Source organism: Micrasema longulum, unplaced genomic scaffold (genome assembly GCF_059751315.1).
Source record: "Micrasema longulum isolate JH-2025_06_02 unplaced genomic scaffold, ASM5975131v1 h1tg001188l, whole genome shotgun sequence".
In the NCBI taxonomy this organism is placed as follows: domain Eukaryota; kingdom Metazoa; phylum Arthropoda; class Insecta; order Trichoptera; family Brachycentridae; genus Micrasema; species Micrasema longulum.
This window is the reverse complement of record NW_028278375.1, coordinates 106,651-250,829: the sequence shown is the minus strand read 5'-3', so window position 1 is coordinate 250,829 and position 144,179 is coordinate 106,651. Positions and strand designations below refer to the sequence as shown.

At 32.1% G+C, this 144,179-nt stretch overlaps 1 protein-coding gene and 1 non-coding gene across 2 annotated transcripts; both read right to left on the bottom strand.

Moving 5' to 3' along the window:
• Positions 1-30,165: 30,165 nt before the first annotated feature.
• Positions 30,166-105,297, bottom strand: LOC148276593 (RNA/RNP complex-1-interacting phosphatase homolog). The gene is made up of 6 exons (XM_088234052.1): positions 105,065-105,297; positions 100,146-100,221; positions 36,066-36,097; positions 35,566-35,653; positions 31,036-31,115; positions 30,166-30,266 (listed from the first exon to the last, which is right to left on the bottom strand). The coding sequence occupies exons 1-6, from the start codon at positions 105,079-105,081 to the stop codon at positions 30,260-30,262; spliced, it is 300 nt and encodes a 99-aa protein (XP_088090178.1). The 5' UTR covers positions 105,082-105,297; the 3' UTR covers positions 30,166-30,259.
• Positions 105,298-110,233: 4,936 nt separating this feature from the next.
• On the bottom strand, positions 110,234-110,306 carry TRNAM-CAU (transfer RNA methionine (anticodon CAU)). Its single transcript has one exon. It is a non-coding gene; the product is annotated as a tRNA-Met (tRNA).
• Between the last annotated feature and the right edge of the window lie 33,873 nt (positions 110,307-144,179).

Here is a 144,179-nt window from a genome sequence, read left to right as displayed (position 1 = left end):
GCCATTTTTGATCGGTCGTATACATGTATGTGTTAGATATGTGAATCAAGTAATACGGGGTTCGAACCTCAGACCTCTGATGCGTGAATCTGAGACACTTTCGCGGCATCACCGAGCTTAATATTTACTAATTTTTAAAAAAATAACAGCCACAACAACAAAAATACAAAGCGAAAAAAAATACTTGTGTAGTCACTCCGTATCACTTCACTTGTAAAAAGAAAATAAATACAATAGTAATGAAATAACCCCCTTTTTTGTTTTTAACTCGATCTTAAAAAACTTCCTCGTCAACGGATCAAAACGGAGTGACCCAAAATAAGCCCTTCTTTAAATTAAGAGAAAATAAATATAATTTAAAAGTAAACAAAAATATATATATTGGTAGTCATATCGTCATAATTTGCAGATACGCATTAAATCCAATGATGGAAACTGGCGCCATCTAGCGATAACTTGACGAATCACGACACGATGATTTATAACACTTACGGGCAGTAAATTGCAATGCCGGGGCGAGGAAGAATATCAAAACGAAATCCTCACTGACAAGGCGGTTTAAATCTCTTCCCAATAATAAATATTATGATGGAGTGATTTTTAATGAGATGTATAAATCAGGAAAATTATGCCATTATGCTTAACTTACTGTGTAGCCTCAGGCAAAACATGTCTCATATATTTGGATAATTTACTAACAAAACAAACCATCGCGCCGTTTACCGTGGGGGTATGCAGTGAGCATAGAACGCCACATTAGTCTGTCTTTACGTGCAGATCTCGCTTCCTTTGCATTCAAGTATCTTCTCATGCACGCACGTCGATGGTTCCGACTTTTAAGATGTCTTCTGTTTGATAGTCATGCCATGCCTTTAGCGATGTCCCCCGTTTTCTGCATTCGTCAACATTCGCATCGTAAACCATTTAAACCGTTTTTCTGCTGTCAATTGGCACTTCAGGTCCCAACGAACGCAATACCCGTTTCTTGACTTTGTCGATAATGCTTATCAGCCTTGCGTACATTTGCGTAGATAGTAGATAGTTTTAAGACACATCCTTAGTTTTTAAATTCATACTTCGCTTTAATACATAAATCATTGTTTTTCCAATTCCATACTTAGCTTCCATAAATACATTAGCTAAAATATGTAATACTATAAGCGATAGCCAAGTGTTACGTGCTACGAAATGCGGCATTTCAGGCCTCGACTGACCATTTATGTTTTTCACCGCTTTGAGATGCATCGTAGTCTTTTAAATACATTTTGCACTATTACTGCAAAATAATAAACTATGGCCATTTTTATAGCACCGTTTTCGTAATTTATCACTTCAATGACGCTGGAAATTTTGTGATAAAGCGTTCACAAACTAATAATAATTCATATTTAAAGTCTCTATTGTTTAAATTCGGTGTAATAATATTTTGTGATAGCATTTATAGCAGGCTGAGGCTGTTTGTGTACGCCATAACATAACGTACGTCCAACTAGCGAGCGGACGTAAAATGATTGTACGCTATTTTTACACATATATATATATATATATGTATATTAACATTATCAAAATTACAACACAACTTAGAAAATTTACGATAAGGAACCATTTAAGATATTTATGTAAGAAATAAGTGTTTTAGTGCGGGAAACCGTTCGGTCAAACGACCATTAAAACAAATCACTAATACAAAACTGATGAATTGATTTCATGATTCCAATGATTACAAATGAAGTAAGAATGGTTAATTGATTATTTTGAATACATATACATACTTTAAGTTAATTTTTTTAAAGATATATTTTTTTGTACAAAAAACATAAACATGAACATTGCGTAGCATCCCTTTTTCGTAGTTTGATAGGTATTTTTTTTTTCAAATGATTAAATGCTCCAAATTTTTGCCCTCTTACAACGGTAGAACACTACTAAGGAGAGTAATATTTATTTAGAGTTTGGAATAAACGTTTTGCCTTAGATTTTTTTTATTGAAGGCACAAGACCAAAACCTGAGATAATGACAATAAAAACATTAGAAAAAAATCGTTATACTAAATTGATGACATTTGGGGATACTAGAGCAAATTTGTTCCAAATGGCCCACTTTATCCACTCAACCAAACAATCAATATTTTTACGACATTTTTAAGAACCAATGTATATGAGTATATAACATCACAAAATAATGCACGGGTAAAATAAATTAACAGGATAACAAAAGGAAATAACTCACAAAAAGAGGAAATACCTTACCAAAACAGTTACCGTAGTCGATTAGGGATTATACTCTGAATTAAACATAACAAATGATCGACATTCGTCTAACAAATATTCGTGAAGTAAATTTCTTCAATAGATTTTATACACAAAATTTTTAGCTACATATTTATTTATTTGACACTTTATATACATATACAATATATATATATATATAAGGGCGGGCATATTGCTTTAAGGCAATTTCTTCCTACCTAACCCAAACCATTCAGTTTGAGAAAATTATAAATACATGGACATATTGAATCTTACAATTTTATAAAAAAATTAAAAGCAAAGATAAACAAAATATATATATATATGAAATAATACTATACTATGACGAGAGGAGAGGGGATGGGAAGGAAAGAAGAAGGATAAAAGAACAATTAAAATATTTAGATAGTGACATTTCAATCTCGACTTAAATGTAAATAAAGAAGGGGCGTCTCTTAAATTAGTGGGTAGATTATTCCTATTCTACATAATGCAGATTTTACAAAATTATTATATTAATCCATTATTTTATAAATATAAACATGAACGAACTGGTCAATCTTACAAGAGTAATCATTCATCTCATACAATATAAAAAATATTAATTATACAAAATATGTAGATATATTGTAAGTAGGGATTGCAATCCCGCAAAACGGGATCACGCATTCCCGCGGGATCCCGCTGCTTTTATTAATCTGCTGGATCCTGCACCTTCGAAGCGCGGATCCGAGGATCCCGCAAATTAAACATTTGGCGCTAAAAGTTTCGCGTAAATCGCGAGTTCGATTTATTTTGGATAAATTGCAACAACAAAACACGGTGTCGAGTAACCAGTTGTCACAGACTCTACATGAACGTATCCAAGAACGCCGCACTGATTTAACAGGAGTATTGATTTATTTGCAAAATCCGAAAAAGTACGACGAAGAACCCAAAAATACAGATCGTACTTGTACATTCATCATGCCAAGAAAAGTTGCAATACGCCAAGAAATAAAGAAAATAATAGAAAGAGTCGTAGTTCAAGACGATGAAACATATGCAGATGACGTCATCTAAAATACATCTATAGCTGGAACATCTGCTACTGATACAGATCCTACTCCATAGAATTAAGAATAGTCTAGAAGGAGCGTAGAATCATATTTGAATACATCGGACTGTGTCCAATAATACCCCCACTATGCCCTACTTTCGCCGCGCGCATTCGTGTGGTCGCAGCGTAATGTTGCTTGATGGGGAAAAAAAATAATCATAACACAAATGTAAGGTAAAAAAAAAGCAATCTGTTAATTTCTCTGAAATTTTATTGTGCACGCGGAAACATTGATTGACACAAAAGATTAGATAAATAAAGGGTCATTCAATATGAGTAATTGAATTTATGAGCTTTGAACTTAAAATATAAAACAAATTTTATCATGCTAAATAATATTTGATGTTTTAAAGATAATGTCCCCCACGGCGTTGTTTAATCCGAGGTCTAATTTTCATTAGTACTTTTATTAAATGAGCTAAGTAGGGTAAAAAAATTCTACCCTACAACATTAACAAAATTTCCATTTTATTTCTTCGACAATTTGACAGATGGAAAAATAATTCAATTTTTAAGTAATTCATTTGCTACTTAAACATTCGTTTGTTAATTACACATAAAATGTGATGCCATCCTGTTTCTTTAAGATCCTAGCAGTATTTCTACACACAAGGACACAACACGGCATAGTTGAATTCAAATCAGGAGTTGCGTACTGAGCGACGTCTACAAAGAAACAAATGGGGCAAAACGTAAACCTACTCATTTATGAGTAGTTGAGTCGCTTTCTGTTTGATGTGCGTATGCGGTTTCTGGGCTATTCTTAATTCTATGTCCTACTCTAACGCTAAATAAAGAATTAGAAAAACAGCTTCAACAAGAAAAATAAATATTTAAGATACAGCTAGACAACAAGCAAAAGGATTTTGAGAAAATTTTGAAGAAATGACGTTCTTTGAGTCCGATGGTATCAGAGGAGAGTACCTGACGCTCGCCTATGAATATATCCCGACGGTTCGGTCTATAGCGTAGAAGCCGAGAGAGCGTTTTAGGAGGTGATACAATAAATGCCATTTGCTTTTTAAGAGCGTATTTTATCATCATAGGTTGATATCATAGTAATAGCATCTAAGAGAAAGTTGTGATTTGATTATTAATCATTATATGAATAAGACTGAATCAAACATATTAAACTGTTGTTATAAGTAAGGGTAAAATTAAACAAAACTATTAAACTACCTATGTCAAACATTAAAAGATGAATCTAAGTAAACAGATTACTAATTACTTATACTTAATTAATAGAAAAGAAATTATTTATGATGCTTAATGAAAGAAATGTTTACTAAAAGTTCATTTTTACACAAAAATTTGTAGTATCAATTTGATTTGAAAACATAATTTCAAAGATGCGGGATCCCGCGTGATCTCGCGCAGGATTGAATAATCTCGCGGGATTGCAATCCCTAATTGGAAGATAGTATGTACCTGGAAGGTATCTACCAAGGGCTCTTTGATATCACGACATTGCAATAGCACCAACCAACACGTAATGAATGATTTTTGCAATAAATTGCTAACTTACATACATCTTAATCTAATTATTTTTTACTATGACATACATATTCAGAAAATAAAAAAACCTGCAAATACTTTGAAAATGCATATTTATAATGAAACGGTTATTTATTTCGAAGAAAAATAAAGAAAAGTTCATGTAAATGTTTTCCATCGTTACATGTAAACAATATTAAAATACTGATATTTCTTGGTGGAACTACATTTTAATTGTAATAATGAAAATACGGATGTAGTTTTATTCATTTATATTTTTTACCAGTGACCGGGTTTCATCGAGACCGACATCGTCAGACTGATGGGAGACTAAACAAATTTATATGTTATATACAAGTACAAGCAGGGGTTCATGGTGATACAAATAATAAATAAAAGTGGAATAAAACTATACACGTATTTTATTATTATAATTTATACAAGAAGTGCTGAAAAAAATCACCATAGTAAGTGATTAAAATTCAATTATATTATTATTAAAATTAATTCATTAGTATGAAAAAGCATCAGGTATACATTTCTAAAACCAAAACAATCTGCTGTCAAAAATGAATGCTAATATGTTTAACATTTATTGTTATTATTAATATGTTTTTTTTTTTTAAAGAAATATTTGCGTTCTTACGATTTACCCAAAAATTTTATTTTCAGGGCCATTTTTAACGAGTTGAGAATAACTATTAGAAAAGAGGAATCATGTTGGGGTAGAGTGGAATTCGAACCACGGACCTTTGATCCGTGAGTTCGAGACCCTAGCCACAGGATCACAACCCGATTAAATAATATTAATTGCATTAATGATTATGTTTTTAAAAAGGCATAAGGGCCATGTGCACATTGTTTCTACAACAATAAAAAATAAATTAAATACGATAAATAAAAAAAATTACAACCTCGGAAAAGTTTAAGGATATGAAACCAAATAAAAATTTATACATTTTTGAGTAAATTAAAAACAATATAATAAAACCAATAAAGGTAACCTTGAATTTTATTATTAAAAAAAATACTACCCTTACATAAATCAACTTCAGTACTTTGCGAGTTGTAAGGGGCGGTGTTGAAGAGAGAAATGCCCCTATTGTTGATCATCAAAAACCAGTGCAAGATGTTAGATTTTTGGTATACATATTTTGTATATATTTTTGGTGTGGTTATCCGATTGGGGACGACATGCTGAGTTCGATAGTCATTAGTCATCGAAGGAATTCAGCTTTTTATTGGTCTGCGGAATCGACGCATCGAAAGTTGGGGCCGGACCAAAATATCTATTAATTACCTTAATTTATTATTTACTACGTACCCTAAACAGGGTTAATAAATTATTTTATATTTATTACATAAGTGGAAAAAAAGCGTTTATACTGTGGAATGTGAGAGTACGTTTGATGATTTGTCATTTATTTATTTTATTTTATTTTTATTTACTTTTATTTAGGAAACATACAGTATAGTTACATAGTTTTATGTTTTACACAGTTAGACTTAACTCTAATGGACCAGTAAAGTTTCCATATTATAAAGATTTAATTTATTTAGGTTATTAATGAAAGAACAAAAATGAGAAGGAAAAAAAAACATAAATAGAAGTTGTTTAAAAATTAAAATGAAAGGAAAAAAGGCCTTTTAAAGTCTGTAGTTAGTATTTAAAAATGGAAATAATATTAAAAATGAAGAAAATTTGTAAAAGTAATTAAAAGTTAAAAATTAAAATAAAGAATGAATAACATGCTTAGATGTAAAAATAAAAAAAATAGTAATAAATTAAAAAAAAAAGGAAAAACATAACTATACACATACATATTTTAAGGGATGCTAAGAAACGATGAGAAGAATCTTTAAGTGAAATATAAGATAAATTTAATTCAATTAAAAAAAACATCTTCAATATTAATGACGCATTATAATAAGAGCAGCAATATATTGATTGTATATACATATACAATCAAAGTAATTAAAAGTATTTTAAAAGTATAAAAACATGTCAATGTAGCAGAGAAAAAAAAAAGAATAACAGGATTGGCAATTAATCTTTAAAATTTGAAAAAGCAATATAAGGAGAAGATTTTGAACATTTTGTCATATATAATATGTTAATAAAACATCTCTCGCTATTTTGTCACAGCAATTTTTCATAATTTTTAGCAAAACTTTAAAGTTTTTAAATTAGACATCTGACAGATAAAAATAAAAAGACAACATTTTATTTTAGCTGTATTGACCGAGCAGTGCAATAATAACTCTTGTGTGGCTTTGGTGTAACACGAGTCTACATAGGACAGAAGACTTGATTTGTCTATCTAATTTATTTAAATAATGAAATATTTTTTGTAATCTTCAAATTGACATTTTCACATAGGATTTGGAAAGCAAAATTTGTACACATACGCTAGATAATTAAACGAATGAAAGTGATGGCAATACCACAATAAATCTGTTATAATGTATAAAAAAGAACACGAGAATAGCACTCAGAACAAGGAAGACAAAGACGCTATTCTGTGGTCGGTGTTTGTGTGAAAGAGACCAAAACAAAAGATGAAATTCGTTTAATCAGTTGGTTATTGGCAGTAAGCGGGAGTGCACGCTAGTTATTTAAATGGTGTATTTATGATTTCAAATATATTTTTCTATGGCTTAAATTATTTTATATTTTTTATAAATTATGGAAAGTGAATTATTTAACAGTACGTCTACTTCAAATGTCTGAACTTTAGTATATTCTGTCTTCTTCTTCACACGATGTTTTATCACCGCGTGTATAGAAATTTTTGTAAAGCCTTTTAAGAGATGAAGTGGCAAATCAATCCAGATAATGATTTTTTTTAATACCGTCAATGTTGCAACATTTGTCGGCCTCGTGGTGTAATTTTTAGCGAGTTTGCCTACCATGCAAGAGGTCTCGGGTTCGATTCCCGACATAGCATCGAAATATTTATTAAAAATAGTGTTTTAACACTAGAATATTTCATAGTCCCTGGACTCGTACCTGAAGCGTACGACTGATCATCTAACCCTCATGTACCGAAAATTTCAAGATACGCTGCGATCGGTTACCAATGCAGTGCCCTATGCACCATTTGATGCGAAAAGGGATAGATGATGTTGTAATATTTATGTAGTGTCAATCTGAAAATAGTACCCCAGCGTTTTCCCATCTGGGAGTCGGGCGGACTATTGCCAGGGGAGGCGCCAAAAATTGTAATAAAAAACAGTATCATACCATAAAATATACGAATAAATTAAACGTCACTTCGTAACGTAATAGTGAAAATTCTCAGAATGAACATTTGTTTATAGCTTTTTTTTCATTTTAATACCATTCAATCCCTTTTTTAAAAAAAAAAAATTTATTTTATTTAAAACGTGTGTATATTGTAGGCGGTTAAAACATCCCGTGCTTCAAAAAGTAGCGTGGATGCTTGGACTAGAGAGAGGTAACTATTCATATGCCGATATAGAGTCAATGTTCAATATTTCTAGCTTACAAAAACTTAGAACTAATATTGACTCCGTATATGTTCGGCATACTAAATGGTATAATCGATGTGTCGTCATCATTACTGGACCAGGTAAAACTTCATATTCTGACTCGTAGGTTGAGAAACGATGAAGTACTGTTCATCGATCAGCATATAACAAACTATGGCCTCAATTCTCCAATGACCCGTATTTGTCGTATTGTTAACTCAAGATACGATCGAGACTTTTTGGTTTAAGTTTAAAACGATTTAAATGAGCACTAAATAAATAATCCAGATATTGTCTTGATGTCCCTTATGTTTGTTGATGCTTCTTTTCTTTTTAAAAAATGTTTTAACTAGTCTTATATTGTAATAATGCCCGTTAATAAATAAATAAATAAAACAAATTAAAAAATGTATTTAAAAAAAATTATTCATTGGAAACAGCTAAAACAGTTTTATAAAAAATTCAATTGTAACTTGATAAAAAAAAACAGTTAAACAGTAACCGTTATTTAATTTGACAGAAAAATACGTAACAGCTTCATAAGAAAATTAAACTGTTGATGTACAGAAAACTTTGTCAGGATTTAAAATGAAATTGTATTTATAATAACATGAAACTATGCACAGTTTTTAGAGCAGCGTGGAAAAACCGTAGCCACCTGCCCCTATAAAAATGAAAAGATGTGGAACAGTTTTATTAATTTGTAAAACTTTTCCAGTAGCTGCTTGTACCAGATTTCGTGCACACGCTATCTAAACTTTTACTAAGAATCAGTAACTGTTTCTGCTACTTCTTTTAAATAACCGAAACGCCCATCTCTAGTCTACATTATTGTATATATTTAAACAATTAAAGGGTTGTGAAGGGAGGAATGTTTTTTCAGGAAGGTTCATTAGAATGAAGGTTGGAAACCGCTGTACCGCGATAATAATTACTATTAGAGATAATTTTTAACGGCAAAAGCTCTGCCAATTTGCACAACGGGGTTCGATGATGATATTCATGCTATTTGATATTTAGTAGGCTTAATTGTTTTTTTTTTTATTTCCAGACGATCCCCGACATAGCTGATATGAAATATTTATTAAAAAGGGGGTTTTTACACTCGAGTATTTCATAGTCCCTGGACTAGCACCTGAAACGTAAGAATGATCATCTTACCTTCATGTTACAAAAATGATCCAGATACGTTGCGATTGGTGAACCAATGCAGTGTCCTATGCACCATTCGGTTCGGAATGGAAATTATGAAAACAGGGTAAGTCACTCTCCAAGAACAAGAGCTAGTCTCTTTTTTGGAAAGTTGCAGATTTATGATTAACAAAATATATAATAGTAGACTGAAATAATAAAAAAAAAGATGTATCATTTTATGTAACTACATTTCATTGATAAAAATAAGTTACCAAGAAACAGTTTAGACATTTCTAAATTTTGTTTATTGAGAAAAATTATTTTTTTTAATTTTTAATTTTGTTTATTAAGAAAAACAACAGCAATATAAAAAAATATACACAACATTATAAAAAAAAACATAGAATAAAGCCGAATCAGATTTCCACATAAATACAATTATAAAAATCCAGTTCAGTTAGATATAATTCATAGAAGTGCATGTGTGCGAGTTTTTTTTTGTGTGAGGATGCGTGTGTAAAAAAAAATTTGATTGCATACTTTTAGATCGTTCAGCAAATGACCGATGGTTTTAAATGAAATTTCTTAATAGGAACGTATTTCTATACCTAAGAGAAACTTCGAACGGGGAAGCTATCCCTAGTTAGGCAGTTTAGATCAACCACCAGCAAAAATAAAAATATGGATGTACACTTTTACTACTCGATTAATTTGTGGTATAAATAATTCATTGTAAATTGCTGTAATAAATACGTAAAAAATAAATAAACAAAAAAATGTATTTATTTTATTTTTTGAAATGCGCGTTATTTTCACGCAAAATATTTTTTTATTTTTTATTTATCCAATTTTGTTTTTCAAAAGATAATTTAAAAAAAAATGTAATCGCAAGGGCGATAAAATACTGATGAACTGCGAAGTGTTTCTCCAACAGATTATTAACAAGGCGGGTAACAAAAGCGATACCTCCCGCAAAATCGTTACTCGCTCAATTTGCACGCTGAAATTTGGACTGCAAAAATAATTTCATATCAAAACAGAGATCGCACCCAACGAGGGTTTGACGTGCGTGAGAATAAATCTAATTAAAATCACTTAACATTAATGCAATTCTAAAGTGGGCAGAGATTTGGATTATAACAACACACTTGGACTTTTGCCTCAAAAGGAGTACGTACGCTTTGCTCACTGTTTACTGAAAAACAGTTAATTACAAATAACTTAATAATAAGAAAAAATGTGTAGAAAATTGTCATTATAGAAACTAATAAAACAAACATGGCAAGACTATCAAAACCAGAATTGCACTACATTTGCTCATAATTGGTCTACTTGTTTTATTTTGATAATTACGAGTTGCAGGTCATGGTTGGATGCGGTTGGCTCAGGATAGGGAGATATGGAGACTAAAGGGGAAGGCCTATGTTCACCTTTAGACAAGAGACGGCTGACGATGATGATGATGATACTGACCTAAACACATGCCATGTAGATAGATAATACAAAAACATGGGAAAAAAAATTATAAAACAAAAAAAGCGAATAGCTGATAGTAAAGGCAAATGAAAACAGGGCCTCCGAAATATTCACGGTTGGACGGTTGGATGGGTAACTTCTTTGCTGTCCTACGCTTCTCCAAGAAGACGCAGGGTGGATCTACTTACCCATGTTCGAGCATTAGATGTAAACGCTAGTACCACTAGCGGGACTGATTATTTTTTTGTTGTAATTTTTTTCCTCACTTCTCTTAAGACCACGTCTCTCAGTATTGAGCAAGATGGCGAAGAAGGAAAAGATTTATGCTGACGGTAATTTAATGATTTGAAGTGTAACTCAAAATTAAAGAGGTTTATACAAATGTATGCACATATACGTGTAAAATGTCATACCACAAAGTGAAAAATGTTTTTGAGAACGATTTTAATGATTTTAAGTTTTTTTTAAATAAAATATCTCGACCAATATAAATAGACATACATACACGCCTTGTTTAAGGCGATTCAGTGTAAATATAACTATCGCTTATCTAGGTTTACGAGTGTACTGAACAAGGTGGTTGTTAGCTCAAATTTAAAAAATGTACGTTATACATTGAAACAATTTATTCAGTGGGTTCTTAAATTTGTATTTATTAGCTGGGAAGAGAGGATATAGACGGCAGTTATAAAAAATACACTGCAAAAGATTTCTTTCTCGCAATTGCCGGGAATCGAATCCGCAACACCAGTTTCACAGATAGCGATGTAATCAACTGCCGCAATGTAAACTCTCTACTTCCAGTAGCCAGGCTCTTTATAGACCTGGGCTTAGAGGGCGAGAACGATTCACAGGGACCCGTCACAATAGATTTTCACAGGTCGCGGTGACGTCAGAAGTTTGAATAGCACTGACCCCCACCTCTAAGAATAAGAATAATCAACTGCCGCACGGCACCTGTTGAATTAACAACTATAATAAAAATAGTTTTCCCTTAGATTAAGCTGACGTCAGAGTTTATAAAGAGTTAAAGAAACATGATTATTTGACTTCATGAGTAAAAAATACTGTCTACTAGGCATTATGATAGTATTTGTAGATGGACCACAGTTTTAATTGATACGTCCCGTTAAACAAATCATGCTGAAATAAATACTAAGGCACTACACGCCTCTGACTAAAGTCATCCCTCTGAATCGAGGGATGGATCGGGTGAGTGAAAAAACTTGACATTAACAAGATAAACATTATGAAACAATGTTGTGGTGTTCTTCTGTTACGGTCTCAATAAGGATTTTGTCAAAAGCATTAATGACATTATGGGGGCGGTTATTAATGGCGGAAAGTTGTTTGTATTCAACGTGACAGCTGTTCGCCTGTAAGGACATATTTTTTAGCGTATGAAAATACAATTCACAAAGATGGAAAAAAAGTTTTAGAATAAAATCGCCATACAAAAGGCTAAACAAAAAGGAGTTTTTTTCCCCTAGAAGTGAATTGATTTCTAGTTTTTTGCACAATTAATAGACTAGGTTATACGATCAATTATCTGACAAATAATTTGTATAAAAACAAATACACAATATAATAAAATAAAAATAGGATTTATACGACAATATTTTGAGTTTGTCCAAATTTTTGTAGACAAGGACTGGATTCAACTCCCTGGGGAGCTGTTTATATTAACATATTCGAATAAGGTCCACACCTACGTGTACAAATCTACACCTACATACCGACGCATTGATTCTTATTATTAAAATAAGCCAATACGTAAGATTTTACAGTGGATTAAAAAAAATTACCAAATCGTAGATGTTATAATATAATGTATAAAATCATCGCATAATATTGAACTAATAAATAAAATATTAAAAGCTCGATAATGGCGTAGACTTCTGTGTATACTCTCTCAAAATTAATTTTGATGATTGAATTCAGAGTTTGTTTGCAAAAACATTTCAAAATAAATTAATTTCATAAGGCTTCATTGACTTTTGCACCTAAACTCAACAAACACACATATTCGAGACATGTTGACGGAGCTTAACATGCTTTCGGTCAAGTAATAAAAACGTCCGCATTAATATTCGAATTAAAAAGCAAATTGTTACCAAATACGTTCAGTAGTTTTCAGCGTAATAACGAAATTCATTGGTATTGGCGAGGTGAAGGTTAAGACTGCCAAAAACTATCACGGCAACTCAGAACAATGTGTACCACAAAGGAATAAACATGTTAAATGAGTTGCTGAAAGAGATTGGTTTTTTTAGATACAGTTTAGTTTTTTTTTATTTTATTAATTTATTTATTAATAACAAATTAAAATACAATATTACAACTAAATACAATTTTTTACATTAATCAAATACATATATTTACATTAACGTTTCTCATTACGTAAAAGAAATAAACAATTCTTGTGTACATAATGGGGAGTGACGTCTTACAATATATTATTTTATTTTAATCAATAATATTTTTTAAATAACATATATAAATTACAAAAAAGATATAAACGATGTTTTCAATCAGTGTTACATAAAGAAGAATTGTAGATGTAATGTTTTACTTCTTTCTTAAATATATTGTATTCCTGACTGTACTTTTTATTATCTTTGTTCATTTCATTAAAGAAAAATATTCTTCTGTAAGTATAATGATGTTGTGCAATAGTTGTTTTTAATTTAGGAATTAAGATATTACCACCTGTTCTAGGTCGCGTACTTACGTTTTGAGACATAGAAATACTATTATTTATTTTATCTTTATGAATTTGAAGCAAACAATTCTTTTTATATAGCAATTTTATATCTAAAACCTTGAATTTTTTAAGTAATTGAACAGTGGGAAAAGTAGACGGTTTTTTCAAAATAACTTTTATAATTAATTTTTGTATTTTTTCAACTGGTAAAATATTTGTTTTAAAAGCACCACCCCACCCGATTATTCCGTACTGTAATATGGATTGGGCGAATGCAAGTAGATTGTATAAATTTAAAAAATCATTAAAAAAAGTCTAAATTAGTTAAATTAGTTAAAAAAAATTTCAATCTTAAAACTATTACTCTCTGTAATATGTATTAGTTAAGGAATCACCAGTTTTTTAAATTAATATTTTGTACAACTGTTTGAATAAACACATTACATATTTCATTTTTTAATTTATTAGCGGTTGATACTCTACATAGATGTTGGCAACACGCGACGCTGGGATGACGGGGTCCCTCAGTTCCCCGGAGCGTAAGGGCGATTGGGGCGAAGCCGCCGCAGGGCGCCCCCATCCGTCAACCAAAGTGCTCACCTCAAGGCAGGACGTTAACGCAAATACCAACACCATTTACATAATATTTCATTTCATCTTCTGAATCGCCGACAAGCGATGAGTCTGAAATTTGGTATTTTATTTTATTTTTATGCAGTGCAGGAACCTTACAAGGAACGTGATTCAAGTGAAAATACCTGTTCAAATTATCGAGTTAGCAAAGCAAATAAATGATAAGTTTATTCTACTATATATTTTTATCGGTAGCGTGATCGCTATTTAACCGACAATCTTTATGCAAATATATCTACAGTTCATTTAAATCTTGATGTTAAATAGCTTAAACACCTTTTTTTATGTGTGCGTAACAATAGATATTCATATTATTCATATTCAAATGTGCGTGCGTATACAAGCAAAAAATGTATGTTTACTTGGTTCACCGACAGGCTCTAACATCATGGGCTTATAAAACGAACGAACTCGCAAACTCGTAGAAAACGTAACTTAGTAGCTATGAAACCACCGATATAGACGGGGACCGCTAGTTAGTGCAACAAAAATATCGTTAAAATTCTTGGCATGGATTCATTTACCATTTTAATCATGTTCTTTAATAAGGTCCCGTTGAAATTGAATTTTAAACGGAATTCATAAACGACATTATATCAATTTGCGTAATTTTTTTATATGATCATACTCGTACTATTATAAGCTGTAGAAAATTGAGTAGATTCCACATTTCTATATTTCTCATTTTAACATACAACATTTAGCAGCTAGTATATACCAGACTATTTATTTAAAAAAAAACAACAAAAAAACAAGGAATGTAAACATTAAAAAAAAAATGTAACTTTGACGTAAAATAATAGTATTTTTTAAAAATAAAAGTAATACAGTTCACTTTCTTTTGACTTTTGATACAAATATAAATAAGAGTCCTTTCTTCCAATTCTTCATTTTATATTATTATGTCAAATAATCTTCCCTCTAATCTATTTAATTTTCACATTCTAATACCTACGTTAAATATATTAAATGAAATAAAATAGGATAAGATTCATTAGTTAATACCTTGTTAAAGAAGTTTGTGTAGATTTGAAACCGGTAGGTAGAAAAAAATAATAAGCGGGTTAAAACTATGATGTTTTATATTTATTTTAATCTTTACATTCGTTTAAAAATGCCTTAACAAGACGAAATAATTGTCCGATTTTTTGTTTTCGTGTTTAAAAATGTCAATCTGTCATTTCATTAAAGTTAATGTAAGACTAATTCAATATACAGTACAGAGGTTCGTGCAAACGAATAGACTTTTCGGTATTTCTAAATATGGCGATGAGGCAATATTTCAATACTTCAGCGATATCTTTGGCGACGCGACGGTTTATTTAATCGCAGGCGCAGGATCGATATGTATGGACAGATATGAATAAAAACTTAACGTGGGGTCGTTATACATTTGGAATCGGGGCCTTGAAATGAAATTCTCGACCAACGGTCATATAGAGAAATAAGTTGACTCCGCCTGAAGAGCAGGTAAATTCGATACAGGAATATGATTTACGTTCCATTGTTATGCCATGTGTTCTCTGGGAATAATGTACGATAATATGACGTTCTGTTTCTGTCGATCTGAATAAAACACTGTTATTATTGGTTAGTGAATTTAGTACCGGGAAAAATATTCCCATGAAAGTTTCGGGCGTTTCTTGTGTAAAACTGATAAGACATATCGAACAATTAAGAACATGACACTTATGTAAATAATTTATATGTTCAATAGATACTGATAAGTTATTTAAGATAGTGTGATTAATTATCCCAAAAAAGCAGACGAAATACCAAAACAGAAAAAAGGAAATCATTTGTGCTTTTTAAAATATTGTTTTTTTTGGAGAAACATGGTGAAGAAATGTTATGTAAATACATATATATTATACTAAAACACAACAAATGAAAACATGGACCTTAACATTTTCGCCTCGTGATCTAATGAGAAACTTCAGCCCTACGGAAAATTGGATACAAATAATGTTTTCATGCGCGCGGTAAAAATTAGAGCATTAAATTGTACGGTAAATTTCTTAAAAATTTACAAAAAAAAAACATACATTTTAAGAAAAACGCACTACTTTGAATTACGTCACTGGTTCATATGAACCATCCAATGATATGAGAGCATTGACGGATATCCGGTTTGATCACCGTAAACGAACCAATCGGAAGAACTGTCATAGGAAAACCTCCGACGTAACACGCTGAGTTATTTCAGAAATACAAAACTTTAAAAAATCATAGCGCTGATACTACTTTATATAAAAATTAAAATAAAACAAATTTGGCTTAGTTTAATATTCTATGAACAAATAAAAAAAGAAATAAAAGACACTGAACTTCCTCATTGGTTAGCGCATTTGCCTACTATGCAAGAGGTCTCGGAGTCGATTCCAAATGGTTGACACAAAATATTTATATAAAACGGTGTGTATGCACTTGAATATTTTCTAGTGTTTGTGCACCTGAAAGCATTTTATTACTCTGACAGTAATGTCCATACAAAAAAAGCAATATCAATACAAGGCATTACCGCATATTGGCCATTCGGTATTTTTTTCTCTCTTAAATATGATAAAATCAATGGTTTCTAATAAGAATTTTTTTAAATAATACCATGTACAGTTCAGAAATAATAAAACGACATAAAAAATAATTGTATGAAAATATCATCGCCACCCAGAATCAAAAATATTAATTGATTAATTCAATATTCTCATGAAATTGGAATAAAACACGATAATGCTGATGAAGAAATTATTATCGGATTACTATGGACAACCACAGAACCCTTAAGTGTTGTTGATAATTTGAACAAAAACGAACTTTAAAGTGTTCGGAGGCCTCGCTGATGAGGGGCGAGTTTCGAAGGATGCAATCGAGGCGTTTTGGGATGTTTTCGTGAATTATCGAGATTGAGAAAGGCGTGCGAAACAGACCATGTAATGCGAGATGAATACAAGCATTAATGCTCGAATTACTATCATCATCTCGAAACGTCCAGTAATAGTGGTTGTAATCATCGGCGACCTTTAATTAGGATACCGTCCTTCGAGGCATATCGGGTCACGCGAGGTAGGAATTCACGATATTGAGGATCTGAGCATTAAAGCAGGAACTTCCATTAGCTTACCGGGTAATGAAGATATTAAAATGTGTGATTTTATAAACGTCGGTGATTTTTATTAGTTTTATTCTTACTTATCATTTATTTATTTTCACTACAACACGCCAGGGCCGCGATTATGAACGGCTATCTTCATCGGTATATACTGAGACGGTATAAACTAATATCGATATTTATGTACGAAAGTGTGCATATTTGTATGAAAATTCAAAGTATCTTCGTCGGTAACCGGTAATTGAACATGTTTTGAAAAAAAAATGTATACGTATTCAATTTTTCATACAGAAAACTTAATTTTACTTTGTAGATGAACTTGAAGATAAATTTTATCTTCCCAACATAATCGAGGCCCAGGAGGCCAAATTACAAAGGTAAATTACAGTACAAAACACCCGTACTTCAGAAAATCACAGTTAATTTTTGCGATTTCACGGGGAATGGAATCCGAAGTCCTCCGTTCGTGAGATTTTACAGTATCTTGCGACAAGACGGTAAAATAAAAATTAATTTCATCAACCTTTTTGTTCCCTATCCGTACCCGGTGGTGCATATGGCACTTTCAAAGACAAGGTGATTAATCTTACACTTCGGGTACGACGAAATTTTAAGTAGGTACAGTAATCTTACCGAGAATTTGATCTGGAACCTTCGTGCGTGATGTAAGTGCCTTGGCCATCATTACTCCACGGAGGCATCCAATATTGATAAAAATGAATAAATCTACGGAATATTTGTAGAATGAAAACTCCATTCTATATGAAATGATTTGATGCTTAAAAAAGTATGTTGACGATACTAAATTTTACATATATTAATTGTTCAACACGAAAATTCACTTGCAAACGACGGTGACGCTTGTTTAAAGCGTATGCAAACTAAGTTTAAAACGACATTTAATTTTGTAATCGTATGCCTTAAAAATCGTAAATAAAACTGGTGGTGACATACCTTTGAAAATTACAAAATATTACACAAATCACAGCTGACAAATAGTAATAAAAAGAGCTAATTCAAAACGAGGAAAATATCAGAAGCTTACCTAAATAATAATATAACGTATAGAAGAATTTACACGACCGAATATTTATGTTTCTTCGATGGACGTACGTTTACCATATATAGAAACACGTAGGCAGACTAACTTAAAGAATTCAAAGATTGACGATATTTATTGACATTTGAATAAAAGATAGGTACCCAATAATAATAATTACACGATATATTGTTATTAACTGCTTACAATGTGAAGCATATTATCGGGTGTCGATATCAAAATCATTAACATTCTCTTTCAAGTCGTCACACGGGGAGTATCACGCGAACCGAATGAATTTTTAAACGCATTTTTCCAAGTCACATACTATCTAAATCTTTCATCACAATAGTCGTTTAGAGCCTTAATTGCCGTTAAACTATCTTTAACCGAAATTACCATTTAAACTATATTCATTAAAATGTAAAAACTAAAACTGGATGTGATGCAATTTTGCAGCCAAATTGATCGATATTAAATGGCAAGGTGCTATCTGGATAAAATACCTAAAAAAATGCGAATAAATCATTTGAGGATTCTGGGAAAAATGAACTTTGTTTCGAATTCAACCTTTTTACAATGTTTTTTATAGCATTCAATGATTCAAAGTAACGGGTCGAGTAACATAAGTAAAAAAAAAAAAAAAAAAAACAGCAAGTGTGTGTTGTAAGAATTTTAAAAAAATAATGGAGAAGAGCAAAAAAGCAATACGAATGAAAATAACAACTGTACGATTATTTAAAGAAAAATTTGATTATTGTCTAAAATGTTCCCTGTATTGTGCTGTATTTCAGAAAGGGTGGAGGAAAGTTATTAATAGATAAGATTATCAACAAAACGACAAGAAAAATCATTTCAATGACAATCATCACAGAAGCAAAGAGGTAAACACAGGTAGCTTATGTAGCTTTAGAACAGGTATTTTTGTATCAAGTAAAGCTGCTAGGATTATTTTCTTGCAATTAAATTCAACGTCTAATACTTATTTTGTTTTATTTTGTATTGCATGTATTTACTTTAATTTTTTTGCCAATAAACGCCGTATTTCGGCACTGAACCTGAACCTAAAAAAGAGACATGGGAAATTTAGCAAGCTTTAAATCGTAAATTTGCCCAATTATAAATTTTTGAACATTTTATTTTTCTAATAGTTATGTAGATAATATACACTCCTAAATCAAGAAAAAAAAACGACATAAGAATACTAATAGTTTCATACTAAATTTACAAATAAGGGAAAATAACAATTCTGCTGCAATCAAATCGGCTATCCTATCCATCGAATGACCATCCCCTCAATTCTCTTCTTTTTAATGTGTTTCTCTATTCATCTTATTTCGTTTTCCTTTTTTCTTTCTTTCTTTTTGTTATATAATTAATTGCATCTTTAGTGTAATAGTTTTGATTTTATTTTATGTTATTTTCTATAATGGCCGTCAAAATTAAATATTTGGGTAAATCACAAGAACGCTTATATTTCTTTTAAAAAAAAATAATAATGCTTTATGTACTTTTAACTGTACATTGTAAGAGCCCTCTGGGCGTTTATGAAATATCTATTTTTTAAAAAAACAAATAAATAAAATGAAAACATAAGTCGTTTTCACGATTTACCGTCTTTAAGCACGTTAAAAGTCCAGTAGTAGTAAAGTAGCGAAAGTGAAAACAGACAATAGCGTCATGAGTATGATTCCAAAATTTCCACCGAGGCATATAATATCTCAGCCGAAACCAAGTGACGGTTATCAGTAGAGCCTTTACAGGGCACTGCAGATTGAACAAACACCTTGCTAGAATGAACCATTCCGAAACTTCTAGATGAGGAAACACGTATACACATTATATGTAAGTGTGATGCTTTGCATCATAAAGGAAGCCTCATCCTCGGGTGACCACTGGTTAAACACGAAGACGTTAAAGAGCTCGCTCCCTGCCTAATAGCCCGATACTTTACGGATCTGGGTTTGGAGGGGGAGATTTAGCAAAACGTAAACTCACGCCTTCCACACAGTAGCTAGGATCTTTAAAGACCTGGGCTTGGAGGGTGGAAATCATTCACGGAGACCTGTCACAATAGATCTTCACAGGTATATCAATCATCAAGAGATCTTCGCAGTGATGTCAGGAGCTTGCATAGCACTGACCCCCCCATTAAGAATAAGAGCCATATAATATTTTTAAACAAGACAGGAAAAGATACTAGAGGCAATGTGATTAAATATTCAAAAAATGTTCTGATAGCATGCAAACGTTCTATCGGCATCATTTATATCATCAAAGCTATGATAGATGGAGACTACCTAAGCAGAAAACACATCATATTCATATTTAAATGCGCTGAAGATTTCCTGGTAATAAATATGTTTGTATATGCATTAAGTTTATAAATAAATAAACATTTCCACAAAATCTTTAAACTATAAAAAGTCTAGCCTAAACAAAGAAATAAAAATGAAAGTAGTCTAGAATGATCCCCAATTTGAGCGTTTTCATTCTAAGTACACGTCATGTGACTTATACAATTGCTCTCTCAGATAGTATCAGAAAGCGTAGGGAACGAATAAGTTCCAGAGTGTAATGTGATGTACTTCTGGTCCGTTAATTTGAATTAAATGTTAATTTGAAAATCAGTTGGCCTGCTACCAATTTAGCTGGTCGATGTGGCGCATGGCGATCCCTATAACACACGTTAGACGAGACATGAAGACATGTTAGAAAAGATACAACACGTTGGGCTATTAACTGCAGCATCGGTTAGCTTGTTTCTAATTCCAATAGTATAACATTATGTTAAAACGCGTTTTCTAGTGATTATATTCATTTGTAAATCACACGGGTATGAAGTATAAACCTCGGGTTTGTGTACTCGCAAGATCACTAATATACATTATTTAGTTTTTACTTTTAAGCATATGAAATTAAGATGATTTATTTATTTAAAACTTCGAGTCCAAGAAAGGGCTTATTGCTAATATAAATACCTTCCAAAAAAACAGACTGATCAAATGAAAAACTGGTCAAAATTTGTTGCTTTAAAAATATATATCATATTATAAATAACCATTCCCTATTTTCAGAATACAGCTATTTTTAAGGGGGCAGATAGAGCTCGGAAACATAAATTTATAAGTATAGATATTTTTGCTACACACTTTACGTGATGAGGAATGTGGGATGAGGTAATGAGTTTGGAGAAGACAGGAAGAGGATCCAGGGAAGATATATACATCTAATGAAGAAATATTCCATAAATAACAACTTATGGCACCAAAACAATTATACGCTAAAACAATACTCACTTATAGATTCAAAAACTACTCTTACTCAAATGAAAGACATAACCCCCACAATACATCACATGCAAATAATATAATCACTAGATCCTCAACACATAGACAACTTGAACAAATACAAACTAAAACCACTTTCGGACAAAGGGATTTTGAGTATTATTCAATTAAAATCTATAACCTACTTCCACTATCTATTAAAACAATTAGTAACGAGAAAATGTTTAAAAAGGCTATAAAAAAATGGATAGTGGAGCTAGGTAGAAGTAAAATGGATTGTCTCATTCGGCCATACCAATATTGAATCAACTGCTCCACAAGTGTATAGCAAGTGTATGTATAGTATGTAGGTTTTTGTTATTTTCATTGTGTGTTTTGTACTATAAATAATATAGATGTACATAAATACCTTGTTTTTAAAACTGTCTGAATATTTGTTAATTATCTTTGTTTTTTAAGTTAGTCTTCTTTGTTTATTCTCAAATGTAATTTTAAAAAAGTATATTGTTAAGTGTCCTCGGCACGGGAAACCCCATTGAGGTCACATTTTTTTATTATTAATTTTAGTTTGTAAGCAAAAAATATGAATAAATAAATAAATAAAATAAATAAATGTATTTAAAAAAAATCAATATACAGGTTTGCTGGTATATAAGAGTATGTTTGATGGTATATAAGATGATCATGTTCCCAGAGGGACAAGACATTGGCCTTTTCCATAAATTTCATTTTTCTACAAGTAAACATTTTTTTTGTAAACGTCTTTGCCGTAGGAACACATCAACTAAGCTATCTTCTTACTTTTACTACGTCAATTTGAAAAAAAATCTTTATTACATTTTTAAAATTTTATTTATTACATTTTTTCCTTTACATTTCGTAATAGGTATATTTAAATTACAAATACAAAAAATATATACATTAACACAAAAAAACCCACACAGGCATGGCCTGTGTGTGGGTATAAATTTTGTTTTAATTAAAATAAAGGCTACTGGAAGAATACGATAGATATCAAAAAGTTAAAAAATGAGTGCTGAATATAATTTTGTTGTCACTAAGGATGAGAAAATTATAATAAAGGTATATCCTATTCATTAAAAAAGAAACTAGTGAAAGCTATTTTTTTTTAATCCATAACTTCAGCAAAAATTAAAATCGAAACATATTCAAATAATTTATTTCTATTACTCTTTATGACATGCTTTGAACAATTTTGGAGCTCTGAAAAATGAGGGTCTTTGCCCGAGTCTGTAATAAGGGATTTTAAATAAACTATTCAATCATTGACTAGAACTATTAAATTGTTTAGGAAATAAATGTTGGCGCATGAAAACATATTTTAAATCCATTTGTAAAGTCAAAGCATTCTTGGTGTAGGCAAAAGGAAGCCTGAGTTGGTTCTATATTTTCCCACATTTCGTCGGGTTTCTGGCACAAGTTGGTTGCAATTTTGAAGTTATAGGTTCGTGCCAAATCAACAATTCAAATAAAATTGCTAAATAAATATTATAAAGTATTATTTTTTGTATTTATAAAACACGAAATATTTTTATTTACTTTTTAGACAAAAATTATTCGATGATCAATGCCAATCGTAAAGAAATATTATTTTTCGAAAACTTGTAATTACCAACATGTGCCAGAAACCTGACGATTTGTACTCATAAATTAAGCGATGATTCGAATTACATTTAAATTGCAACGAATTATATTTTACCATTAATACTGTACATGAAAATGTCGCAGATCCAACATATATAAAGCACACCTGACTTTTTTCTTGTGATTGGGACAGTTTCGTGGAAAAAAAGTAAATTATGTAAAAAAAAATTTAGAGCAATTTTTTTAATGCAACTTGTTCTTAGACACGTTGTCAATCGTACAGAAAATTCTAGGAAAATCAATACACAAATTATTTATTAGTCTCTTTATTATAAAATGGATGTAGATAAAGTCAGGTAAACTTTTCAGTTGAATTTTGTTAAAGTTTTAAGAATGGTAATTACGCACGAAAAATAAAAAAATATTTAAAATCACAACAAGTAACTTAGTGTCAATAGAGTAATAAAATAAAAAAATAAAAATGGGACAAGAGACATCCGTGTTGCTGGCCAACAATGTGTTCAGCAGTTTACATGGCGTCTTTTTTTCGATAAATGCTATCTGTAGCATGAATGGCGACTGTGGCGATGCCGATGGCGAGAATAGAAATATTAAAAAAATGCCTCTTTCTTAAGATGGTATTAATATTCTAAATCAATCGTTTTATTGCGATAAGTAGGCGGGAACATGTGCATGTGTATCGTAGGCGACGGATTGCCGAGAAAATTCAATGCCTATTTTTTAAGACGAGGCGAAGAAAGTTCACGGTTACGGCATTCATAAATTCTAGTATAAATCGATTGAATATAATTTAAATCAGTATTGAAAATGCATAAAATTTCACGTTTACGGTTGGACACATTCGATAGGCAAAACGTTTTTATAGAGTGAAAAATTAACATTATATAACGCGATAAATAGTTAAGATACAAAAACATAATGCACTTATTTGTATTTGAACTACTTATCATTATCAAATTCAGGGTGCCTGGAAGAATAACTAGACAGGTGCCACCGTTTTGTAGCAACAATTCACGGACAGTGTATACTTGTAATGCCGTATTAAACAGACTTCATGAACTCGGCAATAGTTATTCCCACGTATCTGATATATTTAGTGTAGGGTATTGTTCCTATAGAACAAACTTTTGAACTTTTTCAAAGATGGTGGATGGTAATTATATTTATTTATTCATGCATTTCATCATACATACAGTTTTTTGTTCACTTTGCTCAGCTGTATGAAACAGTACTTTTACTCTTAATAGTTATGTTGAAATGCTCTAGTGTTCTATAAATTCCCTAGTAGTAAATATGTAACCAGATTTCAAATAAATTTATAATTAAATAAATAGTGGGATTAACATGAAATAAAAATAATATAGAAAAGCTAAAACATATGGCGCCACAAAGATTTTGGAATCAGCATGATCAATTTATTTCAGCGTTACTGCTCATCAGTATTTATTATTGCTAGCGTAATTAAATTCGTCATTAATTTAAATTCCGTTAGTTAATTAGTTACAAACGTCTGATGACTACTGCAGAATATGTAGATTTTATTTCTCAATCAAAAGACGAATGCATTATTTGAAATAACGTTCACAATGATGAATGAGTAGAAGTTTAACGGCCTTAATTACAGCTAGTCCAATAATTGAATCGTTTCTTCCTTGTTCAAGAGTACAATAAAACCTGTCCGAGAGTACTTGTACTATAATGGGATGTTAAGAGCTCTCGGTGTCGAGATGTTTTTGACAGATATTTTTTAACTAGGTGAACCCTCATCGACCAGATGGACCGATGCCCCGATGTACCGCAACCCTGGTGGTCCGTTTAAGAGATGAAGTTTGAAACTTATGCGGACCCGACGCTTGGATCGGGAACTCGTGATGGTCTCGTATTTATTGACGGGGATCGTTGGACGGCCATCAAAGTATTCGGCCCTAAAGATAATGAATCGATGGGTCCAACTTTGGTAATGAATCCGACCAAGTAGCGGGAAAAGAGTGAAACTACGTACTTTTTTAGTGGGCTAATCTAAGCTTGGTGCAGTCTTTTGACCAATTTTAGGTGGGTAATACAAAATCCACAAGAAAACGTCAACAGCAGTAAGACATCGGTAAAATCACATCATCATCAAAACCTTATCCACACCCGATGGTGCATAGGGCACTGCATTTCCAAATCAAATGCAGCGTATCTCGATTATTTGTTACAGTAGCGTAAGGTGATCAGTTGTACGCTTCAGTTGCAAGTCCTGGGATAATGAAATACTTTTAAGAGTAAAATCGTTCGATTTTAGCATAAAATATTAGTAAAAGACGTCACGATTAAAAATGATTATTTATTGATATTACGCTGTATATTACTCAATAAAATAAATACAAAATAAAGTAAAATATCAATTCAAACAAAATAATAACAGAGAGAATAAAAAAGTGTTTTCTAAAATTTTCCCTGCTTATGTATGAAACAAAAAAACAAAATAAGGAGAGCAGTATACAAGAGAGAGAGAAAATATAAATATTTTTATTTCTTTGTTATATGCCCCCTGTCTTTGCGTTTTTGTCATAGATGGCCTAAATTAGATTTAAGGCGAAAATATTTCATTGTGATTTTTAAGTTTCCCGTAATTTTAAGAGTATTATTAATTAAATTAATTAATTTAAAGAGAGTAACAGCTTTTCTATTTTTTAATCTGGGAATGTATTTTTTTTTGTGTTCAGAAGATGAGTCGATTGCCCCGAAGCCAATTGATATATTCGGTATAAAGTTATGTAAGTAATATAAAAATTAATGACAAATATTTTTATTTTATTAAAAAACACAAATGAATGGAAACAGATTTGTCATTTAAAAAAATAGATTTAATAAAAAATATGTACACATACGATATCATGATTTTACATTTTATAATATTTAACGTTTCTACCTCGCTAATGTAGCAAGACTTGCGTGTTTTGAGCAGGAGTTCATTTTACAATTTTTATCACAGATTTCTTGGTAATATTTTTAATAAAAAAAAAATTAAAAAAATTACAAGATTCGAATAATACGGCATAGAAGTTAGTATGGAGTGGGTTACATATGATTATTTACCTAAGTTTTGAATGCTTTTATATTGATTATATATTATTATCGGACTGATTCTCAATAATACTGCACAATTCAGCTAAGCACATGGGCATTAATCTTATCTCGTGTTTTTGTGATGAAAATTAGAAATAAAAACTTTCACATGTCATGCTCTAGTTTGATGTCAACATACATACAAACTAGATCAAAACGCCAGAAAATATGTAATTAACGAAATCAGGGTTTGTTAAGCTCCTTTTACAGGCAATATCACTTTATTTACCGAATATACGTAGTTCAGAGACCCCTATAAAAAATATCATCTATTTAGGAAGACGTCTTAAAGACATCGAAGAAGCTATGAAACTTATCACTGCTTATCCAACATTTCGTAGCACTGAACAAAACTCGCTTTTTTATGTATAATAATTACAATAAATTTGCACCAAGATTCTTAATTGCAACTTCACGTTATTTTTATTAAGAACTCATAAAAGCAAAAACGAAAGAAAAACAATGTGATTCAGGTTTCGGTTTTAAACTGAATCGATATACTTCTATGTTCAAATAACAATCGCTTTCCTTTTTGCTTTCCTCATCCGCTCCTAAGTGAAGATTGTGGACTACACCAGACGTCTCCAGGAGACTAGCACTCTTACGTACTCCCACGTCAATCCCACGACCCTTAGTTCCGCCCTTAGATCGTCATCGACGACATTCCAGGACATCAGGAGCCTACATGTGTGAAGAAGAGGCAAATTGAGTTAAAGCTCTACTGAGGATCATCCGCAGCAAGTGTCCAAGCCAGGTCCACCGCTGCACCCTCAAAACGCTCGTTATAAGAGGCTAATACGAGAGTTCTTCGATTAGATTGAGAGTCAGGGGCAGAATCTCAAAACCACAATTACGTTGTCCGCAAGTACGGTTTAGGAGTAAAGAAAAGGATGCGTCCGCGGTAGATGTCAAATGATACTTGGAATAATATTGAAAAGCAAGCAGAACTGAAAGCAGTTAGTGACAGTGAAACAGATCCCGAAAAAATAGTCAAGAGATCTGCTCGCATGGACAAATGACTTCGTATAATTCAGGGACCCTGAATCGGACACAAAAAGTAAAGAATCCTTTGGATATCCCAGCATCAATTCAATCTTCTTGCACATGCGCGGAAAAATTAACGCTAGGGGAACAAATCTTCCAGTAGCATTCATGCAACAAAACTGTTGTTGTAGTTTGACCTCTTTCAGCGGAAACGATTTTACCCACTATTTTTTTCCTTGTTGCGCATAAACTTTTGGCAAATTGTTTGGAACTGTCCGTATCTCAATTTCGTTCATGTTAAAAATATGTTTGCAAAAAAATTGACAAGTAGAAATCAATACTTTCAAAAAATCAGTAGAATTACACTCTGTTAAACCCAGCAGCCCGTGCTAAACTTGTTTTCTCTGGTTGCCTGAGACTTAGTTTATGTCTTCGCGAGAATTCTTCCACCCACTTTTTACTGGCCTGTTAGATTAATTTCTTAAATCGATGATCGAGTCTAATTTTCTCAGCAAGTTCCATCGCGAATGTTCCCAATTCGTTTTTTGTTACTCCATAAAAATAGTTATTTACAGTGATTGGCTAATGCCTCTTCCATTTCTGTAGTAAAAATATTTTTGAATCTACCCAACGACAATGAAATCGAACTAAATTTTAGTATTTTAAGAAGCGTAGCTTCATGTATGCCAAAAGATTTTGCAAAGGATTGGATTTGATTTTTAAAATAGGGGAAAGCAAAAGTGCTTTCCTCTTTTTAACCTTTTCTTTTATTTTTTTCATATTTTCCTCTTTAAAAAATCATTTTCTGATTTTTTTCGTATATTTTCTTATACTTATTATCTACTTGAAAACGCACGGAGATTCCCAGCTTTGCAAATAAATTCAGAACTCGCAGAAATGACTGAATTGATAGAACAACCTCACATGAATGAAAAAGCATTTAAAACAAAAGCTAATAAAATGATACCCATGCTGCACGAAAACATACATAAGTTTTAAAAAAATGCATAAAATACTGCGTTGATACACAAATTCCAGCGTTTTTGAATAACTTGTTACGTTAGCAATATTATCAAATGACAGTTTAGAGATTATGAGATTTCAAAATGAAAAAGCAGGATTGCATAAATATAGCATGTTAACTGAGACAAAAAAATACCATAACACATTTGAGATTTGATATTTGAAAATGCAGACGATAATATGAGCATAAAAAAACAGTTATAAAATGAAGATTTATGCATAATATTGAAATATTTTTAACAGAGATGAGTCTGTTGATAATACGGAGGAAGTCAAGGCATTTACAGGGCTTATGATTTGTCATTAGCTGTGTAAAGTGACACATGTGCAATATTTACCATACTACTATAGGTAGTGTTGACTTTCCACATTCGCGTATTGCATTTTTCGATTTTCGTTTACATATTATATTTAGACATAAGCTTTCGCATTTATGTTGGTTTTTCCATAGAAACTACAAGTATGCCGAAAACTAGCGACATCTATGTTGAGAAAACTATGTAGACCTTCATTTTCTCAACAGCTTCATTTCTGTGGAAAATACCAAGATATAAATATCAATTCCGCCAAGGAAAAATCCAGAATCTGTCGATAAAGATTCGATCTCAGATCTTACAATTACTGTTTTGAATGAGACGCCATAAATTAAAATAGTAATCGTATTAAAGAATATTCCCATCGATTCAATTCTATGGGAGCACAAAATTACAAGTTGAAACGATAAAAAATCACTTATGGCCAGGAGGCAAGCAAGTATTTCATTATTCTAAGTAATGTAAACAAAATAGTACTTAACAAATGGACCAGATTTGCTTCTTAATTACGATGCGCGGCTCGCCCAAAGCGAAAGAGAAATTTAAACATGTGTTTGGAGTTGAATATTTATACAGCATGACTAAAGTACATTATTGAACTTATATCTAATAATCCAGTTAAGGTGCAATATGAAGAAGGGGACGAGAGATATAGTGGTGATATATTCAAGCTTAAGGCTACAATGCGATTGGATTGGTTTGAAATAATACCCGGGTTAAGAACATCATATCAAAAGAGACAAATAAATCACAAAATATTATCAAAGCATCATACTGCTATTCGCACCCGCTGGTGCACAGGGCACCGCATTAATACACCAACCGCAGCGTATCTTAATCTTTTTATGTAAAATGAAGGTAAGATGATCAGTCTTACGCTTCAAGTATCAGTCCAGGAACAACTTAATATTCTAGTGTAAAAACAACCTTCAAAATAAATATTTCACGTCAACCATGTCGGGAATCGAACTCGAGACCTCTTATATGGCAGGCAAACGCGCTGACCATTACACCACGAGGTCGACAATTATTTATTTATTTAACTTTTTGTACAAAATGTAAATTGTGCATTTGGCGGCTTATTGCAAAATGGCAATTTCTTTTAACCATCCAATGAAGTAAAAGTTTTATTTATGTCATTTAAGTTACAAAACGGATGCAATAAAAAATAAAATAAACAGATTAAGATTTACAAAAACAGAAATAACTGTATTTGTACATATAACTTACCTTAAATTAATAGTATTGCTTAATGGGAAATAGGAATAAAGAGGAAAGGAAGATAAATAAAGGAAAAGAAAGGAGATGTTTCTTCACATATGATTTAAACAGATATACTGTAGAAAGATAATATTTGATAGTCGATAGGAGATGATTCCACAGTCGAGCCGCATGAACACTAGGGTGTCCCAGACTATAAGGGCAATTTTTTTTTTTACAGATTGAGATACGCATACCCTGTTATTTTGTTCCATTTGACCTTAATAACTGAAATAATAAATATTATTGAAATCGGATAGCGATAACCCGTGCCGACTTGATGTCAAACTTTGAATATAAAAGTTTGTATGGAAACCATAGGGGAATATTTTAATATTCATTATAATGTGGAAATCATACAGTCTTTTTAACAAAGACTAAATTCAGCAAGAATACGGAAAAACATAAAAAATAAAGAGGAAATATAAAAAATACATAAAAATCATATCAAAACTATTAATAATTTTGATAATTTAGGTAATTTTTCCTATTTTGAAATACGGCAATCTCTTAATCTGTCTTCATGGAAAAGCGCAGAACTGAGATGGACCTTATATGCAATTTCAAAATAGTTAATGCTAAAAGAGATGTCCCATCTCTGTTGCAATCAATTTCTTTTCATGTTCCCAACTGTATCACCAGAAGTCAAAATCTGCCATTTATTAATCTTCAAAAAGCAACTGTTGTTTTCATGCCCCAATGTCCAGAATGTGTACATTAGTCAATTCGTCACAAAACTTGGAATTCTTTGGGATAAGATCTTCCGGCTTTTCGTAGAACTGTTTGCGACAAAAACAGTGTGGGATGAAGATGGATTGGCATGGTTAAGCTCGAGGTCTTATATGTTTATCGTGTTTATGAATATATTGTATTGCCCTTGTTTGTCTTTGCTAAAAAGTTTTATGTTAATTTTGTTCAGTTTCTTGTATATATTCATGTAACTGCTGTAATTGGCTTAGGCCGTATATATAATGAATAAATAAATAAAACAACGAACCTTTTTACTACGTCTGGTGAGGGTATGGAATGTCCTTTACATAGTATTTTCTCATGTTGTATATTACTCCTTAAAAGCTCCTGGAAGAAAAAAGATTAAGTAAGACTTTGACAGTTACACTAAATGATCATGCTTTTGGATTGATAAGGACGATCAAAACAAAGGAATAAGGATTGATAGGCATGACTGTTTTATTGAGTGATCAATCCAATGTGTGGATATTAACAGTGCGCATAAGGACCGCAACCAAATTATTCTTCATCTGTAACTAGCATAAAATGGGAAACCAATAAAACAATGTAAGTAAATAATGTAAAGTAATCCGGTCACCAAGTTTTGGGTAACAAAAAAAAATCATGTAAATACTTGCGCGATTTGACTGGTATATGTTAGTGACCAATCGCAGAATCGGTTTCTGCCGAAAATTGACCGATCGACTCGGCCGAAACCTGCGGTCGGGATGTGTCGGATTATGTTCGGCTGTGCTTGGGTGGAAAATTCGTACAATAATCAAAATATTGAATAAGCGTCCATTCAAATGATAAGTAATTGTATTGTCATTGTCTAAAATAAAAACTAGACTAATTTTGTAATTTTATTACTAGAGTTAGTAGTTCTACGATCTTTCATATGTATATTTTTGTAATAAGTTAAAGTGCCTTTTGCATACATTAAGGAACTGTTGTAATTTTTTATTTTTGTTTATTAAGAAAAACAACAGCAATACAAAAAAATATACGCAACATTATAAAAAAAAACATAAAATAAAGCTAAATCAGTTTTCCACATAAATACAATTATAAAAATCCAGTTCAGTTAGATATAATTACATATAAAAGTGCATGTGTGCGAGTTTTTGTGTGTGAGGATGCGTGGGTAAGTGAGTGGAGTGTGGTTTTGGTGGGTATGTAAATATTTGTGTGAGTGTATATGGGTGTGAGGGTCGGTATGATTAAATAGAAACATCTTAAATTTATAATTTAAAAATATATTTTTTTAAAGAAACAGATTTTTTTTCAAATAATACAAATTCACGCTTTTTATTTCTTTGTTTATTTTATTTAACACTTATTTCAATGAATTCATAAAGTTTAACAATATAAATGTACAATTATGCATTAACTCATTTGAAATTGAACAATAATAAGTTTCGGTCTCGGGTTCAGCCGAAACTAGAACAGAAGCCGAAACTTGGTTTCGGCTTCGGGAGGAAATCTTGTTTCGGTCGGGCGGGGTGGTTGGTCAGTAAATTTCTACAATGTTTGTTTAATGCTGTGTAAAATACGCAAGATATTTTTTGCACAAAAATACATTAGTATTAAAACATAAGTTGACTGATAACCAGGTACTATTACGCCTATCTAACATTAATAAACATGTTGATTAGGAAACAAATTAATACATTCACTGGCGTCATTTCTTAATACCGTGGAAAAGCTGATTTAAGCTGATGTCCAGGACGTCGAGAACCTGATGCCTCGTAAAGTAGGCAAGCCCGGTCTATCAGTAGGCATCCGTAGCATATGGCCCAGCCAACCGTATCTCCTCCGCTTGATGACGGTTGTCACCGGAGTTTGCTGCGTCCGAACGAAAAAAACCCTTAAAAGCGTCTAGTTTTATTTGCCGTCCTCGGACGTACGGTATACATATATAACTATTAAAAAAAAAAAAAAAAAAACGTGCCGACACAGAAAATTGATTTAAAAAAAAAGAAACTCGGTTCAGTTTTGGGAGCGGAAAAAAGGGTTACGATGCCTCGATTTTGCTGAATTTAGCTAGGCATAATCAGTCCGACGTCCAGTTGTCTTTTTTGAGCAGCATTCAAGGAGGCATCTGCGAGTGTCAGCTGCTTATTTTGTTTTATTTTGTATAGCATGTGTGTATTTTTTTTTGCCAATAAAGTCGTATTTCGGCACTGAACCTGAATCTATATTAAAATTTCTATTTATCAAACCACCCTTCTGTCGCAAATCCTTTTACGGTTCAAATAAAGGTGCCCATGCATATTTATTAATAAAACAAGGCCTTGAAATTACAACGAGGTTTATATGACGAACGTACAAAATAAATAATGTAAATTTTAATAAATATCAAGGAAAAATCCATACTACAAACGAGTATCTCAACATAGTATTAAAATGTCTTAAATATTGCACCAAAACAAATTGAATACACGTCCCGCAAAAAATACGACTCGTCGTTATCAAAATATCTGCATGGAAATTGAAAATCAACACGAGAAGTTCTTAAACGGCTTGATTATTCGGTATTTTTTTTAATATTTCAGGTTAATAACGTTATAATCGTTATTCCGATGGTGAGGGCATCGTGAAATGGGACATTGACTTATGTGTCGGGACATTGGCTAATAACAGCGTTTACGCGAGGGCCTTTTGGCACACACCGTGCCTGTATTAAATTTAAATAATTTTAATACAGGACAGAGAAAAGTGAAAAGGTGAGAGGAAAGATAAAGTCAAGAAAACAATGAAACAAAATGGTTAGTTAAATACTAGTTGTTTTTTTTTATCAGACTGTACGAAATTGTAGGTGGTCGCCAGAGTGGTTTCCTAGGGAAACGGTGTTAAATGGTGTTGATAACACCGTTTTCCTAGGAAACCACATTCTAGTCACCGTTACGACGGCTGTCCACTGCATCACCGTTCACTACGGCCGTTAAAATACGGGCACCGCTGTCCTAGGAAACCCTAGCTTTACTGTATAAATTTGTTTGATTTAAGACATATATTTATATTTATTAATTATTGTATGAATATAATATACCACCCGACATGGTAAAAATGAAATATTTCGTGGGCATTCGGCGAAAAGGCATTAAGTAAAAATTACTAGTTTAGGGACATTTAAGGTTAAAACTTTGTTAGGCATTAACAATTTATATTATAACTAAACGTTGTAAGAAATGCTACATTGATCTATCAACTAAAGTGAAAAATAGTTTTTATAAAAAAAACAACTTTCTTTCACATCTTTTTTTTTCAATAGAGTGTTGTTATTTATCATTATCATCATTCCCTTTCCGCACCTAATGCTTCATAGGGCACCGCAGTGGTACACCAATTTACTTGTTATTTCTTTATTACATACTTGATGCATTTTAGCTTGTTCGCATTATTTTACATACAATCACACGATTAAGGCACTTTGTGGGACTCTTTTAACTATATTTTACATTGCTTTATTAAGTATTTTAAATATTTGGTAAACAATAAATCAATAAAACGAAAGAATGAAGAAATAATAATTTTGACACAACAATTTAATTAATAAATAAAGAGCTTTATATGAATATTACACCAATTCCGTATTGCTTTAAAGAATATCAGTATCCTTGACAGAAAGGATGCCAGCATACCAACTACGAAAATCCTGTGGCACATTTTTAAATTTTCCCTGAACGGATTTGTACTCAATTCACCCCTATCACGGAAAACAATTCGGCCTGTAACGTAGATATAACTTCGTGGATTTTTGTACATTGTAGAGAATTTGTTGAATTACATTACCTCATAATTAAGTCGAAAACGGAAAATGTTGACTTAATGTTTTTTCGCAGAATACCTATTATTATCTTTGTGTAAAATCACAGTTATGTTGATCAACATAGAAAATCATAAAATTAGAGCTAGATTTCTGTGGTTTATTAAATACCCATTTAAAAGTTTTATTACACTGCAAGATTTCATTATTTATTTTTTTATTATTTACATACAATATTACATTTTAGTTATTTTTAAAACATTTAATTTTTTTTTTTTTTTACAGGACTCACCGAGCCAATTAATGTGGCTTGTCGGTAAAGATTCTTTACATTAAATCACATGATAGTCCCACATAAATGTATGATAATAATTACTACTAACTTAAATATAAGGAGCAAAAAAAAGTACATATAATTTATGCTCTCAAAAAAATATTTAGAAAAATAGTTCTTACTCTGGCACCTGAAGTGTTCGATGGTATGTATTTCCTTCATGTAACAAAAAACTATTGAAATGAGGGGTGTACCAATGAAGTGTATTATGCACTATCATGTACGAATGAGGGATTTAAAAAGTATATAACTTCACATTAGTCAAGACTCCAAGAAGCAAGTCAGCGTTTTCTATTGAATTGAATTCATAACATTCGAAACACAAGATCAACGTCCTGCAGAACATTAACATCATCCCTACCATAGAGATATGAAGAACAGAAGGAACGTGGCCTATAAAGAGACCACAGGGCACCGTCAACGCCCAGTTCAGTTCAGTTCAGTCTAGTAAAGTCACTTAGTTCCGCCATATAGTTCAAGTGCAGTCTCTTCAACTCATCATCGCCGCTACGCTCGCGCTACACTACCAAGTGCTGTATCTTATTCGCCATGTAATAAATACGCATTAAACAGAAACCTCGTGCCTTCTGTTAATCTCTAACTGGGATAGGAGCTTCAACCCTTAACCATCAAATCCTACATATACTCGTATGATAAGTTAATTAATTAATAAAACCAATTTGGTGCATACTTACGCTAGCATCATAGTACTTCGTAGAAAATGTCAAATCGATTACAATTCCTAATTTCGGCACAGATTTTAATAATTCAGTCAAGCCCCATCTGCAAAAAAATATTCGTAATTTTTAAGAAAATGTTAAATGTAATCAAGAAAAGTAGTTTATTTTAGAAGAAAACAATTTCTAAGGGTCTCAGGGATGAATTGGTCATGTAGAATAAACGAATGACGAAAGAATGATAAAACAGGTATATATGGCGAGAGTGAACAATAACGAGGGTCGTGGTCGACCAAGAAAGACGTGGCATGATCAGATAAACAAAGATCTTAAGTCTGGTCATGTGAAAAGCAGGCAGAACCGAAAGGCATGTATGACAAGATGTATAAATGTGGAAGAAGCTAGGAATGTTTGGAAGGATATACGTGTGTGGCGGTCCATCCTCTATGCCCACCCCTACGGGGAAATGGCGTGATAGTAGTATTAGTAGTAGAAAACAATTTATTTATGTAAGATACCTGTTATTGGCGGAACTCCCACAAAAATATTCCTGAAACAAAGAAAATCAATCGTTTAATGATATGGTATTGAGTATTTTAATAACGCACAATGCGTATTTATAGTTAGTTTATTATGCAATCGAAAATACCTTGCTGCATAAATAAATAATAAGAAAAAATATAACAAAGAATATATTTACAATCCGATAACATGTAGGAGAAGAGAAAACGTCATAAAAACGTTCACAGCCGAAATTACCTTTATTCGGATAGAGAGATGTCAGAAGAAATTACTAACACCATTTTGATAAATTACAGGGGTAGGCGCTCGAAGTGTTACCAACTTCACGGTGCTGAAGCAACCAAACGGGTAATGACAGTGCGCTCATGTTTTCACACATGTCAGTCTGTTATATTGTTAATAATTCTACGGAAGCATATCGTTTTACGTCGCAGTTAAAAAAGTTATCGAAATGGAATTCAAATTCAACAGTGTTATCGCTCTGTATTTGGCTGGAAAATCGCTACCAGCCATTATTGACGAGCTACGACATTTACATGTTAATGTTTGTGCATCGGACCATTCCACGTTACCGGTAGCAAAACGCCATGGAGGTGGATATCCAAAAACAGCAACATCGACAGAAATGTAATGTACTCCAACGACAAAGCTCGGTTCAATTGGCGAAAAATCTTAATGTGTCTGTTCATATCATGGGGCGCATATTAAAAAATGAACCACGATTGAAGCCTTACAAAATACAAAAAGTACAAGATTTAACGCCTGCGCATAAGTTCGCCTAGCAAGAGCAAAGGTGTTAAAACACTTGCACGTTGGTGGCGAGCTAAAAAATTTGGTCTTTTCAGATGAAATTTTTTTTACGGTTCAGCAATATGTAAACAAACAAACGCTCGTGTATGGTTTGGGCCGCGGCAACTGCCACAGGACACTTTGGCCTCTAGAATGGACCATATGGATCAGTCCATTGGGTTTGAATCCGGGAATATGGCCCTTTTCACACATGCCACGCTAATCCATCCGGCGCGGTAATTTTACCGGGTTCACCCTACAAAATCTGACACGTTGTGTAAGCGTTTGTATGGTGAACGCGGTAAAATAAACGCCCCGGGTGGATTGGCGTGGCATGTGTGAAAAGAGCCTGTGGAGGCCACCGTTGTGATGAAATAAAGCTGTGAACTTTTTCGTGAAAAAACGTTGGGTTTCACGAGCTTTATAAGATGGTGCCGAGTCTTGTTGAAACGTCCTATGGTTTCTAATGAATTTTTCACGTGCCCAAGGTAACAACGCATCGGAAATCATTTAAACCTTTCCCTTTCTATCCATTTTTTTATGTAAGCGCGCCAATCATTCCGATTTTTGACATCTCCATCTCCAAGTACCTACTTGAATTTGGTTATGCCATGTCTTTCTCCAACCTTCCTCTTTTCCCGCATTCATTGCTCTTTCATTCAACCTTGTCGGGAATCGAATCTGTGCCGCGATTATGAACACTATCTTCATCTGTATATATCGAGACGGTACATTTAACTTCTGTACTATCTCTATCTACCTCGGTATGTTCTACCGAATTGCCATCTCGACGTCATATGATCGAATCCAACCAATAAATGACCCCAAAAATTTAGTCCGCGTTCCATCCTTGATTTTTTTTTTTTTTAAGTTTTGTTTAATATTTATATTAGGCTTCTGTGATAATAGGGCTTACTTTAAGCTAAAAATGTTGGCTTGAAAATGATTTTTTTTATGACTTTTGACAATTGACAAGACGGTGTTCTTCGCGTTCGTCTGTACTTATCTACCGAGCGATAACAAAGTCAGCTCCTTTAATGTCTCGATACGTACACTCAGGAAGATAGTTAAACAGATGGAAATGTTTTTTTTTCAATGTGGCAACATTTTACAGCCTAGACGCTCTAATATGTTAATAGGGCAGAATCTAGCCACATTATCGGTGCATCTAGGTGTTTGTTTTCGAAACTGGCAGTTATGTCAGAATTCAATTAGACTTCAAAATTTACTAATTTCTCTCTCTTATTTTTAATAGGCTTTTGAGAAAAAAAGTGCCAAAATCAGAAAAATTAAAAATGTAAATTAATCGTAATCAAAGGAAAATGGCTATGTGGATTGAATTTTTTGTCATTTTTAATGCGTAGATATGCGTATCGAGGGGTACTGGGCATACCGATGTATTTACATCAAATCTTGAATCGGTAGTGTATCTCCGCAATCGTTCGGGAGAATATATCTTCAACTGTGACGTCATAATAAAGCTATGTCCCTTAAGTGCGTAGATATGTGAACCGTGACGTAAGCTTCCCCCTGTTGCACATCGATGTACCTACACAATACTTGAAGGTAAGGGGTCGGTAGTGTATCTTCGTAATCGTTCGAGAGAATTTATCTTCAACTATCCCGTCATGGTGAATGTCCTTAGCTTCCCATCATAATCGCGGCCTTGAGACATCGTGAATGGAAGCCAAACTTGGTATAACGAGACCGCGAGGCAGACAAATTGATGTTAAAAAAATATGGCTAAATCAAGTAAAAATACAAAAATAAAGACTATCGAAAAGAAATCTGCTTTTAAAATAAAAATAAAAAAAAGGACATAAATGAAACCCTCCAAAAATCATTTTATCAGTAATTGTATCGATAACTATCTAGCATCTTTGAATTACCTAATAAAATAAAATGAATGCATCCTTTTTTATTCCAAAACACTTTGCATAATCAATTTCCAAATATCACAAAAAAATAAAGTAATGAATGATCTGAGAAACGCCGCTAAACAAAATTTCGAAAATTAAATGGCAATAAATTTTAATTTCATTTTTTAGCAATCGGAAATAGTTACGATTCCTTGAACATTAATTTAAAATGTTCCGAAATTATTTTTACAGACCACACGCGTAAGAGGACCCGCCCCGAATTCGGGCAAATTGATTTTGAAAAAAATCCAAATTGATCGATCTTTTTTTCTTTAAAATGCTAAGCAAATATAGTAGCGATAATCTGCATACAGAATACTGATCGTATCTGCAACGAATTAGATTGGGCAATTGAAAATACAAAACAATATTATGTTCACATAAAATTAATTGCATCTTGATAACGTTACGAAAATAATAATTTGTGTACTCGTATATACATACTGCGGTGATCGCATTTGTTAAGTACCGAAAGATGATAAAATCGGTTACGAAAATTTTGCTACACCCCCGCGTTAAATAGCGAAAGAAAATGTTTAGTGAGAGACACAGCGCACATGCGACTTTCAAATGTCGTTTACACGTGGACCATACCATAAGAAGTTATTATTGATATAAATTTAAAGTGGAAACAGCAGATTGAAAATATTACTAATAAACTTAAGAGACTAACGTATATATTCAAAACAATTCGAAATATAATTAATGTACAGGAACTTTTAAGGATTTATTTTGCATTGTGCCAATCAATTTTGGAGTACGGTATAATCGGTTGGGGTGGTGCGAGTGACACAGTTTTAAAAAGTGTATTTGCTGCACAAAAATCCATAATTATAATAATACCCAGAGTCACGATACAGACATCTACTGAAGAAATATTCCATAAATCACAAATTATGACACCACAACAATTATACGCTAAGACAATACTCACGTATAGATTCAAAAACTTCTCTTACTCAAATGAAAGACATAACCCCCACAATACATCACATACAAATAATATAATCACTAGATCCTCAACACAAAGACAACTTAAACAAATAAAAACTAATACCACTTTCGGACAAAGGGATTTTGAGTATTATTTAATTAAAATCTATAACTTACTTCCACTATCTATTAAAACAATTAGTAACGAGAAAATGTTTTAAAAGGCTATAAAAAAATGGATAGTGGAGCTAGGTAGAAGTAAAATGGATTGTTTCATTCACCCATACCAATATTGAATCAACTGCTCCACAAGTGTATTGCTAATGTTAGGTTTTTGTTATTTTCATTGTGTGTTTTGTAATATAAATAATAAAGTTGTACATAAATACCTTGTTTTTAAAACTGTCGGAATATTTGATAATTATCTTTGTATTTTAAGTTAGTCTTCTTTGTTTATTCTCAAATGTAATTTCAAAAAAGTATATTATTAAGTGTCTTCGGCACGGGAAACCCCAGTGGGGTCACATTATTTTTATTATTAATTATAGTTTGTAAGCGAAAAATATGAATAAATAAATAAAATAAAATACAATATTGTTTTATTCCAAGACTCAAAAATGGAGGCAGAAAAAATGTACCAGATAGTTTAATCAACAATGCTTGGAGTATGTCCAAATGTGTGTAGACAGGCTGGAATTCCTCCCTAGGGAGTTATTTAGTTCTAAAAGCATTGTTGATTAAAATAAATTGTATAAAAAGAAGTCTAAAAATAGAAAAACTGTTTTCAGGCGTTGCCAAGTGTATGGAATAATAAAATCAGATGAATCTTTTTACAACAATAAAGGTTTTAGCTCTTTAATTTCACTAAAATCTACAGATGAAAGAATTGAAGATATATGGATGTTCAAACATAGGCAAAATGGTGAATGTTACACAGTGTGTAAAGTGGCCACTTAAACCAGCTAATTACAGGTCATAAGCCCTGTAACTAGACTTCCATATTCCCTTATTTAAGGTATTCTCCATCCCTGTTGTAATTTGGTAATCTCAATGACTTCCGAGAGAGTGAAATCAAGTCTTTTGTCTACAAACATTTGGACAAACTCAAATATTATAGCAATGTATGTTTTTCATCGAAAAATATAAGTGCGAGGGGTGTTTAAAATATGAACTGTATCACGAACTAGCTCAACTAGCGCAACCATAATAATTTGTATCAACCTCTTGAAATATTGACCCGCATCAGTTTTGGTTACAAGTGCTATTATTTATCATTCACGCGTTCCCACCACGTCGCAGGAAGTAAGACATCTGTGCGATAATACAAAACAGAGTTAAAAAAACTAGGTTTTTTAAAATAAAAATTAAAATACTTTGATTCTAACCAATTCAAATAATTGTTTTATTGACTGTTTTCAAAACAACACGAGCTTTCTTATTGAGGTTTATTTGAGCAATGAATATTATTAGACTATGTAATTTTAACAGCATACTAAATACTAAATTTAATACATATAGAAGTAATAAGTCTTTGTGTCACGTAGTATTTCGTGTTTGTGGTATGTACAGTGGGGTAAGTAGGGGGGTTGAAATTCGACCATTAAAATTATAATATATGATAGTATTTATAACAAAATTAAACCTTGATAGTTTCGTAGTGCGTATGAGCTTGTGTAGTTTCGAAACCGGTCGGTAAAAAAATAAATATAAAGTGGTTAGAAAATCAGTTTTTATTTTTCTTTCAAATTATTTTACTATTATTCAACAAAAAACACACGGTTTTCCAATATACTCGTAAATACACTATTTAAAAAAAAGTACTACAACATATTTGTCCCGATAAATATGTCACCGGCATCAATAAAGGTTTCAGCTTTTTAACTTCACAAAGATCAGCAGATGGAAGAATTTAAGGAACATTCAAACAAAGGCAGAAAATGGTGAATGTTACACAGTGTATAATGTGGCCACTTAAACCAGCCAATGACAGGTCATAAGCCTAAAGTTCTAGACTTCTATTTTCCTTTCTGTAAAATGCTCTTCATTTCTGTTGTAATATGTTAATATTAAGAGTATTCAACGTCTTGGATGAACATATTAAGTTCTCCAAAACAACGTCTATATTTAAGATGAAGATCCATAATTGAATTTTATCGAGGGGTAGAGACCACTGTATAAGATTGCTTCGGGAATAAATATATAATATAGATGTTGTCTTCATTATTATTCACATACGTATACATGAATATCATCTTAATAGTGGTGCTGAATTATTTGTAAATATATATTTTAATTATTGCTAATCGAAGCATAAAATTATTTATTAATATGTTTATTAAATGACATATTCTACCATATACATGTGCTACTATTATTACTTTAGTGTATTATTTTGTACTTTTTTTTTACTATCAATTCATTACCGAATTGAATTATAAAAAAACTATAAATTATTAATAACATATTGCCATGAACTATTAAATAACTTTTCTGCATTCCATTTCCTGACATGTATAAATTTTAATTATTTGTATTTTAAAAAAATATTATTTTGTATATTGTTTTGATTATTTTGTAAATTGTTTTGATTACTTTGTATATCGTTTAATATGTTTATAAATGCTTTCGATTTATATATAGAAGATTCCCGACTTTACACGGAGTTTTCTAACAAGTCGGGACATAAAAAAATATAATTGTGCTATGATAAAATTGTGTATTTTGTGCATTAAATAAATAAATAAATATTAAATAATAGTTCGTCATCGGGTGGGTGTTCAGACATTAGTGCTAACTAAGATTTGAATAAAAGAGTAAAGACATAAAATTGTACACATATAAAATAATTACCATGTATTACTTATGTTTTTAATGCTTTGAAAAATGGTTTTTGGTTTATTTTTGAAATTTTATATATCATGATATATTGGACTATTGCTTTTAATGAAACTAAAAAGTAAAATTTAATATTAAAATACGGTATAATAATAGGTTGGTACGATTACAATTACTGTGTTTGTGGGTCGAAATCGTGAACGACAATAAAGTCATAAATCTGATGTGTTAATGCAGGATAAGTATACGGTGGTGGTCCTATTTTAATTAAAATTCAATTATTTTCATGAGCACTGTATAGAAATGAGAAGTTTTGAGTAACAAACTAAGCTATAAAGGTTTAATATAGATTAAAAACATAAAATCTGGATCATTAGCCGCGCCATTAGTTCCTTGGGTAAGTGGCGTGAGCATTCTGTTCTATTGACCAGTATGAGGACTGGAGTTTAATTCATGGTTTAATATGTAACATGTCAACATTATTAGGTTTACATTTATTTCTTCAAATCTTTTAGCTCTACGATACTTTTATTTTGTAAAGTATAAAAAATAAAGTACGAGTAAGTACAGCGAGATTGATGAAATTGGTACAAACAGTTTTATCGGCAAACCCCGGAAAAAAATGTCAGGAGTGTCGGCTGTCTCGATCGTAATTATATATATTTTGATTGCGACAGTTATGAATGGATTCGGATACTAAAATAATGTTTAATGGGGTTCCTATTTCATATTTCACGCGAAAACGAGATTTATATAAAATTACATGGAAAATATTATGTAAGATAAGAAAGTAGCCCAAAGGTTTTACACAATTAATATTCAAATTTTAATATAAAACTTCAGAGTCGATTATATAGATAAATCTTTAACAGTAATATCATATTCATAAACATGCTGGTAGAATTACTCGAATACTTAAAAGTCATTAGTTAAAGTTTAATCGTTGTTTATCAGTTGCACTAAACAATGGAAAGAACAATAAGTTTAACATTGATATGTAGGAATATGGTGAGTGTTGGTGATCCTCTCCCAGTTGGTGATGGACAGAAGTAAGGTTGTGGTTTGAATGCGTGTATTTATTACATGTCGAATAAGATACGGCACAGTGTTGTGGAGTGCGAGCGTAGCGGCGATGAGGCGTTGAAGTAACTGCACTTGGACTACATGCTGTAACTGAGTGACTGCGTTGAGCTGATTGTTCGGGCTGACTGGGGCTGACTGGGGCTGACTGGTGCTGACTGACTGACTGACTAGGCGTTACCACGCCCTGTGGTCTCTTTATAAGCCACGTTCCTTTGTTCTTCATATATCCATGGTAGGAACAATGTTAATGTACTGCAGGACAACGCTATTGACGTTATGAGCAAGACTTGCAAAATATGTATATATTATTGTGGGGTCCATAGTCCATAATCGATGACACACACACGTGTTAAATTATTTCAGCTGAAGTAGACTAATGACCGACGATGCGATGCCATAATTTTCTATCGAATCCAATACATTCGTATTCAATATAAAGCGATGACTTGCTTCATCTGTCGTCGCACTACATTTCAGAAGAAATTATTTAGCATGTGTGTGTCATCGATCATAGACTATAAACCCCACAAATATAAACGTTTTCGTCAAAATGGTCGAAAACAGTAAGATTAAACAACCCATTTTGAGAAAAACGCAACAATTATTTGACTCAAAGTCTTTTGTGTTGCAAGTCTCTGATATTGCCCGAATCTTTAAGTTAATCGTGTATTCATTTTTTTTTTTTTTTTTGCCAACATAGAAATTATTTTATTTATGTAAAAATACTTAAATTAGCACGAAGGCGCTAGCCACTGATTTAATCGTTTTAATCAATATTATACATTTAGTATAAAAACCAGTTTTGTGCGTAAAGGCGTATCCACGGCAGACAGTGATTTGAAAAAGCGATTAAAAGAGGATTACGACTTTTAATGGGACATAACCGAAATTAATTTACAAATTATCCAAACACGACTTATTAATTCCTAAAAAAATCTCCTAGGACGATAGTCTGGTGCCCACACTAAGAGCCCGCCAAAGCAACAATATACGCAAAGCCATATTTACGATCGCAACTCAATTTCAAATACATTACCACCGCCGAGCAGCCAATAAAACTCCGCGAGGAACCAGCACATCGGCGGGCGTATTATTTAGAAGTAAAAAATCTTTACGATATATTCATTTCAAAAACATTAAGACATTAAATGGGAATACAAAAGGCCGAAACTCGAAGGGAAGATGTTCTCGGGGATTTAACGGGCCAAGGACCAATGGAGGAAAGTCTAAAATGGGACTACCATAAATACAGACAAACTGCTCGAGTCAAAATTCGTGATGGGAACCGAGAACTTTCCAATTACTGAACAGTCGAACAGGAGAACGGGAGAACCTTCCACAAAACGAATGCCACGCGTACATATTGTATTACTCATTGTAAGGAGAAAATACATTTTATTTTATTTATTGAAAACTAAGAATATAATATTTTAATAGTTAAACGTTCTATCCGGTCAACGACTATGTAAAATTTGATAAAATAAATTATTATTTTATCACGAATAAAAGTAAATGTAATATTGATGTGGTCTGAGAAATATCTATTAAGGCAAGATATTTACAAGGTTAAGATCATTTTAAAGACCATTATGTCATTGCCTTAACCTCCATTGATTTTTTTTACTATTTTATTTTATTGATTAATTTCGTAAAAGGTACATGTTTTTTGAAAAATTCTGTACATATCTACTTTTACACTTCTAGTAAATGTTATCACTGTAACTCTCCAAAAAAGAGACTAGTTGGCGAGTGACTCACACTGTTGTAGTTGTTTATTGTTTATTATAAGATTTTATATAATTTTATAAACGAGTACATGAGAAAAAAATAAAAGCATAGGACATATAAAAGAAAAACATAAAAAATTAATACAATTATACTAATTAAAATTTAATGTAGTTTTTACACGTGTTAAAAAAAAAATTCTTTAGATTTACTTTAAATTTATTTATTGATATATTATTTTTAATAGTTTTTAATTCATTGGGAAGATTATTATATTTTTTTACACCTTTGAAGAATTAAGTGTGGAATTTAGGAATTTGAATATTATGTTGGTATCTGGGTGACTTATACATCTCAAATTCTTTAACTTTTTCTTTTTAATTTAATTTCTTTTAATATATTGTTTTAAGCAATTTAAAATCTGAGTCTGATCAAGTCTGAGGGGCCACTGAGTCTATCTTGGCGAATATGCGTGTAAATGGACGTAGTTATGCCGAAAGCGTCCAACTCTCAAATGATAAAAATGTTTTTAACGAAATTTAAAAAAAATAAAAATAAAAGAGCCGCACAAAACATTCAAACCACTTAGACGTTTTTAAAGTTAATATAACAGTGATAGCCGTGATGTGGGTTAGAAATTTCTTTAATTGGCGAAAAAAGTATGGCACTTGGAAATTGGACGTTTTCAGCACACAAAGATATCGTAGTATCGTATCGAAATCGATATTACGCATTTGTAGCATTTTTGGGGTTGGACGCTTTCAGCATAACTACATCCGAATGATATTTGTTCCCATATAAACGATTACATATAAGTTTCAAAATTGACTAGCTTGACCTGTTGAAATTATTTAAAAAATAAATTATATTCATGCATTTTAATAACGATATGGGAGTTAAAATTTTACATACAAATAATAAAAAATGACTAAAATTAAACAACATGGAGGTATTTCATATTAAATAAGCTTTAAAAAATAATATCACCCTAATAAATAATTTAAAAGGGGTGTTTTCACACCAGAATATTTCATAGTTCCTGGACTGGTACCTGAAGCGTAAGACTGATCATCACTGCATGTAACCGAGATGATCAAGATACGCTGCGATTGGTGTAACAATACAAGGCTCTAGGCACCATTAGGTTTGGAAAGGAAATAATGATGATGAATAAGCAATCAAATATTGTTTCAATAAAGCCCACTTTTTTATTTAAAAATTAACCAATTGTTTAACGTTCAACCACCTATCCCCTTCCCTTCCTAAACCCCCCCCCCCAACAAGTTCAGCGACAAATCTTTAAATATTATGAATCAAATTTTAGTGCATGTTCGGACATGGTGGTGTATGCACCCTCTTTGACTCTGCATGTAATTTATGTATTTTTTCGTAAATACTATGTACACTTCCTCTTCTTCATTATTTTTCCGCGCCGAATGGTGCATAAGGCACTGTATTGCAGCGTATATTGATAATTTTTCTTACATGAAGGTAAGTAATGTATACTACGGTGACGGTAAAGGTGATAGTGTATTTTAGTATTTGCATGTTGGTGTAATGAGTATCCTGACGAAGAGACATAAAAAGTCGGTAAGAGGTTAAATAAATTAATTATTTAAAAGTAAAAAATGTATAAAAAACTAGAATATATATTTTATGCATCAAAACGCCTTCAACGGGATTTAAAAAGTGGGGAAATTTAAAAACTGCAAAGTGACATAGGCATTTAAAAAAAAGGGAAAAATGGAAAAAAAAAATGAAATTGAAATATTGAGTAAATCGAAAGAACGAAAACCGTTTGTACATAAAATAATGAAAGGAATTTGAATAATAACCAAGGAAAAGCAGTGTGAAAAGTATTCTATTTTGAAGCGTAAAAGGTTAAAGATAATTACAGATTCACCTTTTGTTGGGACACAAAAGGCGGTGCGTGGGCAATAGGAGGTCGGGGTTACATTGGATTTCCTTGTATGAGAATATTTGCAGTTATTTTTCGTGGTAAACTGGCGTTTTAATATAATTCAGTGCTAAGCGATGGTGGAAACTATATTACACACGACAGAAAACAGTAGACAAAGTAATCGCTTTGGCTTTAGACCAAGGTACAAGAGAAAATACATCCTTTGTAATAGTTTCAAAACTTATAAGTTGAGTTGAACGTTAAGTTCCTACGCGCGAATAAGCATTTTATTGTTTTGTAATATCATCCCGTACTATGACATTTTTAGACAAGTTTATTGATGAATTGAAAGCCAATATTTACTTATGAAGGAGGAAAAGCGTTTTGTGACGGACCATTTTATGGACAAAGGCGGATGCATTAAAAAAATTGCAAACTTTAAAATAGTATTTGATAAATTTGCAAAATCAACACAGAAACTTTAACAAAAAAAAATGTATTATACAAACAAAACAATAAGAATAGGTGCGTAGATTTCCACGGTCACTATTATCAATACCCACCTATCTTATCTATTATGTATATGGGGTTTTGCTAGAAAAAATCAGATCTCGGAAATAAAAGTTCTTCAGAACAGAGCTCTAAGAAACATTCTTGGACTTAAATGGGATTCCCATGTCAAGGATATCTACCGACAAACAAAGATACTTCCTTTCGAGGTAATGCCACTGCATGACATAACCAATATCATAAACTTTACTGCTCACACAAATTTAAAATACACATTTGGTTATGATATTCATAATTACAATACGCGTTACTTAGTGAATCTTTATGTGTCTAAGTTTTGCTCAACAAAGTTCGGCAGTAGGTCTTTGAAAAGTATTGGCCATTCCGAATATAATAAACTGCCGGATGAGCTAAAACACGAAAAATTGAATAAAAAATCCAGATGTGTCGCAATTAAAAAACATTTCTTAAATCTTTTTGATAGTGATAATTATTAATGCAATTTAAAAAGATGGTGTAAAGTATTGTGTTTTATGTTTCTTTTAGAATAATGTTTTCTTACTATTTTGGATGTATTAACTATGTATGGTATTATGTGTTGTCAAAAAAATGTTTTTTTATGTACGGTCCCAAATGAGTTTCTTTAATAACTCCTGGGAGTATAATATGTTCTTTTTGTATTATATGTTTTATCAATAATAAAAATAAAAAATAAAATATGGGTGATTCAAAATAAGAACGTTCCTATTCAGAAAGAATCCAAATAACACGGAATAACCTAAAAAATATACTCATTGAAAACAATAAGATATTTACAAATTACGAGTTTTGATTTTTTTCAAAAATATATTTAGCTAAAGGAATTTCTCATTGCCTAGAAACTATATAAAAAAAATTATTTCTTATAGGAAGTTTCAAAGTATTTATTTTCTATTTTTATGAAGAGTAAGCATCCAGAACAATTATAAAAAACGTGCTTCCACTAAATGTGTCAACATTAAAAAAGTAAAATAACATTCCGAAAATACTTTCCTTCTGCTTTTTAGAAAAAAATAAATATTGCCGTTCTTATGATTTATCCAAATATTTCAACTTTGAGGGCATTTTATTTTAGTCGTAAACCATGCAAGAAAATGGGAAACTAGTCATGGTAGGGCAGGATTCGAACCTCGGCCCTTCTGGTACGGAGTCCGCGACAGTACTCCCGTGGTCCCCCACAACCTGTATCAATATCATGCGCATGTTTTTTTATATTCGTTTACGATTTTCCGTTTAAAAGTATTATCGTTTTAAAAGTTTAATTTTTACTTTCAACATACGTATGTGCGTTTTAATTTAGAAAAATATTTCACCCTTTTCTCTAGAAGTTACTAAAATTCCATTCAGTTAAGATTATAATAAATTAATAAGGCTGTGTGACCAATGAAAATCAAGTGGGAAAGGAGGTACAACTGGTAGCATTTTTTGTTTCTTTCCTTTGTTACGAGTTAAAGTTATAGTTCATTGAAACCCTTAGCACCTAACTGGCCACTTGTCCGGGTGATATGCCTAAAACCCTCAATTAAAAGGTTTTAATCGACCCTAATAACGAGTCGAATCCGCCCTCTCTATCAAGGTGGCAACACCGCGGTATAAAGGGGTGATTTAGTGTCATCGAACCTGGCAATTATTGTTTTATTGAAAAAATCTACAAAACGTCAATGCTTCCGATACACAATCGATTAAGGTAGATTAATTGAAACTGAAAGGAATAATTAGGGGGTCAAAACTGTCGGTATGGGCTCTAATCTCCCAAAGAGGATTCGAAAAAACGCAGGTAACCTGATTTTTATTCATAAAAAATGAATATTTTCTGTTAAGATTTTTAGGGATAAGCATGACATAAAACTATAATAGCTGGAATATTAATAAACTAAAATATTATGATAAAATAAACGTGAAACTTTGTCTCCAACTAATGATTTTTTTTTCTTCCGACCGGTTTTTAAGCTACACAAGCTTGTATATTATATAATAATATCAACAGCAAAATCATTTAAAAAAATATATTAACCCGCGAAGCCTCTATTTAGAGGCTTGTCAGCAGGTGGGAAAGAGAGGATATAGAAGGAGGTAATGAAAAATACTACAAAACACCCAGACCAATAGAGAAAAAAATCGTTTGAGGATTTTTTCTTGCAAGTGGCGGTAATCGAACTCGCGACACCAGTTCCACAGTTGGCCGTCTAACCAACTGCGCTATGGCGTTGGCATACATGCAATCAAGATACAAGGAACTGTTAACATTCAAGAAAGCAATAGTTTAGATATTTGTTAATTTACGCAGATCGTTATTTTTTGTTTTCATAATATATGTAAAGGTAAATCTAACCTTTTAAGCATATTTTTTTAATGTGCAGTATTACAAGGCAACATTACCCGCCAAGTTTATGTTTACTCAGAGGTAGAATATTTAAATTTTAATTTACCAATTCTATTCTTCATTTTTAATAATATTTGGATACACAAAGTTGTTAGTTTAATCCGACTTACAGATTTAAAATATTTTGTTGCTTTTATGTACCGCTATGGAGAAATAACGTAAATCTTCAAGTAATAAAGAGGATTTTAAAATTATATGACAATCCAAATGATAATTTCGATGCTATACAAAATCAGGAGCATAAATAAATCGAAGAATTGACGAAAATTCAGTGCCGATTCTACTTTATTATTAAACAGATTTTTCATAGCATTATTGTGCCTCGAGAGCAATATTTTCATGATTATTATTTTACCATTCTTCACACTCGAGTATATGACCCATTTGTCTTAGGGGCTAACCAGCTTCGTTCGCACGCCTGTCACTCGTTCAATAATTGAAATTAAAATATGGCTGAAACCCTCTAGCCCAGGCGTAGTACACGTCGGATTTATATGGTGTAATTACACCCCTGTGAATAATTTTCAGACGGGGCAAAAGTGCCGCGACGGGTATCGAACCTGAAGTCAATTAGTCTCAATGTAAATTAATTACGGACCGTTTTACATGCGATTGCGTGGATTCACTCGGACTTCACGTGTTGAGGTACAATTATTATCGAACGCAGGATCGATTATAAGAGTAATCGATTGGTGGACTGCATTCATTTCTCGCGAATCTTAATTGTTCTTATATATGACTTACATTTATATTCCGCACACCACATAATTATAAATGCTTCCATACATTGAAAGATAATAATTGTATTCGTTAACTAAATTCACTTCATACGAGCAATGCTATCGAATTATAGGACATCAATTTATGCCCACATTGAGTCAACTTGTCATATACAAAAAAAAAAAAAAAAATTTCAATGTTTGTTTTGTTTCTGAACATATAAATGTAATTCAGTACCTATATTCGTAACACAATAAGCCAAGACCACATTTTTAGCCCTTAATTAAAAAAAATATTCCAACATTTCCTTTTTTTTTTATTGGTAATAATTTATATGTACAAACTAACAATTATTTATATACGTCCCAGTGAACTACATATTTATAGTTCGTCTGTAGACAAGATGTAGATATAAGTTCTGCAATGCAGGAAAACCATACACATTATATCTTCGCCGTTCAGCAAAAAAATCACGAACCCTAAAACAGGAGGTATATTTAATATACCATTCAAAGCGTAAAATTATGTTCTTTATGAGGCAAAAGTCACCGAAGTTACATCGTTACAAAGAAATTGCGTAAATCCATTGTTAGTGAAAAATAGTGGTGAGACGTTCAATAAAATCTTAACAAGCCTAAATCACTTAAGGCAGATATAATTTATTGACAGTTTAGGCAGATCCCTATAATTTGTAAGACAGTTTTCTTCCTAAATGCATTTTGTTAGTGTTTCGGTATTTGTATAGTAAAAAATAAAACAATAAACACGTTAAAAATATTAATTTATATAAAACATGTTTTTAACTACAAAATTCAATAATTATTTCTTATTTGATTTAAGATATTTTATTATTTGTAATATTTCCTTCCCGTCATTAACTCTTTTGGGTTGCATTGTCCAGATTATAGAAAAAAAAAAAAACAACAGTCACTAAACCAAATTTTATCCACCTAGCCACATTAAAAACCTTCCAGCAATGAATCGAAAGAAAAAATAGTTTATAATGGAATTTATAAAAAAGACCAAGGAATTGTGTTGCATACATGTTGCAACTTCCAAAACGAAAAATTAAGATTTTTCCTACTTCTCCAAACTTTCAAATTACGATTTCTCAAAATGGTGTTTTTTTGGGTTAGTAATTTGTGCCTGAACGGCGACGATATGTAAATGTGACGCTTTATATCACAAAACAATTAGCAGTTTAGAGTAAAAATAAGAACTCGAGTATATCTCTTTTTATTTTAATATTTAAAAAAAAAACAGAGTATGTGAGAGCGCTCGCCCCTTACCTAATAGGGCGATATTTTTAGGACTTGGGCGTGGAAAACGAGATCAAGCAATATATATGAAAGCACTCGCCCTACATTCAGTATCCGGGCTCTTCAAATACTTAAAAGCAAAGATGGTCTAGTATATTATTTATTGACTTTGTGGAATAACATAATTACATTTATTAAATAAAGCACTTTATTATAAGACAACATATTATTATTTTGGAGTAAAGATCATTATCTGGGCCCGTATTACAATGGAAAGTCAACATTTATCTTCAATTTTAACTACGAAGTGATATCAAGTTTTCTGTATGAAAAATTGAATATGCATGCATGCATGAATTATAGGTTACCGACGAAAACGACAAATATACATTTGCGTTCATAAATATCGATTAGACTTTATACCGTTTCGATATGTATCGATAAAGACAGCGTTAGTAATCGCGGCCCTGGGCTCCGATTACAATGGGAAGTTAACATTCATCTTCAAATTTATCTACAAAGTAAAATTGAGTTTTCTGTATGAAAAGTAGAATATGCATATAATGCTTTCTTCTAAACACCTTCAATAAATTATAGGTTACCGACGAAGATACTGTTCATGCAAATATACTCATTTTCTTACACAAATATCGGTTTTTCTTTATAAGTCGAAGATAACTCTGTTAACGTCCCATTGTAAAAGGGGCCCTGGTGAAGTTTAAAAAAACCTGATAACTACACCTGTAGATAGAAAGATCTGCACTTGACGAAAATTACTATATGTTCATCATCATCATCAGTGGCGTTACAACCCGTTGTGGGCCCTGGCCTCCTCCAGAATTTGTCTCTATTCGTCCATGCCCCCCGCGGCGCTTCTCCAGTTCGTCAGGCCAATCGCTCTAATGTCACTTTCCACATTATCCAGCCATCTTAATTTTGGTCTGCCTCTGCTTCATCTGCCGTCCGGAGTGGTATAAAGAATCTTTTTTGGGGTGCGGTTATCATTCATTCTGTGCACATGGCCCAACCATTGTAATCTTCTTATTTTGATGAGTTGTGCAATGTTGGGTTCGTCATACAGTGCCTCTAATTCATGATTAAACCGTCTCCTCCACGCTCCGTTTTGGTTGAGAGCGCCAAATATCTTCCTTAATATTTTTCTTTCGAATACTAATACCATATTTTCTTATCTTTTGGTCATAACCCAGCATTCGGCACCATAATAATGACCGGTCTGAGGAGAGTTTTTACTATATAGTAGTGCTCCAAAATAAATTCAAGTGGTCTAGTGTTTTATTGAATAAATTAAAGATGGTCTCGATAACTAATTCCCTAGGAGGTGGAATCGAGTCTTGTCTACAAATATTTTGAAGAATAAACGTTAATCAATCTTGAAAACTGAATATACAGTGCTACAAAAAAGAACAAAAGCCATACATAAATAACTATCATACATGATTATGCACGAGTTTATAAGTAGGGACTTTCTCGCATTAGTAAGAGACGAACTGATCAAGTTTTAGCCGGGAGTTAGGACGCCGAAAACATAATAACGCCCGTGTCATAATTTTCAATAATCGCAGTTCCATATACGGGGAAGTGACGGGTAACGGAATAGCGAAAGGAATCGGTGATCGCGTGATTTATTGAGGCGTACCCTGGCGCCACCTGTATTCGTGATACTTCGTGGGCGAGACAACTCAAGATGCTGCGCTGCTGCTCGCAGTAGAGATTCGGGAATGAATCACAAGACGACTCGTCACCCGGGAGCGGGCGGTGATAGGCGTTACCGGGAACTGGTGACAAATTTGACAGAATATTGAGGTTTGATATATTTAATATTACATGTCGAGGCTTAACCGACAAAATGACAGTCATTAAAACAATTTACGGGATAATCCCAATTAAAGCTTTTTTATTCGTTCAACGCATGACCCGAATTCAATTAAATAAATTTGTAATAAAATGGTTACTGGATTAAGTAGATTTAAATGGACAGAACACATACAAAATATAACACAAAAAATTAGAAAACTTTCCCATATCTTCAAGTCGATACGTAACATCTTATCCTTAATTAAACTCAAACAACGGACTCACGGCTCAAAGGTCCGTGGTTCGAATTCCAGTCTACCCCAACTTGATTCCCATTTTCTATTAGTGAGTTATTTACAGCTCGTTAAAAATGGCCCTTAAAATGAAATATTTGAGTAAATCATAAGAACCCAAATATTTATTTTCCAATAAAAGAAATTAAATAAAAAACAACTTTGTGTTTACCCACTTATTTTTTTTTCCTACCGTCCGGTTTCTACGCTACACGAGCTGTGTGTAGCTTTGAAACCGGTGTGTAGACAAAATAAAAAACAAGAGGTTAAGAACAAAGTACTTTTTTAAAGAATAATCTACCCACTAATGTTAGAGACGCCCCCTTCTTTATTTATATTTAAGTCAAGATTGAAATGTCACTATCTAAATATTGAAATTGTTCCTTTATCCTTCTTCTTTCCATCCTATCCTCTCTCTTCTCTTCATAGTTTAGTGTTAATTTTTTTAATGCATTTTTATTTTTGTTGATCTTTGCTTTCAATTTTTGTATAAAATTGTAAGATTCAATGTGTCCATGTATTTATAATTTTCTCAAACTGAACGGTTTGGGGGTAGGAAGAAATTGCCTTCAGGCAATATGCCCGCCCTTTTATGTATATATATTGCATATGTACATATATAAAGTGTCAAATAAATAAATAATAAATAATGTATTAATATGAATACAATAATTTAGACAAACTCGAATTATTGTTGAATAAACATTAACATATTACAACAGACAGGAAGAACATTTTACATACGGGAATGTAGAAGGCAATATGCCCGGCCTTATATGTATATATATTGTAAATGTATATAAAGTGTCAAATAAATAAATAAATACTTTTTTATTTAAATGTGTTTAAGTTGTTTATATACATTGATGTTTTTTTCCTTCATAAATGTTTTTTTCCATATCATAAAAAAAATTTACTGCCTTATATACAATTGAATCGAGTGACTTCGCCTGGCAATATTATTGGCAATAATTCGTGCGAACTAAGGATGTATGCGCATTCCTTTAGTAATTCGTGTCTCCTTTCTTCCAATTCATTATGCGGCACGGTGATTTCCATCCCATCGTGTTATATTACGAGTCGATTTGTAACGGTATTGATGTACGGGCGGTACCTTCATTACTTACCGAGAAGGGAATTTATGATCCACGATGCTGATTTTTACCAATCGCCGTAACTGGAGACATGTTAAATGGTTTCAACTCAAATTTGTTAACACGAAACAAACGTATTGATAACCAATAAATAATTTGTTGCTCGGGGAATAGAGCGCATTATTTGTCGAACTGGAATAAGGCCCATTTCACATGTATCGTTCCAATCGAGACGGCCAGGTTGAATTAGGGTGGGTGGATACGAATTCAAAATTATGACAATGAATATTCAGAAAACCATTGCAGCATTGAAGAAGGTTTATCAGAGTTGTCTATGGGCCTGTGAAAGAAAACAACCATTGGCGTCGTCGCTACAATACTGCCCTGGGCCCCGATTACAATGGGAAGTTTTAATTTATCTTCAATTTTATTTACAAATGAAAGTAATGTTTTCTGTATGAAAAGCAGAATACGTATACATTTTTTTCTTCTAAACATGTTGAATTAAAGGTTACTGAAGTAGATACTTCAAATTTTCATGCAAATATACTCATTATCGAACACAATTATCGGTTTTTCTTTATAGACAGTCGAAGACAACTCTGTTAACTTCCCATTGTAATCGAGGCCCTGCTATGCCTAAAAGTTGTAACAGAAAAAAAACGTTTTTCTACTTATGTAATATATATTTGATAGCCTCACATATTTACTAAGCCAGCAAGTCATTTCAGCTTTTCGTATATTAGACATTATCTTAAAAACAAAACATTTTTTTGATAAAAAAATATTCCAGATGGGCAAATCATTATGCAGTAATCTCTAGTAAAATTTGCAATTGCCACTTTGAAGCTTATCAGGGCAGAATAGGGAGCCTATACGATACCTATGGAGTGCCCGATGTGATCAGTTCCCGGATGTTCGAGGTAGGTTGGCTATATAATTAGTATGAACGACTATAACCCCGTAAAACACCTAAATCTCTGTGTGCCATAAGGACGACGTAGATCAGGAAAGCCCGAAATGCGATGGATGGACTGCATCAGCACAGATACAACAACGCTGGTAGTGGGGAACTGGAAAGGAAGAGCAGAAGACCGCCAAGAGTAGAGGAGACACCTGGATACAGCCAGGAGTCTTGGCTAATGATGATGATGGTTTGATGATGATGGGCTTATGATGATGATGATAGATACTTATTTATTTTCTTTTTTCGATCAATTAAAGATAAAATAAAAAATATTATCAAATTTAACCTTCGATGTCATACACATGAAACTAGGGATAAAAAAAAAGGATTACCGACGAGGAGAAAATTAGAGTTTCAAAACTCATTGTACAAGGGATAGAAGCTGTACAATGAGTTACCTGAAGAAATAAAAGAAAAAGAAAACATTGAAATATTTCAATTTAATTTAAAAAAAAAAAAAAAAATTAATGTAATTTTCAATTTTTTGTACGAAATAGTCTTAAACTTAAGTCCTGCTGAGTTGCATACATACAACTCGTCAGCAGGTTCTTACAAATTGCTTCGATTATTCATACTTAACCAACATTAATATTAATTTTACTTGAAAAATATTACATATATCCATTCTACAGGACTCATATTGCCCATATCGAGTCTGTCTAACACCGTTTTCTAAGAAAAGTGGAATGGTTGCTCGGATTACAAAGGGGTAATTATTCCTATTTTGAAATAGAGCAATCTCTTAATCTGTCTTCATTGGAGAGACGTAGAACTGAGATGGACCTTATATGCATTTTCAAAATACTTAATGCTTTAAGTGATGTCCCATCTCTGTTGCAATCAATTTATTTTCATGTTCCCAACCGTGTCACCAGAAGTCAAAATCTACTATTTATAAAATCTTCTAAGAGCAACTTTGGTTTTTATGCCCCAATGTCCAGAATGTGTAGATTAGTCAATTCATCACACGACTTGGAATTTTTTGGGATAGATCTTCCGGCTTTTCGTAGATCTCTTCGCGACTATACAGTGTGGGATGAAGTTGGATTGGCATGGTTTAGCTCAAAGTTTTAGGTCTTTCGTTTTTTTTTATATATTGTATACAATTATTATTTTGCCCTTGTTTGTCTTTGCTAAATAGTTTTATGTTCTTTTTGTTCAGTTTCTTGCATTTATGTTTCTTCATGTAACCGTTGTAATTGGCTTAGGCCGTATAAATAATAAATAAATATTACATACCTATTACATTATCAAAAATTAAAAACTAACTGTACTGTATGTTTCCTGAATAAAAGAAAATAAAAAAAAAAAAAAAAAATCACTAATACAAAACATTTTTTTCTACTAACCATAATTTGAGCAAATTAACTAACATTGTTTGGTAACATGTTTAATATTTTAGGTAAACTGTATTGCAGTGTCCTTTTTCCATATTTATTGCAATATCTAGGAACAGCTAGACAGCTAGCTTCCATACTAGTAAACCTGGTGTTGTAATCATGTACCAACTTGTGTTTATACTCGGAGTGCGACGCATGCTGACAAATTAATTTGTACCAAAGTAGAGCCCTAACAGATCATTTATTTACAGATTTATACATCAATGATATTGACATATTGTGTCTCTGGCGGTATAAATCTTTATGTAGTGGCAATTTGATCATATAATTTTGTAAAGTTTGAATAAAATTCATTTTAGTTAATACACTTCATAACCCCCAGGAAGTTATAGCGTATCGTATAATTGATTCAGAGAGACATAAATAAATAATTCGTAACGTATTAACAGGAACATAATATTTTAATATACACATTATATTACGTATTGCTCTTGATCGCTTACACAATTTTCTAATATATGCATCCCATTTAAAATAACAATCAATATATTATATAAATAAAAGACGAGTGATACTATAATCCACAAATTTGGAATATCCAGTGACCGGTTTCATCGCTTTCGCGACATCTTCGAGACTGGTATCTTTATTAAGGAGTTCAATGTATTTATACAAAACAGAGGTAAGGATAGATAATTCAAAATCATATGAAAGTAAATTAAATAAAGTTATTTTTATCTTAAGGATCATTATCAATTTTTTTTCGGGTAAACTAATCGAGTTGATATAATGCTATTTTAATGAGTTTAAGTATTTTATTTTTAGTGTCCCATGGATATTCCAAATTTGTGGATTGAAGTATCACTCGTTTTTTATTTATATAATAAATTACAATGAACTTCCATCAAGAATTTTCCCTTACAAACTTAAATGTTTTACAATCAATAGTTAAACCTAAATAAACATACTGCTAAATATTTTCAATATTTTCACACATGCACGATTGCATAATATCACCATGGATACATGCATCTTGAGAAATTGTGATAAAAATTGTAATGTTATTAAAAGTTTATATTAGTTTTTTAAGATGTTATGAATTAACTTAATAAGGCATAATAAAATACATAAATGAAAAATTACTTTTAGGGGTTAACTGAATTTTTCATCAATTACTTTAAGACGATTTTAACATGTAATGAGAAATCATTTGAAATGACAGAGTGACTACCACAATGACTAAGATTAATAAGAAAAGTATTGGGAAGAAATCATCAGCAATATTCAGGAGGCGTATTTAAATTTGGCAGACATAAGCATAGAAAAACGTATTTGAATGAATAATAATTATCAAAATGTCTATTATTACTCATGGTGTAACAAAACGTTTGCCTTCCCACTCAAAATAATATTTTTGTACAAGATAAATGCACGATATTAAAAAGGTTACGATTTCGATATTCGGATGATCATAGGTCTGAAAAATTATGTATTGGCGCCAGGGAAAAAAGCCTGTTTGGTTGTATAGTTTAATTTTAAGTCTAGATTAGCGATACTTACGTCGAGTTTTTTCATCCCAAATATAAAAAGCGGGAAATACAAAAAAAACGCTCACCCATTGTGTTTTATGATTTCAGATAGACCAAAAAAACAATTGTGCCAAATAAAATATTTTTTTAGTAAAACATTTAAATTTGTTTAAGTGAAAATTCTTGATCGAAGTTCGTTGTAATTTATTATAGAAACAAAAGACGAGTGAAATTTTAATTCACTAATTTGAATTATCCAGTGACCGGTTTCATCGCTTTCGCGACATCTTCCAATCACAAAAGCGATGAAACCGGTCACTGGATATTTCAAATTTGTGGATTGAAGTATCACTAGCCTTTTATTTCTATAACACATTTTTTATTAAATCAATTTATTTTAACCATAAAATTAGGTATACGTACACACTTTAACATTACACTGCAGAAAGAGAACGTTTTTAAGGTAATATGGAAGTCTAGGCATTTACAGGGCGTATGACTTGCCATTGGCTAGTTAATGTGGCGATTTTTCACACTGTGTAGCATTCACCAATGTGCCATGTTTGAACTGCCATATTTCTTCAATTCTTCGAATAGTTGGTTTTCGTTCTTTTGTGGAAAACAAATACTTTAACAAATAACAAAAGGGATGGAGAACATTTTAGATAGTAAAATATGGAAGTCTAGGTATTTACTTTATTTACACTTTGTAACATTCACCATTTTGCCTCTGTTTAAAAATCCATATTTCTTCAATTGTCCCATCCGTTGGTTTTTTGTGTTAGTTAAGAGCTAGAACCTTTATTGGTGTGAAGAGATTCGTCTGATCGAATTATATCACATACTAGGTATTCATGTCTACAAACATTTGGACAAATTCAAAATATTACAAATATCTTTACATATTTTTTTAAACGATTACTGAAGGCATAATTTAACCAATAAATCTTATAAAATGCTTATATTTCTTTCAAAAATATTTTTTTAAATTGATTTTTTTCTTTGATTACCTTCCTGTCAAATTCATTTGAAAAAAAAATACTTGAAATTTTTTTTTTAATGAAAACCAATGTTCTTGAATTTAGACTAAATTTCAAGAGGCGTTATCTGCCAGTCGAAAATAATATTTTTTTTATTAGAAACACCTAAAAATGATTATTTATAACTAATGTTTATTTAAAAACAATGTTTTGAGTTTGTCAAAATTTTTGTAGACATTCCCTTCTGTAAAATGTTCTTCATGTCTGTTGTATTATTAAATATTAACAGCTTTTTAGAGGCTTGAATCCAGACCTTGTCTACAAAAATTTGGACGAACTCAAAACATTGTTGATGAATCCACCTGGTTCAAGAAGAAGTATTACAATGGAAAAATATTTTCAGGTGTTGCCTAGATGAAGGTGAAATAATTTAATCAAATGAATCTTACCCGCAACAATAAAGGCTTCAGCTCTTTAACTTGACAAACGTCAACAGATAGAAGAGCCAAAGGAATGGTGAATGTTACGCGATTATAAAGTCGCCACTTAAACCAGCCAATGACATGTCATAAGCCCTGTGTGCCTAGACTTCCACATTCCCTTATGAAAAATGTTTTTCCTGTCTTTTGTAATATGTTAATGTTTATTTAACGATAATTCGAGTTCGAATAAATTATTGTATTTATATTAATACATTACAACAGAGACGAAAAAAATCTAAGAGAAGGGAATATATTTGTCTAGGCATTTACTGGACTTGATTGACTAGTGTCAATTTCAAACATGCCAGAATGGTAAATGACTGTAATATTACCTTCTCTCAGATGTTCTTCATCTCTGCTGCATTGACATGTTTTTATACTTTTAAACTAGTTTTGATTACTTAAATTGTATATATGTATATGAAATCAATATATTGCTGCTCTTACTATGTGTCATTAATTTTGAAGATGTTTTTTAAATTGACATAAATTGATTTTCTTATTTAAGGATTCTTTCCATCGTTTCTTTAAATCCCTTAAAATATGTATGTGTATATTTAAGTTTTTCCTTTTTAAAAAAATGTTATTATTTTATTTTATTTTTACATCTAAGCATGTTTTTCATTCTTTATTTTAATTCTAAACTTTTAATTACTTTTACAAATTTTCTTCATTTTTTTACTTTAATTTTAATTTTTAAACAACTTCTATTCATGTTTATTTTCCTTCTCTTTATTGTACTTTAATTAATAACCTAACATATAATTATAATACAATATGGAAACTTTACTGGTTCATTAGAGTTAAATCTAACTGTGTAAAATATAAAACAATGTAACTGTACTGTATGTTTCCTAAATAAAAGAAAATAAAATAAAATAAAATAAAAATAAAATCTCTGCTGTAAAATATAAATTTTTATTTATGACGCGATTTTTACAGAAGGACGTTTTAAGACGGCAGAATCGTATGATTTCCGTATTTATTATCAGATCACAGCCTTAAATGCGGTTTCATTTCATCCTTGTTCGCTGTTACATTAATAAAATGTAAGACTCGAGGACAACACATTTTTATTCTTAGAGGTGGGGGTCAGTGCTATGCAAGCCCTTGACGTCACTGCGACCTGTGAAGATCTATCGTGAGGACAACACATTACTAGTTTTTCATTTTCTCGGAAGTCTTAATAAGTTGACATAAAAAAACGAGCGGCTAAAATCTTATTATTTCTCGATCCCCATCCAATAGAGCATATGGCATTATATTGGTGTTTCACATGCAGCGTATCTCGATCATTTCTGTTACAAGGTAGGCAAGGTGATTAGTTTTACGCTTTAGATGCCAGTCCAGGAAAAAATAAATACTGTAGTGTAGTTTCACATTAGTAACCAATATTTCACGTACACCTCTGACAGCAATATGACCCAGGTTCTCAAGTATGGAAGGCGATCACGCTAACCACTAACAATACTAAGAAGCGGACTTATCTCCATTCAACGAGGAAGTTTAGTGCTACGGGAAATTGGATATAAAAAATGTTTTCTTACACGCGCCTAAATTTAGAGCATTTAATTGTACGGCGAAGTTTCTTGAACATGTATGAATAAATTTAAAACAATGATTTTAATCTAAACTACTTTGAAATACGTCACGAGTTCTTGCGAATCAACCAGTTAAGTAGAACGTTGTTATATTTTGTGGTAGATTTCCTTTTTCCGGGAAGCCAACTCACCGGTCAGGACAACTAATGACGTCACGGCGAAGGAATGTCGTCAACATAATTTCGTAACATCAAGGAATCCCCCCTCTGCTTTTCATAGAATAGTGTAGATTTTTAGTTTTAATTTTTGTATAAAAGTGTAAGCTATTGTACCTAGAATCTGTCCGTATAATAATATATTTTCTCAAACTGATCGGTTTGGGTGGGTAGGAAGAAATTGTCATGAGGCAATATGCTTGCCCTTGTACGTATATAAAATTTATATGTATATTAAGTGTTAACAAAATAATTTAAAAACTACAAAAATTAATAGCGATGATATTACGACATACAAAAAAAATTGGCGTAGTTTGATAGTCTATTTGCAAATAAAAAAATAAAATATAATAAAAATTTAATTTCGGCAGTTCTTTTTCAGGATCTTTACAAGAGTAGCCACCGAGTCGAAAGCTCTCGTCCAGGGTTGGTTCTATTTCACACGCATAACTTCATTCTTCGTCAGCCCGCACACAAGGGCGACAATGATCACATTTAATCAATAAAAATCGACATTTACGTAATTCGACAAATCGTTATAAATTCCGTGTGTGTCAAACGTACCGTTGTATCAAGTTACGGCGAAATCTGGCGCCGTCTCGAAGACGGTTACAATTATAGGCAATTATAAGTTATGTCGGGTGATTTTGAGACACCCACGTACGGTAGTCTGCGCGGCGCCGCTATGGTACCGCCTCACCTTTGCAGAGCAGAGAGATAATCGCAAAACGGTATAGAGAGAAATTGAATTTCACCCCATTTAACAGGTATTCCCCGAAGATATTTCTCCGTAGGCGCACTTTTTATTTCAGTTCTGTGCCGAAAATCTGCGTTTATTATAGTAAATACAATATGTCATGTTTGCAAAATAGTGAAAAGGTACAATAAAGAAGAATTAGGTGTAATACAATAATGTGAAATTGAATTGCAAACCAACATATTAGGCACTGAATATCCTCACCAGGTGAATACCTGTTCTGAAGTAGGCAGCATTTACTTATTTTAATATAATAGAGCATATTTGATCTTAGTAATGTCTAGAAATGATTTAAATATGGAGAGCGTTTAAAAAAAGAAATAATATTTTGAAATATGAAAATCTTACAAAACCGATGGAACTAAAACTGAAAAAAAAGTATGGAAAAAAACTCCAAGAAGGTATAAACTGATAGAAAATATGAGAATCTAGTGAAAAATATTTATAATTTATATACATGAAATTTTACAAAATATTATTTTGTCAAATTATTAAATATTTAAAATATACAAATTTACAAACATAATCAGAACATCGAGACAAAATTCCATCAAGCCATTATTAACGAACATTTTTATTGATAATTACTTACGTATACAGTTACCCAAATTATTGCATAATTATTTATGTATTTACAAATACATATAATAGTCGGAAAGGTCAGTACGTAAACGATGCGTATATCAATATATTCATTAAAAAATATTTTTAAAACGAAACAAAAGTAAAAACATACTGAAATAATAACGTACAGTGCGTTCGAATATTGAATGAACCTATGTCAATGTTTTAGTGCCTGTCGGTGAATCAAACAAACATACTAATTTCGTTAGTGTTAGTAGGCCCACTGGAATATATTATAGAAATCTTTCCGTACGCACGCACAAAACAAGGTTTATGGAAGATTTGAATGGTTTTTACAGTGCGTTTAAATATTGAATAATAAAGAAAACATACCATTTTTATTTGTCAGTATGTACAGTGCGTTTAAATGTTTAATAACCCCATGTGGACATACATTTTTTCCCTGATAGTAGGCAGACTAGAATGTTTTTTTATGAAAACTTATGGTTACACACACATAAAGCAGAGGATATTAAAGATTTAAATAAACCGTACGCACTTGCTTATTTATTCAAAAACTTTCTGTTACGCACACATAAACATAGAACATTCAATATTTAAATGAACTCGACACAACCTACGAGAGCGACGTAATTCTACTCATACAATATCCATATAAGCTATGCGCGCCGGATAACTCCCCAACACACCACTTCACAACACACGGGAAACGATGGTTTCCTACCTTTAGAATGAAATGAACCAAGTAAAAAAACTATTTTTATTTGTGTTACCACGATCTATTTGAATGTTATTTTTCGAGAGCTTCTAATACGCATAAAACGTTTCAAATGCAGCCCAGGAGATGAAATATTGCAGCGGTAAACTACCCTTTGAACCAATATTTTATGACCAGGAATCCAATTTTGGACATCAAACATAGTAGGCGAATACGCTAACTATAGCAATATGAGGCGGTATTATCTCCATTTTCTAGGATTTTGCCCAAAGAATAGCTAAGGAGTCGAAAACACTCGACCAGGATTCTGGTTTTGTTAGACACACAGCACTGTTATTCTTCACCCGCCTAGATATGGAGACAAAATACAATTATTAAGGAAGTAGAAATTGGTTAATTGACCCATTGAAATGTTGTAAGTACTACAGATTTAAATAAATATTTTTGTTCGCTGCGCAGTAAAAAAGACTTATATTGAGGAAAATATTTATAAAAAATTAAGAAAAATGTTTATTTGTTTTGAAACAGACGATAAGTGTTGAAGCGACAATTCGCGCGATATGTGTCGATAAAAAATGTGTAGACAAAGTATACTACGAAAATATTTTGTGATTTATAGTAATCACTTGATCCAACCTATAACAGGAAAAAAGTCAAGGAAATCGAAGATATTTGTTTTCTGAACAGCTAAAGTGTACTTGAATACTCATGTTCATAGGCTTGTTTATAACTCATCGGTGCAAAGCAGCATCTCTAATATTTTTTTTAGAGAGTACGACTATTGGTAGTTGCACCGTCAGACTCCATAACAATTTGGAGAAAAGAAGAAATGCACATTTGCTAATGTATTTTTGTGGTATTACAATCAACTTAAGTGCAGTAGAGAGTATTTTTTATAACTACTCTAAACATTCGCGGCTTAAGAGGATATGCAGTATCAGAGAATTTGGTATTTGAACATAGTTTTTCTTTCTTTCTCTCGAAAATGCCTCCCCGACTTGTTCGAAAAAAGACACTGCATGTCCGACCGATTATGCGTAACAAAAATCGACAAAATCGAGATTTCGTTGTCCCGTTTTTGCACCCCAAAACGGAACCGATTTCGATTTTCTTTTTAAGACAGTGTCAGAATAAAATTTTCTGTGTAGGTAGCTTTTTGATTTTCAAAATTATTTATCATATTTTTATACCGCACGTCCGAAGACGGCAGATGAAACTGGGCGCTTTGGACGATTTTCGATGGTCCTAGCTCCCATAGAAAACAATTTATCAAAAAAAAAAAACAATAGAGACACGCTTAAGGTAAAACTACCTATAGTGTATAAATATCACTGCTCTAGCGGCATAACTGAGGAATAATATACTGGAATACGTTTGTATGAAGAAAAGTCTGTCCGCGTATTTTCTTAAACTGCTTTATCTTCCAGGGCTGGTATTCTAAACGGAATTGCGCGCGAAGAGATCGCTCTGTTAGCTTGTATTTAATACGTAAATACGCGTTAAAAATGCGTTTTCTACGCGCGCTTTTGCGTTCAAAATACCACCCCTGGGGTGTTATTCTGAATCTTCTCGCGGAGGTAGAGAGAGTTAAATTTGTAAATTTTTATTTTTTGCATGGGATTACACTTGCATGCGGCCACATTGATGATTAAACGTCAAATAAATACGAACACGTGAAACTAAACACGATGAATTTCATTGAGAACATTATTGCGACCATTATTGCGATATTAGCATTAGCATTAGCATTACCCAGAACACTTAATTAGGTTGAATTGACCAAAAATTTAACGCATTTACAGTCTACTAGTATTTTTGAAGAATTTGACGTAACAACATAGCGTGAATGCAGTCGCGTGCAGCTCGCTAATAAATTATAAATTAATCGGTTTTGGTCTCACAAAAGATGCTGTTAAACGGCACTACGAATTTGATCAATCGGTCTGGAGTAATGTTTCTAACATGTTTATGCAAAATATTTGGAAACCCCTAATGTAACTAAACATTATAAATGATGTTTTAAAATAAGAAGATTTAAAAAGGGCAAAAATATAAAAATAAAATTTTGAAATGTCCGTATCTCAAATAATCTATTCATGTCTTGAAATATATGTTTTAGAAAAAAGACTACATCAGCAAAAACATTAAATGTTTTCCCCCAAAAGTCCGATGGTTTGATGGGGTAACTGCGAACAAGCGAAAGCACGATTTAGAAATTCAAGTTTAATTTAATGCTCATTTAACGTACTCCCGATAAATGTCACATACAGCAGTCGTAAATTTAGCCAACTAGATTAGATGCCCTCATTGAGTACATGCGAGTATATTTACTTCGGTGACAAGCTCGTCAGGCAGACAATTAAACGAGGAAACTTGCAACTAGATGATGATAGATACGGCCAACTGTGAAATACATACATAAAATATTAGTCAATTATGTGGGAATCTGAATCGTAATCATAACTCATGACCGAATATATTCAATTGTACGCGTGAAAAATACATTGAGTTCTGACCCGAAGACCTGAGTGGATCTGGCTAGTAAAGTACTATGTGATCTATTGATTGTGGGCATCGGATTTAAGATCTAGAATCCGTATTATAACGAGTAGAATTTGCTCTCTAACAGAAGGCGAAAAATAACCCGGTGTGACTAATAATGTTATATTATGGGTCATTCTAAAAAAAGGAGCAATTAGGAATTGACAGCAGTAAAACAATTTTCATCTGAATAAATTAATTGTTTTTTGCCATAGGTAATAGGGAAATATCACATTTTTATTACAATTAAAAAATAAATTAGGGTCGATGAAATGCAGTCGAATAAAAAAAATGTACTTGGTAGCATAAAAAATATTTTTCAATCGACAATTTTTAATTCCCTAAACAGTTTTTGTACTGGCCACGTCCCTAAAACGTTACGATTCGGTTAAATTTTAAACTTTGTTTGTGACCGTTTAAATTTAAATAGAAAATCGTTACGGATCTTGACGCCTCAATCGTCAAGGTCAAACATGTCGCGTTTCTGAGGAGACATATTTTTTAACAATTTTAATTTGAAAATTAAGTATGAAAAAATATCCCCACAATATCCATATTTTATCAGTAATTATAGTATGTGATATTTCTCTATTTATTTATTTATACATCAACGGTTTTAAAGAACCTTTTGCGAAAAAATGTTATACAGAAATAATCACAGCAGTGAACAATAATTATGTAGTACATAATATGAAATATAATAGAATAATTAAAACCAAACAATTTGGCGATTATAAAATATAACAAAACAAAAAAAAGGAAAAATCAAACATAACATCTCTGAATAAAATATAAAAATTAACACAAAAAAACTTATGTTCTAAATAAAAATAAAACAAAGTTAAGTTGAGAATAATAGAAGATAAAAATAATGAGGTCAGTATTTAACTAGTTAGTCCTTTAAGAATAATAAGTTTTAAAGAGCAATAAGAAAACTTAAATTATCTAAATAACACATTTATTTTAGCAGTTGGTTGGAAGAAGACGGTGTAAGGTATTGTCATAATATGGTGAAAAAAATATTGGTCAAGCACAATTTTAAAGATTAGTACAAAAAATAATGTCCACAGAATTGACTTCACTGTCCATGGAAATGTTCAATTACTTTAAGAAATGATGGAAATGTGGACTATTTATATATTTTTTAAAACTTTGAACATATATATACTGTAGTGTTGCACTTTAATAATAAAGCAGAATTGAAATTATAGCATTTAAAAATAACATAAAAATAATAAAATGTGTCCGTGGATTTAACACTTTTGTTCATGGAATTGGGCAAGCAGTGAAGTAAATGCCTTCATTTTCACGATTATAAACATTGTCGTATATTTATTTTATTTATTTAACTTTTGTACATAATGTTATTTGTACATTGGCGGGCTTATTGCCAAATGGCAATTTCTTCCAACCAACCAATAAAATAAAAGTTTTATTTTTATAATTCAAGTTACAGAACATATTCAATAGAAAACTACTACTACTACTACTACTACCATCACGCCATTTCCCCGTAGGGGTAGGCAGAGAGAATGGACCGCCACACACGTCTATCCTGGCATACACTCCTAGCCTCTTCCACATTCATACATCTTGTCATACATGCCCTTCGGTTCTGTCTGCTTTTGACATGACCAGACTTAAGATTTTGGTTTATCTGATCATGCCACGTCTTCCTTGGTCGTCCTCGTCTAACGTTGCCGTTCATTTTTGCCATATATACTTATATATACAATATATACAATATATACAATAGATACAATAGAAAAAAAAGATTAAAAAGCTAAAAGTATATAAAAATAGAAATAAACGTATTTGTTTATAAACTACCTTAAATCAAAACTATTACTCAGTGGGAAAAAGGAAAAAAGAGGAAAGAGCAAAAGGGAAAAGAGGAGAGATTAAGGAAGAGAAAGGAGATGTTTTTTCAGACGTGATTTAAACAGAGATAATGTAGCAACATCTTTGATGGTTTATCGGTTAGTGGTCCCGTGGCTAGTGTCGTGGACTCACGAATCAAAGGTCCGAAGTTTGCAGCCCGCTCTAACATAACTTTCCCATTTCCGAAGTTATTTAATTCCAAGTTATTTACAACTCCTTAAAAATGGTTCCCGAATTTAAACTTAGGTTAAATTATAAGAACTAAAATGTAGGCTTTTAAAAAAAAAAACATAAACACATACTGTTATTTACGATTCCATTAAAACAAATTATATTTAAATATAGTTTTTATCTAATTTATGTTTTTTATTTTTTTATTATTGCGCGATTTAAAAAAAACATTAGTTTTAAAATGGCAAAATCGTATGATTTCCTAATTTTGCGTTCGTTTAACCAGACTACAGCCTTAAGACACATATACTGCGTAAAAATACTTGATCAAAAAACAGAATTGTTCCGTTAACTTCAAACCGTACTTATAAAGTTTACGGTAAAAGTTAAACGAGGATAATAAAACGTATGTTTGAACAAAAATAATAATAGGGGACGATTTCACAATAAATTCAATAAAATAAAATACGTACTCCCTAAAACTCCACAGTATCGATAACCGATATTCGAGCTTTGCGATTCGTTTCGTAGTCGGCTCGCGCTGTCCTAGCAGTTGGAAGGAATAAAATAACAAAAAAGGTGTATCGCCGAATTGATTCAGAGGTGATAATTTAGTGGATCGACTCGCGATTTCTGGCGGTCACGCGATTATTCGGGGGCAGTGATCATAACATGCGGCGCTGCGGTCCATCCCGTAATGGTGTAATGTAACACCTATGTTGAACGAATCCGCAACTGGCGGTCATTGAAACCTTTTTTAAAATCTGAACATGGCATGACAATCAATCAAATAAATTCTGGAAAAAACACTAAGTATCTCATCTTAGATAAACTAAATACCTTCATCATAAACATTACTAAATCAGAAACACAATAATCATTTATTGGGATTAGGATAGCTTCAAATGAAGTGAAAAAGACGTTACGAGGGGGATTGCATACCGACCATATGTACGGAATGTTACAGACAGGATAGCCAAAGTGTTACAAAATATTTTGACAACATTTGGGACTGTGGGAAAAACAACGGACCATTTATTAAACCCGAAACACAAGAACCCCATGGAAACTGTTGCAGATTCTAAACTGAGTTGCCAAGGATGTGATAAAGTGTACATTGGCCAAACATAAAAGAGCGTGTCGAGTCGGTCGGCGCGACAGGCGAACAACAGAAAACGGTAGACAACAGAAAAAAAACATCAATTTACAATGTTAATAATAAATCACAAAAATATGTTTCTTCCACCAATTAACTAAGAAAAACACATTGTGAAAAAATGGATCGATCTGATAAATAATATAATGTTGAGGGCGAAAGTTGAGGAGAAAACGGCGAATTCGACAGAAAAATTCCAGTTTTAACATTTACAACATTTTCTTAAAATAAAGCAACAAAGTTAATGCTTAAACACGTTACAAAGTGCTTGATTTTTTTTTGGCATTTCTTCATTATTTAAAAAAATGTTAGTAGAAAAAAATGTAATATTTCAATAATTTTTTCGATAAATTACATTCTATCGTTGTCCCAGTTATAAAAAGTTTGGCAGCCCCTGTAAATAACGAAGTGGCGAATCGCGGGCCTTAGAAAGGGGAGGGTTGAGTTATTTTAGTTCGTGATATATGTGAGACGGACACGCAATCGTCTCGGATTAATTCCCCGGTGACTTACAGGCTATGGGCTCACTTCAGGCTCGGTAGTCACCACCAAATTACTTACACAGGATGTTTTAGTTTAAATGCATTAAATTGACGAGAGTTTGGCGAAAAAAAAAAAGAAAACGGGTTGCAGTCCTAAGGAGGTTCGAGGTTCGAACCCCACTCTATCGTTTTATTTTCTTACACGGTTATTTCTAGTTGAAGTGGCATAAACTTGAAATATTTGAGTCACTCGTAAGAACACAAATATTTATCTATAAAAAATATACATGTGATTATAATGATATTGACAGCTATTAAGAGAGGGTGAACGTTTCAGTACGCTAAAATCAAGAATAAGAGCAACTTAGAAAAATCTGTACCGTAAAGGAATGTTAATTACAACGCTAAAAGTAATTAAGTAGGATAGGGCTATTTAGCGCCCTCAAAAGTGAGGCATTGGTTTTTATTGAAAATAAATACAACAGAAAAAAGATAACAAAAAAATGCAACAATTATTCGGCGAATTTTGGCGGAATGATCATGTTCAATCAATTTTATTCCAGGTACGAGTGGCTTGCCTACCACATACCACATACCGCACACCGCATCTGAGGACTTAAGTTTCCTTGGCGGTGCCTACATGCAAGGAAAAATTGCTCGGAGCCGAACGAGAAAAGCTGCCCGAAGTGATTTGGTAGCCTTGTCATATTTGTGCTGACAGAAGTACGCAATATATACTTTATTAGGTTGAGGAACAGAGGGAAGCGAATTCGACACTGGCTGGGATTATATTGACTGGACACGATCAATTCTCTAACCCAGACTCTGAGATGGTTCGGTCACGTAGAACGAATGGACGACGAAAGAATGGTAAAACAGGTATATATGGCGAGAGTGGACGGTAACGAGGGTCGTGGACGACCGAGAAAGACGTGGCATGATCAGATAAACAAAAATATTAAGTCTGGTCATGTCAAAAGCAGACAGAACCGAAGGGCATGTATGACAAGATGTATAAATGTGGAAGAAGCTAGGAATGTATGCCAGGATAGACGTGTGTGGCGGTCCATTCTTTCTGCCTACCCCGATGGGAAAATGGCGTGATGGTAGTAGTAGCAGACAGTGAAAAATTTATAACCTTCTTTTTCTGGATCCTATATAATCCTAGATTATATTCTTTCTATCCAAATACGTCAGGGCTACCAGATTGTAGAGAGCCCCTTTGGGCAGCTTTTCCCGTTCAGCGGTGTTATTTTGAACCGCTCTCGCGGCCGTAGAGAACACTTTTGCGTATTTTGTAAGTAAATACGCGAGATAAAAGCCTTTTCTACGGCCGCGAGAGCGTTTGGAATATCACCCCAGGTAAGCGAAACGGTAGAAATTAAATGTAATGCCAAGAATATAACGTAAAAATGCTGTTTTGTGCTTAATATGTGTATTTTTCTGCAGCTATTTTAATCCTTACATTACAATGCATTCTATCTAAATCACCCTTTGAATATTTAGGGTTAGGCTACGACTTTGTATGGCTTCGAGCCATGCTATTACTAACACACGGGGATATTTTTAGCCGATCTTTGATGTATGTATTATCTTTCACGTAGTCGCATCAACTAACGTAATTTATTTACCGATAAGTTCAAATTTATTAGGAGACAACGGTAATTATGTTACAAATAAGCTTACGCGCCTTAGAGCGAAGCAAATAGGGGAAAATACAATTTTCAAAGCTAAATCCCTTCGTCAATTCGTGATAAATGAATACTTTTATTGCCTACTTCATGATGGACAATAAGACTTTTATCAGAAAAAAAATCTAATTAGTAATTAAATTTCGTAACGTATGGTAATTGCAATATAATAAATGAATATTTTAATTCAATCGCAGGATAATAGTTCATACTTAAACCACGTAGTTTTGTAGATCATTAATCAGTTTCATGTGTCAATCAAAGTATTAACCAGCCAATGAATTACAACCTCATGTTATCACTAAATACATAAAACAAAAGCGAATTGAATATCTGACATTAGAGTTTTTTCGGATAGTTAAAAAAAATAAAAAAAGGTCTGTTATAATTGGTTCCTGGCGATGGGATGAGTCACTTTTCTGGTTTCCCAAATAAGAACAAAAGAAAGTAATAGATAACCAAGTTAACGAATTAAATTCTGATTGAATAAAATCATCGTCATCATTTCCTTATCCACACCTAGTGTTGCATAGGACACTGCACTGTTACTGCTATTGCATGTATTTGGGTGATTTTCATAACATGGGAGGTAAGTTGATAAGTCTAACGCATCAAGTACCAGCCCAGAGACAATGAAATAATGCAGTGTAAAGCCACCTTTAAAACCAAAATTTCAAGCCCATCCTGCCAGGAATCAAACCCAGGACCTCAAGCATTGTAGGCAAACGAGCCAACCACCATATAAGAATTCGATTTCCTTTTTCAGGATTTTGATCTGAGAGTAGCCATCGAATTGACAACACCCGTCCAGGGCCGCGAATATGAACGGCTATCTTTATCGGTATATACTGAGACGGTATAAACTAATATCGATATTTATGTACGAAAGTGTGCATATTTGTAGAAAAATTCCAACTGTCTTCATAGGTAACCGGTAATCGATATGTTTAGAAAAAAAAATTGTTAACATATTATATTTTTCATACAGAAAACTTAATTTTACTTAATAGATAAAATTGAAGATACATTTTTACTTCCCATCAGAATACGTACCCAGTGTGTTTTTTTTCACACACAGAACCGTATTCTTTATCCGCCTGGGGTGCTATTCTGAACCACCCTCGCGGCACGAGAAAACAGTTTTTCTTGTCTTGTATTTTGAATGTAAATACACGAGATAATACAGCCACGAGAACGTTTGGAATACCAGCCCTGGTCACAGAAAAAACTAGGTATCGACTACCTATATAAACTATACCAGCGACACATGTATCTCGTAGAGGCTGTAGGTACCTATTACTTATGTAGATTTTTTCCAGTAATTTTTATACGACCAAGTTTTTTGTGTTTTATTACGCAATTAATGTTATTATGTATATGTGAAATATGCTCGAATGACGACATTATTTACTTACATGAATTAAAATTGAATCGGCTTGTGGTCTCGTAGCTAGTGTCGTGGACTCACGGATCAGAGGTCCGAGATTCGTACCCCGATTCACCACAACACGATTCCCATTTTCTAATAATGAGTTATGTAAAACTCGTTGAAAATAGCCCCGAAAATTAAATTTTGGGGAAATCGTAAGAACCCAAATGCTTCTTAAAAAATAATTTCAAAAAAAACTAGGAGACATTGTTAACTTTTTGAAAAAACCTTCCCAACTAGCCTAAATGTATTAAGATTTATGATTCCATCATGAATGGGTAATATAATAGGAATATTTAAGGCAGACTCCATTTAAACATTCAAAAGATTCAATCCTAATATAAATATTCAGATTATGTCATTTATTTGATTCAGTGTTTTGATTTGTAAATCTAAACACAATATCGGGATATAAGAAAAGAATAAATACGTTTTTTTTTTATTTTTATCAAAACCAGCCTTCTGAAATGAGACAAATTTGGTTACACGACCGCTTCCCACTACATTCAAAGCTTAGGGTTATATTGGTAAAAACGTTTTTTTTTAAAGAAGAAATTGCGTTCCGGCGCTATTTTTTTTGCTGGTGAGAAGGGCTTCCATTCTCGATACAAATTTGAGTTTCGAGACTGAGACGAGATTAGGAGACCAAGTCTCGATATTTCGAGACTTTGAGACTTTTCGATTCCAACTATCCCTATATCACCAAACATACATGGATCACAATAGCCTGACTAAAATAACATAACGCTAGAAAATCGCTTTATTGAAATTTTATCACCTTTGGTTCAAAATCTTCTCCTTATATTGCTTTTTCAAATTTTAAATATTACTTGCTATACCTGTTATTCTTTCTTTTTTCTCAGCTGCATTGACATGTTTTAATACTTTAAAACTACTTTAAATTATCTATATTGTATATGTATATAAAATCAATATATTGCTGCTCTTACTATGTGTCATTAATTTTGAAGATGTTTTTAAATTGACTTAAATTTATTTTCTTATTTAAAGATTCTTCTCATCGTTTCTTTGAATCCCTTAAAATATGTATGTGTATATTTACGTTTTTCCTTTTTGAAAAAATGGTATTATTCTTTTATTTTATTTTTACATCTGAGCAAGTTTTTCATTCTTTATTTTAATTCGTAACTTTTAATTACTTTTACAAATTTTCTTAATTTATTTACTTCTATTTATGTTTATTTTCCTTTTCTTTTTTGTACTTTAATTAATGACCTTACATATAATTACTTTATAATACGGAAACTTCACTGGTCCATTAGAGTTAGTCTAACTGTGTGAAACATAAAACTATGTAACTGTACTGTATGTTTCCTAAATAAAATAAAATAAATAACTAGTAAAGGGTGAAGTCGGTGGAATGTATTGGGGTTTATAATCGCTTTGAAGTGGGCACTTTCTATCACAGACGCCTATTTAAAGTATAAATGAGAGCTTTTTGAAATAATAATGAAGTAAGGAACGCGGACTAACTTTTGCGGTCATTCATTGGTTTGTATAGATCTTATGATGTCGAGGTGTCAAGTAGGTAGAACATACCGAGGTAGATACAAATAGTACAGAACGAAGATAGCGTTCATAATTGAGGCCCTGGTCCTATAACTATAGTAGAAACCACGACAAGAGTCGTATGGTTCTGAGAATTACAAAATATTTATTGTCCTTTTAAGCCTGAAGAATATAGTCAAACTACATAACTGAATTGGTCATTTGAGAAACCCCATTAGTCTATCAGTACAAACTTTTTAGAAATCCCAGAAAAACTGTTGTAAAATGTTGAATGAAAAGTTTTTATTCATCATAAATAAAAAAAAAGAGGCTTATTAGCTATTGCGTACTTTTGTATTATTAACCTTTAAGTCAAAGTAACATCCGCCAAAATCCTGGCTTAAAGGGTTTCTCAAATGAGCGATTTTATTTTTACCGAGTACTAGGAAGGACTGTAATTAGAAAAGAGTTGTCAGCCTTCAGATTTCGTGAATCAATATAGTGTCGCAGACTCATGGGTCAAGGTTCGAACCCCGAGACTTAGTCCCCATTTTTTAATAGTCAGTTATTTACAACTTGTTGGAAAAAGCCGTAAGTGATAAGGGCGTAAATATTTATAAAAAGCTAAACATGATTTCATTGCGTTATTATTATCTATACTGATTAATTATGTATAATTTGAGACGGGTTGTGGTCATGTAGGTAGTATCGCGGACGCCGGATCAGGAGGCCCGAGATTCGAATCCTGCCCTACCACAACTTGTTTTCTATTCTCTAACACAGTTGTTTGCGACTAAAATAAAATGGCCGCAAAATTAAAATATTCGGGTAAATCATAAGAAAACACATATTTCAATTTAAAAAAAAAGATGACAGGAGAAACGAGTAACATACTTGTTCCAATATAATGGTGCACTATTCGTATTAAAGTGAGTGCCTATCGCACGACACCGACGCACGACAAAGGGTTGGGAGCCAGTTTCCAGTATGCAGTAAGCAGAAGACTAGCCGCAGCCCCGCGGAAGAATGATGACGCACTAGATAAATCTCCGTTAACCAACGCTGCGCCAAACATTCGCTCCATTATCACCCCGTGTTTGAATAATCACGGGCAATTTGTCTACCTTGCGCTATTGTATCGTCGGCTTTTTTTATCCTTTATTTTGAAAAGCAGTCGTACCCTTTTATCCAGCCATTGAGTCGATTTTGATGTTCATACGTCCCCGACGCGGGATGACAAATCGCCATGGGAATAAACTTGAACGAGACGCATTTCCTTGACACTTAAAACGCGAGCAAAAAGTTGTTTATCAATGTGTGGAGATAAACCTTTTAAGACCGCACGCGGAAGACAAATATACTATGGAAATAAAAAGTTAGTGGCAATGTTAATTTTTTAATAAATTGCAGACAGGTAAATTATCACAATTTCCGCAGTTAGAAAAATATTGATATAGTAATAATATTAATGGTTTATTAACAAAAATTACAAATCTTTATCTACTAAATACATACTTATTTAATAGATATCTCTGGATTATGTCTAGTCTGCCTAACTAGGTACAACCCGTTTTAAGGCAGACATTTTTATGCAAAAATAAACAATAACATGACTACCTACTAGTTAATTTATTATACAGTTATACAATATATATACCATTTATTATTTTAAAATGTTTTTTTAGTAAGTTTTCCGATTTTTCTCTACCTAAATCCAGTAACTATTTTATCACTAATGTATTTAATTGAATTCGGGTCATGGTTTTGTAATGTTCGGGTAAAATATTGAATATTTTGGGGCCAAGAAACCTGAAATTTCTTTGCCCGAATTCTTTTGTTTGTAGTAGACCCCATGAACCATCCTTTAGTTTGACTTCTGGTAGTGTGGGAGTGTTCCTTTTGGGATTTGGTAAAATAATTTGCTTTCACAAACATAATTATTCTAGATATATATAATTGCCTCATACCTTATATATTGAATTCCTCGAACAACTTGACGCTGGGGTACCTGAAGGGCTTTTTTTGAAACTATTTTAATAATATATTCTTGAGCACATTCGAGAGGTTTTAATATTGATTTATAAGTGCCTCCCCATCCTATTATGCCATAAGTTATAATTGAGTTACATAAAATATAATATAGTTGTTTGAGTTTAATTAAGGATAAGATGTTACGTATCGACTTGGAGATATGGGAAAGTTTTCTAATTTTTTGTGTTATATATTGTATGTGTTCTGTCCACTAAAATTTTTTATCAATAATTATTCCCAAATATTTTATATGGTATACCGATTCAAGTATTTCAGAGCATATTTTTAATTGGAGGTTTTGTTAAGGCTGTCCCACTGTGGTTTTACTAAATGTCAGGTATTTTGTATTGTCATTATTCAAAGTTAAGAGATTGTTATCCAGCCACATTTTTATTGTATTGACACCGTTTTGAGCCGCAGAATAAGTTTCATCCCATTTGTCACTTCTAAAAATGAGAGCAGTATCATCTGCAAATGCAATAATATCACATTTTTTATGTGTGTCAGACATAGATCATTAATATATAAAATAAACAAAATCGGACCCATATGATCCATAATTCATATATTTATTGGGATTTATTTTTTATATTTAATAAATAATTGTACCCGTTTTAGTAACATACGTACATGCACACATAAGAGACATAGACACATTTCAGGAGCTCAATCACAGATGGCTATCGACATGCTAAAAAACGTGCTAAGTATTTGAGCAATCACCACGAACAATCATGAACACGCTGAAGTTAAAGCGGTCGCGTTGCAAAACGCCATAGATAAGTTCCTGTGCGAGATTCAACCAATCCTCTTGAACTGACCGAAGTTGAATTTCGTTTTGCAACGCGACCGCTTTAACTTCAGCGTGTTCATGATTGTTCGTGCTGATCGCTCAAATACTTAGCACGTTTTTTAGCATGTCGATAGCCATCTGTGATTGAGCTCCTGGTCATGTGGTTACAAGGATATCTCAGCAGAATATAACGTCCTTCAAATGCATACATAATAGTCAGAGAATAAGCGTGGATTTAAAATCATCCAACATGCATTCTCGTACACTTTTGTTTTGATAAAAAAAAGTTTTAAATGCATTATTTTAAAGACTCATTTTAATAACTCTATATGTGTAATATTTAAATGTACAGAGCTGCCGCAGGCAGAAGTTGCTTCTGCATAATTCCATATTGCGTAGTTCCAACAAGTGACATCGCGATCTAGAGATACGCTGAGAGGAATATACGAGGCGGGATTCTTTGTGTAATGGATAGTGTTATTCTGGTCTTACTGTATCTCAGATTAAGATATCTGTATTAATTTATGACGTAAATGTCACAGTACAAAATATTGCGGAAGGACTTTCGGAACAAGAAATCATTTTAATAAGGCGGAAAAAGTTTATGAGATTTATATGTTTTGGTAACATACGACTAATAAATAAATGAATGCAACTCTTATAATAATTAAAACAGTTTAAATTATTAAAAAACAAATTCACAAAGCAAATGCTTAAAATATTCATTTTATTAACAATGTGGCATGGTAGCTTGGATTGCAAATGGGTTATTATGCATATTTTGAAATACAGCAATCTCTTAATCTATCTTCATTGGAGAAACGTAGAACTGAGGTGGACCTTACGAGCATTTTCAAATTTATTAATGCTATAAGTGATGTCCCATCTCTGTCCCAATCAATTTCTTTTCATGTTTCTAACCATGTCACCAGAAGTCAAAATCTGCTATTTCTCAAATCTTCTAAGGGCAACTTTTGTTTTTATACCCCAATGTCCAGAATCCGTAGGTAATCCGTAATCCGTAATCAATTCGTCACACAACTTGGAATTTTTTGGGACAGATCTTCCGGCTCTTCGTACATCTCTTCACCACTAAAACAGTGTGGGATGAAGATGAATTGGCGTGGTTTAGCTCGACGTCTTATATATTTACCGTGTTTATGAATATATTTTATTTGGGAGGTAATCAAACAACTGAAGGTGTTACTACTCTAGCAATGACAATTATTTTATAGCCCTTGTTTGTCTTTGCTACATAGTTTAATGTTCTTTTTGTTCGGTTTCTTATACATATGTTTCTTTAGATAACTTTAGTAATTGGCTTAGGCCGTATATGATCCTGGATTTTCGCTTCGCTCTTCTCAGGAGAGAACACTTTCCACTCCTCGGCATAGCACATCATTTTTCAGCTATTCCTTTTCCGTTTAAGCTGCTAGACTTTGGAATGAGCTACCTCTTCATATAAAAAATGCACCATCTCAAGCTATCTTCAAAAAACGCCTGAAACATAATTACGCAGGGTGTTCTTTAAACCCCCTCACATCCGAAACCACAATGATCAATGTGGGCAAGAAGACATATTAGCATATTTAAAAAAATATTTAGAACAAAGAAAAATTAAAAAAAATATATTTATGTATTTTTTTTTTAGGAATAACTTTCTAAGCCTCTATTTTGTGGCTTGTCAGCAGGTGGGATAGATGGGATATGGAAGGAGGAAATTAAAAATACACCACAACACCCAGACCAATTGAGAAAAAAATCTTTCTTGGATTTTTTTCTTGCAACTGGCGGGAATCGAACCCGCGACGCCAGTTTCACAGATAGCCGTCTAACCAACTGCGCCACGCGCCTGTCTTTGAAAAAACAAATGGTTGCTTACGTCTGCAGGGGAGCAGTGAGGGGAGCGCGACGCAGTGTCAGACTACCCCCTTCTCTCTCTTCGTTTCACCCCTGCAGAAGTAAGCAACCATTTGCTTTTTTGATATTTTATTTTTTTAAATTTTATTCGTTCTAAAAAAATATTTTTTTGTGCCAAAATGTCTTCTTGCTCATACTGATCATTGTGGTTTCGGATGTGACAGGGTTTAAAGAACATCCTGTATATCCTCAGAATCCTGAACTTCTTGAATTTAACTGTTATATATTTTTATCCGTTTTTCTTTCCTCGGTTCTCTTTTCTTTCTCTTTCCAAATTCAGTATCTGATTCCACATACCTCATCATTTAATATGGATAACATAATGTACTTTCTTTTTTTTTTTAAAGCTAATATATGAAAGCTTTATCTTCCAGTTAAAAAACAGCTGTTTTTTTAATTAATTGGGTTTTTTTATGTACGTATCTTTTTAAACATATTTATGGTTTTTTAGGAAAATTTTTTGACAAGTCCGTTTTTTGGTTGGCTGAAAGATATTGCTTTTATTAATAAGTCCACCAAAGTACTTATTATTTGTACTTGAAGTTGTAAATAAATAAATAAATGTATAAAATAAAATGAAATACTCGATTGCTTAACTGGTAAAAAAATAAAAGTCGGACAGATTACTATTTTTGTAATGTCGTATATCCGATATAATAGTCATAACAAAAAAAAAAAAAAATTTAGGAGAGCCTAAAAACTAAATAAACACAATATCTTAAAATTACGTATTTTTTTGTTTTTCTTTTCATCCTTTAAAGCAAAGCCGATGTTTTATACCCACTGAATAAAATATATCTGTGGTTATTCCTATATATTTAAATTTGTATTAAAAAATGCTATTACATTTCTTGTCATAAAAAAATTTCAATTGTCATAAAAAATATTAGTTGAAAACGGCGGCGTTCAAATAAGTGCAAGAGTCATTAACATATTAATATATATATACATGCTCTGAGCCCTCAAAAATTATGACATTTAACTCATGCCCAAACGCTCAGTCGTAACCAGCGCTATTTAGTCATTCTAAGACCGCCGCGCCAGCTATGCGTGACGTTTAGAATCGAAACAAAAATGCCTACTTGTGTGTATTAAAATGTGTAAAAACCTTTCGGATAAACATTATAAACAGGATTGTGTAACTTTTCATAGGTAAATATTTGTTTGTAAGTGATTAACATAGATTAAAACAACTAATATTCAAATACAAATATTATTTTTTGCAAACTTAAGCCTAACTTCGCAATTGCAAAGCTCTTCTTAGTGGTGCACTGATAGAAATACGTTTTAAAAAAAATAATAAACTTTAGTTAGTTTTATTTTTTCATTCCTAAAAATCTAGTGAAAATAAATAAATGGGTCGAAATTATAAGGGATTTAAGGAAAGAACCTGGGGTGCTATTTTGAACCGCTCTCGCGGTCATAGAAAATACTTTATCTTGTGTATTTTGAATGTAAATACACGATGTATGGTTTTTCTACGGCCGCAAGAGCGTTTGGAATACCAGCCCTTATTGGGATCGTTAGGATACAAACTTTTTTATGTACCAAAAATAAATACCAACCCTTCATTTTTGGTAGCATATGCATGCTCGTTGTATGCAGCCCTGGTTTAAATAAACGGCACAAAAGAACTATGGGTACGTTTTCGTGTCAATACTTTTAAACATATTTTACTCTTAAGGGAATGTCTATGTATTATATATGTCAATGGTTAGAGTGTATTACACAGCCATCGAGCGGGTAAATCGTAAAGCAAGAATTATGTAAGTTTTTTAGCATGTGAAGATTTTATTATATGAATTTATTATGTACGCCTAACTAAAAATCAGATATTTTTAGTAATGATTCCATTTTTTCGGATGCACGATGTACGGATTATTTTACTCAGAGAAATGTTTAAAAAAATAGATAAACATTATATTTATTTCTGTCTAGTCAAACTTACTATGCTCATTCGAAGTATGATTAATTCAAATATGGAATCAAGATGTTTAAATATGGCAAAAGAAGGCAGGACTGGCAAAACACCTTTATGGTCACACGCCATAAACATATTTTTTTTTTAAAAGGCAGGATAACTTAAGGGAAGGCTAATGTTACACACGCTTGGAGCTAATCTGATATCGCGGATCATAAATTGGTCACATTCCTAATAGTGTGTTGGTAGTTGGTAGCAAGCCCAGACGTTCTCGGTGCGATGGTATAAATAATACTAAATGCACAGTAAAAGTATGAACAATATAAATTAAGCAGACGCTACAGGTAACATGTATGTTTGTCTTATAATGAAAAGGCTCAGGGGTGTCATAAGAAACCAAAAAAGGTAAAGTATTTTTAGTGGATATTTATAATATATAATATTTAAAACGTGTAATTACTTTTAATACACTAAATATTTTACTAAAACGATATTGATGCTTATTTTTAACATTTAAAAACTAGCAACAGATTTTTATTATTATGAATTGTAAATGATAAATCTATCTAAATATAACACTCATATTTGAAGAACAAACTTTGTGGTTATTCATTATAATAAAGCAAAGTTGATAAATTTATCGTTTAGTAAATGGAAAAAAGTTTATAAGAGGTGAAAATATATAATTTTTTAATTCGTCAAAAATACATATAATATTTATAAACATACAAAAACAAAAAGACAGGAAATACAAACAAAACAAACAAACAAACCATCACGCTGTTTCCCCGTAGGAGTAGGCAGAGAGGATAAAACGCCATATCACTCTATCTTTGCATACAGACATCGCTTCCTCTACATTCATACATCTTCTCATGCACGCATGCCGATTATTCCTACTTTTGACATGTCCATCTTCAAGTATTTGATGGACTTGATCGTGCCATATCTTTCTCGGCCTTCCTCGTTTTCTGCGTCCATCAACATTAGCATCGTAGATCCTTTTAGCCGTTCTTTCGTTGTCCATTCGCTCTTCATGTCCAAACCAACGCAGCACCCCTTTCTTGATTCTGTCGATAATGCATATCTCAGCCTTACACAGTTCACGGATCTCGACATTTGGGCACCTATCATACATCGTTTTACCCCACATTCGCCCGAGGGATCGCATTTCGACAGCATTTAACCCACTTTCATCATTATTTTTCCAATTCCATACTTTGCTCTCATATACATTAGAGTTGGCACTAGAACTCCATTGTGAACTGCTAGTTTAGCCTCCTGCGATATATGTATGAAAAATGAAAAATTATTAAAATATTTAATACAATAATGGTAGTAGCTCAGAACTAAATAAAAACGTTACTTCTCATCATGTTTTACATATTATGCATTATATTATATTTATTTAATAGCAGTTTACTGTATTGGATGCACAAGAACAAGTACAAGTGCTTGCCTCTTTATTGTGTGGTATTAAGTTCGGTTTTTTATTTTTAGATGGACCTTTTAATAAAATATCTACGATTTCATGTAAAACTGTAGTTGTCAAATAGCATATTAAATAAATAAATAAAAAACATTTAAAACAATTGTACCAAAACCTACATTTGAATGTATCTAAGAATATAATATTTGGTTTATGAATGCGTGTTGTGTAACAATGCTAATCAACAGTGACTGCAGGAATTTATAATTAATTATTTAATCATCCAAACTTTTGGTTTTTCTAGTTTTTGTCTGGGGCGCAAGGTGTCGCGAACGAGCGAATAGCTCTGGACAATCATTAATAAAAATGCCCCCACAGCCAGAAACATTTTGTCCCAATCAAAATATCTCTCTTCAAACTCCCGCAGAGATGGCGCGAGGATTTATTCTGAAATGGATACGGGTCGAAAAGATAAAGGAAAAAACGGTAAGATTGGTGATACTGTATTTTTTTATTATTTTCCAGCTGCATCATGAAGCAAAACTAATAAAATACACATGAAAATATGTTCGATGTACGTAGGTGTTAATTCTGACACCCAGCAATAAAGAGGCGTTTGTACATCTGCTGAATTAAATAAAACACAAAATGTTTAATTAGCATTGACACGAAGTTAGAAACAGAAACAGCGAAGATTTGAAAATGAAAACTGGTTTATAGGTTAAAAAATGCACAGGCTACTAACTGTTGGGTAATGATTGTTGCACTAAAGAACTTAAAATATGTAGCACTTAAATTGTGTGACATTAAAAAAACATTGTTTCACTAAAAATAAAATTAAAAACACTTTTTATTTTATCAAGATTAAATATTCAAAACATTAAAACTGAAAGTTTTGTGTAATTCAACAGCGAAACTGTTCATATTGTACAAATTAATGGTATTCGGGTTAGCTAACGTGAAACAGATAGACAAATGTATGATTCAGCAGTGAAATAGAGTATTCGATTAGAAATGTATTTTTATAATACCTAGTGAAGATAGACAGTGTATACAGGTATATATTTTCCTCATAATTGCATTACACTTAATTTGACTTCATTGTACATTTATCACTGTTTTGCAAACAGAACACATTGTATTATTTAGTATAATAAACGTCGATTTTCGGCACTGATTTGAACTGAAATTAATATTTTTATTTTGTGTTCAAAATAGAAGTTTATAGTTTGTGTTGGGCACGCTTAATAATTTTAAAAGTTTTGTTATTTTTTTAAATAAAAATAACATGGACGATGGAATCAATTCATTATACAATAATTAAATCATTGATGGTTTGATAAATTTATATCGTTAATCAATATCAGTTACAATGTACGTAATATAATGTAAATCCCTTCCATATGCAGTTTTGATTTGATTACCAATTCAAATGGGACAAATCAAATCAGATCAGATCGGAAGAGTGAAATTCACACCTAGCTAGTATAATTAATTGGGTATGGCTAATCTCATTCGGTTGAGCGAGACATTCCCCGGCCGAGTATGGGATTTATTATCTGTAAAAAAATATGATTGATAATCCCGATCGAAGTTGCAGTCGATGGACGAATTTGTGATATAATTAAAATATTCTACGAACATCGCGGCGCGAGATTGTGAGACTAACGAGAAAAGAAATAATATGAATCATTAACGGCGGCTTTCTTAACTTTGCCTCTAGCTGAAATAGAGTGACCAATATTGTCATGCATTTTGGACGAATGATTTTGGTGTGTTAGTGTACAGATACCGCATGTCCAATTTCCGTAGAACAGAAATTAATAAATAAAGAAAATATATCAAGGATACAACTGTAAAATACTAACGATTTTCTTTTAGTTACCCAACAATATCGTTAACCATGTTTAGAAAAAATATTTCAAGTCGACCATGACACGAATCGAACGCAGGACCTCTAGCATGGTAGGCGAATTCGCCAATCAGTACACCACGGCACGGGGCCGATTTATTTCTATTTGATTTCACTTTCAGGATTAGAAGCAGAGAGTAGCCATCGAGTCGAAAACATTTGTCTATGGTTCTAGTTCTATTTTACGCAGAGAACTGTATTATTCATCTACCTGGACACAAATTAGCGTCAAACTTAGCATAACTATTTGCCTATTGACTGACGTATAAATCACTAAGTTTGAAAGTAGTAAGCTATTTGTATTTTAAAAATAATAGTAAAAGATTATTTGAAAAGTATTATTATTGATTTATTTTTTACTATTACTAATTTGATTACTAACCACTTTGTTTTAATTTTAAGTCATTATCAACTAAACATTGTTATATATAAATTAAAAACATAAGAATTTCTTATCCTAGCTGTTAGTTTTTTTAATTTAAAAAAAATATATATATTACATAATTGAGAAATGTTTTTTTTTTCTATACAATCTACTTTTATATTTTTTTTATGTTATAGCTGTTACTTTAAAAAAAAAAACTAGCTATTGAGCTTGGAAAGTGACTTACACTGTTATATTTATTTTGTAATTTGAAGTTAATATAATTTCGAATATACTTTCACTAAATTGTCTAGTTTTAATTATTATATTATATTTCAGTTAGTTCTCAGACATGGGTCGTTCCTGATTGTGTCGCTATAAACTGTGTCTCTATCCCTAATAAATTTATGCACAATGTTATTGAGAAATAAAATTAATAAATTTCAGTTTAACATTTTTTTTGTAAAAGGTTCTTTGAACCGTTGATGGTTCAATTAATAAATAATAATTAAGATTTTTTTATGTTTCAGACCAAGTTTAATACAATGACGGGTCCTTTAGGTTTCGGGTGGCATGGTCACCCTCACCAGGTGAGTACCAGACATAAACGAGCCTCGCGGCTTTTTAGATAAAGCGAAGACAGCTCCAAAAAGAATCCACAAAAAGAGGCGATGTCAAAAGTTAAATTGAAAACAACAAGTTAAAGCGTGGAACTAAAGAGACAAGTTTAATAGACCCGCACTGGATTAGGGAAGTTCTACATACAGTATGTGGAAGTGCCACATTCATATAGATATCTGTTGGGGTCATAACGATACAACTCCATTGTTCTAAGTATGAAATAAAATTCACCAGTTTTAGCGTCTCGACGTGAAGAAAGGTATATCAAAAATGGAATCCCTATTTCGTAAAAATATGTAAAAAAAAAAAACACTGTAACCTGATGAAAAAAGAACTAAAATACAGTTAGCGATTAAATAATAAATTTAAACGTAAGACTGTCATTTGCCTTCTGGTAACAAACGATCGAGATAAGCTCATGTTAGTGTAGCAAAGTAGTGATCAGTACAGGTTTTTTTTTATATAAAATTAATTTATAAACCCTTACATTCATTTAATAAAATAATAATTTTATAATTTAAATTCATATTCTGTTGATGATAATACTTTTGACATCTTTTAAAAAGAGGCCTTTGTTTAGTTTCGTCTGAAAGTTTATTGTATAATTTCAGTCCCCGGTTTATTAGTCTTGATTGTACTTGTCCCGTATTCGAATGTTGTATGTGATTTTGTTTTGATAATCTAGTATTGCGTTTATTACATTTTGTTCAAGTTTTAGTTTTTTGTCTACAATCAGTGGCCAATTTGTTAATACACTTTAAAGATTCTAGTTGGAAAAGTTTAGTTACATTAAGTTGTTTAATTTTTTTTCTTCTTTAGTTGGTGTTAGTTACGTAAGGGAGTTCATATACGAACGTCAATTTTTTTTGCTGTCACTTTAATCTGTTTATTTATTGCACATACGCCACAGCCAATTACAACAGTTATTTGAAGAAACATATGTACAATTGTACAAGAAACAGAACCAAAAGGACATATAACTATGTAGCAAAGACAAATAAGGCCAATAAAATAATGGTATACAATATATTCATAAACACGATCAACATACAAGACTTAGAGCTAACGTTTATGACGTTTTGATTTCCTGTTCCCCATAGTTATTGCATACAACATATTAAAAATAAATAAAAAAAAACAATTTTTTGATTTTTAATAAATATTGAGATTTTAATTAAATTGTGGATAAGGGAATAAAAATTACAATGAAGTTTGATTACATCGCAACATCAACGTTGTTAAAGAAATCGAACGAAATAAAACATATAACTTTGTAAATAACGTATTTCGATAAATGTGTCAATATATTGTCGAACGAAATAATTGTGAAGATGTCTAAAAAGTATAACAATTGCATCATAAACATTCTGAAGTAAGGTTAGGTTATGTGCAAGATTTATTTAACATTTAGCTGTGGAAGGAACAGACAACTTCGATAATGGAATATTATGTGTTATTTAAGAAGAAATAATTTTTCAATACTGTTTTTTTTTTTACGAAAATATATAATTAATACAATGACAGTATAACACGCATTTCGGAGATGCACCATTTTTCTTCTGTCGGGCAGATTATTAGGCTTTTGTCTAGATCGGTTTTAAGGGCGATGACACTGCGATACATATTTATTAAATACCCCATACTCAACATACCAGGGTGGATGGAAGAAGCAAGAACATACAACGAACATAATTATTACCAAATCAAATGATAATACAGCTTTTAGTTACTTAAAAAAATTGAACATACATAAATTGCACTTCAATGTACAATAAAGGGAAATATGAAAACATATTAGCACGTAGTGAAATACATTAGATATTACAGTTAATTCAAAATATCATCATCATGCTTTTATCCGCACCTGATGGGGGCATAGGGCACTGGGTTGCTTGGGTAAATGCAGCATATCTCGATCGTCTACTACAGGAACGTAAAGTTAGTCTTACGCTTTAATTAAAATAAAATAAGTGGACGAAAATAGGGGAAATTTTAAATGAAATAAAAATACAGATTATAGAATAAAATTATCTCCACAAGAGGTACTACAACTAGTACTTAAATAAGGATAGTACGTATTGTTATTTTCATAATTAAATAATATTATTTTTGCAAATTTGGAGGCGGCTGCTTAAATGAAAGCATTCGATGGCAATCAAAGAAAAGCAAAACCATCAGGTAGTTTTATAAATACAATAAAAAATAAACTTTGATTTACTATCAAGTTTTTTAATAATCCAGGTGGGTAACTAACACGTTTACACGATTCACAGTCAGATTTTTTTGTTTTTATTTATTTTGTGGGATGTTTGTAAAATAAATTCTTATGTATCTACTCTTATAAACGAACTGTAAGACAAAATAATCATTTTAGTCATTTGTAAGTGAAAATGGTAAAATAATGTAAGTACTAATAGACCAACAAATTACAACAGGGATGGAGAATACCTTAAATAAGGGAATATGGAAGTCTAGGCATTTACAGGGCTTATGACATGTCATTGGCTGGTTTAAGTGGGCACTTTACACACCGTGTAACATTCACCATTTTGCCTATGTTCGAACATCCATATTTCTTCAATTCTTCCATTTGTTGATTTGACACTGTTGTAATTCGTTAATCTTAATGACTCCAGAGGGGGTGAAATCCAGTCTTTTGTCTACGAACATTTGGACAAACTCAAATATTGTAATGAAGCCAATAGACCGTTTGATACACAAGAAATGGAATAATTCAAAAGACAGCATATGAATAGAGATATTATGATGATTCCTTAAAATTAAGAGTGATATATTTTATAGGTGTTCGCGTACAAAAATGGTATGTAATGGCGCAAAGACAACAACATTTACACATTAAGTGTTTTTTGATATCATTTTACGTGCAAATAGAAATAAAAATAATAAAAACCATAAAACAACCAGCGCCGTGGGTGTTTTAAACAGTTTTTCTTTTGAAAACCAAGTTTAAATTACACGTAGCAGAAGATTCAATAGCTTTGTTCACAGTGCAATAACTATTTCGGTGTGTCTAAAATTTTGAATAAAATAACTTCACAATTTTATGCGGGTAATTAATTTAAGTTTTTATTTGCATATTCAAATCAGGGAGTATAAATAATCAATTATCTTTTAATTAAAACTACCAGAATGCATTTTTCAATATTTTTCGGCTAGACATTCAAGATTTCTATTAAATAATATGTTTATTTTATAGAATTACGGACGTAAATTCATTTAACTCTTGAAGTGGTAAAGCCGCAAAGTTTATAGTAACTTTGTTATTTTAATAAATTAGGTATACAAAAAGCTAACTCAATAATTCATATCAATTCGAATTACATATTTTACATTACGTTAAAAAAAAGTATCGCAGAAGCAATAAAGGCAGTCGTTGATTTAAAAAAAAAAGTTTAATTTATTAATAAAATATACCGATCATAATTGGATTTGCCGCTGTCGGAAATGTAATTACCAATAAATAAGCTTATTTGTTTAATAATTTTAAGTAAATTTAATTGGTATCATTTTATTGACAATACCTATATAAATTAATAATAACATGGCAACTTTCACGCCATCTCCGTTTTTTTTTATTCCCAACAGATATAATTTTTTGGAAGCAAAAATGGATGCGTAGTAAAAAAACAAGGGTAGGTATATTGATACCACGAATTACGAACACATTTAGCGGGCTCAATGCCATTGAAATGATTTTAATTCATCAAACATAATAATTGAAATAAACACAATTTAAGTCTTGTCATTTAGCAATTTATTTTTGTATTTTCCAGATAATATTCGTAACAATTAATTATTCGCACGATTAATTAACTATTTATAAGCCAAACACAAGGGTTCATACCTGTGAATTAATTGGTTAAAAATATAAAATAATACAATAAAATACAGATTATTTGTAATTTTTTTTACAAAGTTTAATAGTTGAGACATTAAAAAACGGAATCAAATTTCTAAATATATCCAAACATGTTGAAAAAAGACGAACGTTTTTATTTTTAAATTCGGTGTGATAAAGAAACCCACAATGCAATAAGTCGGTCAAAGCAGTAAGAAACAAATAAATAGGAATTAATACATAGTACACGTGCATTGGTACCATTTCAGAATAAATCCATGGGTAGGTTCGACTGCAATAAATAAAAAGTTATTATGAAATATTGGCGAAACGGATGTATTGGGTGAAGCGTGATATATGAAGATGAATGTCGGAGTTTGGAGTATGGCTCAGCCCACGTGATTGGATGAAAAGATGAACGCCGTGCCGCCAGCGAAACAAAATAATAATATAGTGTAATAATAAAACAGGAAATAAGGACAAAAGAGAAACATGGCCATTGGCATAAGTACGATCTCCGTTCCTTCTATAAGAGAGCGTTTTGACGATTCATCGAACCGCCGAATATTCGCTGTGAAAGGTGTCAAGTCGTGAACGTTTTAAAACATTTGATAATCAAGTTATGGTAAAAAAATAATAATGATTTTTTTTGACATATTCGTATTTGAATCGTTAGGGCTGGACTTTGGTTAAAAAATCGTGAACTGTTCTATAAAATAGTAAGGGTCCATTATACCACCGCAGTACTTGAATCCAGACATGAGAATTTTAAATAATTAGAGTTACAAAAGAAAACTCACACAGTGACTTAAAGTTACTATTTATAAGTATGCTTACACTTAAAACACTTTATTGCTCTTTAGTTCGCCCTATTCTTGAATATGCATCTGTAATCTGGTCCCCTCATTATGCTGTTCATATCAAGCGCCTTGAATCAGTTCAACATCGTTTTATAAGAAAAATTGCATGGAAGATGGGATTGGAAAGAGGAGACTATTCATATTCTGATATGGAGAGGTTTTTAAGCATATCAAGTCTTGAAAAACGCAGATGCATTGCAGATATAATCTGCATGTATAAAATTATGAACTGTCTCATTGATGCCCCTGAAATTTTGCAAAAGATTCTTTTTAACGTTCCCACCCGTAGACTAAGAAATAATGAAATGCTTTTCCTCGGTCACTACAGGACCAATTATGGTGCACAGTCGCCTTTGCCCAGAATGATCAGGCGGGTGAACGATCATCAAGATCTTGATTATTATGGTGTAAGGATGTCTTTCTTTACAAATCAGCTAAAGAATCTGTATAGTTAGCCTATGCTTTTTACTTAATCTAAAAAATCTATCATCTGTCTTTGCTGCTTATTTCTGTTCCTTATATTTTTTTATTCCTTTGTAAAAATTTCTTTTAATTGTAATGTTTATAATGGACTTTGTCCGTAAATAAATAAATAAATAAATAAATAAATAAATAAATAAATAAATAATGGAAACTCTTATATACTTCTGGAACACTAATGACAAAATGAGATCTCAACATAATATTTTGACCAGATCGGCAGGAACCATTTGTTATACAGGACCTTTTATAAATACAAGTTTTGGACAGAGAAATTTCTGTTTCTTAGGACTGAAATTTTTTAACACTTTACCTACCACTATGAGAAATTCTAAAAACAAGATTATATTTAAAAGGTGTGTTCATAATTGGTTATTGCAGCGCAATAGAGAAAACTAGAATCTGAATCGATTCAAATTGTGTAAAGAGGGTAATTTTTCATTTAAATTTGTATTTGGTACATATATTATAATCTACATATTTTGATTTATTTAACGATATCTTTTTATTGAGTAAGTTTTTTTGTTTTATGTATTGTATAATTTATGTTTTAATATTTGTATACAATTATTTTTTACGTTATCTTATCTGGAATTTTATTATTTATGCTGTTTTTTTGTATGGTTTTTCTATTGTATCGCGTGTTATTATAATTGTATTAATTTTTCTATGTATTTTTTCATTGTTAATTATTATGGCTTAACACGGGCACAGCTTAAAAAGCCTTAATAAGTTCATGAATATGAAAACGAATGTAATTTTGAATGAATAATAATAAATTAAATAAAAATTAAGAAAATGGCTCCAAAAGTGAGAAATATGGGTGAATTATTTATTTTTAAAAAATACATATATAATAATACTAGCATATCGTTTTCTTCTTATAATAGCTCAAACATAACAATAAAAATAATAAAAAACAGCCAACAACATGCAATTGTTTTTGATTAAACTAATTCGTAGTTACATGGATTTTATTAAGGATACGGTAATTGTATAAAACCAGTGATAAATTTAAAAAACACATTAATCAATAAAAATACATTTATAATAAATCATTTTAAAGCTTGATTGAGTAGCCGCTCTTTCGTTGGTAAGTATAAAATACCGAAAAAATGATGAAAACGAGAGTTCGTCTAAACATTATGACAGGGGTAAAATAAAGACGACGAACTGACGAATCGAACGAATCACGACATGATTTGTGCTTGATACAAAACGACGGGTAATGAACAGGCGGGTGCCACCGAAATTTTTAATCGAACGCCTCGATAGATTTATTCTGCCCTTAGGGGGTTGGGGCATAATAAATTTAGTAGCACGGGGTGATGTTATGCGGAAGCGCGCTTCCAGCAACGTTTTCATACGCCATTATTTCCAAAACTGGAGCAGTGGCTCGCCGACAGAAGCAATCACCATTTTGTGCCTTGTAAAGAGCCGACATTTTCCGGTAATTATTGTACGAGCGGCAAAAAGTCATCATTGTTACGTGTGAAAAATTGCCCGCCATTTTGAAGGCCTGTCAATCTACTTTCGTAAATAGCATTGCGAACAAACTATGTATATACAATTTTATAATTATTTTTATTCCGATTTTTTCTAGATTTAACATTTTTGAATTGCTCTTTAATATTTTATTTGTTTGATATTGTTTATATCTGTTTATTTTCATACGATAAATGATATTTTTATATTGTTTTTCTGATTTGTTATGCTTTGTGATGACAGTATGGCTGGTTGGGTATTGCACTACCCGCTCAATCGAGTTAAATTAAAATGCAATCATCCACAAAGATAATAGCGTAATGCCTAAAGTTTTTTGTATCACGCACGGGGTTCCGGCGTAGATTCCTGGTGGAATAACATAATTCTTACTTAAACGAAAAACACAACCCCAACATTACACAAATTAAAATCCAACTGTATAGATGCCCATGATATCATTGCTCAGATAAACCTCAATGTACCTCGCCGTAACCTGCGTACCAATCCTGTCTTTGCTGTGAGAAATTATAAAACTAACATCGGATTATTTTCCCCTCTGCCGAGAATCCTCAGAACAGTGAACGAAATCTCATTAAACGGTACTATCGATGTGTTCCTACAGCAAGGGCATGCATTTAAGAAGCAAGCGGTGTTGTCACTCCTGATTGGTGATGACTCACTTGCCATGTCCGCCTAGATTATGCCATATTTTTACCTTTTGTAAATTTAAATAGATTTAAAAACTGTTTGGATTAAGTGTTATATATTCTCATTAATGCCAATCTGTTAGGGCTTACATAAGCCTGTTGATAGGCTTAAAAATAAAATAAAAATAATAAAAAAGAATACAAACATAGAAATCATAATATTTTTTTTTTCAAAAGATTACGCATTACGATTACACGTGTTTAATCCAAATATTTAGTTTTGGGGCCATTTTCTAACGAGTTGTAAATAACTCACTATTAGAAAACGGGAATCAAGTTGGGGTAGAGTGGGATTCGAACCACGGACCTTTGAGCCGTGAATCCGAGACACTAGCCACGGGACTACAACCCAATTCAATATAATCACTAGATTCTCAACACAAAGACAACATAAACAAATGAAAACCAATATCACTTTCGAAAAAAGGGATTTTTAGTATTATGCGATTAAAATCTATAACATACTTTCAATGTAAATTAAAACAATAAGTAAGGAAAAAATGTTAAAAAAGGCTATAAAAAATGGACAGTGGAGGTGGGTAGAAGTAAAATGGATTGTCTCATTCGCCCAAACCAATATTGAATCACCTGCTCCACAAACGTATGGTTCATGTTATGTTTTTATTATTTTGTTGTGCGTTTTATAATTTAAATAATATAGGTATACACAAATTAAATACAAACGTAAATATGTAGTGTTTAAAAATGTCTTAACATTTTGTAATTCATCTCTGTATATTAAGTCTTCTTTGTATATTCTCACATGTACAAAAAAAAAGTATATTGTTAAGTGTCCTCGGCACGGGTAACGCGTGAGGACGCATTAATTTTATTCTTTATTATTGTTTAAAATGTGAATAAAATGAATAAATAAATAAACATCTTTGTAAAGATCTAAAAAAATAAAAACTAAATGTGTTTTTTTCGACTATCGTAACATATTTAAATTATCGATATTATGTGATGTAATTCAATGCTGATCTTTTGTGGTGTAAAAAATGTTATAATCTTACTAAAATCCGCATATAATGGTTAAATGTGTCTTGTAAGGATGATTTTTTTTACGATTTTACGCATTAAATTATAGCCTACGGACAACGAAATATTGTTTAAAATAAACATCAATGAACCATTTTCTGTCGTCCTTCTTAGACATTTCTTAAGTCCAATTGTGTAAAATATTAAACTTCGTAACTGTACTGTATGTTTCCTGAATAAAAGAAAATAAAATAAAAAATAAATAAATTACTAAGTGATGGGTTGAACTCCAAACTAGGTCAATACGAAAATTTTTTTTTAATCGATTTTAATTATTATATTTCACGTCATGCTATCTATAGATACTGAATTTTAAAAAAATCGATTTAGATGACAAATATTGTAGATATAATGTAATGTAATGTATCAATTTAAGATAGTTGTACAAAAAAAAATACTAGTTAAACCCTTAATATACACAAAAATGAGTTCTAAAACAAAACATTGTCATGAATCCAGACGCTTTCCGATGACACCATATCTACCTATGAGAATGTTTGTTTTTAACAAAAACCATCGCCATACCACGAAACAATGCGATAGACCCAGCATCCCTCATCTCTTTCGGTAACTCATTAAACATCATAAGTCTTTTACGGTACACATTGTTCTGAGTTGACTGGATTCTTGTTTTAGGGAGTCTGAAATATTTACCTCCCCTTGAAGAAAAACATTATACTAGATATAAGAGGAATGACCCCGAAAGCGGTCGACATACAACTTAAAAGTACAGTGGTGTATATACACATATGAAGAGCAAAATGTCATACAACAAAGTTTGACACAGGCAAAGTTACTTTTTTATGGAAAAGGTTGGTGTTTTTCACGGTAGGTACTTAAAAAGAAATAAAAAAACCATTAAAAAGAAAAGAAACAATACACAGTAAATGCATTTTCTATAGGAGGTACGTCGTGAAGTGATTGGCGCGTTAGCATACCATTCTTGAGGTCCTGGGTTCGATTCCAGGCAAGGTGGACGTGAGTTATTGATTTTATTTTAAAGGTTATTTAAACTGCAATATTTCATTGTTCTAAGCTGGCATCTTAAGCGTAAGACTGCTCACCGAACCTTAATGTAACAGTTGATCGAAAGACGCTGCTGTTGGATTACAAAAAGAGTGCCCAATGTACCACTGGTTACAAAGGGAAATGATGATTATGATAAGTACCTACTATTATTATTCAATTAAAGCGTAATTTGAATGTTTGCGAACTGCGTAGTAGGAAAATTACTGAAATTATCGGAGAGGATTTTTAAAAATCGTGACTGATTTTAGTTAAATGATTGGGCAATTCATGACGGGATCTGGCGCCGCCTGTTGTTCGCCCACGCAAGTTAGGCGGCATTCGGTCGGTAATATTTTCTCGGAAGCGAATTGATGCACCGACAGGACACGTCATAAGGCATAATGGCGACAGCATGCAGCTTTGCAATTTTTATGACGATTGCAATCGAAAGGAGAGAAATCACCGCTTAAGTTACAGTCCAAAATTCATAATAATTACTAGTCCATATTGTGCAAACTTGAGACGACGAAGATGTATACCTAGGCATATGTATAAATTATAAATACAAAACGCAAAAGTTTTGCACTATAAATATAACAACTAATTTAATACACTTTCACCACTAATATAATGTACTAATATGATGGCTTAGAAATAACTCAATAAAAAAAGTTTTTGGTAAAAAACATTTTTTTGATATCTTCGGATGAACTCGTATTTACTGTTAGCTGTAAGTAAAGAAGCTACTTTTTGCTTTTTGACGGTTGGTACATAAAAAGGAATGAAAAACAGTTAAAAAGAGAAGAAACATTACAATTGAATAGAATAGTAAATACACTTTGTATAGGTACGTCGTGAAATGGTTGGCGCGTTTGAATACCATTCATGAGGTACTGGGTTCGATTTCAGGCAGGGTAGACGAGAAAAATGGATTTTAAACACAAAGATGTACACTTTTACGTATAAATTATAAATACAAAATGCGTAAGTTTTGTAATATAGATATTATAACTAATATGAAACGCTTCTTACACCACTAAAATAATGTATCTTTATGACTTAATAAATAATATGGTCAAATTTTCAGTTCAAAATGAATGTTATCAAACCTCTTAAATGGGAATGCAGTGTCAGACTATTTTGACGAATAGGTATTTGAACATTGTTTTTCTGTCACTTTCTCGCAAATGCCTACAAGGTTCGGCGCAAAAAAGGCAACTGCACGTCGGGCTGATTATGCCTGAAGGGCCATTTACATGTGGACAATACAAGAGATATGACAATATTGCCTTGTCTCAGCTCCGTGAACAGCCTCGACCGCGAGAAACAGAACGCTCGGTGGCGATGTCTCGGAACAGTTTTGTGTCCTACAAACTGATGTTTACACGTGGACAATGGTCGAGTCTTGGTATAAAACAATATTCTATTGTCCACGTGTAAATGGCATTTAAGGAAAATCGACAAAATCGACAAAATCTACGTTTTCTTTTCTGTTTTCCGCACCCCGAAATTGAATCGAATTTGTTTTATTTTTTAAATATCAGAATGAAATTTTCAGAATTGACAGAACCGTTGGCCGTTAATATTGTCGGCCTCGTGGTGTAATGGTCAGCGCATTTGCCTGCCGTGCGGGAGGTCTCGGGTTCGATTCCCGACATGGATGATCTGAAATAATAATTCAAAAGGGTGTTTTCACGCCAGAATATTTCATAGTCCCTTGTCTGGCACCTGAAGCGTACGACTGATCTTACCTTCATGTAACAAAAATGATCAAGATACGCTGCGATTGGTGAACCAATGCAGTTCCCTACGCACTATTAGGTGCGGAAAAGGAATGATGACGACGAATACCGTTAATTAAAATAAACGAAATGGATTTAAAACTGTAAATTGTATTTTTAAAATCAATATGGATATTGTGGAGAAATGTTTTCATACATAAATTTAAGAAAGAAATTTTTAAAAAATATGTCATTACAAAAACGCAACATGTTTGGCCTTGATGGTTGTGAAGTCAAGATTCGTGACAATGTTCTAAACAAATTTGAATAGTCAGGAACAAATAAATACGAATTGTGACGTATAAGGGGCGTGGCCAATGGAATGGCCGTTTTCGCGGGAATTCAAAATAACAAATTGAAAAATATTTTTTATGATACTATCAAATATTTTTTTTTAACTGGACAGTATTTCATAGACTTTTTTTATTTAAAAAATGTTTTTGAAAAAGTGATATTTCCCTATAATACATCATATTTGTATACCGTGTATCCGAAGACGGCAGCTGAAACTGAGCGCTTTTAAGGGTTTTTGGAAGGTCCTAGCTCCCATAAAAAACTATTCATCAAAAAAGCTAAGCGATAGAAAAACACCAATGGTAAATATTTATAGTGTGTAAAAAAAATCAAACACTGCTCTAATGCCATAATCCAAGGAGAAAATACGAGAATACGTTTGTATGAAGAAAAGTCAGACCGCGTTTCCTCTTAATGTGAATCAAAATTTTGAATCAATCAACTATACGTATTATAAAAATCCCTCTCTTCCACTCCTCCACTCTATTTCCTCACCCCTTAACCTTCATATTGTTATGTAATATAATATATTCTTTTTTCTCTTTACTGAGTAACATGTTCTCTCATTATATTTGTGAAAAACTTTAACTGGATGTATGTACATTTTTTATATTTTTATATAACAACTGTTGTTTTTCCGAAATAAAAAAAATACAAAATACATAATGTATCAATGATTAAACCCAGTATTTAATTATTACCCATGAATTTATAAGAAAAAAATACGTCTAGTGATATTTTTTACTATGAAAGAAGCTAATAAAAATTGGCAGCCTCGTGGTATAGTCAGCGCATTTGCCTACCATGCAAGAGGCCTCGGGTCCGATTTTCGACATGGTTGATCCGAAATATTTCTTTTAAAAAGGAGTTTTTACAGCTTGCCCACCACATACCGCATTTGAAGACATAAGTCTCCTTGGCGGTGCCCACATACAGGGAAAATTTGCTCGTTTTTTAAAAAAATATTTCATAGTCCCTGGACTGGCACCTGAAGCGTAAGACTGATCATCTTACCTTGATGTAACAAATATAATCAAGATATGCTGCGATTGGTGTACCAATGCAGTGTCCTATGCACCATTAGGTGCAGAATGGGAAAGATGATGAAATGATTTTAAAATAATTATAAGGGAATTGGGTATTGGTCACGTGGCTAGTGTCGAGGACTCACGGAACAGAGGTTCGTGGTTCGAACCCCACTCTACCCAACTTGATTCTCATCATCTTATAGTGAGGTATTTACAACTCGTTGAATGGCATCGAAAATTTAAATGTATGGGAAACGCAGAAGAACACAAATATTTATTTTTCACAAAAAGTTATAGTATTTCAAATACCAAAAAGTTATAGTATTTCAAATGCTGAAATGTTTTAAAAAAAAGTTAAGCCGGGAAATTAAACAAAAATAAAACGTCACAAAGACATGATTTGTTTTTGGGTGATGTTATCACGTTTTGGTAAAAAGCTCCAATATAGGAACAAAAATATATAACAGCGCCATCTATTATTTTTTGGTCGAATGACGTTAACGTTTTGCACAATCTCTTAAGAGTTATCATTTAACTAACGCAGTTGCTAACAGATGGCGCTTTCAAATAACATACATAGTCTACATAATCCGAAATATTTATAAGTCTGAATTCCTAACAAAGATTGTTCTGGGGAAACTGATTAATCAAATAACGTCGAACATAAAAATAATGCGTATTTGCATGAATGAGGCATCTTTAAAACCTCTGACAATTTTATGACTATATCCATATTGAAACTAAAAATGAAAGACTATAATTTACCAGATCCCGATAATTTGTGATGTTAGCGTTAATCAACCAATGTAATCGAAATTCAAAACAATTGTTTATATTATACACATATTTTGATGACAGTCATTCTTTTAAAAAAGCTTTCGTTAAATAAATTTCGAAAGAGTACATTAGTAGACTTTTCTCTGTAACTAAACTTTTTTCATTATCACAATTGCATAAACATATTTAAATTATGTAAAGTATTTACATTCAATTTTTCACATTGTTTGTTATTTAATTGAAGCATGGCCGCAATTATTTCTGATATAAAATACAGTTACAAGTTACAAAGACAATATTATGAACATCTGGTACATTAACAATATTACAAGTCGACTGAGTAAATAAAAGACAAGTGATGGTCGAATCCACATAACAGTAATACTTGAATTTGTGGTATCACTCATCTTGAATTTCGATAATAAATTACAATGAAATTCCATCAAGAATTTTCACTGCCAAACTAGGAAGTATTAAAATTCAAAATTCAAACTTACATCTCGCAGCGGAGTCTTGAAGCACACAATCCGAGTTCCAGCTATAACCGCTCCAAGATTGGAATACGGCAGCCATCTGCAGGAATATTTTTCTTAGAATACACACATTATTTCATAATTTCTTTAAATGTAAATGAAAGTAAATTACCAATAGTAAAATAGTAGCATTAAAATATAAAATACATTTATTAAATACTTAAATATTTAATTAATGCTTCATAGAACAAAAAAAACAACAAAAAGGGAGAAAAATCAGTATGACAATGACAATGTATACAAAGACTTTTTGTATTTTGTATACAAAGAAGTTCTTTGCTCAATGTTTATTATTGTGTTTTTTTTATAATTGTTTATTGTTAACTTTTTAAAATCATTCTTATATTGTTGAAATTCCATTCGTCGATGCATTTTGTAGCTGCAAGACTTTTTGTGATGTTAGCTATCATATAATTTTTATCATATTATATAAATGTTATCAACTATCAAATATCTTAATTTAGTAAATGGGGTCTAAAATTTCAACCGTCCATGCGCTCAGTAGCTGCAAGACTTGTTGTAATCTAACTTCTATTTTTATAAATTTGCTTTTTTTTTCGTTTTTTAAAATATCACTTAAACTCTAAACTTCATTGTCAAATAAAATGTTTAAAAATAAAACCGTAAATAGGGGCTAGATTTCTTACTGTCCATGCGCTCTGTAGCTGCAAGACGTGCTGGGATATTTATTTATTGTACAGCGCCCTTGAGGTGATTTTCACAAAAATGGCGCTATATAAATTATCCAAACATTATTATTATTAAAGACATAATATTATTACTATTTTTTAAATTTTATCATTAATAATAAAACATAATTATTTTATAATACATAAAAAAGATATTGTACTGCCAGTAGCTAAATCACAAATAACTATCGACGAGCTAATAAGCGACGAGATAACAATTTCTCACCATGGTTGTTTATCGTATTCGCGATCACCATGGAACATCCGTGAACACCTAATATTAAATGTCAAAATATGTACGTTTCACGACGGTATAATCCTGCAGCGCAATCACATATTTGAATTTCACCGGTGTAAATATGGAAAATATTTTAAAACTGCCATTTTTATTTATTATTTATCATGCTATTTATTGCATTTAGCCGGCGGTTGGCAAGACAAATGTCAAGAAAAGCTGTAGCTGTCGCCATAGTAATTGTAATTTAATTTTCACTTTTTGGTATTAGATACTCCTTACTATTTTGCAAATGCAATATATTGTATTATTTTTTAAAGTAAACGCTGATTTTCCGCCAATGAGCTGTATTTATTTACGAGGAAAACAAAAAACAAACCGACACGAGCGTTGACTTAGAGATTACACACGCGTTGACTTATGACTGCGATAACTTAAGCATGTTCATTATTGTTCATTTTGATCGCTCAAATGTTTAGTATGTTTTTAAGAACGTCGATAGTTATTTGTGATTGCGAAACAGGAGTTATAAAAAAAAAAACACTTGGGACGGTACATAAAAAGAAATCATTTTTGTGACAATACATAATATTAGCTGATACAATCCAAAATAGTAAGAAAATATAATATTATTAGAAATATAAGACACAGTATTATACGCTATTTATAGAAATTATATTAATAACTATTACCATCAAAATGATTCAAATATTTTTTTTTTATTGCTACAGTTTTATATTTACTATTGGTAACCCCAGTGAGGTCACATTATTTTTATTATTAATCATTGTATATAATGGAAAAAAAATAAAATAATAATAAATCATTTTTTAGTTCATCCATTAGTTTATTGAATTGGGAACAGCCAATATTTTCAAGAGATTTTTTGACGAACTTTTTTGACCAAAATTTAGATACATGAAGAGTTTTTGAATATTGTGTATTGTGGTTGAAATTATCATGATTAAATGTGTATGTTAAATTTGTGTGAGCAGAAATGTTTATGACATTAAAAATAGTGTTGGCGATGTCATGCATCATATAATTTATTATTTCGCTATTTACTTTGATGAAAAGAACGCAAAAGAGAAAATGATTTGTAAGTGCCACAATTGAGTTTAATGAGAATGAGAATTACCCATCATCTGCAACATAATTAAGTTTTTATTTATACGTGATTTTAAATACCCAAAACATTTCATGAGTAGTATAACATACAGTGTTTAATTTATTTTGTACACTTCTTATAATGTATAATACGATAAAAATACATTTTATTCTCTTGATTTATTGAATAATTATATAAAAATGCTAGGCATCACTTAGCAAGTAGCTTTTGATATGATTTTATCTTTTTGAAATGAATACTTATTGTAAAAATTCACGAGAAAATATATTTCAAATACGCACAATAATTAGACCCCCTATTGATATTGAAATTAAACATGTCTATGTAAATGTATGATTCAAAAGCTGTCGAAAGAACTTGCACAGTATGGTTGTTAAAGTAATTAGAGGTTTTGAAGATGCAGCAAATCAGTTCAGCTCTTGGCATGCCTGATGATAATAGCATTTGATATAACGGTGCAAAATAGGTATATGTACATTTATGATGTGTTCTTTATACAAATTATAATCTTCTGTCATCTCAGAATGTAAAAAAATGTTTTTCATATGAAAAGTATGCAGTACAAACAACTAATTTGACGTGATGATTCTTCAAAATGTAATAAGCAGTATCTGTCCACCATCATGTCCAGTTTCATGAAAAAATAAAACTAATAAAGTTAGAGGTACAGTACAGTTTCTATAATCCGAACAATTAAAAACCAAGAATTGTATATCAATAAGGTTTTTTTGTTAACAGTGATGTACACATGTTATAAGGCATAATGGGTATAATATAAGAGTTAATTATTATTATTATTTTTTTTTTTAATATTAATACATTTTAGCGCTCTTCTAATTTCATCATCATCATCATTCCCTTCAGCACCTAATGGTGCATAGGGCACTGAAGGTAAGATGATCAGACTTACGTTTCAGGTGCCAGTCCTGGGACTATGAAATATTCTAGTGTAAAAATACCCTTTTAAATAATATTTCATGTCAACCATGTCGGGAATCGAACCCGAGACCTCTTGCATGGTAGGCAAATGCACTGACCATTACACCACGAGGCCGACTTTGTCTTATAATTTAACCAAATGTTAAAATTTTGGAGGCCATTTTTCAGGAGTTGTAAATAACTTACTATTAGAGGATGGATATCAAGTTCGGGTAGAGTGGGATTTGAACCTCTGATTCTTGAGTCCGCAACGCTAGCCATGGGACCACATCCTGATTGGGTATAAAAAAATTGTAATTCTTTTAATCCTTCAATTGGCACAAAACCATAATCTGATGGGTGTCCATATTGTTTTCGACTGGCTACTCCAAACAAGAGTTAAAACTTGAAATGCTTCTGTAATGCTCTCATTTTCGTTCAACGCAATTTTGTCAATTTCATCATAAGTCCATTATTTCTCCACATCTTTTCTGGTAATCAATGCATGAACTTCTGGATCCTTTATATCATCTACCAAATATGATATTCGCAATTAATTCATACTCGGAATCGGAATCTACATCTATTTCCTTAATGAACTCACCCTGTGTTGGTCAAACTTTCTGCCACAATTTCTTTATTAAAGGATATCATCCCGAAATTCTGGCAAGTAATACATTCTTCTTTATCCTGACTGTATGTTGCATTTACTAGGGGTCAGCTCTCCTAGTTCTCAGTCTAAACGTCGGACTAGAAGATCGTTTTTTTACAGCCGGTTGCCACCTAACGCCGAGACGGAAACCCCTCTTGCTAACCGAGGCTTAGGATGCCTTTTTTGACTATTGTTGCTCTGTTGCCATCTTCAACAGTGTCCCACCTTACGCCGCTGTCTCGGTAGTCCAGGTAACCTGAGAGAAGAGTTGTTCCCCTTCCGGCTATTCCGCCATACTGATACATTTTATCTCCACCATCACAGCCATTCAGGTCTCTTTATCCATAGTCCTAGGCAAGGAATCGCATTATACCCTGCAACACTAGGTTTTCATCCAAACTTAGTCACCTAAACGCTCCGGTCTACTGAAGTGGAAGGTGCCTACCCCCGTAACGTGGATGCGCTGAATGAGGATTATTCCAGTGGCAAGTTGTACACTACATTACATAAATTTATTTTCTTGAGGATAGATATGATGCCATCTCCATCACCAATAATTTTCAAAAAGAGTTTTTTGCGATATGAAATTTTCTCCGCTCGCATAACATTTTGATCCATGGGCTGCAGGAGAGGAGTATAGTTTAAAAGAAAAAACACAACTGTAAGTCGTCCACCATCACGTATCAAATAGATACAATTTTGATGAGTAGGATCATTATCGAGTAACAATAAGGTTTTCAGGGGGAGCATTAGTACTTTCATTCCCTCACCCATCACCCGATGCGATGGTTCAGAATACTGGAGGTTCGGTTTACAGTGGGTTCGGACAACAGAGAGTATACTGTATTAAGTATGTCATCGAAGTACATGTCTGACATTCGAAATCTCCAATAATTAGTCGATCGTAAAGCTAAGTACACTCGGCAAAGACTATTCTTCCTAATTTTGTAGGCGCCCACACTTAACTACCAAACTAAGTAATCAGCACAGAAGACGAACAGAAAAATTATCGTTGCTTATAAATATTTCAATATAGTATGTATAACCTTTTAGATTTTTACGTGTACAATACAAATAAACAATATGTTGACACATATTTTTTGGTTATAATTTTCATAGTGGTTTTTATTAAGTGCGTGACCCACGTAACTTAAAAGAATATTATTACGTTTAAATGCAGCACAAATCTTTCAAGTTTAAACAGTAAAATTTGGTAAATTAAGTCCATAAATAAGAATAAATCATGTAATAAATCCGTACCTGTCGGGGAATTTCATAATTTGAAGAGGTAACTTGCTGAATTATATCAGTAGAACTATGTCGTGTTTATTCTCTTAATGCGTTTTTGTCTACTCAAAAGAATAAACAGAAAGTAGTTACAATTACGACGTTGACAGAAATTTATTTGGTTGAAATTTGGGTTGCTGATTTGACAATTTCCTGATATATAGAAGATATCTGTAGTCTGTGATATATAGTAATTTACTGTCGATAAAGTAATTTTTCGTTTTACCCGAAGACCAACACATAGCGGTAAAACAGGTTTCTATTATATTGACCCACTTTGTAAAATAAGTTTTCTTGTTTTTGATAGATGGCTCAAAATATTAAAGGTGTTTGTTTTTACTATTCTGCGTTGATTTGTTTTAGGGTTTTAGCGACATCTGTTTTTTGTTGTTATCGGCACGTCGATGGAAGCAATGTCGGCTGATCGCTGATCACAAATTCATTGTAAAATATATCGACAGATGCTTATAAAGGAAAAAAAAAAAAAAACATTTGTATAAATTGTCGTTATTTTTGGATAAATTATTTATCTGCGTTGGTATACTGGTGTATTAATTTCAATCATAGTTTATCTTTATAACACGTAATAATATTTTTAGATTTACAGAAATATGTATGCAGATAAATATATACCGGCATAAATTTTTAATTTATAGCCCAAAAAATGATGATAATTTGGTAACGAAATATATTATTTCAATAGGTTCTCATGTAAATAAATGTCTGAGAAAAATCATCATCATCATTCCGTTTCCAAACCTAATGGTGCATAGGGCACTGCATTGGTACACCAATCACTGTGTATCCCGTTTATTTTCAATATGAAGGTAAAATGATCAGTCTTACGGCTCAGGTGTTAGTTCAGGGGCTATGAAATATTCTAGTGCAAGAACATATTTTTAAATGAATATTTCTTTTCAACCATGTCGGCAATCGAACCTGAGAGCTCTTGCTTGGTAGGCGAATGCGCTGACCACTACACTACGAGGCCGGCAAATATATGCATAATATTACATTATTTGTTCGTGTTTATGTGTAACTCGTTACCAGCTACGATACTGGCTGTTAGTGTTATGATTTATTTGATTTTACACGGTGAAAATGTACTAAAAAATAATAAAATGACCGACTACTCACTGATGTAATTAACTAAGTTGTATTCACCAATTAATTATATTATATCTGCCCCAGGGCCGTAGCCAGATATGCCAATCAGTGTAGATTAAAAAAATGTTAAAGCAGGCTGAATTTTTCGCGTTTTATAGACAAATACTTACGTATAGGAAAATACCAATATCATAATCTGCCCACACCTAATGGTCCACGGGGCGTTGCAAAGGAACACTAAATGAAGCGTATATCGATCATCTGTCACACGAAGGTAATGTGATTAGCCTTACGCTTCGGGTGCCAGTCCAGGAACATGTAGCAGTATATCAATGGTATTTCTGGAGATGAAGCATTTTTGGAGTATTCAGAAAATTTAATTTATCTGTAAGCATTTAATGTTCATAAAGCCTGCCAAATAAACCATTTGCGTGATGTTCCGCGATGTACACCGCGAATTTCTAGTTCACTACCCGTCAAAAATTGAGGTTTTATCTCTTAAAAGACTGTGGTAATTAATTCCTTTGCGCGCGGTGATGTAACATCGTGTTTTTTTTCTTTATTTGGGCCTTCTACCAAAACATGATGATGTTGCCATAAGCAAAAGACGGAATATTCCAAAGTTCAGACATTTGAAAAAAAACAGAGACTAACTGTTAAATATTTTATTTTCCATAATTTTTAAAAATAAGCGTATAAATTAGCCCTGTTTTATTAAAATAAATAAAGAATCATATGTACGTCGGTCATCTTACGTGCGGGCGTGCACTCTCATCACTGTCAATAACCGAATGAATCTCTTTTCTCACATACCAAGTCTTTGTCTTTCTCTCTATGAGTTTACATCTTTGTGCTCTCTCTTATACAGATGTATTGCTGTATTAGCGTCACATTCATTCTTCGCGTAGCAAGGATAAATATTTCGTGTATAAAAATCCAACACTTTTTTTTCTTCTTTAAAATGGAAAAATAAATATTAGCGTTTTTATAATTTACCCGAATATTTAAATTTTGGAAACCATTTTCAACAAGTTGCAAACAACTCACTATTAGAAAATGGGAATCAGCTTGGGGTAGAGTGGGGTTCGAACCTCGGACCTCTGATCCGTGAGTCCGCAACACAGCCACGGGACCACAACCCGATAGTAACATAGTTATACAAATTTTAGTTTCAAATCCGGTGTGAAAATGTCCAATTGAAGATTTTAAAAAATACAGCTCAATAATTTAAATCAATTAGATAGATAATCTATCAAGTTTTGGATCTTATGTAGACTAGTGTGACATCACAGCCTCACAAGAGTAAATAAAGTCGTCGTTAATAATTCAATTAGTAAATTCATTAGATTATTTTCATCTCTTATCAAAATAAATGTTCAGAATATTTTGCTAAGAAGCAAGTTCTGGTTAGCCGCTGGGGCAGGCATAAAATGTTCCAGGGCAGGCGGAGCCTGCCTTGGCGTACCCCAGGCTACGGCCTTGACCTGCTCTGTTTTTTAGAGTTACAGTGAAATAGAATAATAAAAAATTATCACACACATCGCTTGACGTCCGGCAGCATTTTTCACGTGTCATCGCGTCGAAAGTTCGCTAGAGAATGAAGACAAGGAAGGTAGTTATCCAACAGTTTAAATGATTTCCACTGCGGACTTGTAAAGTGCCTTGTTAATCATTTATACGGCATTCAAAATAAATCCTTTAATAAGTGTATTTTTTCAATTACTAGTTTTTTATATCTAGTATCTAGGGTTTCTCAATTGGCGCGGGTAGATAATCAGGTAGTAATCTGAATTGGCCACCAAGGTCATGCGATTTGACCCCGCTAGACTTTTTCTCGTGAGGTTTCTTGAAGTCACAGGTCTATGCAAATAAACCACAATCGATTGATGCCCTTAAGGTGAACATGAACACACAGGCCATCGCTCAAATTCAGCTGGATCTACGCGGAAGAGTAATTGAAAATTGGACCACTCGTATCCGTGCCACCGTAAGAAGCCGAGGCGGGCATTTAAACGATGTCATATTTCACACTTAATGGCACATATGGGCCTTTCAAATGAACAAAAACAATTTTGTTAATACCTCACACATAACTTGTTTTCAACATCTACCAGCCCTTATTGAAAACCCCTTTATTATTTTTGTATATTTTTGACCGGTAAAATCTTTGTTTTCACAGCATCCCCCTTTCCGATTATTCTATACTGTAATTTAGATTGAGCCAATGCAAAATAATTGTGTTTAATTATTTTAATTTTCGGCAGGCGCCGTGGCGCAGTTGGTTAGACGGCTATTTGTGAAACTGGCGTCGCGGGTTCGATTCCCGCCAGTTGCAAGAAAAAAATCCAAGAAAGATTTTTTTCTCAATTGGTCTGGGTGTTGTGGTGTATTTTTCATTACCTTCTTCCATATCCCCTCTATTTCACCTGCTGACAAGCCTCAAAATAGAAGCTTAGCGGGTAATTCCTTAAAAAAAAAAAAAAAACATGTTTCCTAATTTAATAAACCTAAATTAGCTTTCTAATTTTATTTAAAATATGATTAATTTTATGATTTATCGAAAACGACAATTAACATTCCACAAATAACAACAGCAAAACAAATATACACAAGTTTTTTTATTATACTTATACATCAAACTTTATAGTTATTATTTATTTAATTCACTTTGATCTTTTTATTTCCTTTTGTTTTAAAATAAACTAATCTTTGGTGCTATTGGGACACTTTTTAAACCTCTAGGCAGTGGTTAATTCGGAAAAATTGCTTTTTGCATGCGACTTCACTTTGCTGCATATATGGCTACACTGATGATTAGACGTTAAATAAATATGAACACGTGAAACCAAACACGAATATACATCCTTACAGGACAAAAATACACGATTTATTAGCTCCGTATGTAATATTTTGTAAACATTGATAAAATAAAATAGGATAGAATTCATCAGTCAGATATACCTTGATAAAAAAGCTTGTATAACTTTGAAACCGGTCGGTAGAAAAAAAGTAGTTTAAAACAAAGCTGTTTATATTTATTTTATTATTATGTTGGTTTTCATTTAAAAGATTATTGCGACCTTAAGTATTACCCAAAATACTCAATTAGGTTGAATTGACAAAGCCGTATTCGTTTTTTTTTATGTGAAGGTAAGATCAGGTACCAGTCCAGAAACTATGAAATATTCTAGTGTAAAAAACAACTTTTTAAATAAACATTTGGCATGGAACCTGAGACCTGAGGCAATCGCGCTGACCACTACACAACGAGGCCGACAAAATTAAACAAAACTTGGAATTACGCATCACTAATAATTCATATTACAAAATATTGTAGAAAATAATTATGAAAGAGGGAGGGATAGATGATAAGATGATAATATTTGTACCTCAGAGGCAGACGGATGCAAATCCAGAATTTGATAAAAAGACATTTTGATTTTTGTATCCAGTTTATGATCATGTTCATTGATTTGGACGAAATAAAGTCTTATAATGAAAGCACCAATGTATTAAGATACTGAACATACAAATTAATGTTCTGAATGATTAGAAATCACTTAGAGAAAGTAGCTGTTGTTGAACATTTAACGTTTGGATTTGGATCCGTCTGCCTCTGAGGTACAGATATGAATCATGACAGGAATATTTAAAAAAGGGACTTGAAGCTATATTTTTTACTATTTATGAACCGTGGAAAGTTCTTATAATATCCTTACTTAGTACTTTCAATCTTTCGAGATTATCTAAACGAAGAGCACTGTTATCAATATAATATGAAAAATTTCTTCGCCCGTGCCTTGATTAAAATTGTCGTTAAGGTAAATGAGATGATTCGGGAATTCTAAAAAATGATTGTTAATGTTTAGTTACTGTGCCAGTTGTATCAAATCTCAAGAAACAGTATTGAAGATAAAAAATTGTTCGTTCTCAAAATTGACAAAATAGATTGCAAGAAAAATAACGTAACATGATGCAAACTATTTTTTGAACTGGCCCTTGGGAATGTCAAATAATAAGACTTGCACAAAAATATGCCCCGGGTGAGGCTCGAACTCACGACCTTAAGATTATGAGACTTACGCGCTGCCTACTGCGCCACCGAGGCACCTGGTGGGAATCTGATATTTTTGGAGACATGTAGATACATTATACAAACAAAAATATCTGCAAAAATAATCATTCTTTTGTGTGACGTGAATTTACGTATTTATCTTTTCTAGGCTAAAAATATATTTTTTTTAAATGTTATCTTTACTCGATAAGAATTATCGGGACAGCGTCATTTGAAGCGAGAGTTTTTGCTATCTTTATATTATTTTAATGTATTTATTTATTTATGGAAAATTATTACATACAATAAGACACATATATTATGTGAATAGAATTCATACAAAGTGTATTATATCATGTTGATATATTCGTTACCCTTTATAATTGTTCACGGCATGCAATGAGTTACAATGGTAATTTGATAAAAAATATAATTCAGTACAAAAGCTTACTAAATCAGTTTAAAAAAAGGGTAAATAAAGAAAGTTAAAAATATTTTTAAAAAGCATTAAAATGCGTAGGCAAAAATGACATAATAATAAATCATCAAAGCAGACTAATAGATAATAAATTCCATTTGAATTCCCTTAGCCTGTTTAATTATTAGTAATAATTTAAAATCGATAGTAATAGTAACAATAATTTTAAAAACATAGTAATCTATTTCGAATACAAAAAGGAATGCTGTATAAAAATGAACTATTTCTTTAGATTTTCAACTATAATTAATGATCAAATAACCCGGCCTTAGTGAATTTAAACAATGAACTTAAACGCAGCAACGAAATGATTTATTTATTTAATACTTCACAAAAATATATAACAAAATTTAATTTAAAATATATTCCTCACTTACCTTGCATCTTAACAAATAAAGACAAAATTAAATTCAACATGAAAAAGCACCCGATGACTACATTTACCAGAGGAGACTTAACACGACTAGACCTTACAATATTTCGTATAAAACCATAACGGGTTTTTCAAAATTATAAATATGTTTAAAATATTTTTAAAAGTACCTTAAGAGGTAGTTTATTTTGCAATTACAAAAATTGAATAGTTTCAACAAATTTAAGTTGATTTGTGAAAAACCGATTTGTTTGAATTTTCCTGGAAAAATTATGTAAAATCATGTATCTTTTCCGACAAATTCAAACTTTTCCGAGCTTAAAAATTCGCATGTTTGCATTTCAATGAAGAAAACTTTGAACATTCAAATTCGTAGGACTCCACGAGTTTTCTTTCTTGTGTCAACTTTGCCGGGACCTAATGTCAAGATGAACTTTCAGCAGTTAAAATTTTAATCTCGCGAGACGTTAAAGCTTACGGGAGAAGTTTGGCCAATTTTAAAGTATAAAGACATTTTTACCAAATATCTTTATGTTCTGCACCCCACTTAGAAATTTATACGAGCACTTTGACTCCTTAAGTATAGAAACACTTTTCTTGATAAGTTTGTATACATTTTGCTCGCGACTATGCAACCGTGGAAAATAAAAATAATAAATGTGTTTCGTTTCTAAAATGAACCTACCACCCGCATGTTAACTTATTCATTGAAATAAATCATTTGCAACTATTATAATAAATAATGAAATATGTTTTGTTAAACACGGGAAGTTATCCCTAGTTAGGCAGTTTAGTTATTCAAGAAAGAAAAAAAATAAATAAAAACAACAAAAAAGATGCATTCTAAATATGTTATTTTAATATATGTTTGCAAAACGGTGAAAAGTGTACCGTTTAGTAAAATTAACTGTTATACAATTATGTAAAATTAACTGTTTTACAATAATGTAAAATTAAATCATAAACAAAAATATTAGACACGGTCAATCTTCACTAGGTATAGTAATTACCTGTTCTGAGGTAGGCAGCATTTTTTTTTTTATATAAACAACAAAATTTAAAAAAATCTGGGTGAGATTCACCCGGCTGAACCGATTCACCTATTAGGAAACGCCTGAAAATAATTTATACTCAAAAATTATAAAAAGCATAAAAAGTAAAAATGGTTTTTAGGCGTTTTCTAGAAGTCAACCGAAGGAATCTCATCCGCATGATAAAGGTTTCAGCTCTTTTACTTCACAAAAGTCAACAGATGGAAGAGTTGAGGAAATGTGGATGTTTAAACATAAGCAGAATGGTGTGTAAAGTGGCCACTTAAACCAGCCAATGACAGGGTCATAAGCCCTGTAAATGCCTAGACTTCCATATACCTTGCTCGAAAATGATTTCCCTCTCGGTTGCAACAAATTGAGATGCATATATGAATTCAAATGTTTGAAGTATCTTTGTCAAAAATCTGTAATATAATATGTTTAAAAAGTTCTTTTAAATCAATCATCAATTTTTTTACAGCAAAATCTTTCTTACTTTATAGTCAATTAAAGATATCTGTTAATTTCTTGTTGTAATACAAGCCCAGAGCCTCGATTATGAACGGCTATCTTCATCGGTATATGCTGAGACGGTAAAAACTAATGTATGAACGTAAGTGTGTATATTTGTATGGAAATTCAAATTATCTTCGCTGGTAACCAGTAATTGAACATATTTAAAAAAAAATGTAAACACATTACATTTTTGGTACAGAAAACTTTATTTTACCTTGTAAATAAATTGTAACTTACCATTAAAATACGTACCCTGGTCCTAATTACAACGGGAAGATAAAAGAGTTATCTTTAATTTCTATAAAACTAAAATAATTTTTTTGGACGTAAATGGGTATATTTGATTTTTTAAAATTGTGTTTACTTAAATGTTACCGACAAAGACATTTTTATTATAATATTCACGTTTTCCTCTAAAAATCTTTTTTACTCCATATATAGATAATTGAAGATACATAAATATGTTAACATTCCATTGCAATCGGGACTCAGCGGGGTTAAAATAATTTCTTTGTTTTATATACCTACCGTTAAACCAATTAAAAGATATTAACAAAATAAGCCATACAAAAAAAAAACGAGAAGGCAGATAAAAAAATATATTGCCTTAAATAAATTGTCTTTATTTTATGGGGTGAAGATATTCAAATTAAAATAATACCATGGGGACTCAGAGAAGCTGTTCCTCCGCCATGAAAACTAATTAAGCAGTAACCATTTTATCTTGAATTTTATTTTTGCCAGTAGTAAAACTGTTACAATATTTTGAGTTTGTCCAAACGTTTGTAGACAAACAATTAGATTTCACCCCTGAGGGAGTTATTAAGATTAACAAATTACATCAGGGATCAAGAACACTGTTTAGAAGTAAATATGGAAGGTTAGGCATTTACAGGGCTTAAGACCTATCTTTGGGTGGTTAAAGTGTCCACTTTACATAGTGTGTAATATTCACCATATTTTTACCATATTTTCAAACTTCCATATTTTCTTCTCAAAAGTGTTCTCCATCCCTGTTGTAATTTGTAAAACTGTTATGATCTTATTATGGTTTTTCCCTTTTTCCAAACTTTGTTAGATTTTTAACTATTTTTGAATTAAAAATCACGCTTTCATTTTTTCCATATTTGAAATGTATATAGGTAAAATTTTAACAGTATGTAGGTTAATAGGTTTTTTAAATTATTTGGTCCATTATAGCACAGAACACCTCATTTAGAGTTTCCAAAACAGCGATATGCTGATTTTATATTCTGTTTCTAAACCCCAATAAGCATCCCTCGCCCTGCATGCGGATATAATCGATGACGTCTCGATTTTTTCGTACAACTGTAAAATTACAATAGAAAAATTCAGAGCTGAAAACACTGCTGCTAAACCATGTCTCAAAAAGCGCGATTTGCTCATGATCAGACGATTTCACCGCACTACAGGAATCCACGCGCCTACTCTTCAATCCCTGAACATTTTGATAGTAAAAGGAAAGTATTTAAAAAATACATAATTTTAGAGCTGAAAACCATGGCGTTTTCCCCTTATCAATTCATTTCTTGATAAAAGAGTGGCGCGGCTATTACTCAACTTTTATCTTTTCTGCCTACGGGGAAACGACATGATGGTTTGGAAATTAGGTAAAAACATTATCATAAATCGAAAAAAAAAAATTCAAAGACAAAAACCATCATATCATCGTCATTTCACTTTCCACACTCAGAGGTGCATATGGCAGCTTTTTGACATCAATGGCAGCATATCTCGATCGGTTTTCTGTTACACGAAGCTTGGGTGATCATTAACATATTACAACAGATATGAAGAACATTTAAGAGAATGTAATATTAGAAGAAGTCTAGGCATCTACACGGCTTATGACCTGTCATTAGGTGATCAGTTTAACGTTGTAGGTACCACTCCAGGAACTATAAAATGAACTATGAAAACCTTAAAAATAAATATTTCATGACAACCATGCCGGCAATTTAACCCGAGACCTCTTGCATGATAGTGAAGCGGGCTAACTGTTGGACCACGAGGCGGACACATTAAAAAAATACGACCAAAATAAAAATAACAACGGGTGTAAAATCTAGGGATGGTCAGCAAAACTCTCCTAAATGATGCAACAGTGCAGAAAATACCCATCGACTATGCAAATACGCCTATTTGGCCTGTTTGCAATGTTAGCGTTAAAACAAAGCCACGCTTCTATGGTATCCTAACAGCGCTCCGGATAGTCGCCATGGGACGCATCTTCCGTACATACTTATACTCGTATAGCGACATCCGAGTGTAGAAATATGTGTAAAGAGTCAACACAGCACTGCCGAGTAAATATTTTCTTTGCCTATGCAAAGTATTGTTATATATACTAGAGTAGCATTGTAAAATCAACTGTATCCAAGCCACATCCACACAAACAAATTTCAGATATATTTACTATAAACGTCCATGGATTTTTTTATTGTATATCATCACGTACACATAAAAACATAATATACTACGAAAATATTCAAAAAACACTAAATTTAATCTGAAATTATTTATTAAATACCCAATTGTTTTGTGTAAGAATACTGGACTTTATTTGAAAAAACTTTACCTCTCCATTGATTTGCTCAGGTATGTTTTAGATAACATAAATTACCACTGTTTTGATTTACAAACCACTGCATGCAGCTAATTATCTACTTATAGATATAACAATAAGTATATAAATACTATTATTAATATTACAACTGACAAGAAAATATAAATATTTCATGGGTATAATTTGTTTATAATGTTGTTATTTTTAACAAATTACAAGAGGGATGGAGAACACCTTAAATAAGGGAATATGGAAGTCTAGGCATTTACAGGACTTATGACCTGTCGTTGGCTGGTTTAAGCGGCCACTTTACACACTGTGTAACATTCACCATTCTGCCTATGTTTGAACATCCAAATTTCTTCGATTCTTCCATTTGTTGATTTTAGTGAAGTTTAAGAGCTGAAACCTTTATTGTTGTGAAGAGATTCATCTAACTGAATTATTTCACATACTAGGCAACGCCTGAAAACAATTTTTCAATTTTTAAACTTCTTCTTGGACCAGTTGGTTTCATTACTTAATTAATTAAGTCAGATGAATCTCTTCACAACAATAAAGGTTTCGGCTCTTTAACTTCACTAAAATCAACAAATATAAGAATTGAAGAAATTTGGATGTTCAAACATAGGCAGAATGGTGAATGTTACACAGTGTGCAAAGTGGCCACTTAAACCAGCCAATGACAGGTCATAAGCCCTGTAAATGCCTAGACTTCCATATTCCCTTATTTAAGGTATTCTCCATCCCTGTTGTAATTTGTTAATCTTAATGAGGAGTTAATGGGGAGTGAAATCCAGTCTTTTGTCTACGAACATTTGGACAAACTCAAATATTGTGTTGTTATTTTTAGTATGCATACCTAAATATCCGATCTAACATCCTCGGTTAGTTTAGAATTTGCAACATGGTGATGGTCATTTATCAAAATTAAAATCTTTCTGACTGAAAAATAAAGTGTCGCCCTTGCCGTATTTTGTTCTATAATATCCCGACCTATTAAAATATTTACCATTATTTGTACCCGCCCACCCCATTGCTTTTGTACAGTGAAATGAAATGATTTATCGAAATTTTCAAAAATCTCTTTAATTAATAAAAAATCTTATGTGAAGTAATATTATGGAAACATAAATATACAAGAGCATTTAGGCATGTTATTTGCCATTGAGATTGGTTCCGAGTTTGGTTTGTGACAAAGTAATAGGAAACTGTAAAATCATTTGATGTTTCAATAAGATAACAAATTTATACTCAAAAAAGCACATAAACAGTCAAAAAGACACATAAACCGGTAAAAGAGGTTGAAAACTGGACAATTAACAATTCCTGTAGATGTTTTTACTTTCATATCGACAGTGGAAAGGAGCAGCATGCATCAACTTTACAAAAGAGCCCAAAAATGTATTTATAATTTTTTTTAATCAATTCAAAACCCACTTCTCCACCTATCAAACTAAACATGCCAGACGCACCACCAGCTTTAGAGACAGTGATTACGTTTTTGTGCCTTTCCAATTTGATATTAAAGTAAGTTTCACTTCATTGTTTTTCTATTTTTTTTCTACACCAAATTATTCTAACAATATTAAAGTGTGAATTTCATGTTTTGATTATGTTTTGAAGTTCAATTCAACTAGATTTTTTTTGTTCCGAACATGTGATGCCTGGATAACTGAATGCAATATATATAGAATAGTCTCTGAAATAAGGAACATTGATTCTAACATTAAATTCTGGTAGAAGCATATTTATTTATATTTTCCAGATTGAATCCAGGTTCCAGTCTCATTATTTAACAGAACTGGAAAGCTTGCAAAAGAAATTGGAAATTTTTTAAATGACACGAAATGCATGTACTAGATTCATTCTTTAGTCAATGAAATAAGTAAGGGGTGAATCCAGTGTAAAGCCTGTTGGTACCATATTTTTTATTATTACATAAAAAATATAATAATCTGAAATTAGGAGCAGCTTTTTGAAAATACTTTTTTTCTATTGTACTTTTTGTTCAAAATAATGCCATTTGTATGTTTTAAAAAGTATTTTGATAAGATTTCATGTTACACAACTGTATTCTTACAGATTTCAATGGGTAATATCTAACAAACAATTTGATTATAATAAATAAGAATATTTCCCTAATCTATTCCATATTCGTTAAATCTCTTTTATCACACATCTTCAATTCAATTAAATTTTATTTATTCATATAAATGTATGTTACAAAATGGAATATTTTAATTCATACACATATAAATAATTAAAATAAATAGGTAAAATTGGGTATACATAAAAAAAAACACATAAGTATACATTGTATCCAGAGAATAATATGTTAAAAAAGTAAGAGAATCTAGTTACGAAAAACTTCCTCAGAGACGTGAAAAATGTCAATGTCCAAAGTAATATTGTTCAACGTAGAGATAGTCCTTCCAACAGGCAAAACCATGTTATACATATGACGTCTATTCGTCGACTATTTATTGCTTTTTTGATTTCTTTGAAGAACTTGCTTATATACTATCATCATTATTCCATTTCCACACTTAATGGTATATAGTGCACTGCATTGGTACACCAATCACAGCGTATCTTGATCGTTTTTGTTACATGAAGGTTAGATGATCAGTTTTCTTCAGGTTCCAGTCCAGGGATCATCAAATATTCTAATGTAAAAACATAATTTTTAAATTAATGTTGTTTGTCAACTATATCGGGATTCGAATCAAAAACCTTTTGTATTGTAGGCAAAAGCGCCACGAGACGGATAACCATTTCTAAATATAGCTACGGGATTCGGACATGGGGATGGATAAGAACAGTGCAGAAGGTGAATTATGCATTTTCTGTACTAGCCCAGGCAAATTAGACACTTAGCGGACCCCACCCATGGTGACTTTTAGTATGTTATGCAGTAGATACCAACAAACAATTTTGCAAAGTTTCAAATTTCGGGCTTTTTTTCCCTAGATCACCTTTTTTTGGTCTAATTGGCCTACGCAAAAGACAAAATACTGATTACCCAGCACGGATGTTAAATTGCTGACAGTAAGAAAAATAGAAGATTACATCGATTCCTCTCTCCGAAGTAAAGAGAACACTATGGACAACTAATTAATAAGCAGTAGCACCCTTAAGTGCCATCAGTTAATCAGACAGTGAGAGTTCAGGAGTATCTTTCGCGTTAACTCTCATTACCAGATTCCGAATTATTCAAGATGTAATAATTACAGATAGAAGAAAAACTTAGTTTTATTCTGTCATCTCTAACTTGCGTAGGAACTCCCTGCATCGCCAAGCAAAAATCCTACATAGTTATCTATAAACCTGCCAAATACAAGTACAATTTGTAACAATTTAAGAAGTACAATATGAATACGTTTTTATCAGATTCCGACGTGATGGGTAATCACATTTTTTTTTATTTTAGCAAATTAAGTGGATCAAAATAGCATTAGTTTTAAACGTTTGCATCTGTACCCAATATTTAATTTATTTTTGTTCGTATCTTGTTCCCTGACTGTACGTTCCCTTACCACGGTGGGAGGTTCTCGCGTCTCCCCTCCCCGTCCCAATTGCCCCATAACCTCACCCCAGTTTGGATGTCCTTCCTGTTTACTTTTCATAACGCGATACATACACGGGCCAACACACAAAACACATTTACCCTGACTTCTGCTGCTCTCCTAATATGATAAACGACACGACTCTGAAGATTAAATGCAATGGCATCTTCAGCCCATAAAAGCCAACAGAAGAAAATAAAAGCAGGTTGTTTATTTTCAAAAAAAAAATTCGTAGACGTATTAAGGTTGATAGATTATATTGTCTTTTTCATGGGTATCTTAGTCTTTTAGATGGTTTACTTGTATATTTAATGTTGGTTTATTTTGTGATTTAATGAAATATTATAAATGTTTTTATTTAATTATTCACCTTACACCTACCTGAAATGCGTCTGATTAAAGAAGTAATATTGTATATTATCGATTGTTTAGGAATATTTTTTTGTACGTCATTTTCCTGAACTAAATAATTTAAATTGTGTACAAAACTTGACCTATTTGTCTTTTATTATATAGAACATATTGTGATAATAGAACTATATAAGAAAACCAAAAAAAAACACCTAATTTATGACATTTAAAACTGGGTCTATTTTGACCCAACACCACTTTTTTTGTGCAAGCGAACTATAAGAGTTAAAAAAAAATCGAGTGTAGAAAATTCCGCTTTGTGTTGTTGTTGTTGTCACCTACCATGATTGAGGTCACAAGTTCAATACCTTGTAAGGCGACGTAGTTTATATTGAAGATGGTTTTTCTCTGCGATATTTCATGAAGTTTATATTCAACTGTTTCATACTGGAAATGGGTTTTAGTCACTGTATAACATTTACATAAAAGAACACAGTTTCGGCTACTTTGCTTTTAATGTAATTGCAATACAGTCGTGCGGAAGAATGACAATATCCGACATAAGCTTTCCACACAATTTGCCAAACTCACAGGAAAAGGGGCAATAAAAGCAGTAGATTTATATTCAATAAACATTGCGGTTTATTAAAGGGAAATTTTAATAAGTAACTCGTTTACAAATAAAAAAGGTTTTTTTTAGAATGAGCTAAACTGACAGTGAAACTACATTTCTTCACAAACCGAAAACCGTTTTAAAGACCACAGGTCTTCCCATCAGTTTCACTCATACAAAAAAGCAATGTCTTCTTGTCAGTAAACGAGTAACTCTTTTAATTTTTTTATTTTTATATTTCGTGATATTAACTGAATTTAACTATTTTCACTGCCTCTTTCACTGTGAAATTGGCAAATTATATGGAGGGCATTTGTCGGATTTTGTCATTTATGCCCATGACCATATTGCAACCCGAAATGGTAGCAAAAACTGTATTTACTTATTGCACAATAGTCTATATCCATTTTAGTAATTAAATAATTTTAATAACATCAGATTAGATTATTGTTATCATTATTGTACAATTTTTTAACTCCGACGCCCTTCTTTTAAGTCACCAAAAGATGAATCCCACAATCGTGCATTTACCACTGCTTATTTAAAGATAGTTAGTAGCTAGGTACTACGTTTGATAATTTCAACACCAAGGGTTAGCGACACTATTTCCCTTTGATGGGAAATGACGACACAAAATATGAGTTCCGTTCATGCACTGAGACATATGGCTTTCTGGATAATATTTCAAATTAAATTTGAATTTACGAACCATTCTGCAATTCTCTCAAAGACGAGAATTTCACAAATATCGGTAACTTTAGAAGAGGCACCCCTGAGAATCTCCCATTTTTTAATCAAAGAGCTAACAAACTGAGTGAATAATCTAAAATTCTTACTGCTTAGCTAAACCAACAGGAAGACCAACGGTTTTTAAAACGATTTTAGGGTGGAGTAGAGGGAGCGCATTTGTTGGGATAATTTACTGTCTTTGGACTGGAGCCAGAAGCGTTAGACTGATCAACTTACGTTTATGTAAGGAATGAACAAGAAAGCCTGAAGTTGGTGTTCTAATGCAGTTCATTGCGCTCAATTTATATTTTACTTTTAATGTGGTTATTTAACAATTCTAATTAATTTAGAAATTTTTCCTTGGGATGTTCGTTTGTTATTTCTTTTTGCGGATTTTCTAAACCATTTTCTATATTCCGAAGTACAAGCCCCGTGCTAGGAAGTGTAATTTTCCAGCAGGCTCTCACGTCCTGGAAGGTCTCTAGTCCTGCGGGAAATAAGTTGCCAATATGTGTTTGCGATATAACGTAAATTTCAGGAATACGTTTTGTGCTCTGAAAATAATTCGTGCTGCTTCGCTGAAATTTAATTACAAACAACAGTTTTATGACCTTTTTTATGAATAAAAACCAATAAAAAACACAGCCAGAAAGATACACTGTGTTTCAAAATATAAGGTAATTTTTCTTTTTACCTTCTTACTTAAAATAGAAATGTGTTAATATATTTTCAGGTTAAAATTATTAAAAAAATAAAAAAATTCACAAAATTAGCATGGATATTTAGGTTGTGCCTGAATTAAGTAATACTACACAACAAAGAAAAAAATAGTTAAAATAAGTAACAATTATACATGATACAATAGCAATATTAACAAAAACAATGTTAATATTGTTATACTTTCAAAAATAATCGAATGTGAGTAACAAAAATAAATTAAATTAAATAAAAAATAATATACGTAGTAATAATTATACGAATCAACATCATCTTAAATAGTTATTCATATCATAACTATCGATAATATAATCACATCATTAATCGTTTATAGCCTTTGTTACAGCATCCACCTTTCTTTAATTTTTCTTGTGAACTTAAAGAGCTGAAATCTTAAGACGATATGCCGTGCCGGACAATTTTGATGAATAGGTATTGGAACACTGTTTTTCTGTCATTCTCTCGCAAATGGCTCCCCGATATTGCACAAAAAAGACAAGAGCACATCGCGTCGGACTTATTATCCCTTAAATTCACAAAATCAGTCGACGTTTTGTTGTCCCGTTTTCCGCACCCCAAATCAGAAACGGGTTTTTTTTGAGAAAAAATATAAGAATGAAATTTTCTGTGTCGATTCCTTTTCCGACATATTTGAGTACTGTACGTCTGAAAACTGGTCGCTTTTATTGTTTTTTGAATGGTCCTAGCTCCCAAAGGAAAAAAAATGTCTTAAAAATAAACATGATGATAAAGACACGCATATTGTAAATACCCATTCTGTTTAAAAAAAAAAATATTGATTTTATGCCATAATTCAGGGAGAGAATCCGAGAATACGTTTATATGAAGAAAAGTCAAACCGCGTATCCTTTAAATAGATGCGAGTAAGATTCATCAGAATGAATAAATGCACCTCAATAATCAATATTGTTCATTCAAACCAACTGGTCCAAGAAGAACAACTTCTTGTCTAGTCTTTGATACTTATAATTCAGTAGGTAAAATATTCAAAAAAGGTTTCAGGTATTTTATTTTTTTATATTTATCTTTAAAAGACGAAAGAAATAAAAAAATATCAGTGTAGTAAAATTAATGTCCAGAATAGTGAATGTTACGCAGCGTGTGAAGCGTAATGTGGCCACTTAAACCAGTCAATGACACGCCATAAGCTCTGTAAATACCTGGGCTTTTATATCCCTTCCCCATATCTATCACTGATGTAATAACCGAGTGATTTTTCAAAGTAGCAAAAAAATATCGTTTTGAGACAGACAGTTACGCTATGATGATGTATCATCATCAACATTCTTTTTTTAAAAAAAAGGATTTTTGAGGGCCATTTGAGGAAATTTTAAACCCTTATGGCATCGAATTTAGTGGGAGTTACTGAACTAATTTTCTTGCTGGTTATGCAACTTTTAATTGTGATTACAATGGCATTCTTACTTTTAAATTCGTCTTTGAAAAATCATAATTGAATGACATCTTAAATATGAACATTTGGTCACAATTGCGAGTAAAATACTGTTTATCCTGATTGAGGGTGTACCTGCACTGAATCCACAAAGGTGATGTAGGAGGAATATTAAAATGTAAACAAAACGTTATGATTCACGCGCCCATAAACCAATCTCACTTCTCATTCCAAATGTTTATGCCCTCATAAGATAATAATAAAGTGGAAAGGCGTGCCTCCTACCCCCAAATAAGATATAAGAGCGATGTCTGTACGGGGTTATGATGCATTACATTTTAATTTGTACGCCCCCACACCGCAGTTAACTTTAAGCTAAGCCACTAAAGAAACCGTGGACTGATTCAGTTTGCACACTTTACGCAACCATAAAATGTACTTTAACCCTTAAACGCATATTGTATTCTTTCGAATACAAAGCAACTTCCGAATATATATTTTTTAGTCCATTAAAATAACGAGACATCGACCTATGTGCATAAAATGCAACCTAGACTTTTTATATTTAATCTTAAAAAAATATTAAGATTAATATTCCAAGTTTGTAAAAATCTTTTATTTATTAGTTTATTCACATACATAAGGTTGTTGTGATTTTTTTGAGACAATAAGTCCCAACTCCATGGGACTAAAAGTCCTATGTTGAGATGGGACGAGCAATTATATGACACAGACACATGAGTATATCACCACAAATATAGGATTAGAAACATAAAAAATTATTATAGAAAATATTTTTAAAAACATATAAATGGCACATCAATATGATAAACAGTAAACTCAAGCATTTGGAAAATCATCAAGGAGTTTCCCAATCAAATCCCTTTCACTAGGGAAAATCCAGTACTTAACTCCTTTCTTGAAAATAATTTTTGTTCTTGAGAGCTTAATACGTTCTTCCAAAATATTGAACACTATCGGTGCGATAAATGAGATATGCCTCTGAGAAAAAGTCGTACGGGTTTTGGGTATGACATAATTCATGCTCTGGGAAAACCTCGTACGGACATTTTGCTGAGACCTCTCCTTATTGTTCGACCAGAAATGACATAAAAAATATTTTTCGCTTAACCGATCATTTAAAATACCACTGAGTTTAATCGAACCCATCTCCGGTAGGTGCAAGTTATAACTACGCACTACTTTTGATAGCTGCATTATTATTTAAAAAACGAGATATATTTGTAATCAATAAGTTTTCATTGATACTACATACTTTCAGGCATCACACCATACAACTTTAACCCTTAATAGAGTAAGTTATTCAGTCGTTTCGTTTTTTTCTCAATTTTTTATTGAAAGTAATGACCCGCTAAGTTTCTATTTAGAGGCTTTTCGGCAAGCGGGAAAGAGAGTATATCGAAGGAAGTAATGGAAAAATACACCACAACACCGAGACCAGTTGAGATAAAAATTTTCTTGCAAATGGCGGAAATCTAACTCGCGATGCTAGTTTTACAGTTGGCCATCTAACTAACTGTACCACGCGCCCCCTGATAGGTTCGTCTTCCCTTTTCTAATTCTATAGTCATTCACATTTTCAATTAATGCGAGTAAACGAAATATTTGCGTTTTTATGATTGACTCGGATATTTCTATTTCGGGGACCATTGTTGAGGAGTGGTAAATAAATCAGTATTAAAAAATGAGAATTGAGTAAGGTGGGTGCCATAGTGATTAGACATGCTACAGTAATTGGATATTCTAAATCCAATAGTCCAAAACAAATTAATGTAATGCTGTTATTTTAAGGAAAAAACACTCAAAAGTGTTTATTTTATGGTAGAGATGAATTTTTACGTTTATTTATTTTTGACCATTAGATTTAGTGTTCAATTACTATAGCACCCATTCTAGTTATGGTAAAGTTGGGTTTTAACCTTGGACCTCTGATCCGTCACTCTGTGACACTAGCCACTGGACCTCGACCCAGCTCAATCTATATAGTGTAATTTTCTTACCCTTATTTGCACCCAATGGTGCATAAAGCATTCCACTCGAACACCAAATGCTGCATATCTCGATTACAAATACGAGACTTTTGTTTAAAAAAATTTCAAAAACATGAATTTCTAGGTAAAAAATCTTCAATTTTGTTTATTTATTTATATGACACAAGCTATTATTATTATTATAATTGTTATTATTCTAATTTATCGAAGTTTTTTCTTTGCATTTTACAATAGGTAATAACTAATAAATTACAAATACAAAAAAAACAAAAAAAATCCGACAAAGGCATGGCCTCTGTGTGAGTATACATTTTGTTTTTTTTTCAATAATGGCTACTGGAAGAATACGAAAGGTATCAAAATAGTAAAAAAATAACTTATTATATTAGACAACAATTTTTTAGTCAGTAAAAATGAAAAAAAAAAAAAAAGTATATGCCATTAATTAAAAAAAGAAGCCATTAAAATCAGTTTCTTTTTAAAAAACGTCATATTCGCTATATGTAAATAAATAAATGTAAGCCTCGTGGTGTAATGGTAAGCGCGTATGACAATTCGCGTTTGTTGAAACACATGATCTGGCAATATTTTATGATTCCAAAGGTCTTATACAATAGCCGAATGTGGTTTAATCAATAAAAGACCATTATTACCTTAACTTTTTGTGTCAAGTAGCATTTTATGTTTGTGGGGGTATGAAATCAAGGGGTAAAGGGGGTTGAAATTTGATAATTTGTACTTATGTTTAGCAAAGTAGATATGGGTGGACTATAGTAAATATCGTTCACGAAACTGTTAAACAATGTTTTGAGTATGTCCAAATGCTCGAAGATAGGCTGGATTTAATTCCTAGACCGTAGGGAGTTACCAAGATTAAAATTTGTTGGAACAGAGAGGAAAAACATTTTTGAGAAGGTTATATGGAAGTCTATGCATTAAAAGGGCTTATTAACTTTGTAAAGTGGCCACATCAAACAGCCAGTGACAAGTCGTAAGCCGTGTTAACGCCTAGACTTCTTTGTCTGATTTTTTTCCTTTCTATTGCAACAAATTTAAATATGGATGATTTGATTTATTTCTTAATAAAACCTTTATAAAGGAGCTCGCGTTGGTTCGAGACCGGTCGATAATTTAATAAATAATAAGTGCTTATAAGAATATGTTTTGATTTTTATTACATAGTGGTTATAAGCAAAGCGTTTTATTTCAATAAATAACCACGAACTAAATGCTTTACATATATTTTTTTCTAACAAGACATGTGTTTATATTTATAATAAAATTTGACTTTGTATTCAAATGAGTACAGTATGCATTCAAGGGTTAACACAAGATTTTTCTACCGAGCCCCTATGAAGTTTTGTGTTTTATATCCAACAGTGAAATAATACTCATAAAACTTCAGTGAAAACAAGAGTTACGAGGGACCAGGGTTGTGTAAACTTCTCACAGCAGTACTTGTTGGCGTATTGTTTTGTAGTATTTTTACGTGTATTGTTACAGCCCGCATGCTTCAAATGGCTACCATTATGAATAAGTGATACGCCCATTTACCGGATTCATTTGTTATTTCATTTTCTTTTCCTTTGAAGATTTTCTTTATAGTTTCGGCGGGAAAATCAAGATTTTTTTAACAAAGCCGTTCTATTATTGATACGTCTACATTCATGATTTTTTTTACCCGTTTAGGCCCTTCTCATTCTTACGCATAAAAGGTGATGACAATGCTGAATTGAAAAATATTTTTCTAAAAATTATTAAAATCCGTGTGACAACAAAAGTATTATTTAAGACAATGAAACATAAATTTCTGAGTAAAAATCTTAAATATTATTAATATTTACGTGGCACATGCTATTAGCCGCTAACATAAACACATTCTTATGCATAAAAGCTGATGACAATGCTGAATTTAAAAATATTTTTCTAAAAATTATTAAAATCCGTGTGACAACAAAAGTATTATTTAAGACAGTGAAACATAAATTTCTGAGTAAAAATCTTAAATATTATTAATATTTACGTGGCACATGCTATTAGACGCTAACATAAACACATTCTTATGCATAAAAGCTGATGACAATGCTGAATTAAAAAATATTTTTCTAAAAATTATTAAAATCCGTGTGACAACAAAAGTATTATTTAAGACAGTGAAACATAAATTTTTGAGTAAAAATCTTCAATATTATTAATATTTGCGTGGCACATGCTATTAGACGCTAACATAAACGTGCACTGATTATAATAAAAAATATTGTCTGAGCAATTGTCGAAAAGCGGGGAATTAGAAGAAGGGAGGGGTATGAAATTATTAGGTATAGTGTGACTTAGACAATTGGAAATCATATAATAGGTTCTAGCGCAAGGTTATTTGATTATTTAACAATAGGACATTATTTGAACGTAGTTATGCAGAAAGCAGCCAGTCCACAATTTTGAAAAAATGAGATATTGATGTTATCGGGTGCAATAAGGTCAATTCTATGTTCTGCTAAAAATAGCCTAATCGTTTTCATACAAAAAACTGTCATAATCACCTTTTCAAAATGGTGTCTATCTCAAAAACGGCATTTCTCAATTTACACAAAAGACCCACAAAACTAGACAAATCTTACGGTACTTTAAAAATCAATAAAACTGGTCAAATACATAATTGCATTCTTGTTTGTAGTACTATAAGAAAACTTATGTATTTATTGTTTATATTTTTTTAAAGTCAAACACATTCCGATTGTTGTGTAGATTCAATTATTCACCCTTTTCACAAAAGTGCTATTATCACAGTTTCAGTTTTCTATGACTGGCTGCTTTCTGCATAACAACGTTCATTTTTAAGCCTTTCTTTTGTAAAATACTTTTGTATTATTTTCTTTTAGGCCTTAATTATTTTTAGGTAAGGTTTTAACTCATGCATCTTAATAAACGTTATAATCGATGTATCTTTATTAAAGTTGATTAAGTGAGTAGTGAATTTGGCGACAGAGAAACGGGTTTATCTCGAAACTGATAGAAACAAAATTTTTACAAAATCCATTGAAATTTTTAATAAGTTATTTTTTCAACAAAACATGACAATGACATGTATTTTACTAAATTTTGTCAAAAAACATTATATTTCCTGGTAAATTTTATTGCCGGAGGACGAAGTTTAATTAGAATGCATTATTTAAATATGAATATCCATGAATAATATTTGGATCCTTCTCAGTTGTCCTGATATAATCGAGGGGTGTTCCCAGTCAGCTTAACTCCGGGAAAGGTACCAACTTCCAACTACCAACCCCTTGTCGCTGTCCGTTAGCTGGACTTGTTCTTCATAATTAACATTATCTCCCTAGACGATCCTGGCTCCCATTGCCACTGGCCAATGTCCCTTCCTTCTATTTACGTAGTATTTATACTGTGATCGATTATTTACCAAGATTTAATGACTACCAGAAATCCCACAATTTCGTTATTTAATCAGTTTTAAGCTAGCGGTTGAGTTATTTAATTAGTTGGATAAGAAACATGCTTATAACTTGAGCTCACTAATCTAAATGTGAAATTTGGTGTATCACATTGGAACATTGCTATTGACCGCGCAAGCATTATTTTTAAATGCCATATCACATATTTTTAATTTTAGCAAATTGACTATTTTGAGATAGAAATTATTCATCAAAATGTATCGTCTTTTTGGGCGATCCCGTGAAGGCTGCATTTTAAATTTTTTTTATGGAAAAAAAATATTTGCGTTCTTATGATTTATCCAAATATTTAATTTTAACTGCCAATTTTGTCGTATCAAGTGCTGGGAGCGAAGGTGAGCTTCACTTAAGCCCATCATCTTTGCTAATGTTATTTGGGTATCTGAGTATTTCGATTATAAATTTTACTATGCGTATCCTGTAGTTTCTGTGTTTACGCAGAATTTCTGGTTTAAATGCAAAAAGATGATATTTTTCTATGAAATGTTCCACTATAGCTGATTTTTGAGGGTGTTTAAAGTAACACGTTTATTACGTTTGTCAATTTTTTTCCATGCTGTAAAATGACGATACATAATTGATAACAGTGATTTGAAATTGTCCCCTTCAAATATAAATGATAAAATGCACTTTTCGAAGAGTTCTATCTAATCTTCGAAACATTTCCCGAACCCACTTCTTGGTATGGTCTTCAGTTCCGCCAGTGATTCAGTCTTTGTCACTTCTATGGTCGCAAAAGTACTGTGAATACGGTGGCTAGGCATCAATGCGGTCTGGATTTTGGTCAAAAAAGCAAGAACAAGCCGCAAGATGAGCGGATGCCTAGTCGCGTTGTTTTTGGTATGTTTTTTTTTTGAGAATTTACTGACTTTACCAAAACGAGTCTTACTAGTAAGTCTCTCAAAAACGATCCAATCCAATCAAAAGTCCATTTAAGATGCCAGAAAACAGGGAAGAACATGATAATATGTCACTTTTAATAAGTTTTGAAAGAGAGCAATTTAAAAGTTTATTGGTCTTTCAAAAATCGGATTTTTTGTTTAAAAGCATAATATTAGTGCCATTGAACATTTCTTTGTTTCAATTTTGTTTTCACTTAGACGTGTATACAAAATGCTGTAATATTGCTGAATAATCCAGAGATATGTAAGTATAACTCAAAGTGCTTGAAAAACCGACGTATCATTTAGAACGGGTAGTGGCTGCGTGGCTAGTGTCGCTAATTTACGGATTAAGGGTCAGAGGTACGAACCCCACTCTACCTCAAGATTATCGATTCCCATTTTCTTATAGATAGTTACTTAGAACTCGTTGAATTTAGAACCCCCAAAACTGAAATATTTGGGTAAATTATAAAAAACGTAGAGATTAATTTTAATTTTTAAAAATATTTACCAACTTTATAGAAGAAAAATAAACGTGTATACTAATCCAGAGAAAAAGGCCATGAAAATTGCATATTTAAATTAGATAATCAAAATATTCTTGTATGTTTACATCAACAGTTACGAAAAAACATAAATTCCTACAGAATAATACAGATACGTTGAAAATAAGGTAGATAGTTAAACCATAATATTGTGTACAATGTGATAAAAAAAGGTGTACACCGTTGAATGGTGGACTTTTTAACATTAACATTTTTTTTACATTAATTTTTTTTTTTTTTTTGCACCATAACAGGCCAGGAGGCCTAATTACAGTGGTGAATTACATCACAGAGCACCCAGGCTTGAGAAAAATCACATTTTAATTTTTGTGTTCTCACCGGGAATCGAACCCGGAACCTTCCGTGTGTGAGTCAAGCGTCTTGACCACTACACCACGGAGGCCGCCACTAGCAATTTATTACAGTCTGACAAATAAATAATTAGGTAAAATCATCATAATTTTACCAGCGTTTAGAATGCATATCCACATAACCCACATCATTAGAAAACAGATTCTATGGAAAAAATATAAAGTAGAACAGTGTTATTCTTTCAAAATCATGTTTTCGATATCCTGTATTTCCGTTTGGCGAGATTCAAATTTCAGAAGGCATCATTTCATATTTTGAATATGTACAGAACGCTGAATCGTGCGTGGTAAGAAAAGTTAAGTAAATTTGTTTCAGAGAAATAACTCAATTTCAAACATAAAAAAGAAACGATCTATGCCTTATTACGCCCGGGTTTCAGATAATATAAAAGTACTTCATTATTTGAGGGAGAAAAAATACTTTCCAATTTCATCTGGAATACTTAAAACACCGTTGCGTTGCTTTGTACCTTGAAGGTCCCAGATCCCCCGATGACGATCTTTTGTTGCTGTAATTAAATTAACTTCAAGCTGAAGTTACTCAGTGGCACCTGATTTAACATAATGAAAAGATGAAAAATAATTAAAACGTATCAAATGGTGCTCTTTTTTATCCCGAACAGATTAATCAATTTAATTCAGATTTTAATAATATTATTTGAAGTAGTATTGACATGTACGCCCTTTAAATATTTTGATTCTTGTCAAATAATCAGAGTAAGAAATATGCACTTTTCTAGTCTAATGTTATGAGTTTACATAATATTCGTTATTAGAAACTTTATGGATTTTTCAAACTCACAAACACAAAAATAAAATATTTAATACCAGCTTAAATAATCTAAAAAAAATTATGTCAATACAGCTTTTTTTCAAACTCTCATCTTATTCATACTATTTATACATACGTATATATATGTCCGTGTCCGGGTAGATGAAAAATACAGTTCTGTGCGTTTAAAAAAGAAAAAAGAACTAGAACCCAGGACGAGCATTTTCGATTTGATGGCTACTCTTAGGTGCGTTCGCCATCCATGATTGAAATCCCGGGTTTGATTCCTGGTAGGGTAAATCTGAAATATTTATTTGAAAGTTGGTTCACTTCAATCTTTCACTGTCCTTGTAACTATGCTAATAAGAAGGCAGTTCTTTAATCATTTCTTTTATACACAAATAATTTTTTTTTTTTAAATCATCGCTCTTTTACTTACTTATTTATGATAGTTTTATTGAATAATCTTTGTTTAGATTATTCAAAGTATTTTGATGTCATGTTGAATATATATTTTTAAGAGGCAATAAGTGATATATTTTTATAGGCAATAAGTGATAGATGTTGTATTTTTTGTGATCTTCAATTGGACATTTTCACAACCGATTACAAAAGTAAAATTTCTACAAATGTGCTAGATTTTAATTCTACAAATATATGTCCTTACTATTCAAAGAATAATTATTATACGAATGAAAAATTATGCCAATACCATAATTAATCCTTTTTACTGTACAAAAACAGCACTAAACTAAAACTTTTAATAAGAAAGACAGAGACGCTGTTCTCTAGTCGATGTTTTTTTTATTTATTTAACTTTTTGTACTTAATGTTATTTGTACATTAGCGGGCTTATTGCCAAATGGCAATATCTTTCAACCAACCAATTAAATAGAAGTTTTATTTTTATAATTCAAGTTACAGAACACATTCAATAGAAAAAAAGATTAAAAAGCTAAAGATATATAAAAATAGAAATAAACGTATTTGTTTATAAATTACCTTAAATCAAAACTAGTACAAAATGGGTGTTTGTGGGATAGACACAAAAACAAATGAAGAAATTCATTGAATCATTCAGTTATTGGCAGTGAGTGGGAGTGCATGCTAGTTAGATGACTGACGTATTTATTTTTTTATAAGTTATGGAAAAGGAATTATTCAAGACTAGTTTTGGTTTTTTTTTTCTTCAAATGTCTTAAGTTCAAAATATTCTGTCTTGCTTGGTATCACGATCGTGTAATTTTTTTTAGCACAGCCTTCTAAGAGTTAATAATAAATTTTCATTTACGTAAGTTAATGGTATTAAAATTTGTATACCGAAAACCTCGCTACGATGCAAACTATTCCTTTACCCATATTAACTTAACCATATTAGTGAAAACATGCTTTCGTGATCTCAGAACTGCTTTACCTAATTTAAAGTTCGCATTCGGCTCGAGTTTTCGCGGATTCGGGAAGAAATTCAGTTCGCCAAGTTAGGAGTAGCTAGTAATCCCAGTTGATCTGGTTTGCTTGCTAGAGTTGGTATAATTTCATTAGGAGCTCGGGGTCCCACAGGCGAGTTTCATTATGTGCTTCTTTAGTTTCGCTGGATTATATTCATCGGCCCGAGGGGACGCGACTTTTTATCTTTCTAGAACACTCCAGACGCACAAATTATTATAAATGTGTGCATAACGAAATGAACGGACTTATTTCACTGCATTTTTGGCAGGAAAATTTCTGTACAGTTTTCTTTGTACGTATTTTATATTTTCCCGTAAAAAAATGAATATCCAGTAAAATTAGTTTAAAAGATCGTATAAATGAATTTTAGATGGTCACGAGACATTAATTTATATGTATTATACGTTTAAGTAAATATTTTATATTTCCTAAAATAAAGATCATTCACGCTGGAAACATTCAGTATCAAATATATATAGATGTGTTTATTTCAGGAAAAAAGGAATATGTAAATTAAACCGTATCTTTTTACAACATTTAAAATTGGAAACCGCAGGAATTAAATAAGATTAAGAATATTTTATCACAAAAGTAAAGTTAATTGTCTGTATGTAAGCATTTAGTAGTTTTTTTATTTATATATTATTATTTTTCATGTTTGTTTCAAACTTTTGAACTTTTTCATAAATGTTTTGAGTAGTCTATTTTATAATTTCTTAATTTTTATTACGATGTAGTTTTATTAAAACTATTATTTAAATATTTTGACATATAGTATGAGTATGAAATATGTAGCTTTAGAACAGGTATTTTCATATCTACTGAAGCTGATAGGTATATTTTCTTAGAATTTTTATATTTCAAACACTTATTTTGTTTTGTAGGTATGTAATTAAATTTTATTGCCAATATACGCCGTTTTCCGAACTGATATAATTCCTTTATTTTTCTAACATGTTTCTATTCGTCATCATCATCATTATTCCCTTTCCAAACCTATTGGTGCATAGGGAACTCTATTGGTACATCAATAGCAGCGTATCTTGATATTTTTTTGTAACATGAAGGTACGATGATCAGTCTTACGCTTCAAGTGCCCAGTCCAGGGTCTACAAAATATTGTGTCGGGAATCAAACCCAAGACCTCTTGAATGGTAGGCAAACGCTCTGACCACTACTCAACGAGTTCGAGCTTTTTCCGCCGTTCACTTGTTATTAGTTAATTACATATTTAATTTTTATTTTAGGAAAACAAAAAAAGCAAAAAACTTACAAAACATTTGATTGGTCTGCAAAAAAATAAGTAAAATATGTGGGGACTGGCTGCGCCCGGATCATCTGGCTGTAATACGTACTCAATTTTATGAAGCAAATGATTCCTAAGTTTTTTTTTGGTTTCTCAGAAATCCAAAAATACTGTTTTTTTACCGTGTTCCTTAAAATATGAGGCTATGGTTTTGGCAATTTTTCTCTTTCTTAAAATTTTATATTTTGTTTTTTACCTATAAATAAAAACATATTTCATAGTTAGTGTAGGGTCTATGCATTATATGCTAGTGCATAAGAACTAACATAGTAATGCGTAAGTACATCAAATACGTTTAAGTTGCAAGCGGCGCGAGGCGGCCGGCTTTATTCATTCGGGGTTTGCCTCCCCAGCCGGTCACACATCCTTAGTTTTATAATTTTATTGAAGTCTAAGTAAAAAATTATTGATATACGAAATATCAAAGTTTCATTCAGTACTCGAGTATGTATTGATCGAACCTATCAAACTGTGATCACATGCGCCTAGAGTATTTAAGGATCCAGACCAAGGATTTCACAATAGCATCATTTTTATTTAAAAAATACCCGAAACAATAATAAATCCTACACCGTTTTGGCCTACTATAGTAAGCCACGCGCGCGAGTATTGAGGTGAAAATTTAAGCGCAGGTACTCTAGTGTTGACAATGTCAAGCGACAACATAATTTTTTATAGATTTTATAAGATTCTTCGCGGGAACATACTGGTATCGTAAAATCTGACCGAATCGTTGGTAAGGTAATCTTATGGCATCATCTCAGGCTCTGTACATAGTGCATGATGTGCGGTAAGAGCTCATATAAGGTTAATTTCACCTAAATATGTAAATTACAATAAACTTTACTTGGATTATCGTACCGCAATTTCAAAACGGGGTGACAGGAGCGGCTTTCTCTGTTCTTAGGGGGGTGGCTGCGGAAGGTAGACAAGGACGGAAAGTAATTATCTGCGGGTCGTAGGTGTGTTTGCAATGGCAACATTTTACGGTGCCTACGAGAGTTATGAATGTTAAAATAACTTTCGGATATTGTCGCTTCATGGTTGGGAAGTTTGGTCCATCGGGATTGCGCCGTAGCTGCGTTAAGCCGACGTACAATTTGCCGCCGGCGTGTGGTACAAACAGCATTTTGCAATCCTGAACATTCTACAGTATTCTCCGTTGAAAATAATTGCAAAAGAAAAACTTCGGCAAAAAATCAAATGTAAACAATAAGGAAATTCAACAGTTTTTTTATATTTTTTTATTTAACAATTGACTATCAAACGATGCCAAAAATTTAATTATATCGTATAATCATCGCTAAGATTTTTAAAGTCTTATAATTTTGAAATTAATCCGCTCGTGACGTTACCAGTCTAGAATTTAGGTAGTTAAGGGTTAGAGTTCCTACCCCAGTTAGAAATTAACAGAGAAGACACGAGGTTGCTGTTTGATGTTTATTTATTACAAGGCAAATACAATGAATTATATCACACGAGTATTACGGCAATTAGGAGTTGAAGAGACTCTATTTGAACTACATGCTGGAGCTGAGCGAACTGGACTGAACTTGTTGGGCCAACTGACTGGCGTTGCCACGCTCTTAGGTCTCTTTATAAAGACTATAGGCGACGTTCCTTTGTAGTTCATTTTTTCATGGTAGGGACGATGTGAATTTACTGCAGAACGATGATCCCGATTTCATGTCCTATACTGATATAGTTGCATTACATGTGATATTGGATTCTACAGAAAATTATGACATTGCTTTCTTCGATCATCACACTATTTCAGGTGAAACGTTTAGCACGTGTGTGTCATTAATTATGAACTATGAACCCTACACTAGTTTATATTTAAAAGCAGAACCCCGTAGATGTCAAAATACACTAAATGTTATAAAAACTGTTTACCTGGAAACCAAAAATTTGTCATCACAAATTACAACGCTCTTTATTGATTATTGTTCACATGGACTTGTGACGTTTTAAAACAATTCATTTTTATGAAAACTATTTTTTTATACGTTTTCATAAAACATCGCAGAACAACTAAATAATGCTCTATTTTTTGCATTGTAAAAAACTGTGTGGATTTAACTTCCCATAGCACTGAACTTTTTCTTTCTTTGAGCAAAGAAGTAAGCAGAAGTAAGAAAGAAAATTACTGTCACGAAGCGACCAATTCAACATTGAAAAGTTGGATATCAAAGTATATAATGAAGAAAACAAATTGTTTAACTCAACTTATTTCAGATAATTTAAACGATGTTATTAATATAAATTCTTATTAAATGTTTGATTGTCAGACTTATTTCCTCTGGCAATCTCTTTCAGTAGATCAAAATCTGACTCCTGAATGTGCGACAAACGTCTTTAGTCATCACAATACCCGAGGAAATATTATATAAGTAATTAGTACTTACTAAACATGATAATTATTTTGTCTGACATTCTAGTTCATTGACCTCACGTACGTGGGTTGGATTGTAGAACCCTTATTTGAAAGTAGGTAAAATATTAACTAGAAAAAAGTACACCTAGAGAGAGTGCATGAAATCATGTAGTCACCCCACCCTCTCGTAATCCGGGGTTACATTAATAACTTAGCGCGATGATATTTTATTCCATGGAAAAAACAACCCTTCCGAAAAATCGGCAAAGTGTAAAATGTACAGATTTTCATTAAGGTAATATTTTATAATATACCGGAATAGAGAACGCGTAAAAAAGGTCGTGTCATAAATTCGCAGAACCGTTTGGGGCTTATGGGGAAAACTGACATTTTACGATATACTTGCGTTTTTTTTCTTCTTTCCAATGATAATATAATATGCGAGGGACGCTGTATTTAAATGGGATAAAAATATTTTCAACGCGGCAGTAAATAATACTTAAGTCTCTTATTTAATTAGCGGGGCTGGCGATGTTAAAAAATGTTCGCGAGCGACTCGCGGAGCGAATTTCGCTATTCTCAAAGGAAAACGTTCTATTAAATTACCCGAGATCGATAGACGCTCTCAGGTAAAATTATATGCCTACCTTGTGTAAAAAAATACTCATTTGAGCTTCTGACTTTTTCGGATAATTAAATTTCCCCCGTAATTCCGGGCAATAAAAATATTTTCAAATTTGAAAGGGAATAACTAGATTAAAATTTTGGTGTCCTAAAAGCATTGACATTATTTTAATCTAATGAAAAAACAGTAGGGGGTAGAAAAATAATATTGGTTAAAATTAATATAAGACAAAGTAAATAATATGACTAACATCATTATTTTTTTATTCATCAAAAAATATCTTCTCGTGTCAATATTTTCTGTAAATCTTACGGTTAAATACTTTTTTATAATATTTTTATACGTTTATAAAACATGTCAACACTAAATTATTTGTTGAAACATGCTATAACCATTTCAACACGTGGCAGAAAAATGAGAACCCGGGTTCTATTCCTGAAAAAATCGAGAATTTATAATAATTCAAGACAAGAACAGTTTCAACCCCTTCGGGAGTTATTAAGTAAAATAGAAATGAAGAACATATTATAAAAGATAATTTAGAAGTCTAAGAATAAAGAAGGCATATGACCTATCATTAGCTGGTTTAAATGCCCACTTTACGCACTGTGTAACATTTATAATTCTGCCTATGTTTAAACATCTTAATTCCTTTAATTCACACAGGCATTGCCTAGTACGTATGTGAAATAATTCGGTCAGAATGTCACCCGAAACAAAAAAGGTTTTAGCTCTTTAACTTCACAAAAATCAGCATATGGAAGAATTGAAGGAATATGGTTGTTTAAGCGTAGGCAAAATGGTGAACGTTACACAGTGTGCAAAAAGACGACCTTAACCAGCCAATGATAGGTAAGTCCTGTAAATGCCTAGACTTCTATATACATCTATATAAATTTTTCTTCATCTCCGTTGTAATACATCAAACAATAATTGTTTCAATTGTTTAAAATGATTTAAATATACCGAAACCTTTTTTTACACAGGGGATACGTTTCACGCAGTACAGAGTAAAAAAAGTATTTAAAAAAAGAATAATGGTGGCTGTGTTTCCTTGAAAGAAATTTTTTATTTTTTTTATTATTCATTGTGGAGTAGGCGCTCCAAGTGCTACCAACTTCACGCTGCTGTAGCAACCCAACGACTAATGACAGTGCATTCATGTTTTGACACGTGTCAGTCTGTTATATTGTTAATAATTCTACCTATAGTAGGGCCAATTTAATAGGTCACATTTGACACTTCATCAAAATTCAACAACATAACCTTGTAAGGGCGGTGGTAAAATATTATTTATTTTTTCGATTTTAGAACTGCACAATTGTAAGTAATTTATAATTTATATAATAAAAGTTAAGACTTTTTTCAATTACAATTACATATTTATTGTAATAATGACAAAAGAAGGTAATTTTATGATTTAATTTCACTAATAAACCATTCTTAACATAATAAACTTTTTCTGTTCTTAACGTCGTTACAATGTTGCATCAGTGAACCCTTTTTCTTTTTAAACACTAGGGATGTTACCAGAAAAATCGAATGTTGATAGTTTTGTTAAATTATGTACATATCTTATTTTGTTCCTTAAATTTAAGATAGAAAATAATGATGGGACAGGGATTCGACTTATGATTTTGAAAATAAAATTACAGTACCTATAAGTACTTTTTCATAGCAACTGAATTCAATTGACATATATTATGTTTGAAGTCCGAATCGATTCATTCACTTTAATCGATGTTTTTAAGCAGGTTACCTCACTATGAAGCTAAAACTGACAAATGTCAAATGTGACCTATTAAACTGGCCCTACTATAGGCATTTTACAATTTAAAAAAGTAATCGAAAGGGAATTCAAACTCAGCAGTTTTATTGCTCTGTATTTGGCTTAATAATCGCAACCGGCCATTATTAATGAGCTACGAGATTTACATGCAAACAAAATGTTTGTGTATCGGGCCATTTCAAGTAACAATGATACTTGTAGCCTAAAAAAATACTATAGAAGTCGACATCCAAAAACGGCAACATCGACAAAAATGGTTCTAAAGGTGAAAGCCAGAATTCAACGTAATCCACAACAAAGCGCAGATCAATAGACAAAAAATATCAATGTGTCTGCTCGTAGCATGGGGAGCATATTAAAAAATTAACTACGATTAAAGACCTACAGAATACAAAAAGTGCAGGATTTAACGCCTGCACAAAAGGCAGTTCGCCTAACAAGAGTAAAGGTGTTAAAACACTTGCACGTTAGTGACGAGCTGAAAAATTTGGTATTTTCAAATGATTTTTTTTTTATGGTTAGGTAAACAAAACGATCGTGTATGGTTACAGTGCAATTTAAAAGACAATTTAGACCAGCGAATTGCTCTGCAAAAAAAAACGCCTGCATCAGTGATGGTTTAGGCCGCGGTAACTGCCACAGGACGCTCAACAAGGACGAACAGGGCGTAAAGGTATCAACAAATTTACCGTGCAAAGATTTTCAATGGTGCGTTGTTGCCTTAGGCACGCAAAAAAAAACATTTGAAATCATTGAACGCTTCAACAAGATTCGGCTCCATAAAGCCAGTGAAACCAAACGTTTTTTACAAGAACAAGTTCCCAGCTTTATTTCATCACAACAGTGACCTCCATATTTCCGGACCTTAACCCAACGGACTTTTCCATATAGTCCATTCTCGAGGCCAAAGTACCAGCTAAAAAATATGAGACGGTCGACGCCTTAAAGATTGCTCTTTGCCGAGAATGGGACAAAATACCATCAGCCCACATTCGTGCAGCGTGTTAAGCCTTCTTGGACAGACTCGATGCCTTTATCCACGCTTAAGGTGGCTACATCAAACAATAACATTAAAACAATAATTGAAATGTTTTGACAACAAACTTAAATTTTTAAATTATATAAATCAAACTTGTCGAAATTACAGAATTTTTAATTGGTAACACTTCGAGTGCCGACCCCTGTACCTGTATAATTGTATTACAGAATATCACATGACAATAAAATACTTAATAATTTCGTAACTAAAAATATTCAGTAACACTATCAAATTATATTATCTACCCAGTAAGTAAAAAAGCGATGTAGAGAATAAAAAAAAAACGAATAATATAATTATAGTACTATCACCATTGATATATCAATATATAGACGCGCCCTATGGAGTAGGATATTGAAGTGACAAAAAAACGTACAGATAGATACTTAGTTCTAGGGCTGCATCAATGAGCATGCATATGCTACCAAACATTGGGATATACTCATTTTTGGCATATAAAAAGTTTGTATTTTATTATTACCAATCAAAATTATTTCGTTTTTGGTGGATCCCAATCAGATACTTCTATGAACTCCTTATAATTTCGACCCATTTATTTCTTTTCACTGGATTTCGGGGAATACAAAAAAAGTCTTATCTCATGTTTATTATGTTTTCAAAACGTATTTCTATCAGTGCTACCCTGTTAGTAAAATGAGTTTCGCGATTGCGCCGCTAGGCGTAGTTTTACGTTTACCAAAAATAATATTTATGCTTGAGATTGAATTGTTTGAAAATCATTCGTGAACAAATGTCTATGAAAAGTTAGGAAAGGTTTTTATAAGGCTTCATGACACAAGCGAGAATTTTAGTTTCGATTTTAAACGTCACGCCCGGCTGACGGTCAAAAAACAACTAAATACGAGTTGGGCATGACTGAGCGTTTGGGCAAGAGTTGAGTGTCATAATTTTTAGGGCTCAGGGCATGTCTGTGTGTATTAATATGACAATGACTCTTACGCATTGTAAAAGTAAGGGCGATTTTTTTTCGTTATTGCGCCGTGTTATTTTGAAGCCGTGTAAAACAAGAATCCGGTGTATTTTTCATTGCATCTGGACTGGGTTTTAAAACATTTGCCTTCTAGCGGTAACTGATATATGCAGCAATTTATGCATAAATGTAGTGCCCTATACACAGGTAAGTGAAATAATAAAAATCGATCTTAACATGCATGACAGAGTGCGAGATTAGAATGGTTATATTATTAATATTGATCATGAGGTGTAACACCTAACTGATACATTTTTTTATTTATACATCAACGGTTCAAAGAACCTTTTACAAAAAAATAATAATAATTTACAGGAATAATCACAGCAGTGCACAATAAGTATGTAGTACATAGTATAAGGTAATAGAATAATTAAAACTAAACAATTTAGTGAACATATTATACAAAAAGTTTAAAAGAAACATAACATTTATAAATAAAGATAGCAATAACTATGAGAAAATCTTATGTACTAAATATAAATATAACACATGATTTGCATAATAAATTATAGTGTTTTTACACTTTTTTCTGTGTCCGGACGGATGACGAATCCAGTTATGCGAGTGAAATAGAATCAGAACCCCGGTCAACTGTATTCAACTCAAGTGTAGTGGTTGGTCCAAGTCCTGGGTTCGATTCAAGGGAGGGACGACGCAAAAAAAAATAAGGTGGTTTTTCACTGCAATATTTTGATGTCCCTGGACTGGAATCTGAAGCGTAAGACTAACTCATGTATTCCTGTAAATGATGCTCGAGACACTGCATTTATTATAAATTAATAAACATTTTACAGACAAGAGTAGGTATTAAGAGTTTAAATAGTTGGAAGAGACAAGATACGCTAGTACTTGCTGAACACTCAACTAAATAATTTAAGGTAGACGAACCAATTTGGCTAAGACGTCCCTAAGGCACGCAATTTGTCAACATCTAACCGATCTATGAAGTTGACTACCTTAATATTTTACGGTCTGCTTAATTCTGCCGATTTTTCACCGACTCTTCAGCTAATGAAGCCAGAACACAATTTGTACCAAGAGAGGCTTGCCGAGTTGTGAATTATCAGTATAAAATAACTCTACTTTGGATGAATTAATTTGCAACATACCTACTTTCATTATTTATTTTAAAAAGCGTTTATTTTATTATATTTTTTTTTATTTATTTACACAAATAAATATATATTACAAAAAATAAAAATAACGTATCCCAAACTCTATAGGGTCAAGGACCCTGTGTTGAGTTGGGATACAACATTATGGGAAATGGAAGCATGTACATAATTATGGAGAAGGTCCAACTGAAGTTTTTAAGATTGAGAAATTTAAAATTAAACATTGCAATTAAAGAGCTGAACTAAAAATGTTTAATGAAGCAGTTAAAATTTATAGTTATTAGTGATAGAAGGGAAATTTCAGATTTAGTGCTGCTTATCAAGTTATCAAATAATGTTAAGATAAGATATGGTAAGGTAAAATAAAATAAAATACTTAAACTCATTATAATAGCATTATATCAACTCATTAGTTAACCCGAAAAAAAATTGATGATGATCCTTAAGATAAAAATAACTTTATTACATTTTCTTTCATATAACTTTGAATTTTCTATCCGTACCTTTGTTTTGTATAAATACATTGAACTCCTCAATAAAGATACTAGTCTCGAAGATGTCGCGAAAGTGATGAAACCGGTCACTGGATATTCCTAATTTGTGGATTACGGTTATCACTCGTCTTTTATTTATATAATAAATTAATTTGCCATTACAAACTTTTTCGAATACGATGTTTGTCGAAGCTAGTATGTCGCACGGCATACTGAAGCGGTATTCGTGTACTCGCAGCTATATAATTGTTAACTTGTCAATTAGTTCAGTCTAGTTCGGGACCTAATTGCGCACGTAGACGATTTCCTAAACCCGTAACGTATGCGTTATAATATATGTACGGCGTACAGACCATACACTAAACGGGTATTCTCGTACATTCTCACGTAACGCGCTTGTCATGCTTGTCAATCATTTGCATAACTTATAACTCCATGCATAAGTTATCGGCGTAAAGCTTGGGCTGAATCATTTCTAACTGTTCCGGCGTAAATTCGGTTAACTGCGAACACCACGGGGTGAGGTGTTGTTTAGAATATAGAACGATAAGTTCGAAGGTCATTTTCACGAATTAATTATTTGAAATTAATTGATTTAAATTACTAAGAATCAACTTTTATAGTGAACAAGGAGAATCGAGAAGTACAAGCTCCATAAACATGTGATTTACACAGAACAAATTAATCAACCCGAGTGAATAACCCAGGACAGGCAGAAGAAGTATTGGCAGGCCTCAGGTCAGGCGGTCCAATGGCACGAATATTATATATAAGTAAGATGCGGTTTGCTCAAGATAGAGATATGTGGAGATTTAAGGGGAAGACCTTTATTCACCATAAGACACGAGAGGGCTGATGATATCGATGAAGGTAAATATGACATTAAATACATTTCTTTAAACGATCAAAATATATGAATTTAAGAAAAGTACAAAAAAACCTAATAATTCCTCCAGCACGGTACATCCTAGAGAGAGATTTAAATAAAAAATGTGGCTTTAAATGAAATAATGTTTCTCGGAAACTCAGAATTGCATGCCACAAATTATAGCAGCCTTTAAAAATAATTGAGATACCTAATTGATTTTGGAAAGTAGGTACTTCAGAAAAGTTTTGGGGGTGCAGTTTGTCCTTGAATGAAACAAAGAAATAAAAAATAGAAATCGGACGCCGCATATTCTGGTGACAACTTACTGTCACTAAGCGAAGGCGATAGTATGGTTGCTGGTCCGTGTACTAATTTGAATGTCTCTTACGATCTGCTGTTTTACACAGTATTAGAGACAAATATCTAAGTGTTGTATAATTATATTGCAAGCGAATGTAGGTAAAAACAATATATTAGGCGAAGTTATGATTAAATTATGTAAAATAGGTGCAAAAATGACAAAAAAATAATTTAGAGTAAGTCTTAGACAAGCATTATCGACAAAATAAAGACAGCAGCGGCGAGTTTGGAGATAAATATGGAGATTGGAGATGATTACAATCTTAACGATTGAAATATACATCTTTAAAAAAAAACCAAGAAAGAATCCAAAAAACATGGTATGACTTAGTTTAAAAAATAGTATTTAATTAATAGATTGAGTTTTTCCACTGGCATTTCTTGGTGGATCTGCATTTTAATTATAACAATAACTATATTCCACTTTTTTTTTACCAGTGATCGGGTTTCGTCGTGACCAATATCGTCAGACAGGACATAGTCGGTTACGACGAAACCCGGTCACCGGTAAACATTTATAAATAAAAGTAGAACAAAACCATATACGTATTTTTATTGTTATAATAAGTATTTAATTCCTAAAAACAGACATGTCGGAAATGACTGAATTGAAGAAAAATAAAGCAGAAAATTAACTAAATTATATTTCATGTTTGTTTTAAATAAACTTCACTAGATCATTTAAGAACTGAAGATATGGGTGGATAAAAGTGTAATGTTCCAAAATCCATAAGCAGAGATATCTGGGGTTAAAAATATCCACTTTCCATTATGTTGTATCCCAACTCAACACTGGGCTCTTGGCCTCATAGAGTTATGGATACGTTACTATTTCATTCTTTTGTAACATGCATGCATGTATGAATAATAAAATGAAGAAATAATTTTAACACTGGTACAATTATTAATAACATAACACTTTCATACTCTGTCAAAATTCGTTTTCTGCCACTTTTTGATGGGTAAGTTGGCTTTATGTGAACAGGCTATACCTACGCGAAATATTCAATTATATAAAAAAGTATATGTTTTAAAGTTTGCGAGACATAATAATTTATTTTATCTAATTTATGTAT

What these genes read in the sequence shown, in the direction of transcription:
- LOC148276593 (XM_088234052.1), bottom strand. An exon ending in TCAAGACTCCGCTGCGAGAT is followed by an intron (nt 36,098 to 100,145) that starts GTAAGTTTGAAT and finishes TCTTTGTTTCAG; the next exon opens with GAATATTTTTGTGGGAGTTC. An exon ending in CGAAGTACTATGATGCTAGC is followed by an intron (nt 31,116 to 35,565) that starts GTAAGTATGCAC and finishes TTTTTCTTCCAG; the next exon opens with GAGCTTTTAAGGAGTAATAT.